General features: G+C 37.5%; 3 protein-coding genes across 4 annotated transcripts; 1 reads left to right on the forward strand and 2 right to left on the reverse strand.

Moving 5' to 3' along the window:
* Positions 1–22,241: 22,241 nt before the first annotated feature.
* Positions 22,242–52,925, reverse strand: LOC119797613 (ribosomal protein S6 kinase alpha-2-like). The gene is made up of 22 exons (XM_038306763.1): positions 52,271–52,925; positions 43,939–44,055; positions 39,537–39,618; positions 38,497–38,577; positions 36,271–36,350; positions 35,875–35,981; positions 35,746–35,783; positions 35,518–35,660; positions 33,901–33,971; positions 32,881–32,969; positions 32,484–32,548; positions 30,163–30,265; positions 29,564–29,706; positions 29,247–29,369; positions 28,860–28,949; positions 28,594–28,752; positions 27,595–27,756; positions 27,401–27,477; positions 26,914–27,031; positions 26,744–26,800; positions 25,432–25,512; positions 22,242–24,024 (listed from the first exon to the last, which is right to left on the reverse strand). Exons 1-22 carry the CDS (start codon positions 52,373–52,375, stop codon positions 23,875–23,877), a joined length of 2,241 nt encoding a protein of 746 aa, XP_038162691.1. The 5' UTR covers positions 52,376–52,925; the 3' UTR covers positions 22,242–23,874.
* Positions 52,926–55,406: 2,481 nt separating this feature from the next.
* On the reverse strand, positions 55,407–63,440 carry rnaset2 (ribonuclease T2). The gene is made up of 10 exons (XM_038306745.1): positions 63,288–63,440; positions 62,285–62,362; positions 62,094–62,148; positions 58,726–58,775; positions 57,477–57,534; positions 57,174–57,242; positions 56,524–56,633; positions 56,335–56,383; positions 56,170–56,244; positions 55,407–56,054 (listed from the first exon to the last, which is right to left on the reverse strand). The coding sequence occupies exons 2-10, from the start codon at positions 62,353–62,355 to the stop codon at positions 55,860–55,862; spliced, it is 732 nt and encodes a 243-aa protein (XP_038162673.1). The 5' UTR covers positions 62,356–62,362; positions 63,288–63,440; the 3' UTR covers positions 55,407–55,859.
* Positions 63,441–65,207: 1,767 nt separating this feature from the next.
* Positions 65,208–104,778, forward strand: myom2b (myomesin 2b). 2 transcript variants are annotated; one of them, XM_038306696.1, is made up of 39 exons: positions 65,208–65,356; positions 69,299–69,399; positions 69,749–69,806; positions 70,004–70,158; positions 70,339–70,425; positions 73,882–73,970; positions 74,840–74,890; positions 75,198–75,362; positions 75,644–75,805; positions 76,020–76,161; positions 76,312–76,511; positions 76,859–76,912; positions 76,996–77,123; positions 77,426–77,609; positions 77,715–77,889; positions 78,133–78,254; positions 78,376–78,563; positions 79,286–79,412; positions 79,519–79,697; positions 80,444–80,558; positions 80,978–81,140; positions 81,251–81,357; positions 82,174–82,218; positions 82,521–82,657; positions 83,016–83,160; positions 84,863–84,925; positions 85,162–85,229; positions 88,106–88,219; positions 89,785–89,872; positions 90,220–90,258; positions 91,067–91,172; positions 92,048–92,114; positions 94,030–94,126; positions 94,607–94,643; positions 96,329–96,351; positions 96,449–96,504; positions 99,935–100,024; positions 103,858–103,983; positions 104,255–104,473. In XM_038306696.1, the coding sequence occupies exons 2-39, from the start codon at positions 69,320–69,322 to the stop codon at positions 104,471–104,473; spliced, it is 4,251 nt and encodes a 1,416-aa protein (XP_038162624.1). In that variant the 5' UTR covers positions 65,208–65,356; positions 69,299–69,319. The 2 variants fall into 2 exon arrangements, with proteins under 2 accessions (XP_038162624.1, XP_038162625.1); XM_038306697.1 differs by lacking the exon at positions 65,208–65,356 and having other exon boundaries at positions 69,320–69,399; positions 104,255–104,778.
* The last annotated feature ends 12,011 nt before the right edge of the window (positions 104,779–116,789 follow it).

Genomic DNA, 116,789 nt, shown 5'->3' on the forward strand with positions numbered 1-116,789 from the left:
GAGACGAACATGTGTTTATTAGGGTATATGATGTTGAGTTCGGGGGCTGCAGCACAGAGTCGTAGTGATTTGTTGTCACATGAGGATTTCTTGCACTAAGCTTGAAAGTGCAAATATTAAAGTAGAACAACACAGTAATTGCCTGGGCAGGGCCTTATTACAGAAGGGAAGGGAAGGGGGTTTGTTGATGCCCAGCTAGTGTCCCATGCTTACTTGTGTGTAATGACCCATCAATGGCGACATCTTGTTTCATCAATTTCTGCTTCTCTTCACTTGTCTGTCTTGCCCAGGTCTTTTCTTTTCCTCTTTCCTTTTTCCCCTTCTGCCTCCCAAAACCATCTTTTTCTGATATTTTCCCCTTTGCTACATGCATAACTCTTAGATGTAAGAGTATATATAATGCTGTACCTGATGCTAAAAAGACATATAGTTCCAGATGTTTCTTTCAGAGGAAGAGGGAGAAGAACATCATCAAAATAAGGTAATATATAAATCACTCACTCTTTACACATGACATACACATTTATGACTCCAAGGGGAAGTCAAAAAACACATGAAGCCATTTCTTTCAAAGAAAATACCCCAACCAGTCATGGAACTCTCATAATGTATTTATTGCAGCAACTTCAGAAAGCAAAAAAAAAAGCTGAGAGGCTGAGGGTGAGCCGTTCCTTGTCTGACACCATCGTTAAAAAAAAGAAATCCACTGAGATCAATATGTTGCTGATGTGAACTTTATTCACATCCCAGGCATAAACGACATATCCAAAACATAACTTGTCAAAACATAGATTGCAGTGATTTGCATTGCGTTCAACAAAAAATACAGTGGCCCCCTCACCCACTCTCTGCCAGTGACACTCCCCCAGGTGAGTAATATGCCCAATTACAAAACTCCTCCCAAATCTAATTGATCCATTCCCCTACAAACAAACAACCAAACCAACAAATCAAGACAAAACCATAACAGCTATAAACTCAGACAAACCAACATCAAAGCATCTTATATTTATGGCTCCTACAGTATTTAACACAGGGTGTTAGGTTTTAATGACCCTGAAATTTGACTCTCAGGCCACCAACACTGACCAAAAGATAAAATCTCTAATTAGCACTCTATTTCTATAACAGCCTAGCTTAGACATTAAGCCTGAAATATTTTTCCTAATAGCTAAATGATACGTTTCATACCTTTATGCATCACAGTTCTTCCAGCCATACGCCCAAGTCAACATAGCACCTACATTTTAGAAATATAACTAACTAAAATGTGCCCACTTAAGTGGCCAAATGATATTTTGTTGGATAAATAGCAATGATTATTTATGATAGATTAATTTGTCTTAAGCTGAAACTTGATGATAGCTGTATCCTTTAAAGCAAAGGTGATAGCTGAGTGAACCAAACAAAATATGCCAGCATAAACAGCATTGTAATTGTCTTTGTCAGATATGTGTGTGTGGGTGTGTGTGTGTGTGTGTGTGCGTGTAGAGGCTGGGGACCTAGCTGACGAAGACTCTCGCTGGGACACTGGCAGGCTCAGCTCGCCGCAGGCCCGGCTCTCAGCTCCACCTCTGACAGGCTTCATACTTATTGCTCAATGACATTCGATGTTTTCCTTCAGTTTGCTGTAAGATTGATTTCCCAGATATGTTTGAAATATCTTCAGTGCCCTAGAGCAGGGTGACTGGCACAGTGGTATAGAGAAGGGAGAGAGACTGAGAGGTGGTGCAGCAGGGGAGAAGAAGTGAGGCAAAGAGTATTACATGTACAAAAAAATAAAATACAAAATACAGCATATTAATTGAGTTAAATTTGTGGGTGTATATGAAAGATATAACTGATTTATATTAGCAATACTTTTGATTTAATGGAATTTGGGTTCAAAGTCCACCTGTCATGGTCTTGGTTCTGCTGTTCTTTGCTCCTTGTTTTCTAGATTTATTGGTTTAATTCCAGTTTTGTTGTAATTTCTAGATTTATATTAGTTCTCATGTTTTTCTGTTGTCCTCTATTGCCCTCTTGTGTGTGTATGTTCCTTTCCCCTTGGCTCCCTCGTTGTCTCCTCTCACACCTGCTCCTTGTCTGCTCGTTAGCCCTCCCTTTGTCTCTCTCTGCTATATATGCTTTCCCTGTGCTCTCACTCTTTGTTGGTTCCTTGTCTTTGCTGTCCTCCCATGCTGTTGTCCAGGTTTCTGGTCTCTCCCTGGCTCCTCGTGTTTGGTTTCCCCCAGATGTCTCCATAGTTCTGGTTTGCTTTTGATTATTAGTTTGATTTTTGCATTCCTGCCTTTGTTACTGTTTTTGTCCCATTAAACTCCCAAGAAATCTCCTCAGCCTCTCTGCCTCTGCATTTGGGTCCTCTACCACAACTAACCCTGACAATAAGAACCAACCACTATGGACCCAGCAGAGCTCAGTCTGGACACCCTGAGGGATTTTTTCCTCAATCTAGGCAATACTCTGGACTCAATATCCAACCTTACACCGCCTTGGAAGAGGGTGAGTGCAACTAGCCAACTTAAACAGATTCTCCTCTCAAACTCCACACTCATTTCTCCCCCAGTATTATCTGAACTTTTTGAAGAGTTGGAGTGGAGCCACCGAGCAGCCAGCGCCCAGCTCTTCAGAAGACCTCCACCACCCAAACCATCTCTTCATCTCCTTCCTACCCTGCTGTCAATCGCCTCCGGTCCGGTTCCACCACCTTCACCAGCTGTTGGTCCCCCCATGCCGTCTGCCTCCTCCAGGCGTAAGCTCCGCCGGGGGAAGAAATACACTCTCTCTCCGGCGGGTCAGCCTGACGCCACCACTCCCTCTCCGGCGGGTCAGCCTGACGCCTCCACTCCCATGGGTCAGCCAGCTGCCAGCCTTAGCTCCCCTCATAACCAGGTCAGTTTCTCCCTAAATGTCAGTCGTCACCTCCATGACCAACAGCTAGCCCCATCCTTAAAGAAACTCATTATTACACCCCCTACAGTCAGAGCTCCCCATATTGAGGAGTCTCAATTATGGACCTTCTTTTATGGGGAGAGGGAAGATTTTTTCCTTTTCCTGCCACCTCCATCAGCTTCAGAACCCATTAACGGTCCAATTTCTCTAGCTCCAGTGCCCATTAGAAGGCCAGGTTCCCTAGCTCCAGTGCCCATTAGAGGGCCAGGTTCCCTAGCTCCAGTGCCCATTAGAGGGTCAGGTTCCCTAGCTCCAGTGCCCATTAGAGGGCCAGGTTCCCTGGCTCCAGTGCCCAGTAGAGGGCCAGGTTCCCTAGCTCCAGTGCCCAGTAGAGGGCCAGGTTCCCTAGCTCCAGTGCCCAGTAGAGGGCCAGGTTCCCTAGCTCCAGTGCCCAGTAGAGGGCCAGATTCCCTAGCTCCAGTGCCTAGTAGACGACCAGATTCCCTAGCTCCAGTGCCCAGTAGACGGCCGGATTCCCTAGCTCCAGTGCCCAGTAGAGGGCCAGATTCCCTAGCTCCAGTGCCCAGTAGAGGGCCAGATTCCCCAGTACCTGAGCCCATTAGCGGGGCGGTTTCCCCAGCGCCAGAGGCTCCTGAGCCCATTAGCGGGCCGTTTAGCCTAGCGCCAGAGACTCCTGAGCCCATTAGCGGGCCGTTTAGCCTAGCGCCAGAGACTCCTGAGCCCATTAGCGGGCCGTTTAGCCTAGCGCCAGAGACTCCTGAGCCCATTAGCGGGCCGTTTAGCCTAGCGCCAGAGACCCCTGAGCCCATTAGCGGGCCGTTTAGCCTAGCGCCAGAGAATCCTGTGCCTATTAGCGGGCCGTTTAGCCTAGCGCCTGAGACCCCTGAGCCCGCTCAGAGTCATCCTGATTTCCCTGAACAGACTAGTAAAAGGCTCTCTGAAATAAAGCTAGGCGGGCGCTCCAAGCCTCCACGGCCCCTCAGCGGGCGCTCCAAGCCCCCTCTGGGGCTGTTCCTGTGCCGCGGTCGGCGGCCCCCTCTGGGGCTGTTCCTGTGCCGCGGTCGGCGGCCCCCTCTGAGGCTGTTCCTGTGCCGCGGTCGGCGGCCCCCTCTGAGGCTGTTCCTGTGCCGCAGTCGGCGGCCCCCTCTGAGGCTGTTCCTGTGCCGCAGTCGGCGGCCCCCTCTGAGGCTGTTCCTGTGCCGCAGTCAGCGGGCCCCTCTGAGGCTGTTCCTGTGCCGCAGTCGGCGGCCCCCTCTGAGGCGGCGTCCCCCAAGGTTCCCGCGGCCGCCCTCCAGAGACTCTTCCTGGCCTCGGGCCACACGGCCGCCCTCCAGAGACTCTTCCTGGCCTCGGGCCACACGGCCGCCCTCCAGAGACTTTGTTTGCCCTCGCCCACCTTGGGTGGGTTGTTTTGGGGTTTTTTTGGACTCTGCGTTTGGTTTTGTATTTCGTGCCCTCCTTCCTGGTTCCCCCTCCGCCCACCCAGGGTGGGTTATTTTTTGTTTCTGGACATTTTAGGGCGTCTGGGATCCGCCCTTAAGTGGGGGGCACTACCATGGTCTTGGTTCTGCTGTTCTTTACTTTGCTCCTTGTTTTCTAGATTTATTGGTTTAATTCCAGTTTTTTTTTGTAATTTCTAGATTTATATTAGTTCTCATGTTTTTCTGTTGTCCTCTATTGCCCTCTTGTGTGTGTATGTTCCTTTCCCCTTGGCTCCCTCGTTGTCTCCTCTCACACCTGCTCCTTGTCTGCTCGTTTGCCCTCCCTTTGTCTCTCTCTGCTATATATGCTTTCCCTCTGCTCTCACTCTTTGTTGGTTCCTTGTCTTTGCTGTCCTCCCATGCTGTTTTCCACGTTTCTCGTCTCTCCCTGGCTCCTCGTGTTTGGTTTCCCCCAGATGTCTCCATAGTTCTGGTTTGCTTTTGATTATTAGTTGGATTTTTGCATTCCTGCCTTTGTTACTGTTTTTGCCCCATTAAACTCCCAAGAAATCTCCTCAGCCTCTCTGCCTCTGCATTTGGGTCCTCTACCACAACTAACCCTGACACCACCACCAACCTGAGAAGCCATAGAAGAGTGTTCTTATTAAAAAGAAAAAGTAAACATAACAGGAAAAATGTAAGTCTAATTACACAAAGGCTATTTCAACACATATGAATTTCAGCATTTATGTTTGAATGTGTTACTCTTTTCTGGTGGAAACACCAGAAACCTTAATTCGTTGAGTAGAACCTTCAGCTATACTCAGCAGATTTGCTTACAAACATGACAGTACATCTAGCCTTGCATGATAATATTCAGGGGACTGATCTCTTTTTTTTATTTTTCTTTAAAGAGGTTACAATGTTACAAAGATTAGTTTCAATAACATTTTTATTCTTACATATTAGATTGATGTATATCTCATGATCTTATTAGCAGTATTTCAAATTTTACGCATTGTACCTTTTATACAAAACAAGAATAGTTGTAGAATAATATTTTGTGTATTTGTGACTACACTTTTAACTGGTCTTTGCTCATTTTTTATTCCCTGATTTTTGGCAACAAACAACAAAGGGTACAGTATATAAATATATAAATCTGTCAAAGATTTGAATTCTTGTTTAAATTTGTTTATAAGGAACCTTCTGTTTCTTCTCAGTTTTGGGCCTGATGTATTTAGAAAAAACATTGCTAGCAATGTAAGAAAAAAAACAACTGTCCTGTCAGCAATAATAACTGGCTGTGCCAACTAGCAGCAGCGTTTGTTATCAAATGTTGGATTAACTAGTAATACAACTATCATTGACATCATTGAGGAGCAATTTTGGTGCCATATCCCCTACTAATCTGTTTTTATTCAGCTATAGTTTAGAGTTTTTAAGAATAAAGGGCTTGTTTAAGGTTATGTCAAAGTGCCTTAAATGTATTTAAAACTATATTTGTACATGGGCTTGGTGGTGTAAGCTCAACATTGTAAAATAATATCTTGGCTACTTCAGATTTATCCGGTAGAAAACAGAATTCATGGCTTAATCAAATACACCAAGTCTTCAAGGTTCTGCAGCCCTAGATCATCAATTCTATTTGTCTTTATGTATCGTATTGATTTTGCAAAGTTTTGTTACTATGGTCAGGACAAGGTATGTTTTACAAAAAGTGATAGAAATCACTATGTGAAAGGTAAAATCCGCCTATGACAAGTTGTGAGTGAGCAGTGGGTCTCAGATCTTTTTATTGACAAATCCCTGTTACTGACCTCAACCAAGGCAGCTGAGGACTATGGTGCTTTAGATGTTGTTCTGGTTCTTTTGATCTTCTGGATGAGGCGTCAAAGTGCCCTTCTTTTAATTTCCCTCCTGGGATAGTTCAACACCGTTCTATGTTTTCATTGTTTGCAGTTAATGGTTTTTCACTCTGATTCACTAACACTCTCAAGCTGTTGTGACCTTTTTGCCCTTTCCAAACTGAGTTTTTTCTAATTGTCTTAACCTATTTCATGTTCAGGTCATTCCTTGATTCTAAGGCCAAGCAACAATCCAGCCTTGATATGGGCAGTGCAACTGAAGCACAAATGTGGTAAGTGGAATTTATTTGGGTGATTAAAGAGGAGCTATTACCTCTGCAAATGTGACCATATTGGCTTTCCTAACTATTTCATTTACTTGATAAAAATTTGCTTCACAATCAAAATGTTGAAGTGTCAAAGAAAAAGATAAACTTCTGCTTCCATCCGCCTATATACACTCTCGGACAAAAGTTTTCGTGTCCCTTGTTTAATGAAAGTAAAATCTTAAATGGTCAAACAAGCGTCAACAAAATTATTAAAAAAGCAAAAATAAAACCTATTAAAACAGGCATAAATCATACTACCCCTTGAAAAGACATGTTAAATCAAAGTAATAAACTGTGTCCACTAGTTAGCATCACAGCTGTCTGCAATCCTATATACAATCACTGTGCTGTTTGTAACATGGTGTGTACCAAACTCAACATGGACCAGAGAAAGTAAAGAAAAAAATTGTCTCAGGAGATTAAAAATAAAATTATAGACAAGCAATTTAAAGCTAAAGTATGTAAGTCCATCTTCAAGCAGCTTGATGTGCCTGTGACAAGCGCTGAACACATTATTCAGAGATTTAAGAACCATAGTGTTACAACCCCCTCAACACCGCTAAGGGTAAATTCTGGCACTGGGTGTAACACAGGCATCTGTAACCTAAACAGATGATGTCAGTAGCAAAATATCATTTATTTTACAACTAGCAGGGGTTCAATTACAGGAGACAGCAAAACACAGGGAAGCTTTAAACTTCAGGCCAAATTAACAAACAAAACAACCCCTTATTTAGTCATATAATAAAACAATTTATAAAAGAGAACTGAAAAGAAAGTACAAAACCTGAACTCCTTGGCTAACCACAAAAAGGGAGAAAGATGTTAAACAAAAATGGCGGAGAACCCCTACAAGCTTCCACTGTGAACAGAAAACACTTTAGTTAGCCAATCTTTCAACAGGATAACGATCCAGTGCACGCAGCTAAAAACACCCAAGAATGGAGGAAAACATTGGACTATTCTGAAGTGGCCTTCTGTTTGCCCTGATCTAAATCCGATTGAGCATCTTTGAAAGGAGCTGAAAAGGCCTTCTGGGAAAGGCATCCGCTAAACCTAAGACAACTGGAGCAGTTGCTAACGAGGAGTGGGCCAAAATACCTTTTGAGAGATGTGGAAGTCTCATAACTGCAATTGCGTAATTTCAGTGATTGTCTTAACAGGTTTTGCAACAAAATATTAAGTTAACAAAGAGTTATCTAGATACTTGTGGCAGGTTTGTTGACCACCAACAGAGTGAGTGTGTTTATGAATAGCTAAATGACTGAATGGAAGCGCTTCAGTGATCTTGGACTTGATTAAGTGTAGCACTGCATTGATCCACATTAATACATAAGAATACCGATCCAATTAGATTGATGCAAAATGTCTGTGTCAATCCACATTGTCATGTGTGGCATAGGATTGTTCTGTCCTTTACTATTTTGGAATGTGATCAGATGACTTATTTCTATTGAGTTTTATTAAGAAGAATTTTGTTTTTGATACTCCCCCTATCATTTAACATCTATATCAGGACAGTATAAACTTTTGTAGATTATTTTTCCTAACCAAAAATCACACCTAATTGCGATCAAAGTTGTGTAAAACATGGTTAATTAGAGTATTGGCCTGTGGGAGACTGTCTTAACTCTGGCTTGACACTTTTTGCTATTGTGAGGCCTTTAATATCCTGATATTATATATTATATGCCTGACATGGAGAAGACAAAGGAGATCATAGTTGACTTCAGGAAGAACCGGCCTAACCACGCTCCACTGCTCATCTGCTCATCAACAGCTCAGCTGTAGAGATGGTCAGCAGCACCAAATTCCTGGGGGTCACATCACAGACAACCTCACCTGGATTGCAAACACCACCTACTTCCTGCAGAGGATGAGGAGAGCCCACCTGCCTCCACCCATCCTCACCACCTTCTACAGAAGCACCATAGAGAGAATTCTGACCAGCTCCTCTTCCCTCCATAAAAGACATTTCATCCCAGCGCTGCCTGTCCCAAGCCCATATCATCCTCAATGACCCCCTCACACCCCCACCATGGACTTTTCTCCCTGTTACCCTCTGGGAAGAGGCGTTGCAGCATTCGATGCAGGACCAGCAGATTCTGCAACAGCTTCTTCCCCACTGCCATCAGACAGCTGAACTGTTGGAAAAAACTCTAAATCAAGTCACAGACTCTGCATCACACTGATAATACCAAACTAAAATACTGCATAATTGCATCACATATATTTGCCTTGAAATGCTCTGAACTTCCATATCAATGCATTTTTGCCATGTTACCATGTTTTTTGATCACGGCTGTACTTTATGAAATGAAAATGTTAATTTTGCTGCTCAGCTGCAGCTCATTTGCTGTCTGAAAGCTGTACAAAATGACATTTCAATAAAAGTTGCGTAAGTCTAAGATCACAACAGAATCTCACAAAAAATCTTGTTGGTCTTGGTTTGTTGTAAATTTTGTAATATAATCTGAAGGGTTTGGGTTCTAGTTCCAACGTTTTGACTGTGTGTCACTGTCAAAACTTTAAAGTCTCATCTTTTGATTTTTAAGGTCTCCTATTCTAGGATATATTTCATGGAATTAAGTTTCCACTTCTCTTCAGAGGTGTTCATCATAATCAAATTGGTACTCATGATAAGATTTTTAGCCCCGTGTGAACATGACTCCTCTGTGCACATTACACTGTGCTACATCTTGTCACAGAGCATTTTGATCACATTTACAGCTTTGTTTCATTTTGAACACAGTAGAAGGGTGTGTGTATTGGGTGTGTTTGTGTATGTGCGTAGAGGGCATATCTACTGTTTTAAACTCTTTAATGCAATTTAACAATCCTACATATTCTTTTCACGTTTCATTGGGGTCCTTTACGTGTGAAATTGCAGAGGCCGGCCTAGCTTTCCTGACACGGTACAGCAGAGACATGGTCGCAGGGAAGCGCCAGATGTGGGAGGGAGAGCGAAATTAATTGCCACACATTGTTCAGTGGGTGTGTGCTCACCTCCGGTGAATTAGCCGCTCTGTGGGCGTGACTGTTTGAATAACAGGAATTAGGTATGAATCCTCTCACTCACAGCTGAAGCCAACTTCGGGTGTTGCATTCAATTAGCTAATCTGCCCCTGAATTCACATGCTTAACTTGTCATTTGCTAGTGCGTAAAGACGGAAAATAATTTTTCTGTGAACAAAACATCCCCTACTTCTCTCTCTGACTTTCTACATAGTTTTTTTTTTTTTTAAATATACTGCTTTTCCTCTAGGCTTTTATTCTCTTCCCCTGGAGACCATAATTTCCATAGAGGGGACACCATAGCAATCAATAAGATGTCCGTGACTTAACACATATGATATGCTCATCAAGGGAGTTTAGCTTTCTGATGTTGATCTTAAAGTCTGTTTGTAATATCAACTTGTTAGTTATCACGCCTATCCGCTGTTACATTAACAGTAAAAATATTGTGCATTATAAATGCATGCTTTTCTTCCCTTTTAAGAATCAGTTATATAAATCTGTCAGCAATTACCTCAATCACCTCAAGACATACAGTATCAAGAATAGTAGCAAAACATAATGTTTTTTTTTAAGTCTATGATTACTGTCTCAGCATCTCAAACTGAACCTAACACACTCTGTCAGCATCATCTGTATCAGAGGAACTAGCAGTGGCATGCCCACTTCAAGTGTGACCCATGCATGGACTCTGGTATAAGGGTAGAATAGAGCACCTCTTTCCTCCACCTGCCCCTTCTGTCTCTGCATTTTCCTGGGCCATACATGGGGTGGGCAGGGGTTGAAGAAGAGGTGGTGAATGAGGAGACATTGGGAGATACTTGGAGGGGGGGGGCTTTGCTTCCCCTAGGGCAGCCTGCTGGAGCGAAGTGACCCAGCTTGTCACTCAGTGACCTGTGAGAGGGACATTATGAAGTGTGAGTGGCTGTCACCCTAACTGCTTGTGACAACATGGCTCCTGGCACAGCTGCGCCAGCCTGCCCCAGCCAGAGACCCAGGGCCCAAGGAGAGGAGGGCTCAAGAGGTGGCATTGAAGAAGGAATGGAATAGAGTGGGTGTCTGTTTTTGTGCAGAACAAGCAAGAGGCACAGATGTAATTAAATCTGGATAATCAAGATTCTGTTTATTTAAAACATGTCTAAGAGACCAAGTTTTCAAGAGTAGTGATAGCATCTCAATCCATCTCTGCAGACTGCATGTGCGGCTTCTGGGCTTGGTAACATCACTGCCTTCCCTTTGAAACCACCCCTGATATAAACCTTAAGCAACTTTTGTGCAAATGACATGTCAACACATACACATTGTAAATAGATACTAAGAAAGTATAAAAAGTTTTACACAGACTATGTCACAGTGCTGTACAAAGAAATCAAACCAAATAAAAACAGAAGGGACAATAAAAGCAGGATAAGAAACAGAAAGCACAATAAAGACAGAAGCATAGAAAAAGTATAGAAAACAAACAATAAACAAAACAAAACGATAAGAACTAGGAAATAGTATGAAATCATGACATAAAAGTTTGGTAGAGCTGAACGGGTTTTAAATATATTTTCTTTGTAACAAAATCAGCAAACCAAAGTTCCAGTGGTAGACTGTTCAACAAGTTAGGAGCCCCCAACTAAAAGGTCATGCCTGCCTTTGTTTTCAGCCTTGTATGAGGTACATTCAAAAACTGTTGACCATGGGAAGCAGAGTGTTTAGATAAAATCTTACATAGGTAGACAAGAGCCTGGATATTTAGATCTCTGTAGGTGAGAAAAATAATTTCAAAGCAAACTCGAAAATCACCTGGGAGCCAGTGAAAGGAATATTATGGGAGGATATACTTATTTCAGTAAGAAGGCTGACATGGGCTATGTCAAAACATTAGCTTTAACCCCTAACCACCCAATCACTATAAGGACTATAGTGGACTTCATAGTAAACTCAGTTAACTGACTGTTTGCACAGATGATTACTACTTTTCGCTCCCAATTGGTCACTGGACTCTGGCCGCCGCACCGTGCCTGCACAATCTTTGTTCTCCCCGGCCTCAACACAAATCCCATTAGGCTATGTGAGGAGATCTGCAAAGATATATCTGTTCCTCTAGTGACCATCGATGTACACTACTTTTCAAGGTGCATTTAGGCAAATTTTGAGTGCTTTACGTTTTTATCCACTATACATTGGTACAGTTATAGAATGGCACAAACGCTATATAGTGCTCTGCAGTATATACATGTAGGGGAAGATTTTCCGAGGTCCTTTTGCCACTTTTAACTTTTACCTCCACCAAGAAGATAATGTTTTCAACACTGTGTGTTGAAAACAAAAAAGGTTATTAATGCATTTTGCTAATGATTTCAGAGAAGGTGCATATTGTGAGTCGTAATGAATGATTACATTTTGGTGATTATCCAGATCACCACCTCCAGGATTTATTTGAAAGATTTTGTGAATACAGGATAAAGTCACAAGTCACAGTCTGTCAGGGGAAATGAGCTACATGCTGAAGGTGTGCGCTCTCTAAGTGATTTTCTAATTCTTGCTGTTGTTTCCTTGATCCCAACACCCCTTTTCCTGTCTTTGTGATTATCTTTATATCTCAATATTCATTGTGGTTGTCAGCTTTGTTCCTGAGCTGGGTGCGGTCTGGCATTTAAACTATAAAACAGTAATAACCAATTTTATACCTTTGCAGAGCCCTTTTGACCTGACACTGTAAATCAGCCAGATCCAGCATAAAAATGCCTGATTTTCAAGGAACGGGACCATTTAGAAAAACAAGATCTTTCTAAAATTTCCCCAGTATATGAAAGATTTACTATGCAAATGTGGCTTAAAGTTTTCTAAGGGAAGTTTTACAGGAAGAATTAGAAAAGGCACAGTCTAACAAAGACCATTTGGCTCTGTAACGACAATTCTGTGTTTCAGTGATACATTAACCAAGTTATCAGTTACTTAAACGAAGCTCTTGTTGAAAATAGAATGATTAATTTCCCTTATGTACCTGATATCTAGATCTATTTAACATTTTTATTAACAGGGTGTTAAAAAATGGGGAGAGCTGAACTTTCTGAAGTTCAACAGATACAGTATAAAAGAGGTCATTGTGTTTTAGAGAAGTGGTCTGCTGAGATGATGCAGCAGTGCTGTTGGTTCCTTGGACTCATCTGATTGTCCTTTTATTTCTTTTTGAGGTAATTTATGATGATAACCTCCAATTTTACACACAGCTCAGTGCAGTTGTACCGTCATCTGATCTAAATAGTACTGTCAAGTCTTTTATTTCTCCCTACGCCCTTAAAAGGGTCAATATGCTTTTATCTTTTCTGGACCAGATCAACTCCCTTTCTAGCAATTTCTTGTATTGGGACTACTTACCCCTAATTCAACTTCTTTTTCCTGATAAACTGTTTAAATAAATTTTGTATAGTGTCCCAGGCATAGTTTTCATACTTCATCTGTTGAAATCACAATTTCGACCCCCTTCTTATGTTAAAAATCAAGCACTGCATCTGATTTTTGCTATTTAGGAGAGGCGTTACAGGAAATTGTTCTTGTTACACAAAACACATACAGCTATGGTGGAAAATAAAAAGAGTTTATCCATCTTTCTCATTGTGGTAAGTTTGTTTTAAACCACTATACAGCTGACAAGCTAAGAAGCAGTGGTCTTCTAAGAAGCTATAAAGGTACCTATAAAGGTATACGTTAATGTGGGCTTAACATAGTCACTCATAAAATAGTACTAAATTTATCAATTTTTGATTTTGATTTTTATGTGTAAGTTAATGTATTAACATTACAATAAATAAATAAAGATTTATTCATTTCACTTTACTACTATTTACTAATAGTAGTAAAGTGAATGCAATCTCCCTCGTTTATATGCAACTCTCTTTAATACCTAAAATGTGTTAGGTTGTTAATCTTGTGTATTGATGTCTCCATCCATTTTGCTGGGTCTCCCTTGTAGAAGCGATCTTTAATATCAAAGTGACCTGGAACAAAGGGTGACAATAGAATAGAAAACCAACTAATTTAAAATGTATCATACCTTCCCCTAGCAGGCTGGACACAAAAAAGTACAGCAGAGGATGGATTATTTACAAAACCTTAAAAGCCCAAATAAAGGAACCAAAAAACACAATTTATGAGAAATGAAAGAGGCAGCACTTAATAAGTTGTCCAAGAAAGATATAAAACAAACATTTATACGGTTGAACAATTTTGCACACAGTAGAAATCGAACTATCTAGTTGGACTCAACTGATTGACTAAGTCATGTTTCCTATATTTCCAGTCCCCTCTTAACTTTACTGTCATAAATATAATTTCATCACTTTTCTGTTTCTAAACTCATCCCCTTCAATCCTCACAACACACACACACCTTCTCTGTCCTTCTGTCACAGCTGACCTGTGCCGTCTCTCTCCGGGGCCTCTCCTGGTAGCACCCAGCTGGCACACTGTGAAACGGCTGGGCAGAGGCAGGAGCCTGTGCCAGCTCTACTGGTGCAGAAATGGGCACACCAGGCAGACAGGCCTGGAGTCAGCAGTGGCAGCATGCTACACCCCCCTGGATGCTACTTTCACAATCCATATATATGCGGGAATACATGCCTCTTCAGCCCAAACACATGCAACACCAGCATCAACAGATCCATTGCCAAATAGGTTTTGTCCAAACGGGACCTAGTTGAATGGGATAAAGCATTTGGTTTCCACACTCTAGCTGAACAAAAAGCACAGAGATTTAGAGTTACACAAAACTCAGCTGGGAGGGTACAGTGCTGCACTAAAATACTGATACAAACAACCAATTTTTATAAACTTGGAGCATTCTGAATTCAACTTTAGGCTTGTTATATACTCAGGGAACTTACTAGAAATAAATGTGTAAAAAACACTTTTAATACACTTTATATTTAATAAGAAGATTGAGACAGACCTGCTTCCCCTAGATGATCTCCACATTGCCCTCCGTCGTACTTATTCTACCTAAGTTACCTAGCCTTTTAAACCCAAATTAAACTCGGCAGTTGTGCATTCAGACACATATGCACAGAAATGCATATCTTGCAGCTTAAATGAAACAACTTTGAGAGCTGTAACCTTGCATTTAAATGGATAGAGGAAAAAACAGCAAAAGGCTCAAATGAATCTACAGTTTCTGTATGATTTACACTGACTAAAAGACTTTCATATGGAAATTTCAACTCACTGTCAGAGAATACATTTACTGATTCAAATATTTAATTGTTTTGAGTCCTAAGCCAGACTTCCTTATTTGAGCTTTATGGTGTGTTTGTCTATTTTGACCCCTGTCACACAGAGAGACCCCCAAATGTGCTCCAGTAGCCAACCGAGCTCGGGGAAGCGGAGCCGATATGCTCACTGGCATTTCACGTACCCGAATGCGTGCATGTAAACACACATGAGAAGCCATTATCCAGCTGGGGTCCTGCGTGATTCATACACACCCACAGACATCCGCTAAGATATGGAAATCATTGTTGGGGTCTGATCCACTAGTGTACGCTTTATGAAGCACCTCCATGCAGCAAAAGGAGCCTCAGCCACATGCCCACTGTCATTAGTCCAGCTCTGCGGGTTAGCTCATCCTTCGCCATCCCCATGATCTGAGGCACACTTCCGCCTTAAAAAGTTGTACACCTCTACCTTTGATAATCAAGGCAGAACCTAATTGAGCTCACCCATGCAGAAGATGTGCGCTCACCTCTTTTTTTTATGCACACACACCTTCCTTTTTTGTGGAGATGGGGGCCTATACTGTTTCAGCTCATCCAACTGTGAGATTCTCCTTTCCCCTTTCCAGTCCTGCCATCATCTCACTAATGGTGTTTCTATCTCTTCTCCATAGGAGGTAAATGAAGCTTTTAAGCAGGGAGGAGGGAAGGGGGACTGCTGAAAAGATTAATTGACTTTCTGTGGAGCTTCACTTATCCTCCGTTGGCACCTTTGACTTGTGAGTGTATTTGTGTTTGGATTACATGATTATATCACAATTACTGTTACAATTTGTGGTTGACTTGAGACTGTCAGGACACATCAAGCTGTGTGCCATCAACCATTTCATTTACACTGACTACTTTGGAGTTTCATGCAAAAAGCTCAAACCTTGATGTCAAATTTGGTCAAAATATTAATTTTTTTTTTTTTTTTTACAAATTAATAGTAAAATATGGGCTGCTGGAATAATCTAATACAAAAATATCTGTTTTTGTGGCCGAATTGAATAAATAAAGAAAGCAATACACAATAATCTCTACATTACTAGATTATTATGTTAGTATTATTGATAGCTTAATTTAAAAAATGATAAATAAACACTATAGCAAAGTATTCAAATATTCGTCCACTCTAGCCGCTCATAATACACAAACAGTACACCATACTCTGTGAGAGCCCTAAGTCATACTGTGCATGTCTGCAGGGCTTCCTCATTCAGGACGATTAAATTTTTTCTGTGTACATGACAAAGAAGAACCAGATGTTTTTTCAGAAGGAAACTCCTGAATCCTTTTTCAAATCATACAATTTTCAGAGAAAACTGGACCAATCTGGGGCATCAGTTGCCGGAATTTGAACTGCAACCAAATAGTTGATGGTTCAAGTCCCCGCTCTGGCTTTCAGTTGTCTTTTTTTAATCTCTGCTTCTTTCTGTATGTCTGCTTCTGTCCCCTTGAGCCCCAGTTGGCCTCAGCAGATGGCCACTCACACTGAGGCTGGTTCTGCTGGAGATTTCTTGCTGTTAAAAGGGAGTTTTCCTCTCCACTGTTGCTACAAGCTTGCTTAGTGTGAGGTATTGCATTCGAGTCAATGAGTCAATGCAATCAGCTGGTTTTCCTTAAACAGAAAACTTGCAATCTGACTGTTTGTTGAATAGTCTCATTAAGTGCCGTGAGATGACATGTGTTGTGAATTAGCGCTATATAAATAAATTTCAGTGCCATTGTGTCCTTGGGCAAGACACTTCACCTGCATTGCTTACTGATGGTGGTCAGAGGGCCTGATGCTGCCAGTGTACTTGCTTCAGTCAGTAATCCCAAGGGCAGCTGTGGCTACAATGTAGCTTCCCACCAAGAGTTTGTGAGTTATTTGGTGAATGACTGAATGTAATGGGAACACTTTGGTCAAGTCTCCTGTCCTAAGTACAGTACATTCACCATTCTATGGTGTTCTTGAACAGCAAAAACGCAATAAACCTTTTTTCTATTTACAAAAAAAAAAACCAAAAAACACAGTGATGTAAACAGTCTAGAAGATGAAGTTAGCTACCCAGTAGTAGTTGAGAAATAAACTTAACCAAGGAATAGTACTTTATATGCATAACTGGATGTCAAATGAAAGAACAAAAATTGGTATGAAAATTGAGAAAATGTTTTTTTTAATTCTGCTGTAAAATAAACAAACCTGCACAAAACACATTCAGATTGAAACAGCATTTACAAATCAAGATAAAACTTATTTTTAAGTGCTTTTAAGAAATGTCACTTTTTTAACAGGGATCTTTTTTAATGGACACATCTCATTTATTTTAAATGGACCACAGTTAATTGGAATTCGGTCACTTTGGCACTGACTGGTGCATGGTGAAAGATGATGTTGTAAATAAAGCTTGTACACAGATAAAAGTACATTTGACTTGGAATGAGTACCTAATTGTTTGATGAGACAGTCCCTAATGTGTGAATGTTCAGAGGAGGCCACTCAGCATTCTCACACAAGCACAAACTCACACATTTCTCCTACTACTCTACCCACAGCTGCACACCCTTCTCCTTTGATAGTGATAATCTCTTTGTCAGGAGCCGTCTGTTGGAGATTTGTCCGTCTCATTCAGTGAATGTCCGAATGGCAGGTTGAGCTGTAGTGCCACAGGGTGTCCAAGGCTGTCTGTCACTACATATGTGTGTGTGTGTGTGTGTGTGTGTGTGTGTGCTTCTGGTGACATAGGTGGTGGGATCTCAGCCCTGTCAGAGTCTGTATGTTACTTGTCTTCGGTTGTCTGCTTTGTGAAGAAGGAGGAATGTTGAACATGATGAAAAACAGCTTTATTTGCATCAGACGTTGTAATTTGAATTTAATAACACGTGTACTGATACTTGTTCTGTGTGCCTGCACTCATACTTGTCTTTCCTCATCTTCACGACAGCTTAATCAGATGTTTGTCATGTGTTATCCACTCTGCATTTCAAATGAGATGCTTTTTATAGTCACTTTGTGCTTGTTAAATACTGTTGGAAATGTCCCTCCACCACATGGCCTTGCTTATCAATAATCATTGTTTATGTAAAAAAAAAAAAAAAAGTTATTTTAATTACATTTTCCTCATTATTTGCATGTTTTGGATCATATTCCTCCTTCCTTGCTTAAAGGTATAGTGGAGGATTTTCGCAAAGTCAAAACTAAATAAAATGTACTTCTATAAGTCTGTTACAGAAACAATTTCCATAGACCCAAACACCACGCAAGCTTAACTAAACAATATTAATCTCTTTCTGCTTTTGGCTAAAAACCAACATAAATCTCAAATAATTATAAGTTCATGCAGCTTACTGGAAAAAGTTGAACTGACTATTACCCTCTTAACAAAAGTAGCCTGCTTTATAAAAAAAAAAAAAAAACTATAATGCATTTCTTCATTTGATAAAGTTTAATATAACTTGTAGTTTTTAACTTACTTAAAACACCAGAGAGAAAATTGACAGATATGCAGCAAGGATTCCCAGTTTGAGAGTTGAACTGCATTATTGACACCCAGCTTCCGCTTAATTTATGTAGTGTATAAATTAGTTTTTATTTTCAACATCAATTATCATCGCAAATACAGAAAATCTGAACGCATGGTATGTGATACTGCAATAAAAAAAAAAAAAAATGAGCAACTTATAGGTCAACCATCAAAGAGGAGAAGGTTTCCCTGAACAAGATCACCTTTAAGAAGTTTTACGATTATAAAATATTCTGGAGCTAGATTTCCCTAGCCAAATTAAGAGCAGATTACCTCTAAAATTAATATCTAGTAGCTATGTTGCCTTTCAAAAGCTGGGATATTTAGAATTCAATTTTGCATCTGGGAAAATACTGGTTAAGAAAAAAATAATAATCCTTACTTTTATTTTCTGTTAAAAATAAAAGATAGAAGCACAAAGTTCAAATGTTTGTTTAGCTCATAACTAAATATTATTGTAAGAAATAATTTCTAGACTTTTTATCCTTGAAAAAAAACCAGCACGTTGAATAATTAGCCAGTGCTTGTTAGGCTGCAACATTCAATTTGCCAGACATGAAATTAAATATGAATGGTTGTGGTTGTAAAATACAGTTGTAAAATTTAAATAAGACTGACACATATATGAATTCAAGTATCAGAAAAAAAAATGGCCCCCAGAAGAGTGCAATGGAAAGTAATTTGTTTATTGTTGGAAGGTTCATGGTTCTACAAATCTGTTATGTTTGATCAGATCTCTAGAAATGAGGGATATAGAGGTAGCTGAAATAGACGTCCAAATAAAACTGCTATTCTCATAACTACAATAAGAGTACTTCCTAATCTGGGAAGATGATACCTTCAAGTTTCATCATCTCACTTCTGTATATTGCTCAAAGTTCTCCCTTTTTGAGCTCTGATATAAATTCTGACATAGATGTAATTGTCAGGTGAGTTATTGTTTCTCAAAGCTCTTATTTCTCCTCTTTTCGCCTTTCATCTCTCCCCTCCCGACACCTTCCCTTTGCTCTTTCTGTTGTTTGGTCTCCTCTTGTCACTCCACTGCAATCATCCTTGCAGGGGGGCTTGTCATCTGTATCTACTCATATCCTACAATCCCTTCAGTGCTGAGCACTACTGCACTTAAATGTCAGAGCTGATGAGCCTGCCACACCCACCTGACACATCAGCTCAGCGCCTGCTAAAAGCTTTTATGGAGTGAGGGCCTGGTGGTTGATATAAATTAAAGAGTTTTGTCTTGTTCGATTTTTTTAGTGGGGGTTGGCAAGGGGTGGTATAACTTGAAAATAGACAAGTTCTTGCCAGCAGATGGTAGATATAAGAGTGAGACAAGCAAAGCATTCGCTGTGACTGGTTGCCATCTAGTGGCTCTAAAAAAACTTGCTTCACAATTATGGCTGGATAAAACATTGGTGGTTTGCAGGAAACAGATAAACTGAACATAGAAAAAGCAATGCTGACTTACGTTTTAAGTAACTATTAGGGAAGCCTTTTAGGCCAAAAGAAAATTGTAAGCTTGAATGTGTAGTTTTCTTTTCTTTCTTTATTTTTTGTTTATGTATTTAGCAGACACTTTCATCCAAAGTGACTTATAAAGTAGGCATTAGCGTGAAAGGTTTTGTCTAAGGACCCACACTGACGGCTCATTCCCCCCAGCTGGGATTTTAACCCAGGGCCTCCTATGTGCAAGTCAGTTTGGTAAGGTTATCATTTGATTGCACCCTTTATATATATATACAGATTTATGCATATATGCATGGTCAGTCGGCTGACTGAGAATAGGGTAGTGCATTCTCTCTCATGAAATAAAACGAAATATTTCACATTTTGGAACAAACTTAAAGGTACTATGTGTAATTTTTAGAGAAATCTATTGGTCAGACTGCAGCTAAATGAAATGAACCGCTCCCCCCAACAACTTCTCCCACCTCCAACAATATGGAGGCCGTCATAGTACAAAATGACTCCCACAATTTTGTCAGGGATAATGAAGTTTGTTTACATAGATAATTTTTTTTTATTAATTTTATTAGTCTGTGTAAGATATAGATTGCATTGGGCTAACTTGCCGCAGTCACATTTAAGTGTAATGAAGGGGGCAGATAGCATTTTTGAACCAGGGGGACAGATATCAATCAATAATTTCTACAAAACTTCCTTCCCACTGCATGGAGATACTACCCATATCATTATTTTTATTTGCAGTTAACACTCTACTAAGACTGTTGTTAACAGCTGTGCTGCTGTGATGTGGTCTTAATATTATCAGCTCCCATTGTTCAACAGCTTTCTAATAAAAACAATGAGATGCTGCATGGTATCCATATTTGTTCCATTGTTTCCTGTTTCATATTGAACATAACTACTAAACACTTCTAGTAACAATTACTGTCACTATTACGTCCATAAACAATGCAGTCCTGTGTGACATCTCTTGTTATCTCTCATCCCCTTGCGCACACCTTTACTTCTATCATATTATTCACCCTGGTGAAACAGTCCAGTTGTTCTTGCAGGAAATCTGGGAAGCATAGCTGGTCACATTGCAAGTTTTTTGCTAACTGCTGTGCCTAATGAGTAATATCAGTGTATGAAGTTGTTTCTTTTCCTTTTTCTTATTTTTAGCAAGTTATTCCTGCAATCTTTGGGTTTTTAGCACTATGGATGTGTGAACAGCGGCAATGAGAGGCTTCCACACAGTCGGGCAGAGTAAGAGACAGACTTCATCATGGTTGAGCTTAATTTAACTTGCAAGTCAATGACTGGATGCAATCAACTGGTTTTCCTTTCCAATCTGACAGTATTGCCTCTGTAAAGTGGCTTGAACTGACATGTGTTGTGAATTGGTGCTATAAATACACTGAATTGAACCCAATGTCACCTGCATGTGGCAGTACTGCAAAGGCTATAGCTTTAACTGGTCAGGTGAACCTCTAATGAAATATTTCAACAGGAAGTTTTAAGTTCTCGACTTGTAAGGCCACTAGGTGCGATGAATTGGGGTCACTCTCCAGTCACCAGTGCCATCTGCACCCAGAAGAGTAATGGTGATCTCTATAGTCATTAGTTTGTCAGCTCATGGCTGCCATAGTGCAGATTTCTACCTCCATAAATGCGAGACCTCTTCCTATGTAATTATAAATAGCAATTTCTACCAGAACCAAAAAGACTGAGACTTTCAGTTCGTAGATGAAAACAAATAATATTCTTACGCATTATATATATATTTATATATATTTTTGAAAGAAGGTAGACAGGTAATAAGAATAGAGAAAGGGGTAAGACATGCAACAAAGGTCACCAGGGTGGGACTTGAACCTGTGATGGCCTCATTGAGGACCAAAGTCTCTGTATATAGGTCACATGCTCAACCCTTGCATACTTGTACTGTTCCTTGACTCATCAACATGCAGAGAAAAAACAATGTAGATACCTCTGTTCAGCCTTTGGTATCCAGGGTCTTGTTTTTTAGGTTATGACCATGATTTCAGGACCATAGGTAAGGTTAGGAATGTTAATCGACAGGTAAATACATTGAGAGCTTTGGCTTTCGGCCCAGCTAATTCTCTCTTCACCACAACAGGTTGTTACAGTGCTCACATTACAGTGGCAGCTCCACCAATCCGTCTGTCTGTCTCTCGCTCCATCCCTTCAGATTGACAAAAACGCTGAGATACTTGAACTTCTCCACTTGAAGCAGGAGCTCCCCTCTAATCTGAAAAGGGTAAGCCACCCTGTTCCAACTGTTAACTTGGACTTAGAGGAGCTGATCTTCATCCAGGCCTCTTCACATTCAGCAGCAAAGCATTCCATCACATACTGTAGGTCTTGGCGGGAGCCACCAGTACCTCATCAGCCGCAATCCTTACCCTTCCACCATGTCTGATGAGGTTTAAGAAGGAGTTATCAGTAGAGTGAAGGTCTCATTTATTGGTTTAAGTGCACTAACAAATTAGACAATTTAGTTGAACTCATTATCATTTCAAGACTTTATTTTTAAAACTTCGGGTCCTTTGCCCTGTATTTCAACGTCTGACCAGGTGCACACAGCCTGTCCAACATCTCAGTTTATTTACACTTGTATTATAAATACAAACACAAACTTAAATTTATTTTGCACCATAATTGTTGTAAAGCTGGACATATATACACACATAGATTTTTACCTCTTCCATATGGGATTTGCATAATATTATATACATCATAAATTTTACAGCTTCACCTCCAACATGGGGTATATTACACTAAATCTGAAGCACCTACCATGCAAGAATTGAATCAGGTCCATCTACATTGTTTACGGATGGGAAAAGCAATAAAACAGACATGGGACAGCATGAAAAAATATAGAATGTACACAATCTGCAATGGGGCCTTTATGTTACCATAATTACGTTGCTTGGTTTAAGCTTCTGAAAGGCAATATTTATGTTAACTACAGAACAATAAAGTCTTCATTTCTCCTGCCATAGGGTAGAACACTGCAATTGTATAAAATAAGTCCTACTCACAACTGCATTTTATGATCATTTTTTGTAATCCTACTATGTGTTAATGCTTCTAAATCTTACACGATGTAACTAGGACTGCAGTAGGGGACACCACAAACCAACATTTAACACAATGGCTCTCAAATCTTCAGGCTTTGATATAGTAATTAAAAAAACAAGCTTATCAATAGTCTCAGCAGAGGTGAAATACAATAATGGATTCTCAAGTTTGGTGATTAGGGTTTGTTGAAAGGAATTGTTTTACAGCATGATACAGCTACTGCATGCTACCCACCTATAAACCTACTTCCTGCTGGCTCATCAAAATACAGCAGCAATACATTCAACAGTAAACTTAAATCAAATAGATTCAGATACTGAAATGATGTAGACAACAATACAAACACCTAACTATGAATCATATATTAGGAAAATAAAAGTCAGTGCCAGTTATCGCAGCACTACTCCTCTACATATGAATAGACACATATTTTTGCAGAAATCAAAGTTCCCAGAAAGTATGAGCTAAAAAAGTGAAAAAAGGTCTATTATATGGTCTTGTGGCACTGAATAATACATTTAACTTATTTCTGTTTTCATTTTTTATTTTGTTTATAGCAAGGCAGTTCCAGTTAAGCTGGATGTATTGCACGGTGTTTGTTGCAAATAAGGTTCCGTCCTTTATAAGAGAACAAGTTTGCATTTGTTTAAACTGTACTGAAATGAGTGGGGTTGTTGTTAATGACAAGATGAGCTGTTTCCTACAACACCAAAGGGCTGTTTTTAAAAATAACTGTGACATAGCTACAGCACAGCTCAGAAATATATGAAGGCATCTGAATGTAAAAACTTGACCCTCACCACTAAAGCCACTTCATTGTGGACAATGAAGACTTATGAATACATGCATAATTATTGTTATCACAGTGTAACATTAGCTCAGTTTGATACAGTTTGGAAATTGCACCAAAAACTAAGTAAGGAGTAAATCTTTAATCAAATTGTGCTTGTAAGAATATAGTTTTTAATATATAAGAAGAGTCTTTTCTTTTTTGGTGTGGCTCCTTTATTGTGACTTAGGTTTCTCCTTCCTTTTAACACCCTAATATTGAAGTCATTCGTTTTCTTTAGGTTCAGGAGAGGTACTTGAACTACCAAGTTTTTTCATCCCTCTTCGCTGGGCCAGACTGGAGGAATGAACTGGTTCCAGAACTGGAGCAGGGGCACAGCGTTTCAAAGCAGAATATGTTGCAGAAAGCGCCCCCTGGTGGAAAGAAAACACATTGTGCTTAAATGATTTGTACAATTAGAAGTCATCTTATTGATTACTGGTACATAATAGCATTATGGTTACTCTACGGTTGTAACCTTAATATCTCAATGAGCAAAACAACTCCTATTGTACAACTTATATATTAAAGTCCTTTTTTATCTGTCATAATTTATGATGGAGAGGGGATCATGCAACACTTACGATCTGATAATAATTATTTCATAAATAGAGACAATCTGAGTTTATTTTGCTTTTAGGAGGAATGTTCATGTGGCCTGAAAGGACTAACTTTCTGCTAAATATAAGTGTTTTTATATAGTGTATTTTATTCACAGGAACTGCAGAAAACCTTTTAGATTCAAAATATGAACAATCTACTGTGAGGTTACAAAAAATTTAGCTTGATTGATAAAATGTTCAAGAATCCGATAACACAAGTTAAAAACAACTAATCCAACCATGATAAATACATTAAGTTTTTGATACATGTGGTGAAAATAGTCAAATAGAACCTTTTAAGGTCCTGCAACACTATTAACATCAAGTTTTTGTGACAAAGTAAAACTATAACCAGAGCCCAAAATTTGGATTTTAGATATAAAGACCTTTTCATCCAGATTCTAAAACTATCCAACACATTTTTGTGCAATAAATATTCTATTTAATATATATTCTGTTTGGAAGCATTTAAGTAAAGAATTGCTTAAATGCAAAGGAATTGAAATACTTTTACTGAACAAAACAATTTGTCTACAACCCAATGATACTTTAACTTGAAATTACTATAAATTAACACAGATTACTGAAATATAGTCTGCGGTGTAAGTTTTTAAGTCTTTTCTACTATCTCCGAATTTCCATATCAAGGCCCTCACATCAATCCATTTTTTTGCACAATATTTTTTCCTCCCACGCTGTTTACATTTGCTCACTGTTGCACTTTATGGAAAAGAAAATGTTCATTTACTGTCTGAAAAGCAGTACTTAATGAAATTTTGCTTTGTATACAAATAAAAGTTGTCTAAGTCTTAGTCTAAGTAATGAATTTTCATTCCACTTCTCTGAGATTTTGTTTTCTTTGGTAAAACTGGATTTTTTAACATCAGTGTTCTTTTTTGAAATATAAATTCTAACCACTTTTCAAGTGTTTGCTTCAGTTTCATACATTATTTTACAACATAACAACCATTGGGTCATCTAATAGTAAATTCCTCAGTCTTTTCTTCATTTTTAATTTGAACTACCTAGAATCCTATGTAGTATTTAGAAAAGATATTAAGGCAATCAGTTGTTTTATTTTTTAGGGTTCTTTAATTAAAATATTTGGAAATTTTACTGAGGCAGAGATCATAGATCCTTTAAGCCAGATCGTAGAATTACATGTAGAAAGTGTCTGACCTTTACGGTGAGGGCATCCTGCCTGGCGAGAGGTCTGTCAGAGAGCTGCCCCTTCTCTACAATCCAGGGATGTCGAAGAACCTAAAGAGCATTGCAGTAAAAGTGATCATTTATTTCTAATCCATATTTATTACAAGTTGGTAACAGAACATTATAAACAACAAAGGACTGGGAACAGTTAAAATAGCACAATGCTCTAAAAAAAAAAAACTATCAATAATATAATAAATCAAGTATAGTTGGTCACACACTTATAATTTTCTGGTGAGGTCAGTTATCTGCGGCCCATCTACTGCTGGATCTTATAAATGTTTTACATCTGCAAAATCCTTGCTTATCCAGTTTAATTTAACAGTGATCTTGCTGTTTTCTGTTACATTTATCAGGATCTGGTGTTGCTTGGTCCCTGTTCTCATTCTGGCTCCCTGACTGTCCAGTTAAGTGATTTATTTCAGTGATGTCAAATGTGAAGAGGTTTTCAAGACTGTTTCTAATAAAAATCTTTGCGGCCATCGCATTTTAGCTTTCCCTCTTGGGGAGCAGGGGGCTGCTATTGTGTGGCACCCAGGGAGCAGTGTGGGGTTAAGGGTCTTGCTCAGGAACCCATAGTGGAGGCTGTGGGGATTGGACCGGGTACTTGCAACCTTCTCAGAGCAAAGGCGCACTGCTCTAACCCAGGGGTCTTCAACGTTTTCCAGGCCAAGGACCCCCAAACTGATGGCGAGATGGAGTGGGGACCCCCTAAATATACATATTGTATGTAATTGTTTTATCAAACTGGTCCTATAGTCACTCTATTACAGATGGAGTAATGTATCAAAAGTCATTTCGCCCTGGGATTATTAAAGTATTTCTGATTCTCGTTGATGGGACAGGTGTTGTGAATGAAACAGTGCCCAGCTTGAAAGAGCTCCTGTGTATCGCTGAATGTTTGCATTGATGACTGAAAGACATCTTCTGCCTCCATTTATCTGTTTACTACAGTGTTTTGAAATCATGTTAATGTGCATTTAAATACATTTCAATTAGTGGGAAAAAATTGCAGGGTGGAATATATAAAAAAAGTCAAATCAACCAAAACTTTCATGACCCCCATGCAGGACCTCTACGGACTCCCTAGCGGTTGCGGACCCCCTGTTGAAGACCTCCTCTCTAACGACTAGGCCAACCCTTCCCCCCCCAAAAAAAAATAATGTTTGGACATTTTTTTTCCATATATAAATGTACATAGGCTATTTTTGAGAGAATGTGAATTAAACACCCAGACTACCTAACTTTTGTTGTTTGTATAGTGTAATTGAACAAATCCTACCTGTGGGGCCGTTAGACGCTGGTGTGGGTCCACATGGAGCATCTTTATCACAATGTCCTGGTAGACATGCACAGGTAACAAACATTCATTATTATGATTATTTGAAGGCATTAGTGCCACAATAGCAAAGGCAGATTTTAAATATGTGTTTGAGAAGAGTAAGATGTAACCTTGGCAGCTTCAGACACCAAGTCCCAGTTTCCTCCTGTGATCACAACTTTCCCACTACCAATCTGGGCCAGGATCTCCTCTGCTGTGTCATTAGGACTGCTGGCAAACGGGCTGAAACTAAAGAAGAGTGAGAAGTCGACAGTTATTTAATGATGCGCTAACTTAGCAATTAAACAGTGAAATAGGCTGAATAACACTCTGGGAAATACTTTTATTTACAGTTTATAGAGACAAAAATTCAAACTTCTCCAACAAAGAACATAAACAGCAGAGAGGAGAAGATGAATTCATCCTTGGAATGACCTTCTGTCTTATTGCCTGTACTGTTTTTGTTCCAGAGGAGATTATTTATAGCACTGCAGTAGTGGGATTATTTGCAGGGTATCATAAAAATACACAAGCTTAATGCTGACAACAGGTTGAGAATTTATATTTTGAAAAGCTGACAGCTAAGGCAGTGTTATTGCTTTGAAACTTCACACCAACCCAGCTATCATTGTGTAGAGAAGGATCCCCAGGCTCCAGATGTCACAGGCTGCATCATAACCCTGTTTCCTTAAAACCTAAACAAACAAATTTTATGCAACATAGTCAGTCTTTGTGACAGGTTTCCTCATTGGAGTAAAGTTAATGAGACAGGATATGTTTTATGTCACAATGCTGAATAGTAATAAAAGTACCTCAGGAGCCATAAATGTAGCTGTGTAACATGGTGTCATCAACAGGCCATTTTCAGCTCGGAGCTGTTTGGCGAAACCAAAGTCACATATCCTGATCGATTCTGGGAGTCCAGCCTCATCAGAATAGTAGATGTTACTGGGCTTCAAGTCTCGATGAACAACCTGAAACAAAAAACCAACCTCTTGTTTCTTACTGTGCTGAATATATGAATACTTCTAAAGGATCTTCTTATAAGACAACCTTCATTGTATGCATACAGCACTCTCCATAATTATTAACAGTGTAGATAAATATCTTACCCCTCTACCAGCCTTTATGGTCACACTTGCAGTAGTTTTAACCATTCAGTTTAAATTGATTATTAGATACTCTGATTACATAAAAGTATAAATTAGCATAATTTTCACATATACTAATTGTACTTAAAGGTATAGAGGACAATCTTTTATTTCCAGGTGGATCTTCTAAATAAGTGGTCCCCTTAATTGCCAATCATTTTGCTGATATGTTTACGTAAGGCTGTCCTTCGTGCTCGTCCCATTAGCTATATTTTTCTGCGCAAAAAGCAGTGATCATCTGTCCGAACGGTCAGTTAACTGAGTTCACTATAGAGTCCACTATATAGTCCCTGCTTTATATAGTGATTGAGGAATTTAGGGGTTAGGGCGGACGCTTGGGCACAGTAAGCTTGTATGAGCTATGCGTGCAGCAACATTTAAACAGAGCATGCATGAGGAGAAATGAGCTTGTGCATGCTCTCAAACATGTTCATTGGCGTTCCCTCTCATGAGCAAGTACAGGGTTGTGAATGTGCTTTGTTTTTTTTTTAAGTGGAGAGGACAGGTCTCTTAAAAAATTCACAAAAATCCTCCTCAGTACCTTTAAGGTGCCAATAGTCTCTTTATCTAGGATTTTTTTTGTCCCCCAATTTAATTAAAAAATAATTAGTTTTTTTTATATTTTCTCGTATAGTTTGGACTTCAGAATGACAGTCTTACCCCCTGGGAGTGTAAATACTCCACAGTCTTGGTTAGCGTGCAAATTATGTCAGATGCATCCTTCTCTGTAAAATTTGGCAGCCTCAAAACTCTGTCCAGCAATTCATTCCCACGCATTACATCCAGAACTAAGAAAACACTTTGTCCATCGTCAAAGACCTACATTCAGAGGAAGAGGGAAGATGAAAAAACCTTTAAGTCAGATACGTTTTAAGAAAAAGGAGCAGCAGCCTGACATTCAATTTATCTTTATTCTTTTTACTCACATCTCTCAGTGTAATTATATTTGGATGCTGCCCATAGCGTAATAGTATTTCAATCTCATCTGATGGATCTTTCTTGGCTCTGTCAATAATCTGAATAAATAAATAGGAAGATACAGTTTGTTACAAATGACAACTATGTAACATTTTATGGGTATGTCTTCTAAATAGCCATCATCAGCATGTCAGTTTAAGATTATAAAATTATTTTTCAGGTAGTTTTAACATTTTATAAGATGTTGTATAAATGAAGTGATATTATTGTTTTCTGTATCAAAACCACCTTCAAAAAGTCTCTTTTTATGTTAGTTTAACTTTTTTTAGCCACACTGAACCATCCTCAAATATAACAAATCTCAGTAAAAAGAGTGTCTGAAATAATCATCATACCTTTACTGAATATTCCACAGCAGTAATTCTGTGCAGACATCTTTTGCAGACAAAGGCTCCTGTCTGTTTGACTTCTTCCTTTAGCTCATACACATCTTTGAATGCCACATCGCTCCGGATATGCTGTTAGAGAACACAGATCATAGTGTCATATTTAATATTCATTTAAAATAAAAATAAAAATCAGTTATTCTTTCTCACTGAAATATGTGTTTTATATATTGTGTGATTTATCTTTGTCAAGTTGTAAATAGAATAAACTCTAAGAATTGCAGGCGCTCTGTGTCACTGGAGGTTTTTTGCTCAAAGCTACAAACCTGAGCTATTGGGTTAATGTTCACTTCCTGACGGGAAGGAACTACAGCAGCAACGGGGGCCTCTTGGTTTTGATTAGTTGCAACAAAACTGAAACCACGAAACAGTTGATGTGTGTTTGCACTTGGAGGAATCCCTGGAGAATCTGAAAACAGAAATTATACACAAACATAAGTAGATATAAGATTTACAAGTAAATCTACCAATGTTAGGATACTTGCACTTATTTATTACTCCATTTAATCAATTGGACAGTGTTCCCTAAACACAGATTACTAAAATATAATTACATTCTAACAGATAAATGCTTTCCTGGGGCATAAGTGGTAAGAGCTGATGTTGTAGAATATTGTTTTCTGTTCTAGGACCTCTTCTAGAACCTGTAGAGATGATTTTACGAAGAGGAATCCCCAAAAATTTCCCTTTAGAAGACTTTTAAACAACTGTCTTCAGTTAAAGGCTTGAATCTACAGAATATGCCTACATCTAACAACAGCTACAACAATATATGAGTTATTGCAACATTTCATTTTTCGTGGGGATCAATAAAGCATTTAATTGAATTGTTATGTCTATATGTCAATGCATGGGTCTGCATTACCTGTTGGTGTTCTTGAAGTGAACTCAGGGTCAAAATGGAAGGTGTCTTCAGGTCTTCCAACAGTCGGTTTGAAAGGAGGCCTCATCTCTTTCCTGAGCAGTTTCTACGGTAGAAAACAGCAATATTGCATCAACAACAATGGGCTTTACAACAGAAAGACATGCAACCTGTGAAACCATAGTATATTTAGAGGAAGATGTAAAATATTGGGACTATAGATTTTTATTGTACAATAGTCAAGTTGTTTTTAAAGAACAAAAACTGCTTTTTTGTAATATCAAAGAAAATATATTGCCCACATTTAAGTTAAACTATTTATGTTTTTCTAACCATAGTAAACACCACAATGGACAGAACACTACAGTATTTACCATTGACTTTTTTAAGGATGTGGCGGAAGAAAAAAGAGGGCACATATAGCAAGTCCTCACCACTGTAGAGGGCACTTTGACACACAGTTTAAGATCCCAAGAAGGTACTTTAACATGTGCTTTTACTCGTGAGGGGGCACTTTAGCACATAATATGTGTTTTGGTTTATAGGAGGGTATTTTACATGCACCTTTAACAGATTTTGACTCCCAAAAAGAAACTTAAGCCCAGGTTTTGGACAAGGCCTATTTTAATGCCAGTTTAAAGGACAACATGAAGTACAGCAGTTAAGCAGTTCCACAACATGCTAAAAAGTAATTTGAGGTAAATAAGCCAAAATGAATTACAAAGCAATTAATATTGAATGATTCAAAAGGGATGAACTATGTTTATTGTACTGCCTGTTGAAAACTGAACATTATTATTCATGATTATGGCCTGTAGGTGTCACTAGTGCAACAGCTACTATGAGTGGTTTTAGGGCGTATGGCTCTGCATTTTATTATATTTTCATATCTTTTTGAAAGTGATCCCTTAAAAATGCATTAAAAAAAGATGATATATTGAATGATCTAAAATAGTAGCAGGAAAACCCACCTGTCTCTCAGAGTGATGATTTATTTACATAGAGGAAACCATAAACCTCTTATTTTGAAAGCTCATGACATTATGCAAACGGTGACATATGAGAAAATGTGGCTGAAAGTCAACAGATGGTGATGAGGGGAAGAGTACTAGTGTGGTAGGAGAGATGAGCAAACAGAAAAAAGCAGAATGTCCTCATCAGTGCACTTGGCATCAGAGCCCCTTACACTGGAGGTCCGTGATTGAGTTTGTAGCCATTTCTTTTTAACCTTCAGACTAATGTTTTGAAAACTTTTGAGGGTCTGCTGGTAATGTCTGGAGGAGCCCTCACTAAGGGACGTCTTCAAAAGGCAATTCAAGAAGAATTTTTCTGGAATGTTGGGGGCCGGCTAGTGACAAAGAATTCCAGTAGACCATCCTTCTGACTATGTTTGCTATGGCAGAAAGGTCTGGAATGTCTGTCACAGTGGTAACCCCCATTGGTAGACATCCTCAGTAAGAGATGCTGTTAAGATGAAGTTGAGCCTGGATGGCTTAGGCAAAACATGTAAAGCCCTGAAGGAAAGTGATTCTAGCAAATTATCCCAGGCCTGTGAAGGGGAAACAGGGCTTACCCAGCACTGTTTTCTGTAGTAGGTGGGGATTTAACAACCATAAATGTAAGACAGTGACAAGAGTAATTTAAGATCTCATTGATCTAGCCATCATGCTTTATCTGGTGAAAGTGGAGACCTGGAACTCAGAGTTGTTTCCCAACTTGTTTATGTCACCTAGGCCGAAGTCACCTATGTAGTCCAAAGGCTCCATGGCGGTAATTCTTCACAGGTGGATTAGATCCACTCCATGTATTTCAGGTATCTAGATCTTGAGGGGCTATATAGGGTGGCATTTCACTTTAACAAAGTGAAAAAAAAAAGAGACACATCTAAGTATCTCCCAGGGACTGTAAGACAGTCTCCAGTTATGATACAGCACGCTTTAAGAGACTATATAAAGAAGAGCTCAGTCAGGACAGGAGGGATTACACTGCAGAGAATGGTCCGTTTCAGGCAGTGCACATCAAACTAAGGATTTTAAAGCCCCATGATGGATGTGCATCATTTTCAAGTCATATCACAATAAGAAAACTCTCTGAGTGAAAGTCTTTTAAAGATAACAAACACAGTCAGATAAAAACGACAGAAGAAAACAGATTGACTGGAAGCTGCTTGCACCAAGAAATAATTCATTGATAATGAAATTTAATTTAATGCATTATTTGCAGCATTTTTCATGTCATGTAAAATGCGGTAAAGTATCTTATAAGTTATTTTAATGATGTCCAGTGTTAATTATCGTAGAATGCTGCTATTAAGTTAAACTTACATTCCAGTCAATGGACGCAAAGAAGCGGTGTTTCTTAATTTCTTCCACTCCCTCTGGTCCAGCACCTGAAAGACATGAATAAAAAATATGTAATTGTCTACAGCATAGAGGAAAACAAACACAGACATTAAAAAAATGCATGTTCATACACCAATTTGTTATACAGATGACAAAATAAGAAAGACCCTCATAACTCACAAAGTCTTTGGAAAAATTTAACAGAGATCAAGGTAGCTATGAACAGGTTCTATACCACCTTAGAGTCTACAATATGTTCATTGCTCGTTTCAGCACAATATGCTAATTTTAAATCAGTTAAATATAAACATGTTTAAAACAATTGTATCACTTTGGTGTTAACAGATCAGTTATGTACAGAGATGTTTGAACAGCAGACCTAGACGGTTGGCAGGATTCCTCTTGAAGAGTGCTCTCAATAAACTCTGTACTTCAGGACTGAGGAACTGTGGCATTCCAAGCTTTGCCCTGGACAGACAGGACACATGTAGGTACAAACTATACTTATACATATTAAAGTCTTATAGTATCCTACAGTAAAGAAAAAAATAAAAACTAAATTAAGACAGTTTCAAACAATGAAAGGGCAAAGGTGTAAAAATTGAGATAGAACAACAGGACATAACATCCAGTGATATAATAGCATGCTATTGCTATGGGCAAATATCTACAGCATAAAAGTCATAATTTTCTATTTTCTCCAGCATTTTTATTGTCATTACACTGTCACAAGTATGGAGCAATGAAATTCACTCCCTGCATTTAACTCATCCCCTTGGGAAACAGTGGGCTGCCATCGTGGGGCGCCCGGGGCGCAGTTTTGGGTTATGGGTCTTTGCTCACGGACCCAGAGTGGCAGTCCGTCAAAGTGGATTTCAAACTCACAACCTCAGGCTTCCAAGCTCTATGCCTTAAGCAATAGGCCACAACTCCCCCTCGTAATGTCAGTACATAGAGATTTCTTTTTACAACAAAACATCAATACAATCGTTCTTCAACTAATTGGAAGTTAGTAGAGATTGACAGATACAGCTTTCTAAGGCTGATGCCAATACCGACTATTTTCATATGACTTCATTTGATTCTTAGAGCTGATATTGCTCTTTCTTCCTCGATCTACATGATACCAGTGACACAGTCATGAAAAAAATGTTAGATATGCCTCAAATCAAACAAAACATTAACTATGGGTAGCTGATAGAGGGAGCAGCAAGGCATGCCCTTCACATGATATAAAGGCATGACTGCCGAATGCACCAATGAATCTGCCAATGCCTGCACGTATCGGCTGTACTGATACAAAAAAATCGGCTGGCTAATGTATCGGTCTATCTCTTTAAGCTGTTCAACATTTTTTTATTTGTTTAAATAGGTAGAAAATATGGTCCTTTATCCTTACTTTAAAATAAGTGCCATTGTTTCTTTCCGATCTTTTCCTTGAAATGGCAGGGTTCCTGTCAGCATTTCAAACTGGAAAACAGAATTTTAAAAGAGTCAGAACAAGTCAACCATCTAATAAAAGGAAGGCTACTGGTGTTTTCTGACTATTATTATGTTTTTCATTTCTTTTTTAAGCTTAATGTTGGCGCAGCCATCGCCACAGCAGCTGATCAGCCGGTATAAGACAGAGGCAATATACAACACAGAGACATGAGATTTCGTTTGGCCTGCATGCAATCATTTTTGTGAGTGAGCTGCTGCCATTTATTGATTGCACACCGGTGTGGAAACCACGCCCACATCCATAAGTGGATAACAGGATCAATTAGGGACACAGATGTCAACTCTTAATTTGACAGGTAAATTCATATTTACAAAGCCTTTAATTTGAAAAGGTTTTCCTGGATATAGTTAGGATCCATAGAGTCATCTTTGTAATAGCAAAGCAGCAGTTACTACCCAAAACTAACCATCCTCAGTGCCTTGTCTAGTGGAAACCATAAACAATTTTTTTGGTGTATGTTTCTTGCAGCAATGATCAAAGAAAAATATCCAGTAGCTATATCATATTATCTGTAATAATAATATGATAACATGATATTTTAAAAAAAATGAATTGAGGCATTTTGGAGAAAGATGCACAACACCCTGAAACAGTTGGGAGACAACATCTTTTGGAAGTTTGCCTCTAACAGCCTTGGTCTAAGCCTGTTGTTCTCTTCTGACAAAGAATAGACACCCAACTCCAGTTTAGAGGCAAAATTCTGTCTCAAAATGAAAGAGACCTTAGAGTATTCTTTAGAAGTTCAAAGACACAACATTGGAAGATGGACAGAGGGTTTGGGGCACAGAAATGCTATGCTATGCACCGCTGTGGTGAAGAGAGAGCTTAGCAACGAGGCAAGTATATCAGTCTGTCTGTAAGTCAGCCTTTACTTATAGTCACAAACATTGTGCAGTTACCCTCAGAAATAGTATTATACACCTAAATTCCAAAAACAACAAAATTAAACTTTTTTATGAATGATGGAGAATATGCCTGAGATGCCTTTTTGGTTTCTTTGGAGTGGTTGCAAAATGATTTTTGACAGGGCAAGATATCTACTGAAAGTTATATATAATGAATGGATGGATGGATGGATGGATGGATGGATGGATGGATGGATGGATGGATGGATGGATGGATGGATGGATGGATGGATGGATAAATGGATGGATGGACAGTTGCATGGATCGATAGTTGGATGGATGGATGGATGGATGGATGGATGAAAATGCCTGTCTGATCTCTGATTACATCATTTAAAACATTAAGTATGATGTTATGTAAGAAAGATGATGAGTCAACAACTGCTCAGTAGCCATTTTACCAGGTGCTTTTTTTAACTCATACTTGAGTAATTTCTTCAATAACTGCTTTCTAATTTTACTTGACTAATACTTGACTAACTGTTAGTCGTGCGACTTGTTTTTGGCTAGTCTACGCACCTCTGATTATAACTTAAATCTCAGGTCACAAAAGTAAAAAAAAGTTCACCTTAATTTTTATTATTTAGCTTAAATGAAGAGTTCTCACCATCAGGACCCCAAAGGACCACCAGTCAGCACTTTGTGTGTGTCCTCTCCTGTTTACAACCTCAGGAGCCATATATTCAATGGTTCCACAGAAGGAGTAGGCTCTTTTATCATGGTCAATGGCTTCTTTACTCAGTCCAAAGTCTGAACAGGAACATGGAGACTGAGTGAGTGAAGACTGGACAGAAATCAGACAAAGAAAATGCTGTTTGCAGCTAGTTATTCTGACCTGTGATCTTTATGTGTCCCTCTTCATCCAGGAGAATACTGACAGAAAAGACAAGCAATGTTAGAAATGATCCTAAAAGGATTTAGATATATAGAATTTTATCAAAAAATAGTCTTAATGTTGTAGTACTTTTCAGGTTTAAGGTCTCTGTAGATTATCCCCAGACTGTGTAGATGATCCAAGGCCAGAGCCAACTCTGCAAGGTAAAACTTCACATCCTCCTCTGTAAACATTACCTGGACAAATATAGGGATGCAGATTTAGTAACAGTTCACAAAATCTCAAATTAGACATGTCGCTCATAACCTATAGTGGTAAAAACAGTGAATTACTCAGACATCAGAAGGTTTTCCTGGTAACAAATCACTACACGGGTTTGTTCTTTTATTCATCTCTAAGAGAAGTATCTAAAAAAAAAAAGGTTATAGAAGCTGCATACTTAACCCCAAATGACTTCTAAATGATGCAAAAACTGAATAGAGTTTAGCTTCAACATAGATCCAAATGGTTTTTTTTTTTTCTGACCTCCTTGGACAGACGAGTGAAGAGGTCTCCTCCTCTGAGGAAATCCAGGATCAAATAGAGCTTCCCTTCAGTCTGAAAAGCTGCACACATACAGAGATATGCACGTTTCATAAAACATAATTACTTTGCAGTATTTTGACAAAAGTCAGTATTTGATGGATTAAAAAAACTGAACAAACCTAAATAAATACTAAAAATATTTTCTATAGCATTTTGTAAACTGACTAGTTAGCATCAATAAATGGTAAATTGACTGTACTTATGTAGTGCTTTTTCAAGTCATAGGACTCCAAAGTGCTTTACACTATATTTAGTCATTAACCCACTCATGCACAAACTGATATTGCATGATGGGGCTCACTGACAGTGTGCCACTTGCCCAAGAATACAACTACAGAGAAAGCCAAAGCTGGGTTGTGACCTGGTAAACTTCCGGTGTGAGGCAAACTCCTGATGCCGCTGTTGCCCCCACTGAACTCAAACTTGAACCATATATATATATATATATATATATATATTTGAAGGTTGAAGAATGAAGTACTGTCCTCCAGTTACAAAGCAGATGATGTGTCTGCACTGTTTTAACATTGAAGGACACAGCTGCATGTCAGTTAGTTTCCATAGCAATGCAGCATCTGTCCAATTTTGGTTAAACATTTCTGTTTGGATAGATGTAAGTGTGTTTAGGTAAATACATTTACATCCTTGTCTTACTGTGCATGGGAACTTTGTTTTGACATCAATGATTTTACTTTAATTTCTTTGCTCTATTTTAAATTTACAACACCTAGACTCATAAAACATGACCTACATAGTTCTACCCTAACAGAAGAACATTTCAGCTCCTGTGTTTGTTTTCTGTACCACCAATTTAATTTTTGAAAAGTCATTTAATATCTATGTTAATGGTTTTCTTTGCATTTTGATTACATTCAAACTGGTCCAACTAAAATCTGCAAGTCTGCAACACCCGGATTCTTCAGACTTAGACCGCATTGTTCTACACTACCATGAGAATCTTTCAAACCCAGTTTGTGATTTGCAAATCCTTGCATCATATTTGTGGAAATTCCTTGTATTAATTGCCTGTCAGCAATCATTTCTTGCTTAAAGTATCTAGACATATTTTACATTTATTCAACTATCTAACATGATATAAAATTTGTTGTTAGATTTGTGTCTAAATTTGTCTTTTGTATCTACTGGGAGAACTTTCTTTCTTTAATCACAATTATTATTTTTTTTATTTTGTTACATTTCACCAACAGTTTGAACACTTAGTCCATCATTTCATCCAACATGCTTCTTAATAGTATGCTTCCCTATGCTTCTTCGGTCCTTGTATTTTTAAAATATCGTCATTTTCAACATTTCAAAAACTATTTCGAATAACCAGTATTTTTAAGGTAACTTTAGCTTGTGAAGAACCTTTTTCTACCTTTCTGTCAGCCTCTCTCTATTTCCCCTTAGTTTGCTTCTCATGGTCTGTCTTGCCTGTAGTGTTTGTGAAATAACTCCGGCTTGTAGAGCTATTTAAGTTTACACTTTCTTAAGTTGTTGATCAACACTTGTGCATTCATTTCCAACTGGTAAACCGATTCTTGATGTTTCAGCAACTTTCCAAACACCTAGTTCTTCATTTAATACCATATCCTACCTTTATTTATTACATTTCTGCATTACTTTTGGGCAAAATCACCTTGTTAAGCCTTTTAAAGTTGATAGTATTTCTCTTTAACCCAATGCGATAACAGCTTTCTTCTTCTAATATTTCTGCTATTTATTCTGATTTAATAGATCTCAGCAGGTTGTTTGTTGTCAACTTCGACTTGATTCTGCTATCTTTCAGGAACAGCATCAAGCTTTTCTGTTTTTTAATAATTCAGAAAACTTTTTAGTAATTCACAACATTTTGGCCATGTTTCTGCTGTTAGCTTCAGCTTGTTTCCTCTATTTTTTGGTTTAAGACAAGGTATGAAGCATTTCTGTTTTCTGATACATCATACTATTTCAGCAAATTTTTTCCTTTCAAGTTCAACTTGTTTCTGCTAGCTTACAGCTTCAGTGTACAGCATTTCAACTCCATTTTTACAGGAAGTGGAACTTTTGCAATCTTTGTTTAGTTTTCAATGGAAAGGTTGCAGTTGATTTGGGCAAAAATGTATAAAACTTATTTTGAACAAATGCAAAAAACATAAGACTAAAGAAGAAATATTTCCAACTTACCATAGTGGAGTTTAACAATAAATGGGTGATTAACCTCTGCCAGAATATCTCTTTCCATCTTTGATCGCACTCTGTCCCGCACTAAAAAAAGAAGATGTCATTAACTGAAGAGCAACTTTCTAAAAATACTTTAATATCCAATGACTAATGCCAAAAAATTTTTAAAAGTAAGGATCTAAAATTACAAAAACATAATGTTAACATTAGAGAGCTTAACAATAGAGCTGTAAAACAATATTTGAACCACATAATAATACATTTCTACTATTTTTGAAGTATTGGGGGGTATAGAGGGTAAATCTTTCAAATGTAAAAGAATGAGGTAAATTATAATGAAATAGTCTCCTTGAATTGTAATGTTTAGAAAAGGTTCTCAGATGCATACAGATATCAATTCCATTCACTTTATCTTATCTTATCTTTGTCAAAAGTTTAATAAGTTAAATCTAAATTGTAATACTTACATTTTTCTGCATTTGTTGCTGACCATTGTAAGTGCCAGGTATTACCTTAACTGGCATAATGTGCTATTAAATTCTGGCAATGCAGATTCACACTATAACTAAGCATGTGTCTCCTTTAGGGACGAGGCAGCGATTCTTCCAATTCCAGAGGTGTGTGTAAAGAGGATTAAATCTTGTACAAACGCTCTAGATTAGCACATGACATCTAAACCTGCTTTCCTCTAGTTTATGGTAATCCCACCAGATGGAAAAAAAAATGTTTCTCTGAGTAAAGAGTACAAACTAACCTGTTTTACTCCAAATCCCTTGAATGTAGGGCATATGAAGTCAGAAATCTGACAACCACAGGATGTTTACACGCAAAGCCTATTTTAATTTCAGTATATTAGCATTTGCATCCATAAGAGAGGTTTTTTGCATTGCAAAGCATCAAATATATCTTTATCTAACTATTCTTCTACAAAATTAATGTCTGAGGGGTTGCTGTAGATGCATGTGCAAAGGATAAGAAAATCTCGTCTTTTTGTTTCTTTTATATTTTACTTTTACCTAATAGTTTGCATTTGATTGAATCACCTTTTAGAGTAGCTTTTTTCAGGACCTTCATGGCATAGAGCTGTCCTCTGTCCACTCCTCTGATCTTTCTAACCAGGAACACCTAGAAATAAGTAACACATGTTAAGTAGAACCAACGAAGTTTAGTCATATTGTTCCTTAAAATGATTAAAAATTAAAAACCATAACCGATGGATAAAGCAACTTTTGTGAAATGTCAGAATGGTAATTAAAATAGAATCTCCATAAGCTTACTATTTGTAAGTTGCAAGCTTAAAGTACATTTCATTTACCATCCTATTTCAATTACATTCCTGTTAGGGCTGCATTGGAGCTGCAACCGGGAGCCAAAGGAGAGCAGCACACTGAGCCATGTAAGCAGGCAATCCAGGCCACACTGAGTTCCGACCTCAATTGTCTGCTAGCAAGCTTTGTAAACAACATCCGCTTGCCAGTGATTGCCAGGGATGAATGTCTGGCCAACGCAGACCTCTAATCAACAAGTCAGTGTGTGTGCTTACTTTATTTAAATGAGCTTAGTGGTCTATGAAGCTGTTGTGAAGACAGCTAATCTACAGATAATTGTAAATAGAAAGCTTATTATTAGCAGACCACTTTGTGGAAAATAACAAACACATTCAAACTCCAGCTAAAAATAACCTGTCAGCTCTTGCCCTTTGACCTGTATATTTAAACAGGTTCCTAGAATTTCACTGTTTTGTCTCTGGAATATAGTATAAATTAGAAATATATGGAGTGACGCTGAATAATAAGTCCATGCGTTTGTTACTTCAAGGCTGGACTATTCTAATTTTTTCTTATTAGGAAGTCCACACATTGTAGTTAAAGTCCTTAAACAAAAGAGTTCTGATGAAACTTAAAGCTGCAGTCTGTTACATTAGAGAAGAGAGCAGACTTCGACTGAAAATTTGAAGAAAAACAGGTTTCACGCCACTCCCCCACCCTCTCTGCTTCACTCATGCCCCACCTCCAAGCTCCACCCCTCTCACAGCATCTGCTCGGCTACCGCATGCGACCAGAAGCGTCCAAGCAGCGTACGCGGCATGGAGTGTGAACCGGTAAGAGCGATAACACTCACCTCCAAGCAGCTAGATATAAGATGCTGGTTATACCAAAGTTACAAAGCGCAGGTTCAGCGGTGAGAGGGAGGGGGCGGGATTCAGCGTGTGTGAGCTGTGATTGACACTCCATCAGACGCTCCTCTGGCTGTGATTGGTTGTTTTGTCTCGTCCCGAAATATTCTTTCCAGATTGAAATACAGGCAGTAGGCGGGACCAATTGAAGCAGTTTTTTTCACAGGTTACATATCACATGTACTGCTGTCTGGGCATAGGGACAGTTTTAGCCAATATGACAAAAAAGTGATTTTTAAAAACTAACAGACTGCAGCTTTAAAAGGAGAGATCAGATATCCTTCTGCTTTAGTTTCTCTTAGATTGATTCCTGCTAAACTAAGCATAAACATTTCCTTTTTGATAAAGCTTATTGTTAGAGGGATTTAAGTTAACTTATATCTCTATAGTTATGTTGCTTTAGGTTTAGGCCACTAGAGGACATAGGGAAAACATTTCATCATTCTGTGTTCTTCTACTGCTAGTCTCCAGTTCTGCATTATTAGTTAGTTAGTTAGTCCGACTCCTATAGTTCTCTCTGCTTTTTCCTGTCATAGAAGCTGCATCTGTCCTGGAGCTCTGTTGAACTGTGACACCATTCTGGAGAGAATCATCAGCTGGGCAGTTGCCATCAACAACTTCCATAGAGCCCTGTTTCTCTCCTAGATGAACTATGGGCTCAGCTTTTACCCTGACTACCTGTACGTGCCCTCTTTCATTCTTTTTGTTAAACTGGTTCAGAGCTCATCTGCTTACTGAAACTGCTTCTTTTCTAAACATAGCCACCCATGCTTCCATATTCCATTTGTGTCTGACTTTGTTTTGTTGAACCCGCAGCAGTTCAAGAAGGCTAAGAGGACCAAGCCTAGCAAAGTATAATAAATAAAGTATAATAAATAAAGTATAATAAATAAAGTGAGCCCCAAAATTGAGGAGTGGTTGCAGCAGATCCCTGGAAATACATCAGACATTCGGTCCAGATAAGAGTAGTTCTAGGAACAGCAATGATACTGCTCAGAACCCTCAAGCTCCCAGGCCTCTGATAGAGGACCCGAGCTTGGAGAAAAAAAGGGAGACCATGCGTGGTGGGTGAGGAAGAGTTGTATATATATATATATATATATATATATATATATATATATATATATATATATATATATATACACTATATTGCCAAAAGTATTTGCTCACCTGCCTTGACTCACATATGAGCTTAAGTGACATCCCGTTCCTAATCCATAGGGTTCAATATGACGTCGGTCCACCCTTTGCAGCTAGAACAGCTTCAACTCTTCTGGGAAGGCTGTCCACAAGGTTTAGGAGTGTGTTTATGGGAATTTTTGACCATTCTTCCAGAAGCGCATTTGTGAGGTCGCACACTGATGTTGGACGAGAAGGCCTGGCTCTCAGTCTCCGCTCTAATTCATCCCAAAGGTGTTCTATCGGGTTGAGGTCAGGACTCTGTGCAGGCCAGTCAAGTTCATCCACACCAGACTCTGTCATCCATGTCTTTATGGACCTTGCTTTGTGCACTGGTGCACAGTCATGTTGGAAGAGGAAGGGGCCAGCTCCAAACTGTTCCCACAAAGTTGGGAGCATGGAATTGTCCAAAATGTCTTGGTATGCTGAAGCATTCAGAGTTCCTTTCACTGGAACTAAGGGGCCAAGCCCAGCTCCTGAAAAACAACCCCACACCATAATCCCCCCTCCACCAAACTTTACACTTGGCACAATGCAGTCAGACAAGTACCGTTCTCCTGGCAACCGCCAAACCCAGACCCGTCCATCAGATTGCCAGATGGAGAAGCGCGATTCGTCACTCCAGAGAACGCGTCTCCACTGCTCTAGAGTCCAGTGGCGGCGTGCTTTACACCACCGCATCCGACGCTTTGCATTGCACTTGGTGATGTATGGCTTGGATGCAGCTGCTCGACCATGGAAACCCATTCCATGAAGCTCTCTGCGCACTGTTCTTGAGCTAATCTGAAGGCCACATGAAGTTTGGAGGTCTGTAGTGATTGACTCTGCAGAAAGTTGGCGACCTCTTCGCACTATGCGCGTCAGCATCCGCTGACCCCGCTCCGTCAGTTTACGTGGCCTACCACTTCGTGGCTGAGTTGCTGTCGTTCCCAAACACTTCCATTTTCTTATAATACAGCTGACAGTTGACTGTGGAATATTTAGGAGCGAGGAAATTTCACGACTGGATTTGTTGCACAGGTGGCATCCTATCACAGTTCCACGCTGGAATTCACTGAGCTCCTGAGAGCGACCCATTCTTTCACAAATGTTTGTAAAAACAGTCTGCATGCCTAGGTGCTTGAATTTATACACCTGTGGCCATGGAAGTGATTGGAACACCTGATTCCAATAATTTGGATGGGTGAGCAAATACTTTTGGCAATATAGTGTATATATATATATATATATATATATATATATATATATTTATATATATATATATATATATATATATATCTTAAAGTAAATCAAATCCACACAGTGAATCTTGACAAAATTACAATAGGGTAAAAATCTGTCCCTATCCGCCTTAGAAAGAATTAAAATGATGGAAATATTAAATTGATCCTATATTAATATAGAATAGATGATAAATAATATTCCGTTTTAGTCAAACTGTTGGAATGAGTCATGACAATGTCTTTTCAAAATCCGTTGTATTTTATTTCTTTTTCAGTTTGATTTTTTTAAAGACTTGCAAAAAGATGAGTGATGCACATTATCCTAACGGTTTTAATGTTATTCAAATATTTTTAACCCATAAATAACTGCCTACCATTTTCTTCCATTTGATGGCATACATGATTGGCTGATGCATTTAACTGCTGCAGTCAAGATGCTTGATGCTATCTCTAAATAATCCACCAAAACAACTTACTTTCTGGTGCCCTACATTTGGATCTTGATGGATTTAACAACTGAATCTTATAACTGAGATCTCATTATTCAGGTTTTTCCCCTGTCTACAGGCGGTTCTCAAAGTCTCCATCTGATCGGCTGATCAGGCTCATGACGAATCAACCTTTTGAAGCTACCATTTATCCAGTACACAAGGTTTTGTGATTCTGACAGAAACAGTGAAAAATCTTAACACAGAGCCTGAGATAAAGGCCAGCAGAGTCTGAACCAACTCTGATCTACTTGCCAGATTTAGTTTTATAAATGTGTTGTTTGCATCATAACCTTTATTTAATTTATGTATGAAGTTACACCATATTTGTATTTGGGGATTCCTTTACATAATGCCTAAGTTATCAAACTTGTATTACCTTTCCATAGGATCCTTGTCCCAGGACCTTCAGTAACTGGAACTGAGAGGGGTCCGCTTTTTCACAGCCCTCCTTAACATGGTGGCTGATATCAATCTCCTTAAGCACACTGTCATCCTAAGGGAAAAAATACAGAGATCATTATTTGCAATTAATATAGTCATTAAAACTGTGTCTGACCCTAATAGACATGACTTAAATAGGTAAGATCAAAAATAAATGCTTAGAGTTAATGTCAACAACAATAGTATTCACACCCCTAGCAGATTTATATTTAAACCTTTTTTGACAATCAAGAAAATGTTTCTGATAAGATTGTTGAGTCATTCTTCAAAAGTTAATGTGATTATCAGTTTAAAAAGACATATGGTGAGGTGAACAAGTGTTCACTCAGATTTCTTTCTTTTTTATTTATCTCTTTTTAATTGTTCAGTTTATCAAACACATTATAAAAACAGAATATGATAACCTGGATAAATACAAAACAAAACTTTTAGATCATGATTTCATTCATTAAGTGAAAATCCATTCAGTCTTGTCCTATGTGAAAAATTGATTTTCCTAAACCTAATGTCAGAAGCTGTCAGCTGATGTATAGAATCATGAAACTATTACTTATTTTAATACCAGAGATTGGAAGGCTGGGTGAGATTTATTCCTGGATATTCTGCCATGTTTAGGGGACAGGTGATAGGCGTCACTAATCTAGCACTCACAGTTTTAGGAACCACGGATGGACGTATTACAACCTTAAATGTAGTCTTTGCTGATAGATGGAAGATTAGAGCTCTCTTGTATACTAATGCAGGAGCCAGGTGTATATATAGTGCCTGAATAAAGCTCTCTCTCTGCTGCTTGTGATTATAATATTAGACAGGATAGCCCAGTTCAAGTAATTGTTATGCCCTTACATTTTTAAAATAGTTAAACTTTAATACTGATTTTGGATTGATAGGGATTCATAGACTTAAGAAATAAATATGTGCACACTGTACAAAAAATATAACCTGGGGGAATATTCATTAAAAAAAGAACAAGTAGCATGAGTTTATCCCTAATATTATTTAACCCTTAGCAGTTTTTAGTTTTTATTTCTACGTGTGGAATGTTTTTCGGGGGCTAAATGACTGGTCTAATTTGACGTTAATGTATCTGAATTGTATTTAATTCCAGACTTTGGTAAGACAACCAAAACCTACATTTAAAAAGAAATTATAGAGCTGCCCATACTGCTGTTTTTTTAAATCTTTGTTCTATTGCAGAACAACTGTGTGATGAGCTTAAGGTTCTGTACTGAAGGCTGAACATACTCCTGCAGGATTTTCTGGTAGAGACCAAAATTCACATTTCCAAATAGTCCAGATCTTAAGAATGCAAAGCCCTGCCATATGTTTGATTATTATAACAATGGTATGTTTCTGAAATTTTGTGTGTGTTTTGGATAAGATGTAGATCCCCAAGTATTTTCCCCAAACCCTTGAGGGTTGTTGGTCAGTAGTGGTTAAGGCCTCGAGTCTTTCCCATGGATGCCAGTCTCTCTTTGTTATTGTTAAATCATGGACTATGACCTTGTGCAAGGGAGTCCTTCGGTGCTTTGATTGTTGTTTTATGTTGTGATGTCAATGAATTTCGCTTATGTAACATTTTTTTTTTTTATTCAGTCATGTGTTTTTGACATATTTTATGTTTAGATAATTATTTATATCTGTTCTGTAGGTTAAGTAATAATCAGCCCTAGATTTGTTTTGTTATACTGAACTCAGTTTTCTAAAAATAGAATTAAAGTTTAATCATATTAAATTAATGATCTAAAATGGGATATAGGGCGAGGTCAGTTTTGATAACTTTTTCCTATAACAAATAAGTAATAATAAATAATAATAATATATTCTACTATTCTTAAAGGCTGCACTTAAAAAAAAAAAAGAAATTGTCCAGAGAGCTATTCTAAACAAAATTTATTTTTGTTTTACACTTGTGTAAACAAAATGACAAATAGATCTAAGTCTAATAAGGTCATCACTTTAAAACTCATGTTTTTTTGTTTAATCATCTAAATTTCCCCAAACAATATTTGTGCGGTGATTTGAATAAAAAAAGTGTAGAGAAAAAAGCAAAAAACAAAAACAGAGGAAAACTGTAAATACGTTTTCATAGCAATGCAAATTGATCTGTCCCAAAAGCCAAATGGTATTTATAAAACAAAGGAAATATGCCTTATAATAGAGCCGTTGTTCGAAAAGAAGATGAAATTAAGTAAATGTAAACAATGGAAATGATAAATTTGTGGCTTTGTTTCTAATAAAATAGACTGTGTTAGAATAAATTACTTTTGTTGTAACCCATAAGCTTGCAGCAGCTTAATTGAGAAACTGAAACTGTGTGATGTCTTTTTTTTTTTTTTGAGAAGAAAAACCTCTTTTTTAAATGTTCAAAAGGTTAAACAGCTTCAATTTGGTATAATATGGTCCGTTTAAGCTGACCAAAAGGTCAAATAAAAACACTCATTGTGTCCATTATTTATTCTGAGAGAGAAAAGCTGAACTGTTTAAATAATTTAATAAGAGCCATGTGCAATGCGTTTACAGTCAAGATTTTTTTTTTTTTTTACCAATCTGCTTCTTTGGCTTCCATAGCTCAGAGTGACATCAGTTATTAGATGTTCTTAGATTATTACTTATAACTGATGACCTGATACACTGTGTAATAACACAAGCTGCAATATACAGGATTATTTTAAGGACATGTTTTATAGCTTAAATTTCCTTGCCATTTAAATTAAGGCCACCCCCCAGTGGGGTGATTGAACACAAAGCTGGTTTCTAAAAATAAGTGCAAAAAAAATTTACTGTATATTTTTTTTAAAGGGGAAATTTATGTTTCCAAAAGGAATATTGCTACAGTCTGTGCGATCTGATTTTTTACACAGCTGCTTCTAAGCCAAACACCCAGCCTTTAGTACATGGATCTATTGAAACTGTAGAGACACATACAGGAAATGGATTGGATACTAAAAATTTATTTAGCATTTGCTAATAGTTCAGAAAAGTAGCCTTATTTTTTATTTCTTTCTCTGAAGAGACAGCAATTTCCAAAATAAACTTTCCTCTTGTTTCATCATTTTTTACCAAACGGAATTGAGCAGCAATTAGAAAAATATAGTGAAGATAAAAGAACACAAATTTTGTTATATATTTCCACACAAAAAACAAACAAAACAAAAGCCATGTAAGTCAAATGGGTATTAAACTAAATATTTAAAGAAAAACACATTTCAAAAATAAAGCAGCTAGTTGTAAATTAGTGTTATGAAATGGTGGTAGGATTAAAGTAGCTTGTAATCAATGTCCATAAATTCTTTGTTTCAGGAAAGAATAAGTAAATCATTAGAACATTTTGCCTTAAACTTTAAAAATAGTCTCTAAGCTTCTAGTTTGGGAATAAATGTATTGAGTTTCCAGGGCTCTCTTGCATTGCATTGCAACTCTGACATTGGTCAGTTTGTGCGAACAATCATTGCATTCTGAACACCTGCCAATATCACGCCCGTCATCCAATCAGCGTCTTTTTTAATAGAAAATATTGTAAAGTTAAAGGACCACCTGTCAATATGTCCCTAAGCCAATCAGTGTCTTTTCTTGCACCAGCAACAGAAAGCAGTTACCTCCTCTAGCAGTATGTGCACTTAAGAAAACCTATTGATCAAGGTATATCATATGCAACATGATCTTGTCTGTAATGTAAAAGTGTTTTTAACCCTTTAACTGCCTGGTCAACCAAATGTTGACCATTTGCTGATCAAAATGCAGGTTGTAGGTTGACCAGGCAGTTAAAGGTTTAAGAAGGAAAAGTAATTTGTTAGATAAAAAATTGATTGTAGGGAGCAGCAGTAAGGAGAAACACATAACCAGGATGAGGGGACAGTCGTGTCACCCTAAGGAACTTCAGAACCCCAGCGGTTGATCAGAGGAGCCACTGGGCAAACAGCACACCAGATAATGGCTCCCCATTCTTCTATGGCAGATCAAGAGGATAGCCGAGGAACACCTTGGTAGATCGGAGAAGCCCACGGGGGAAACAGCACTGAGACTAATAGAGGTTAACTCTGGAGGATTGAAGGAGCAAGGCGGAAGGTCGGATAACATTACCCTGAAGGTGGAAGAGAGGCTAGTGCTGGCCAAGAGTATGACAGCAGCACTTTTTTGCTGCTCAGTCAGGGATAATAAGCAGTGAGAGGCCATGGCTGGCCAGAACTAGCCTCTAGAGGAGCTGGAGGCTGCTCTGGCTCATGACAAATCAACCTTTTCAAGCTACCATTTATCTAGTGCACAAGGTTTTGTGATTGTGACAGAAACAGTGAAAAATCATTAGCCACCCGTACCATTTTTTCCCCTCTAATATAGATGGTGGCAGGAGTAATACTCTCAAGTGGAATATTCAAAACATAAAAATTTTTAGTGGTTAAAATATACATATCAATATAGTAACATTAAAGATGATAAGCACAGATTTCATGCTCTTTTCAGAGCTAGATTTTGTGTTATATGGGGTAAAGAGAAAATGATGTCTCTGAATGTCATCTAGGAGTCTTCAGTGAAATCATAAATAACTATTTTAATAAAAACGTAATAATCAATTTATATATATATTAGTACTTGTAAATATCAATTTTATGCTGAATAATTGTTGATAAAAGTTGGTAAGTAATGACAAAGGAAGAGGTGTTCACCCCAGAACTCAAACCTGAAAGAATTTTATCCACTATACTTTTTATTTAGAAAGAACGGATGATTAAATATATGCGTCTATTTGTTAGCAAAGGCTGTAAGAAAGTATAGTTTGTCTTTATTTAGAATATATGGATGTTGTGCTTGTTAATTTTCTTGTTGCAATAGTATAGATTGACCCTGACGTTCTGGTGCCTATACACTTTCGGCGCCCCCTCAGTGTACATTTTCTGGCTACGCCTCTGCCGGGATCAGAAGAGCCAGCCAGGCAGACAGAGTAGCAGAGCTGTCTCCTTCACTAAAATAGTAATCAATTCATACTTACTCATCTCTTATAGTTGATACCTAATGATACAAAGTCATTGTACATTAAGAGTTAATAATTCAACTTTTATGATCTCACACTGGAGAAATTGATTTTAACAGGTAAGTAAGATTATCTGAAGATGATATTTTTTGTTATTTCTTGAAGTGCAAAAATCTTATTCAATTGGTAGATCATTTTATTTACCTACTCAAATCAGATAAGGTTATTTTCAAGAGGGATTTAGGTAATGTTGGTAAACTTCTTGCAGGGTTTATCCTGAACAGGTGTGTCCATCTCTCAATACATGTGCCTCCCCACCACCAAACTTAACATCGTGAACAGTGTTACATGCAGAATAACATTAATCACACCTTGACATTTTCTTGTCTGTCACATATTGTAAGCTCAGAGTGAACTGCTCCTATCTGTGGAAAAGAACAAGGTGCCACACCTGCCAGTTCTGGTATTTTCTGCCAGGTGCTAGTTGAGCTTCGCATTGTAGGACAGTGAGCACAGGGCATACAAGAAAACTTTAGGCCTGGGGCATAAATGTGTTGTTTTAACTCTAAAACACAGTTTACATCTCTCCAGAGCCATACTTAGGCCAATATTTAAAAAGGCAAAGCAGATTAATCCCAGTGATTCTGTGCAGTTGGAGAGATGTCAGATCTCTGTTTACCATTCTAAAAAAAAGTTAGAAAAACAATCCTCTGGACTTTGTTTTTAAGTTTCAAGACGTACAGCATCACATCCAGGAAGCTTTTTCAATTCAAAATGGCAGGCTTTAGAGAATCGACCAAAAACAAAGCCTTGTTTTGGCTTAGAAAACATGCAAATCGAACCTGACGAACGGATCCTCCTTCCCTTGGGGGGTGTTTGGTTTCTTTGTTAGCCTGTAATACCCAATACCTGTCTATATCTCTGAAAGGGGGGGGTCGTTAAGGTGAATTGTTGGCCTGGTGGAACAGGCGAGGTGTTCTGTTCCCCTTCCAGGAGAAACCCTACAGTGCCTTACATATACCATCATCTTCACCAAAGACAGGAGACTGAGGGGAGAAGAAGAGAAGAGGGGTAGCAGCTCTGAGATGTAGCTATTTGAGCCACTGTCTCAAAGAATCTGTGTGGCTGCTCCTTCTTCCCACTTACGGTGGTTCCTGTAGGGATCTTCAACAAATATGTGCACTAATAACTGATTAATATGCTCAGATAGACAAATAGAAGGAAACCTTTGCTTTTGACCCTTCTTAGTTCTAATTATTATAACCACACACTTTTTCAGATTGCATCCGGTAACATGGTGCACAACATACTCAGTACACCCTCTCAAAAATTGCTGTTTTTAAAGTTGCTGTAAATCAGCACTACAGGGTGACAGAATAACTGTCCGCAAGGAGTCCGCACAGAGGGGCGTGGAAGTCCAAAATGACATAAATTTAGCTGCAAGGATCTCGCAGACATGACAAGCATAAACCAAGTTAAGTCATCTGCATACCTCAGATGACTGATGAGCATATTACCCACCATACATCCAGTCTTGCACAAAATAAAAGGGACCAGTGACAGTAACGCCCCCTTGTCAAACTTAACGGGACTGGCAACTGGTAACAGAAAAGCTGGGGGACAACACCTCGCACAATTTCATCTTCATGGTTGTTTATTAAAATAAAAAAATCAATGAAATAAAATTGTATAAGGCAATAGGACATGTGCTAACAGTCCAGATTAACAAATTGCAAGTAGTAGAGAAATAAACAAGTAGAGAAAGTATACAAATACAGGACAGGATAAAGGCATTTTTTAAAGAGGAAACAGAAGAAAAGGGGGTTCTGCTAATGGTGTAAATATCTGTAAGCAGAGACTGTAGTTGCTTAGGGGCCCCCAACCTCTTAGGGGCCCCGTCACTGACACCTGGTTGGCCCCCTACGCAATTGTGGACTAGGACGTCTCTTTGCAGATATAACCGTGCAAATTTCTATTTTGTCCACCTGATGCTAACCTGACTGACTTATTTATACCCCAACACATGGCAGATTTCAACAGGATGGTGAGCCGTTTAAACACAACAACCAATAGCAAAGCAGACAGTGGTACTTTTAATTACTATGTTAATAGCTGTGTATAGTTCCTTGGACGGTTGGTAAAAAACGACACTCATATAATTTGTTTCAAACCGCAATGAAGATCTTAAAGGAACGATGTATTTGAGTATTATTATTTTTTTCCCTACGACTTGGAATTATGGGTAGATTAAAACCATAACCGTTATGTACAATGTGTTAGAGATGATAGATACCAGAAAGAGGTACTTAAGCGGATTCAAGAAAAGAAAAAGCAAAGAGCTGCTGGAAGAACGGAAAAAACTTCCCAAAATAAACACGTTGTTTCAAAGAATCGAAGAGGGAATGGTGGACGTTGCTGCTACGGTGAGTAAAGTTTGCGGCGATGGGGTGTTGTGCTTGGTATGGGGGCCCACCCAGATAATGTTGGTTACGGGCCTATTGTTGTGTCATTACGCCATTGGGTTTTTCACTCATTTGCAAGTCAAACACACCATTATTAGCAGCACAATGTCTCTCAATGCATTGTGCAATCTTAATGACACTAAATAATGGCAAATTAATCATCTCTTTTACAAGTCCTGACCTTATGAAAGTAGAGGTCACAGGGAAGAGTCAAAATAAACCTGGGGGAACATGAAAATCCCAATGAAATGTCATGATTGTAAAATGATAAAGCGTAAACTTTACGGCTTATGAATGATCGCTGTCACCATCAAGGGCAGATGCCCTCCAGAGAGATGAACAATCACTCAAACTAACAATCACTCAAGCTGATTTAGACACATCCATAAAGGGAGGTCTTGGAAAATTTTTTACTGCATTTATAGCTCAGGCATGTAGGTGTGCTGGGCACCTCACACAGTGACCCTATTGATGTGTTTGGGCTATAAATAGAACCCCTCTGCTGTTGCTTTCACGTATTGACCAACATGCCTCGCTTTGCCTTGTGCTTCATAGATGTGTGTCCTACACCCAGCCTCTCACACAGCCAATCTCTGCCAAAACACATCTCCATGTGGGCCTCAGGCTCTAATTCTTGGCAGATTGAGAGAAAGGCAAAAACTAGTACTGCCTACTAAATTATTCTGCAACAAACTGAGCTACGAGCTGTTTGTGTTTATGTTTTGGGATGCTGCCTGTCCAGGCTTCTCACATTCAACACACACAGCTGCAGTAGTGATGCAGCACTATTCACCTGTGCATGCCTCCCAACTAAAGGTGATGTTTTCATCACTAACCTCCAACTGACAGAACCCAGAGCTGTTCTTGTTCCGCGTCGCCTTGTTCCTCAGGTAGATCGAAAACCACCTTCGAACTGTAAATTTGCGCGTGCTCGTATCCATAGCAACGATCCGACCTGTGCATTTATCCCATAATGATGAACATCTCCCTGTTGGAGGGCGGGCTCACAGACGCGCAGCTCCTCTTTTAGATCCCCTGTTTGTCTCGCAGTTTTCCTGCTGGCGCACCCCCAATCTGCGGTTTATCCATCCTCTGCGCTCCGCTAACAGATGTCAGTTTAGCTGGACTGCGACGCGAACCCAGTGATTGAGAGAAGAAGTTGGAACAGAGCTGTTAATCCACGCAGCGGGTCGATGCGCGCTTTAGGATTGCCCTGCGTGTTTTGCAGCAAGCTCAGTGTGTGAAGGGGAGAGAGGTGACGAATAAATCCTTTCTGCTGAATCAGAAGAGGTGTGCATGAGCTTCCCTCCTCACATCTCTGCATGGGCATATTTGGGTTTATCTTCTGCGCTCCCTCATTGTGAAACAGGGATTGTCATCAGTCACATTGTGCGCCACCCTCCCTTTCACCTTCTGTCTTTCCCAGCAGCGCACAGCAACAGCTGGTGAGGTCACATGGCGCAAACCTGCAGCCTCCCCTTGGATGGATCTTCTCCGTTGCTGCATCCTTAGAGATGCATTTATTTTGACAACATATCAGGACACGATATGGCGTCAGAATTAAATAAAATGCTGAGCAGAGAATTGGATAAGGATGACACAATCTGGGCCAATAGTCACACTGGGAACGCAGTGATCTGGTTTGTGCAGTAAGCACCGGTGTGTGTGTTTGTGATGTTATTTGGATCTGTCACATCAGCAGCTTTTGCAGCGCTGCAGTGTTACATAACCTTAGGAAGATGCAGAAATATATAGTGATGAGCTGGGAGTTAAAACCAGAGCTGTTATCAGTTTATGAAGTTTCCACAGTTTACCTGTGGGGGTAATTTCTTAATATTCAGAAATAAAAAAAGTCAGACTGATTTTCACAGATTGGTTTGACACAATCTGGGTCACATCAGGTGAACAGTTTTTGGAGCATTTTAGGACTATTGGAAAATGTAATCAAATGTGTTCAGTCAATCTGCTGTGCTCTGCTGTGGGCGGAGATTCAGGATTATGGACTGATGCCTTTGTCCTAGTAGGATTAAAGCTCTGTAAGGAGATCACAACATTAATATTTATACCCAGCAGCCAGACTGTGACACAGACAGCCTTAAATACACAAGTGCTGCTATGCTGAATCATACTACAGAAAGAAAGAACAGTTAATACCTTCTTTTTTTAAGTTAGATTGTCCAAATAGGGTTCCTCATCAAGTGTTATTGATAAATTTCAAACTTTCACTTTGCTTCTGAAACACTGTAATTACAAGACAGCTGATGACATCAGTAAGAATCAAATGTTTTTATTCATAAGGAAAATAAGAGCTGAAAGCACTGTGCAATAAGCTATGATTTTGAGACAACAGCAAATATTAATTTACATCAAACACCCATGTATAACACATAAAAATAAATCAAGTTAACAGGTAAAATCCAGACTGTACTTGTTTGTTAAGCATTTCTAGAGTTTCATTACAAAAAAAAAAAAAAATAAAAAAGAGAGAAAGTGACTTAGCAACTTTCTGATTGCTTTATATCTTTTATATACTTTGGCAAAAACTTACATGAAACCATCAGAAATGTTAAATGAATGACATGAAGAAGTTCCAAAGTAAAAAAAAAAAAAAAGGGTTTAAAGACAATTTTATTTCACCATAAGAAAAACCCTTCAGATTTCCCTGGATCAATTTTAAATCCACAAAAAAAAAGGAAATACAACTATGAGGTCTTTAAAAAAGAAATGATTTTTAGGGATTTATGTTTAATTACGAAATATTACCTCTATGTCTTTTTTCAAATATTATTACTCACATTCGTTCATATCTCTATTAATAATTTCCTCTTGCATTATATTGTCAACATTATTTGTTGTTAGTCTTTGCTTTTTTGCTGAACTGAACTTCTTCATTTATGTTGAAGAATAACAATACAAATACAAAGTATTTAAAGGCCCATATCTAACCTTACATTTTATGTAAAGTTAAATAAAAAAAAAAGTTCATTAATAAACAACGGCTAATCAGGCTAAGTTGTTTCTTGGTAAATACACTTTACCTGCAGCCTATTGATGGTGGTCGGAGAGTCTGTGTTGCCTTATTTTCAGGAGCCTGGCTTCTGTTTGTGAGCCCCAGGAGTGCTGTAGCTTCAATGTATCTTGCAACCATAAGTGTATGAATGACTGAATGTAGTGTAATGAGCTTTGGGGTCATCTGACTTGAAAATGCACTACATAACTACCTGCAATCCAGATCAAGTTGGGCAGATTTCAACAACATTGGGCTGTAATTCAGAAAAAAACAAAGATCGCACATGGGACTCTATTGTTTGTCTTATTCTATTCAGCATTAGATTATAAATCAGATTATAAAGTACCAGTTTTCCCAGAACAGCTATGCTAAAATATACTTTTTTTTCTGTCTAATCACATTGCATTGGTCTGGTAGTCACTAAGGCAGTGTGTTGACAATATCCATGGGTGGATGGGTAAGAATGTCCTCCAGCATAGTGCACTAAGACAGAAGGAAAGGGAGGAAATCAAAACTATCTCACTAGGCTAAATCCTTAATGTTATCACAGAGTCTGACTTGAATCCTCACAACCACCTAAATTCTGCTGTCTTTTGTGTCTGATGAATAGTTCATGTGTTTGTGGAAGTTAAACAGAAATAAACATGGGTGGAGGTAAAGAAGAAGATGATATGTTAATCTCTTGCATAGAGGAATATGTGAAGATGGAGAGTACAGCAGGTATGTAAATCCCAGAGGGATCTCTTTTAAATAAAAGATAAAAAAAAGAGAAAAACTTGGCCATACTAAATAAAAGCTGATGGCTTAACTTCTGTGGGGGGTTGTTTAGGCTGAATTTACTCTACAAGCGATGGAAACAGAAATTTAAATCCTTGTTTGTACTCATAAACCTGGCCAATAAACGTACCCCAGAAGGTATACCAGTAATTTGTGTTTGTAGTTTGAAGTCACAGATTAAAAAGTAACAATAGAGCATTTAACAAAATGTTGCCGCTTGAAACTTTCAACCCATTTGACGTCAGTAGAAAAGAATTTGTCCACGCAAAGTTACAGAAAGGCTGAGTTGCACCACCTTAAGCCCTGTTCCATGCAGCGAGTACAAACCCAGCTTAAACCTCTTCACTTTAGGGACATTGGCATGATAAAGAGGTTACTCCAAAAATATTTAGCTTCCATGTTTATCTTTAATTTTTGTTTCTGTAAATGCAAATATGATTTTGGCTGAAGTAAATTTGATTTCAAACTTTCCTCCCATAGTACAGAGCGAGAGAGTGGTTACATATTAGTGTGCAGGCTGAATGAGAATGCATTTACAAACAAAAGCTAGGGTTATGGTTAACCCTAACCTTTTTTTTGTGCATAAAAAAAGGAGATTAGTAGTGTGTGACACTTCCTTTGTCTGAGAATGTTTGCATTTAAGCAGTAGGCGGGTAATAAACTGGTATATCATGGGCACAAACGCTGAGTCCAGACGGATTGTTTACACCAAGGGGATGGTCCCCGAGTCCTCTTGAAAAAGTGTCGATGGAAAAATGCTTCTCACAGTCATGCAGAGTGAATTCAGCATCGAAACAGATCTCAATCTGTCCCAAGATCTGGGGCTCAGAATTCTGCCAAGAAACAAACAAACCATAAACTTGTGAAACTACCTAGCATTTAATAGTTTCACAGTACAAGACTGAAAATTGCAGTTTGACTATTTAAAGGAAAATAAGCTGTTTATACCTTTGACGGATGCACACACTGAATTTTAACTTTCACACCATAAAACCTTTCCAGTCCTTCCTCAATTTCTGAAAACTGCAAGAATGGCAAAAGAACAAAGTACTGTTGGTGTTATTTCAACATGGTGTTATTATAAATACAGTGCTAGAACACAGCTAAACTTACATTGTAGTATTTGTCAGATGATGGGATGATGTTAAGCTTCAGCAGGATGCTGCAAAAAGACAAGAAAAGATCTTCACTTAAGGTGATACAACATAAGTGAACCTCAGTCATCACAACAAAAATAACCAAATAAAGCAACACTGCTTCTGCATAACATGCAATGAGAAATCATTTTTAAGTAACCTGTACCTGTTCAAATCCACCTTATGATATAATTCCAGCGCCTTGCTGAAGTATTTATGTTGACTATTTAGGGAAGCTGCTTCAGCCGCACATGTTCCATGTTTAGACCATTCGTACTTCCTGTTGCAAAAAGAAAAATTATTTTACTGATGGAAACAAAAGCAGATCAACTGCTAATAATTTTTACATTTCCATACTTTACAAGAAAACATTTTGACCTGGACTAGATTAATCTTGGTAAATTACAGATAAATTAATATCATATTGGAAGCAGCAATAACTTATTTTAAAAGGATGCAGAGACTGAAACGCAGTCAGATAGGCAATATATCATTTTTCAAAAGACTGTATAGAATAAGATGCAAACAAAATGTGCTCCGTACTACTGTATATTTTAAAAGATAATTGATCAGTGAGCGCCTGAAGTACATGATTATTAAAAAGTAAAATAAGAACTAATGCAAAGCAGCTAAGTGATGTTAAGTAGTCCTGACAACATTTATAGAACTACAAAAATGGCATCACAACAAACAAAATCTTAAAGAATACTAACAAAATAACACTAGTAGTTTTAGTATGCAACCAAAATCAAGCAAAAAAAAAAAAAAAAACAACTATAAAAAATAAATTGCTTAAAAATAGTCAAATGATGAGACATTCCAGAATTGTACAGATGAAGGATTAAGCAGGTCTGGCCAACTCTTCCTCATGTCTGGGAGCAGATCCTGAAAAAAAAAAAAAAAAAAAAAGCAATACAAAACAGATTTAATTTATACATTTCAATAAGGTTCATTTTAAATGGAGAAGAGATTAAAAATATTTCCTTATTAAGCTTTTCCAGATAGTATTAAAGTTGCACATCTAATATATTAATATTCAAACGAAAGGCTATAATCCTGTCTGTTCTTAGTGCGTCAAAGTTTACAGTGTCATAGATAACAATTGGTCCACTGCCATACCTCTATTTCAGAGGAGTTGAAATGCCAGGAGGAATTGCAGTGGTTCCCTTTATCAGGCCTGAAACAAAGAAAGCCCAAAAAAACAGACATTAAATCAAAGCCAACAACAGTCCACTACAGAGATGTTTTCCCCCAATTGTAATTTAGAGATATTTGCTTAAAATAGGTTGCTTTCCAGATGTAGCAAATGGAATCATGGCCAATGGCAACTAAGTTTAAAGGTTATGTTACAAAGGCAAAAACATAAATTCTTTAAGATTTTTTTTATTTATTTATTTAATTAACAGCCCTACACAACAAATAGGTGATCTAAAAACCAACATGGTTATCCAAATGTGTTTGAGCACATCAGTTATTAATTAAAATAAAAAAAAATGAATAAAAACACCTTGAAACTGTCTCATGTCACAGCAAACGGGCTTGAAAGCAGATGAGTAAATCCCATCTGAGTATGTGAACTACTCACTATGATAGAAAACACTACCAACTGACATGATGCCAGCTGCAAGATCGCTCCACCCACAAGGAAATGCAAGGCAGCGTAAACAAGCCCCGGCAAATCCAGGAGAGTGAAGCACAGTGCATTTGATGAGGCATTTTCCCCGATCAGCAAACCTTAAGGCAAAGCGACAGGCAAAATGTTTTTTCTACTTCAAGACAGTAGATTTATTTCAGGTTTAAGGTAAAAACTCATCAATTAATGTGAAAGATCATGCTCTCCACATACAGAGGAAGGATAAAAAAACAATGGGCACAGGCTGGCTGTGAGCGAAGTTGATAGGTTACCATTGTGGAAAATACTTTAAAAGTGTATTTTTTTTTCCTATCAAAACATATTTCAGAACAGTGAAACAGGAGAGCAGATACTTTATGCCGCCCTTTAGACTTCCTGTATGACAGTTTCATTATTATATTAGTCGGTTGGAACATAATGTTCCATATTTCATAATAAGGAATGTAAAAGGACATTTTACCTCTGCTTATTGATAGAAAAGGTCAGTCTGTGTGGAACAACAGTGTCTGATGCACCTAAAGCCTTACCAAGACTTTGATGGCACTTAAAAGCAACGTATTATCCTTGGCTATTTATACCACCATAGTTCAGTACAAATGCATCTATTGTTAAATCCCCATAGCATACATAAAAATCACATTCTTGGGAAGGAGAAACATTTTTCTAAAATGGGTTAGAACTTGTCAAGAAGACAGAACAATGGTTTTTCAAACTAAAATACAGATTGTTCCTTACCACAGTCCATGGAGCGTCCAGTAGGTAAAGTTGGGATGGCAATGTTCCATCTGAAAAGAGATAAATATTCAACAATGCAAATCAATACATAACTGACTTAAAGAAATTTTTAAAGAAATTCACTACTACTACTACTAGCAACAGAAATAACAATGATGACAACATGCTTGTATTCACCACAAGGAGCTGAACTAGCAATGGTTTAACGTCCTCTACTTCCAGGTTTGAATCATTAATAATAACTTCTAAGCAATTAAATATGTGACTAACTGCTTTAACAGAACGATGGATAACAAATGGGATTGGACTAGGGCTGCAGCTAACAATTATTTTGCTAATCAATAATTTTTTTCGATTAATTGATTAAAAATCGGATAGCAAAATGATCCCTAAAGAACATTTTTTACAGAATTAAGCCAAGTTAAACTCAAACTTTTCTACTTCAGGAGTTCTGGGTTACGCATATTAACAGGAATAAAAAAAAATTATAAAATTAATGATTTAAATATTAGGGATGGGACGATTTATGAAAACCGTCCGAACCGTTCGGTTCGACTGTCTCGGTTCGATTCGCGTGTGTTTCGTTCCGTTCATGCACTGCTCCTTTTTCTCATAGGGGAAGCGTTTACACTCCAGAGCAGAAGGTGGCGGTACTGCGACCAAAGCCAACCACCAGTAGTAAACAAGAAGAAGAAGAAGCAAAGCAACTTAGCCGGGTGTAGTAGGGAAAAAAATCAGTTGTTTTGGAGAATTGTGTCGGAATGGCGAGTGGGAAAGAACAGGAGTTGGAAAAGAACAGGAGTTGGAAGACGTGCCAGCAGCACTTTATAGGTCTGTTGTATGGGACCGCTTTGCATTTAGAGTGACCTACGACGACGGCGGAAAGAAAGTTGTGGATAAAAGTGCAAGTGTGCAAGCATTGTGCAACACCTTTTGTTTATGCTAACAGCAACATGACCAACATGTCATGCTAACCCCGAAATCCCACATACTCCGTCAGCAACCCCCGCTGCGCTCCAGACCGGCTGCTCAAAGCAAAGCCTACAGCCTCCACTGTGACTCCCGTCTGCTCCCCTCTGATCCCTTGGAGATGGTAGAGAGCATGCGCGAGATGATTAAATTCAAAGCAGCAAAACATACGGAAATGATCCAGGGTTTCCGCGGATCATTTAAAATAATTACAATCCATTATTTTTTGGGGGATTTTTTCATTAATTCCATAAATTTTTTATGGGATTTCGGTGTAACAATCAACATATATCGAACCGAACCGATAACCGTGACCAGAAACCGTGAATCGAACCGAACCGTGGATTTTGTGAACCGTTCCACCCCTATTAAATATATATATATATATATATATATATATATATATATATATATATATATATATATATATATATATATACCCAAATTTTTTTTCAATTACGATATAATTGCTGCTCTAAGTTCGTTGCCCTGTCAGCTAAAGGCATGTTTCCAAGTCTCTATAATCAAGTTAATTAGTTGACGATTATTGCAATAATCGATGAATCACAATTATTCCAATCAATTGTTTCAGCCCCAGATTGGACTATATGTATTCCTGGGTAGTGTATTTATTAATATATTCCAATTTTTACAGTGGCCTAAATATCGGAAAGCCCAGATATTTATACAATGTAAAACACCCTTGGTCCTAAACTAAACTAAACTGCTTCCTATTAATCAAATCAACTTCAGATTCTGTCCGTTCACAAAAAAAAAAGAAAAAAAGAAAATCTCGCTGCACAGTAAGCAGAAAAAAAAAAAACCTTGGCAAACCCACAAAAAGAGGTGCATGACTCATGCTGTAATGCGCATCTGAAAAATGACTCAACAAACCACAGTGCTGACAAAACTCTTGTGATCCGGAATCACATGTTGTCAAAGGAAAACGCCTGGATTACATTGTTTTCAGAACATATCACTAGAAGTTCCATTGCTTATTTGGACAATGCCTGATATCTCCGTAGGAACAACATTAATTAAACACATTTAATTTAATGAACATGACTCCTCTGCTCTAGCAGGGGAATGGATGATTTCCACTTCAAACTGCTAGGTTAAGACAAATTCAAAATACAGCATTGAGACAATATAAAAACAATATTTCATTGATCTACAAGGAGATTTTGAACAAGCAAATCAGAGTTATACTTTATATAATTTGAAAAAGTATGTTTGTTAACTATCTGCCAGGCCGGACGCCTAGAAGAAGACAAAGGAAGAGGTTACTGGATGGAACCAAAGTGGTGTTATAGTGGGTGTTAGAGATGAAAATGCAGAAGATGGGGTTAAATGGAGACTTGCTTTGCCGACCCCAGAAAGATAAAAGCTAAAAGAAAAAGAAGACTGTTGATATATCTATTAAGCTCTAACATTTGCCTTTTGGTCTGCCTGTTTTGGTGTGGCTACAAACCACAAAAGCCAACTATCAAAACCTATATGATGGATTTAAAATTATTTCATTATAAATTCCTGGATATGAATGAGTTGTGTTTGTTTTATGAAGTGCCGTTAGATAAGTGCTGCAACCAACGATTGCTGATCGATTAATATGTCAATTATCTTTTTGACTAATAATCGGATAGCAAAAGGTTCCCTAAAGATCTTTTACATAAATTTTACCAGGTGAAACTAAAGCTTTTCTATTTGAGGAGTTCTGGATAGAGAATGTTGTTGGCTGAATTTTTACAATTTTGGTATAATTAGAGCTCTAAGTGGGTTGCTCTGTCAGCTAAAGCCACATTTTAGAGTCTCTATACTCCAATTAAAAATCAATTAATTAATTACTAAATTAGATGACAACTTTTCAATAATTAATTGATCAAGATCGATCTGATTGTTTTGGCCATACATTTGATAACATTCTTTTATTAAATGTTATCAACTGTACTGTTTAGACTTTGTCATGATAATGTATTTGCACTATAACAGCAATATAATCACAATTAACACCATTACATGGTATTTTCACTGCAACAGATCATACCTCAATGTACATAAGAGCACTTCGCTGTATATAAGACACCTTAAAGTTCTATTCTTAATTTTTTTACCTATTCACCTATTTTTGTACCCGTTTGGTTTTTCTTGTTTTAATTTCTCAGTTATGAGAGCTTATCTTGAACTTTATGCTTCCCAATTTCAATTTCAAATGCATGAAAGGCCAAACTTGATTTTTTTTTTTAAAGGCAGGTATCTACGTTCAAGATCCATCTGGGTACCATGTAGTTACTGTATGTTTACCAATAAAACAAAGTGATGAAAATTACTCTGTGATTCTGCAGCATAAATGATGACTTCTAATGAAACCAATCAATAGATAAGGATGGACTGAGACTCACAGCACAGAAGGTGTTGGGCCACTGCTGGGTCAGGATCAGTTTAGTCCATAAATCACTGAAAGAGACAACGATATTTCTAATTATTCACTTTAAATGATAAAATCAAACTTTTATACGGCAACAGCTACCGCAAATCTAAGAAAGAAGATGGACGCGAGAAAGCAATGTTCATAATTTCAAATCTGTCTTACCGCGATGACGGAATGGCAGCAGAGGACAGAGCTGCTACCAGGCAGACCAGAACAGGAAGGTGGAGTCTCATGACTGACCTAAAACAAGTTGGGGGAGATGAAATAAAATCCAAATATCTGACTCCTGCAACATTAGAATTGCACAAAAACACAGGAAAAATTACAAAACACTCTTTAAGAACAATTTATGCATTCTCCTTAGAAATAACTTTAATTGAATTCTGCATCAGGAGCTGACTGCACAGGCACTGTAGTGACTCAAGGAGAAATGGTGCTTAAACTGTTAAAATGATTCAGAGTACAGTTTCACTAGACAGTGTCTCTCTAATGCACAGATAAAACACAGTATAACTAATAGTCAGGGCATGGATGGACCAGTTTGACAAACAGGAACTTTACCCTTTTTTTTATAGAAGTGGAATCTCTGCACAGTTCCTATTTTCCTAGTTTTTGGCATGTAATAAACAAAGGGTGAATACAAAATTATCCTATCTTATTTACAATTTCCAAATCAAAATCTCATGAAGATTAACCCAAGACAACATTGATATACATATATAAATATTCTTATTACAATAAGACCACACATCTTCCCAATGTGGGCATGAGGGAATCCAAGCTTTGAAGTAAAGGTGGTTTCAGTTTGTGTGATCTACTTCCACTGGAAGTTTAGTTGGCAAAGAAACAAAACCCCCAGAAATTAGCTAACAAACTCTCAGAGGAAGAAACCTATTCCCTTAGTCTCGCTATGACCATCAGTTACCTTTTCTTTTCTCAAACATTTTGTACACACGTCGTTGGCGAAAATGTACATGGCATCTTTGTATAAAAGACTATCTTTGTATAAAACAACCAAACGGGCAGTAAAAAGTCTTTACAAAACTTATATTTTTATTCAAAACTGTTTTTTTTATTAAATATGTTAACAAAAACATGGAAGAGTAAAGTTTCGTGTTTAGTATCATAAACTATCTTAATTACCAATATGAAACTTTCACCTCACCTTGTTGAGAATACGAAGCGTCCAAAATGTATACTGGTCAAATGAACAATGAGCTCTTCCTAACTGTGTCAAACTTCGGTTTGCAAAGCGTCTTGCTCAAGAAATGGGTTGTTTATGTTCCCGACCACAAAGAGACAGCACCAAACTTCCGGTTTAATCACAACAGCCAATCAGGAGCTCCGTAAACATATCGAGCGTCATTACGCTAATGAGTTAGGACTGTGGATGCTTGTTTTATTACAACCGCAGTCCCGGTTGCTGCTCCTAACCTAGCCTGTAAATCATGCATTTATTCCGGTTATGGTGTTGTGCTATAAGGTTTCACTGGTTGAACTAAATGTGAAGCAGCGCTTCAAAAGACTGGTTGTCTCCATAATAATATAATATAATATAATATAATATAATATAATATAATATAATATAATATAATATAATATAATATAATATAATATAATATAATATAATATAATATAATATAATATAATATAATATAATATAATATAATATAATATAATATAATATAATATAATATAATATAATAATATAATATAATATAATATAATATAATATAATATAATATAATATAATATAATATAATATAATATAATATAATATAATATAGAAAATCCCTTTGGACCTTAGAAAAAAATGTACAACTATAACATAATAGTGAAGAGTTAAAAGACAAACAATAAAATACTGTACTGTAAAGTGTTTTAACGATATCAAATTGTGCACCTGGGTAATATAATATATTATGATATAACATAATATGTGTGGCACGCTATATACTGTATACATAATGTACTAGTTATACTATTCCACACAGTAAAACAAAGGTTGTACAAGTTATACAAACAAATTGACTAATTGTCACAAAATGTTGCTTTAATACTGGTTTGAACAAACCAAACTTAGCAATCAAATAGCTGTTAGTTCTACTCAAAGGCTATGGAATGCACACAAACCTCTAATAAGCTGCAAATCTATCACTGCAGAAAAAGCTATTGAAAAGGAATTATCAGGCCTAAACCCAAGCATGTTTATAAACAAATCAAACAAGAACCATATTTCATAACAAATAATTTTTATATGTAGGATTTATTTGGGTAAAACAGAATGAAATAATGAATGTCCATCATAATGCTGGTAGGGATCTTTACATAAACTAGCAGAGTCAAATGTTCTTAATATAACTAGTGCATAAAAAATAAAACATTTTATACTTTATTCTAAATAATAAACCTCAAATATCGTCAATACAAAAAAAAACAAACAAACAAACAAACAGTTCTAGTCTTTTAAGTTACATATTTACCCATTGATTTATTTGACAAACTAAAATAATGCATGATTACAATTCCTAAATCTTAATCTTTTATTAATACTATTTCTTTCTTCTACACAGTTTCATATGCCTACGTCATTCAGACATCACAAACTCCTTTTCAAGCTGCCGAATGCTATTGCATGTTGTCCCCTCACATGATTTTGTCTCAGACGTGCAATCTGTGTAACAGCTCCTCTACAGTGTCCGGAATAGTCAGGTTGTAACTGTAGCTAGTTTTATAAATAGACAATGACCAAACTTCAGCATGCAATGCAGCTTCTCAAGATGTTCTTTAATGCAGATGGAGGAAATTCTAAGAGCAGAAGCTCAGTCCACTGCGCAGCAAGATCAAAATGCGTTAAACAACTACACACTCCATTTAAATAAATAGTAAGTTAGGTATTCCTCTCAAGTAGAATAAACATGTTGGAAGTTTATGTTTTAGAAAATCTGTTACTGTTAATGAACCACTTGGATGTGTTTATGCTCACTTAATATTCTTGAAAACAGAAAACCAAATAATTTCCATGAGAAGCTTTTTGGTTTTATTGGCCATGTCTTGTAGGATACTAGTTATATATAGGCAGTTCTCTCTCCTTATAAGGCCTCGGGGAGAGGCCGGTGGGGGTCAGCTGGAGTCGGGTGGTGGTTGTCTTGGCCTTGTACAGATCTTGGTTTAGGCTGACTCCCTGTGGATTCAGGTTGATAACCGAAGTCGCTGAAAAGAAAATCTCAAGCGGTAAGAAAACATTTTTAAACTGTGTTGAGCTCCTCCATCTCAAGTATTGTTAGTTTTATTACCCATCTTCATTTCAAACCCATTAGTAGCAGGTGGGATGAGTGAGATGGGACTCAACAGAGCCCAGTTGAGAGATATTTCATGATACTTTATGGATGCTAATGATACTTTAGAGTGATGAATGAAAGAATATAGCTTTTTCAAGTAGACTGAATGTGCTATTGAGGACTCCTTTGTCATTTGTTTGCCTGTTGGTCTATTTTGGTGAACTAAAGTGGGCAGATCATACTGTAGATGTATTTTTTATTGTAACCCAAATTGGCCAAGGTAAACACAACTTAGGGAGCTTTTATAGAGAGCTGTTTGTGTAACAGATTTGTTCTTTGTATGTACTTCAAACATGTAAACGTTGTCCCTAATTCCTTAGTTTTATAGCAACACTTTGCCTTTAAATTGCATTATGTTGCTTTGTATGGTTATGGCTGAGAATACTGGATGGAGGTTTACAGTTACAGTTTTTTTGGCTGTTACAGTATAGGCTAGGCTGGCAGAGGTGCAGAAGTTATGGAACAAGATTATGTCCTGTAAGGAAAGAGTAGTTTCCCCAGTTTGAATTGAATTACATGCTTCATTTAGATTCAAGCTAAAATAGTTTTCTTCTAAATCTGCATTGTAATCTAAAAGGAACTAATCAGATTTTATTGGTTTTGCTCTAACTTACTTCTGTAAGGTATTTTATTTATTTACTGAGGTTGTATTTGTTTTATTTCTTAAATTAATAAAACATTTTACCAGCTTTGTTCTTCCACTTTTTGTCAGGAATTCGTGAGAATAAAAATGTAATATGTACATTTTAACAAACAATTCTGCTTTGCAGTTGCTAATCTGTTTAAAAAAAAAAACATGATCTTGAAATGATATAACCTTGTATGCTTGACTGGCAGAATTTGAAGAGAAAAGTTATGTAAGGAAGTAAGTTGAAGTAACTTGAACTTCAGTTTAGTGAGAGGAGAGAGGACAGTGAAACTGCAAAAGGATGGAAACAGGGAACTAGTGCGGCACACTTCCCTTGTCATCAAATTGTGGTTAAGGAACAGGGAAATTGACAAAAATTATAAAGTGAACTTCCCCCTAAAGTATATCGGCTGCAAATGGATGTGAGAAAAAACTGAGGGTTCTGCTATGATGGACATCCTAGAATTATTTTTTCTAAGTGTCATTTCTACCTGTTAAACAAGAAGCTAATAGTATTTTTGCTGTTTAAATGTCTTGGATTGTAAAAACTCCATATACTCAAATTCTTCAAAGGCATTTTCAATAAAAAAAAAAAGAAAAACAGCTAATCTGATATGAAAATAAATAATAACATTAACTGTAATGTCGTTCTGTGAACAGAAAGTTAAAAGCCAAGGCTTTGCCATTCAGGTATGGCTTAGGTGTTTCAGTTAGAAATTCAGAGTAAATAAAGTATTATTTCACAATATTTACTATTATTTTGCAATTAGCACTTTTTAAGTTTTAGTTATGCAACAAGCAGTGTTAGGAAAAGTAGGGTTAAAAAGATTTGCGAGAGAAAAACAATCATAGATAGTTATAACACAGATACAATTATTTATTCACTGATGTAACCAAGCAATAGAGTTGTTGTTAAGCGCGGAAGTCAGCAGTTAAATAAAAAAAATGTTAATGGAAAAGAATAAAATAAAATGTCCTCACTTGGTTTCCTTACTAATACTTATACAGATTGGTGGATTAACTATACATCCAAAAATGTACCTTTTTTTTTTTTACCCACTCTGTTTACATTTGATCACTGCTGCACTTTAAAAAATGGAGGTGTCATGAGAGCTGAAACAAAATGAAGTTTTGTTTTGTGTACACTCTGTGTATAAGAAATTACAATAAAAATTGTCTAAGTCTAAATGAGAGGTTGCCTTCTACTTAGCTATGAACCACCCCAGTGCATTAAGGAGGTCTTGGCAGGAGGAAGCCATCAGAACTGCACCATCTTCAAAAGCAGCAACGAAATCCATTGCTCCTCAAACCACCCCTCCGACCCTGGGCAGCAACTAGAAATCCTGTCCATAAAGCTTATTAAAAGGACCAGTGACAGAGGGCAGCTCTTTCAGAATGCATCATGCTAAATGCCCCTCACCTCTAGCAATGTTGAAGAACAGTATCAGCCATGGCAGCCGGAGAACATCCAGTGATTTAAAGCAGTCATTGCAGATCTTATCCACACCTGAAGTATTTAAACTGTATTCCTTTTATCATCCCATGATGCCATAATCTCTGCTACCATTAAAACCTTTGCTAAAAAGCACAGATTCCTCTTCAGGCGCTGGACAATTTGCCAGAATCACTGATATATAGTCTTTTTCTGTGGTCTTCACAAACTTCTCTGTAGCCCAAATCTTTGCCTCTGTGATCCCTCAGGCAGTGGCCAAATTGGCCACACAATGTCTGCTTGCTGTCTCAGGAGTCCCACAAGCCAACCAGGCCCGACTGGACTCCTTTATCAGCTCGACAGGATACCAACAATAGAGGCAGAGTGTATGGTCCACTCAGACCTCATACCCCCAGACTCCACTAGAATTTTAGAAAAGTTCTCCAAGAAATGGGATATTATCGATGACCGAGGCCTCCGCTAGATGTTCCCAACAGACCCTCCCTACTTGCCTGAGCCCGCCTTGTTTGTCCAACTTCCTCCTTTCACAGTCCAGCCTACTACCAGGTGGTGATCAGTAGACAGCTCCACCCTTTTTTTCACCCAAGTCTCTCTTCACCATGTGTCAAAGGTCAGAAGATAAGCCTAAAAAGTCGATCATTAACCTCCGGCCTACAGTAGAAAGTCCTGGTGCCAAGTGCCCTGTTGGACATCCTTAGCCTTGAAGATGGTGTTCGTTATGGCCAGCCCATGACTTGCACAGAAGTCCAATAATACAAGACCACAGGGTTCAGAGCAAGGGGTCATTTCCTACAAATCACTCCCCTTCAGGTGTCACTGTTATTTCCCACCTGGGTGTTGAACTTCTCCAGCAGAATGATGGAATCCTCGGAAGGGGCGCTATCTATTACCCCACGAGACATACTAATCTGGCCTGGTAGCACATACTGCCATTTGGCCTTTAGGCTGAAACAACAGTTAGAAAACTCCCCCCTATAGGCGGAGGGATGTGACCCTCTCATTCACATGGGGCAAACTCCAAGATGAGACAGCTCCACCCTCTACCTTTCCCAGTGGGCCAACAACCCCAACTGCAGGCTTGGCTCCAGGTTAAGACTAGACATCATGTGTCTTAATTTTATATTCTTCACAAGGGCTGCTTAAACAACTCTTTGTCTGACCTGTTACCCAAAGCCTTTTTTGCCTTGGGAGATTCTACCTGAGGCATTTAAGTTCACCCGGGCACCTAAACCCCTCCGCAACACAAAAGGTGGCAGTTTCAAGCAAGGGAATTTAATGATTTATGTTTTGAAGATTAGGCAAACCAAATTAGCAAAACAAAGAATATTGCAAAAAATATGGCGGCATGTATGTAAAATGTCATACATTTGTATAATGATTAATTTAAATAACAGCGGAGTAATTAACAGTTAATAATACAGCTCCAAATGTCTTAGTTTTTTTTTTTTATTGTCATTACATTGTCACAAATACGAGAGCAACGAAAGGTGCTCTCTGTATTTAACCCATCCCCTTGGGGAGCAGTGGGCTGGCATTGCGCGGCGCCTGGGGAGCAGTGTGGGGTTAAGGGTCTTTATAATCAAATAAAATGGCATCTGTTTTGGAAAAAAAATATCCATCTTCCCTATTTCACATTTGTCTCTGAAATGTCAAAAGTAATTTGAAGGAGCTATTCATTGTATCTATTAAGTGGTTTCTGTAACCCAATCTGTTGTGTTTTGTTTTGATCTCATCCCAATTGTATCATCTAACAGGTCAGAGCCTAAAACTCCACCATGTCTGCACGGATGAAACGAATATATGACCACCAATATCACCACAAAGAGAGCCAATATGTGGTTAAAGAATACAGCAGGTACACCTGACACTGCCTAAAACTAAAGTGAAGTCTGAACACTGCTTTTTAATTAGAACATTGTTATGATTAAAACTTTAGCATTTTGACTTTACCTTAACTAAGCAAATATAACTTAACTAATTAAGTTATATTTGGTGCTGTTCTGTCTAAGGGTAGAAAGATATATACAAGTGTTTTGATATCAGAGAGGCCCTGTGCATGTTTTTATCAAGAAAGAAAAGAAAGAAAGAAAAATAACATTGAGAAAGAAAGAAAGACAATTGAGTTTAAGTTTTGTTCCATATCATATGCCATATTAATGACCTCAGAATTATGTAAGTAGACCTGACATACTGTGTGCCCACAGCTCCAAGACCACAGAAGAAAGATATGAGCACAAAAAACAAGCTCGCATACAGGAAGTGGTAAGATTTAATGAATCATTTTCATATCCTATAAACACAGACGGGAAACTGACTAAAAAACTGCTTATTCTTAATTATTAACACTGTTTCACAACATTCATGTCAGTGCATAAATAGGATAGAAATTCAGTAATGAGAAAGGGGTTAGAAGAGGGTTCCTTGCCCATATATTTATTTATCCTATTTTTCCTGTTTAGGTAAAGACAAAGTTGGGGGATAAATATGTGCGTGAGGAGCCTATGATCAGGGGGCCACAGTTCCTCGTCAGACTGAGATCCCACACCGTGTTTGAGAACACTCCTGTTAAACTCGTCTGTACTGTTGATGGCTTCCCCATGCCAGTTGTGAAATGGTGAGAAATTAAGAGTCAATCGATGTCATCACACTTTAATCATTAAACAACATTGTGTCTGTCATTGAATAATGTAATTACATTTGCAATGTTCTAAAGCTTTACATGAAAATATTAACCACTAAATATTTCACTTGCCCTCTGTAGCCTACAGTAGCTTTCATCTTATCTCCACTTTAGGTATAAAGAGGGTGTGATCTTGGATTTGTCCTCAGGAAGGTACCTGGTTGAGGCAAAAGGCGGTACTCACTCTCTGATGATCCCAAGGTACTGTACAGAAAGTTCAACAAAACAGCTATCTGTATCATATAGGTTTGGTCATCGGTTCTAGTGTTTGCTTAGGTGTTATGGCAGAAAATTCAGTCACAAATTCAATTCTTTTTTTTGTACAATTATTTTTAATCTATTCTGCATTTTTTATATGTTCCACAGTTCTGCTGATTTTGTCATTTATATTTTCCAAGTGTCATATGCTTTCAAATGAAAAATAGAAAAAAAGGAAGTTACTTGACAAAAGCTGTTTGATGTATGACTAATATCCATTGTTTCAATTAAATTAGTCTTAAATGACTGGATAGAGCAGTTTCCACTGTTGGTTCTAAACTTGTTCTACTCCTGAACTCCTGAGCTTTCTTTACGTGAATTTCCATTGAGGGGTGTAAAAGCCAGGCTGTTTCTGTAAATCATGACCCCTGATTCAGAGTGAATCGGAGGCAGAGTCCCACTGGTGTCTGGAAATTCAGTTCTCCACTCACCACAGCAGGGGATTCCAGAATGCAATAAAACGAAAATCAGTAGTTAATTCAATGGTTCTTCTCGGATGCTGCGGAAATGGTTAGTTTAGATCTTCTTTATCGAATCGGTTATAAGAAAACAAAAAGAAATTTGATTTCATTTTATAATACAAGAATTGAATTTAAAAGCATTTCTCTTTTGCAGCGTCAAAAAGAGTTGAATAAGCATTTGAAAAAAGATTTGATTTTTATTTCATATTTCAAATAACAAAAATAAAATCAGTTTATTACAGTAACTGAAAAGCGACAGTTTTGTTATATCCCAAGATCCTACATGGTTACTGACAAGTAACCACATCTGTTATGGCAAGAACGGCAAATTTGATAAGATTGTGTGTTACTTTAGTCCATAATAAAAAGCCTATGGAAGCAACAAATTAAATACACATTTAAGATAGAGACTGAATAAGGGCAATTTGTCAAATCTGCCCCTTGCTCTTTCAGCCAAATACAGGGTGAAGAAAAATAATCCCAGTATCTTTATAAAAACAGAAAGAAAGAAACTTGGTATACTATGTGTGGCAAAGTATTTGCATTGCTGTGATGAAATTCTAACTTTAACCCAACAACAAATGGCTTTCTGCACCTGTTTGATCAGGGTGGGGAGCTAAACATTTGACTTGTGACTAAAACAACCTCAGTTTGTATTTCTTAAGAAGAAATACAAATAGGGCCAAAAAAAATAATTCAAAATTCACCCCAAAGACGCATGAAAGACAACTCAACTAATTAGTAGCTGTGGGATCATAATATATGATTTTAATTGTCATTGCTATCATAGATAAAGGGTATGTAAAGATATTTTAAAGAATGAAATAAAAGAAAAGATGTACCATCAACAAATTCATTACATAATGACAGATTTAGAAAGAAGAAACTTGCATTTGTTAAATGATATTTTTCACAAAGTTTTGAAACCAGTACCAATAACGGATATGTATCAGGATAGTGCGTTTTTCCAGTGACAAACTGAGCTGCTTATTTTACACCTTCAGTCTGTGATGCTGTGTCTCTGTCTGGGGCATTTCTCATAAAAAGTTTTTTTTCTTGATTCAGTGAAATAACTAGGAATGTGCAGAATGAGTTGAAGTTGTAAGTTATTAAGAGTAGAGATAGAAAATAATGTTGTTACACAAGTTGCCGTAAAAAAATGAAGGTGCAGTAAAACTTTTTTTTTTTTTAAGTTTTTTTTTTTAATATAATTAAAATAAGAGGTTAAAATGACTATTTAACATAGGGCCGGATTGTTTAAATACATTTGTTTACTTCAAATGAACGAAATCATCCTTTCATAGTTTGTTTGCTTGACATTATGAAAGATCTTAAAAACTTATATTATCATATCATGTGAAAATAAATCGAAACAAACAAAACTGTGAACTTGAAAATACTTAGCAGGAAATACCTGATACTGCTGTAAAATTTATGAATTTGTACAAAACACTGGCTGGAAGTAGTGCTGGAAAAAAGAGACATTTAAAACCTTGCATGATCCCACCAGGAACTTTTGAGGGATTTTTTATTTTTTTTTGCCTCAGTTCCCTTTTCTTTTTTCCACAGATGTTTATTATTTTCTCTCATACTTCAAATGTTTTTGGAAATGCCTTGTTTCTCTAATATATGACCATTGATTTCAATCACCTATTATTACAAAAACCTCTGTTATCCTTGACAATTCCTAAACAGCATGAAATTGGAGGTTGGAAACAGCTGAGCGTTTGGCTGCAGACAGAGTGGAGCAGAGCCCGTTCTCACAGCCTGGAAGCTCAGCTGTTCAACTGCTGACCACGGTGCTATGTGACACTCCAGGATTCTTTAGGTCATCGCTTTCTGAATAGATCCCATTCCCCCTGAGAATGATAAGATCTAATAAGATTGAGGAAGAATGAAGTGTTTTTTTTTGTAATGTACAAATTTAGGAAAAACCTTAGTTGTTGTAAAGACTTGACAGTGTCAGAGTTTTAAAATATCTCACTCATAAATTATGGCCACTAGTATGAAAGTAGAAGCAGAAAGTAGAACCAGAAAAATAAGGGATATCATACATTGGTTTCACAAAATGGAGTAATGGCTACTCTGCAACACAGCTTTCCCTTTGTTAAAATCATCTAAATCCGGCCTTTATTTCTGACATCTTACTTATAAAAACCCTTATTGCGCGTGCTTCAAAGGTTCAGTTTAGACAATCTAGTTGCATAAACTAAACCGTTCAAGCGTCACCATGACCTGGATGACTTAGATTGCTTGTTTTTCTGTCTCCAAAACAATGGTTTAAAAAGCATTATCTTACCTTTATATTAATGTTGGTCAGATCAAATCCTTGGTCTTTTGTGAGGAGTCTTTTTCAACATTTTAATAAATCTGCAAAACATACTATTTTTGGACAACCATCCCCACACATTTGTTTTGTTGTGGGTTTTCCCCGTCCCTGTTTTATTGTAGCTAGGTCAAACTGCTTAAACTTATGTGGCTATGTTAAGGTTTATTTATGGTTGTAAAATACTTACTTACTACCTTGATATATTAAATCATAAGAGCTGACTGAATGTATATTTTGATGTAGAAGTGCAGTAAAATGTGCAATATTATGACCCATGTCTGACTTGGACACAGTTGAAAATGATGAAAATTGTGTAAGATCAAAGTAGCATGTACCTTTGTTAAAGACAAAATACCAAGCATTGTTACTTCATATGTCTTTGTTAATAGTGTTATGCTTGGTTTCCACAGTGGCTGTTCAGCAGCATCAACTTCTGTGCAGTTTTAAATCATTTTTCAATAACTTTTTTTTTTGGATGTTCTTAAGTCTTTGAGATGCACATAGTGCCAATGCATCATGAGTTCCTAATAAGATGTAAAAAAACAACATTTGGAAATTCGCAGAACTTTATTAAGAGAATTTTAAGAGGTGTATGGATTTCTTTTATAGATGCACAACTGAAGATACAGCCCAGTTCACTGCTGTAGCTGGTAACATCCATGGACAGGCTTCTACCCAAGCATCCATCATTGTCAAAAGTAAGCTTTTTAGGGGATGGGATGCTTGTGTTAAGGAAATGCACGTAGTGATTACAGGAGAACATATGTGAAATTTGCAACAAGCAGCCACCATCCCTGTTGCTGATGACAATCTATATGCATGATGATTGTTTTTTTTTCACTCAGTTTAATTCAATTTATTTATATAGCACAAATTCACAACATATATATCAAGCACTTTACAGACACAAATCAATATAATACGGTTTGCAATGCGTGACTGACCATGCAGGCTTTGCTCTTCCTGGATGAAAATTTTGTAAGGGCATATAAACTTTCACTTGCATAATGTTAACTACAGCAATCCTTTACACTGAGCACACATGCACTAACAGTAAAGAGGAAAAACTCCCTATTAACAGGATGGAACCGTTAGCAAAACCAGACTAAGTGGAAATGGTAGTCAGGAAGACAGAAGCAGACATACACACAAAAAAACACAGATTCCTAAATGGTTTCAATTTTAGAAAAATTGCTCCATATGTGGCTCATTCTAGGAAATAAATAGCTATTCCTAGGAGAGAAATAGCCCAAGTAGTGAGAAACAGGCCCTTTAATCTATAATGGTAGTCATTGATGGCAGCAGCTAAGCTGATGCCTCCTCTAGGATGGTGTCACAGAGCTCCAGAGAAATGAGAAAACAAAAAAAAACAAAAACAGGGAGAACACAAAGAGAGGAGCCTGATATATACAATATCTGCCTCCAACTGCTTTTTAGTAATACTGACCATTTTTGTGTACGTTTATGCTCAGTCATTTGGACGTATACAGTTGCATGTTTGCTTTCAGTTCAACCAACCTTTTTACACAGTGTCTTAGTCTTCCATCTTATTATTTTATTTTTGTAGGATATAAAGAAGACGATGAGTCCAGTCCATATGCATGGCTACCTTTTACTGGTAGGTACAAAAAGCTTAGGTTCTGTCTAATTGCTTTCACCATGATGATAAAAAAAATAAAAAATACACATATATAAATATATATATATATATATGTATATATATATATATATATATATATATATATATATATATATATATATATATATATATATATATATATATATATATATATATATATATAAAAATGTTTACAGCAATGATACGTATAAAGATAATATTTTAGTGTCTAAACAATTCAAACAGAAACAAGCTGATTTAAAAGGTTCTTCTTTATCATATCATTCATGTTTTAACCTCCTCTCAGCTGCTATGATTCCCAAGATCCATTACACTAAAATCCACATAACTTTTGTGGAGAAGTTTGGCCCGGTGTTTGCCACTGAGGGGGAATCTGCCACTCTGTCTGCCAAGATGACCCTGGAGCCCAACCTGGCCAACCTACAGCCTGAGGCACAGTGGTATAGAGATGGTAATTCTAAGGATGCTGCATTTTATTACAAATTAAGTGCTAAATGTAATACCTTTTACCATATATTTACATGAACCAATCTACATGCAGTAATGGAAAGCAAAAATGAACATGACAATTTTTTCTTAACTAAAGTTTCGAACTACAGCCACGAAAGGCTTAATAAAACATGCATATATAAAAAGTTACAGAAATAATAGGTGCATGCACACAATTATATTTACAAATTCTACATTCAAAACAGAATTTTGGATTAACATTAGAATTGATATTTCTTTTAGACATTCGTCTGTTTGACTCCAAATGGGTGAAGATTGAAACAGGCAGAGGATACACAACCTTAACTCTACCAAACCTCTTCAAAGATGATGAAGGCCTTTACACACTTCGGATGGTCACTAAGGGAGGCACTGCAGAACATAGCGCCTTTGTCTCAGTCGCTGGTAAGTTGGTCGATCAGAAACACAAAGAGATTATATTATTGAATATAGTCAAGGATTAATATGTTTAATTTTTTTCTAAACAGCTGTATACATTCCATTATACTATGTAATATTTTTACAATTACAGGCTTATTAAAACAAATAAATCTTTCTGAACACATTTTATCCCACACTTCATTCTAACAAGATCTCTCCTGCTTATTTGTTCATTCAGACGGTCCTCCTCCTGTTGCAAGTGCACCTGGGGCTCCAATGGACATCAAAATCCATGATGCCAACAGAGATTATGTCATTGTGTCCTGGAAACCTCCAAATACAACTACAGAGGGTCCAATCATTGGATACTTTGTGGACAAGTAGGAAGTTTGGTGTATATGTTATAAGCAAATAACTTGTTTAAAAAAAATTATTACAATCTGACTGACTTTGGAACTAATGTATTTCATTAAATCTGATGTACCTTTTTTAAATCCCTCTCCTTTCTTCTATCATTTTTGCATTCATAGATGTGAGGTTGGAACTGAAAACTGGACGCAGTGCAATGACCACCCCATCAAGATCTGCAAATACCCAGTTTCTGGTCTGTTTGAGGGGCACTCCTACTACTTCAGAGTCCGAGCTGTAAACTCCCGTGGTATCAGCAAACCCTCCCGCATGTCTGATCCTATTGCTGCCTTGGACCCAACTGAGTTTGAAAGGTTACATGGTAGGTGTTTCTGCAAAGAAAAAAAAAATCCATTCACTGTGTAGCTCTTAAAGACTCAGAAATTGGCTTTATAGTTGTGTTAAGGAAGATTAAGTCAGGAATCTGTTTTCTATACTACTTTCGCTAATTTATACGCTTTTTAGCACATCAAATAAATATGCAACTATTAAAGGTAAAAAAGTTTTTTTTTTATTTCCTAAGGCTTTTATAAAATATTCAGTTTTTCTGTACCTGAAAGTTCATACTAATGATTAAGTAGTTTATGCTGTTTAAATGTGAAACTTCATAGGAAAAAATTTGTTACTCTCACAACTGATTTGAATTTTTATGACAATGTGTATTTTCAGCTAAAAAGCTTGGAGGAAAACTGGATATTGTGTCTTACCATGATGAAGAGGAAGGTAAAAAATTCAAAATGTAGATATACTTTACTTTTTCTAATACTTGTTTAATATTTACACCCATGTTTCGTGTTTCTTCAAAGCTGAGGGAAAGCCCCCCGGTGCTCCGTCTGCAGTAAATGCTTCAGAAATCGACAGAACATATGTGGTTTTGAGCTGGAAGGCCCCAGCATATACCAGCAAGGCTCCCATGTGGTACTACATTGAAAAGGTTACACTAAATTTCATACTTCCAATAGTTACTTTAGTGATACTTAAGTTCAGAAAAAATATTGATATGCTGTCCTTACAGTTTAGGCAAACCGTTTAATCCAGCTGCATTTATTGTGTCGAAAGGTATTATGTCTATAAACAGAGAGATAATTGAACCTTCCTCTTTTGCATAAGTGATTTTCAAATCAAGGAACACTAGCTTTTAATGCAAAGATTGCATTTTTTTAAAGGCAATCATGATAATCATGACGCAAAATCTTTATCTGCTTTTGGAAACATCGATTTTTTGGGTTTTCACAGGCCATGGCTAACACCGAAACATGGCAGCGTGTTAATACTAAAGTGCCTATCAGATCTCCCCGTTATGCTGTCTTTGACCTGGCAGAAGGCAAACAATATCAATTCAGAGTATTGTCTGCAAACATGTATGGAACCAGCGAGCCATCTAAGCCAACCCCTGTTATTGAAACTCTGGAACTTAAAGGTTTGTCTCAATTATTATCTACAGTATTTAAGTATAAAAAGTAAATATTAACTTTGTTAAAAAAACTACTTTGGCTATATTCTTTTGTTTGCTTTTATTCTTAAGGTGTCCCATCGGCTCCTGGTCAGGTGATTGCAACAAGGGAAACAGATACCTCTGTCCTTATCCAATGGGCTCCTCCAAAGGAACCCAACAATCTTATTGGCTATTATATTGACCAGTGTGTACAAGGATCCAAAGACTGGACTTCAGCAAATCACAAACCTCATAAGGACACCAAGTATGTTTTAAGACAACTGCAAAAACACTTTGCAGTGAAAAGCCATTATATATGTGTCATGAATGTAAACATGTAAGGCTATAGGACCTGACTGGCAGCCAGTTGTAGATTTGCTTTGCTACCTGCAAAGAAAGCGGAGACAGATCCTGAAAAATAGTAAAGAAAAAACGATTTAGAAAGTAAATAGATTGAATAATTTTGGGAATAATAGAAATAAAGAAAGTTTTGTGTTTGTTTTTTCAGATTTGTGGTTAGTGGCCTGAAAACTGGAGAAACGTACGTGTTCCGTGTTCAGGCGATCAATGAGCTGGGTCTCAGTGATGAATCCCAGGAATCAGCACCTCTGACTGTCAGAGCTGCACTTAGTCAGTAAAGCTACATTCATGGACAATACTAAAGATGAAATTATAAGCATTATCTCATGATTAGGAATGCCTTTTGGACAAAGTAAAAACTATAACCAATCTTTGCAAATGCTTTCTTTAGCAACCCCGTCTGCCCCTTATGACGTTGCTCTGCTTAACTGTGATGGGCGTTCCATGGTTCTGAACTGGAAGAAGCCTCTCCATTCTGGAGGTGCAAAGATCAAGGAGTATTATGTGGATAAAAGACGCAGTGGAACCAGCATGTGGAGGGAGGTTCATATCCCACCAGTCACAGAGAGAGTTTATAAGGTACAGCCACATCTATCTATACTTGATTTTGCTAAACTAGTAACCCTTAGCAAAAAGAAGTATACTTGAAATAAATTCTATTAAGAATACTTAAGTATAAGTATGAGTTTAGAAAGTATACCGAACAATGTACTTTTAGTGTACTTGAAGTATTACTAAAGTAATACTTCTTCGAACTAAATTGGGACATTTTTAAGTTTACTAAAGTATACTTAAAGTATACTTTAGTAAACAATACAGTAAACAATAGTTATTGTTAAGTATATGAAATATAGTTTAGAATAAGTAAACTCTAAGTGCACTGCCTGATTTTAAGTAGTGCACTTTTAGTATACTTGAATAAACTACTTTTTGCTAAGGGAAAGTTAGCTGAATGTTTTGCTTCATCTTGTTACTACAATATAAAATCGAAAAACATACGTTTTCTGGGGTTTACAATTTTTTCAGCGTGGAAGGCAACAAAAAACCTGTTGTCTTTTATAAAAACACTAAAATTATTTCCTAATGATTTTTTTTCCTGCTCAAGAAAAGTAAGAGTATTTTAGTGAAATATTACTTTAGATGTTAATGATAAATCTTAAACATACAAAAGGTTTAAAACCACATCAAACAGTCACATACTTGTGTATTTGACTCATGTGAACCAGGAAAGCTTAATGTTTGCTGTACTGAAATGAAATATCGCTTGTTTTTTCTAAAGTAATAAAATATTTTACTTGCAGGTGGAGGGCTTGACTGAAGGAGCAGTCTACCAATTCCATGTCTATGCAGCCAACCTGGCTGGTCTTGGACCAGCTTCCAAACATTCAGATGACTTCAAGTGTGAGGCCTGGACTATGCCAGAGCCCGGTCAGTAAATCCCACATTCTATCTAACATAGAATTCTAGATAAATCACGCAAAGGATGATTTAGTAATTATTCTGGTTGTTAAATGTGTTTTTATATGTCGTGTAGGTCCAGCATACGACCTGTCATTCTGCGAAGTGAGAGATAGTTCATTGGTAGTGGAATGGCAAAAGCCTATCTATACCGGTTCTGATCCAATCACAGGATATCATGTTGAATATTCAAAGAAGGGAACCTCTGATTGGAAAACATTTAATGAGAAAGCTGTCAGTCACCGCTTCCTTAAGGTAAAGGGATTTGTAAATCCATGTAGTTCTTGTTTTTTTTTTTTTTTTTTTTGCCTTTGCCTTAAATTGATTTACATTTCAAACAGTGCATTGAAATCTGTTTGTAGTGATGCAAAACCAAAACAAACTGTGTAACACTGACATCTAGTGGAAGAAGTATGACTAGCAAATCTAAATATGATATTGTATGTTGCAGTTTAAAGAGAGTTGCTAAAATTAACATACATACAGGATTAAGAGATGATGATATGTCCAAAATTCCACTGATTTGTTTTATAGACCTCATTTAATAATGAATTTAGCTAAAAATGAGAAGGTAATAAGCATGCTTGGTGAAGTTATAATTGAAAAGTTCTAAGTGTAAGCAAAGTACGTCTTATGCTTGTTCAATTTTTCAAAATTAAGTCACAACATGAAAACAGCTTCTTCCCCCCCACCCCCCCCCCAAAAAAATATAATACTGGAAGTGATACATCTGTCTTAAGCGAAAACATGTTTCTGGCAATCAATAAAAAATTGGTACAAAAAAGCAATAATAAGATTTCCTTGCTCAGTTTTAAATTAGCTTCCTTTATTTACACTTAGTACAATAATTTTCTATTTGCTTGTGAATTATCACACAATATATTAATTTATTAGTTTTAATTTAAACCGCTCTGAAATATGGTATTTCATGATGTATATCCGTTTGTTGTTCTGTCCTCTTTCAGCAATGCTTTTTGTTCTAACTATTGATCTTTTTTTAGGTAACAGGTCTGGAACTTGGGACTTGCTATGTTTTTAGAGTTCGTGCAGTTAATGCTGCAGGAGTGGGTATGGCCTCAATGCCTTCTGATCCTGTGATTGCCAAGGCTGTAGAAGGTAACCAAGCAAGAGTAATACAACTAGGAAATGAAGAATATGCTTTAACTGCAAGTTTTAACAAATGCAAAGTTTTTAAGCATCACACGGTAAAAATAAAATGACAGTTGTTTCCTCTTTGCTTGTATTTGGATCAAAGACTTCATGACAGATAACCTTAGTGAACCCTATAGTCAAATAACAATTCAGCACTATTGAAGGAGGATTTTATTAAGATAACAATTATCAGCATAAACAAAAAAAGAGCAATCTAAACATCTGATGTTCTGCTATAGGTGACAAATGAGCTGGACTGATTTGGCAGTAATATCTGGCTAGTAGCTTTAAGCAGAGCAAAATCTCTCTAAAACACAGATTCTGGCAAGCTTCCAGTGACATTTTAATAAAAAAAAAAATCTCATTTCATCCATTTATCAAAGGTTGCCAGGAAGTCTCCTGCACAGTGGATGAGAAATCGGGTGACATTGTTCTGTCCTTTGAATCCTGCCAAATGAATGAGGGCTCTCAGTTTGTCTGGAAAAAGAACTACAAAGAAATCACTGATTTCTCCAAAGGAGTGGTGATAAAAACTGAAGGCAACCAGTAAGAACACCTGGCCACTCAAGCACAAATTAAATAATTTAATATCTGCTGTGTTTACAGTGTTTGTTCAGCAGCATGAGTGTCTGTCTCTTTCCCTCCTTCTATTATAGATCTAAGCTGATCTTTAAGAACCCCGATAAGGAAGATGCTGGAACGTACTCTGTCTCTGTAACAGGCACAGATGGAGTTTCATCAAGTTACGCAATCTCAGCCGAAGGTACTGATTTAATCATTGGGCCCAGAGTTTTTGTGCTTAATAAAAGACTTATTTCCATTAAAAAATGTTTCTTTTTATTAGAGAGAGAATAAGCTGATTTGTTGTTGTTTTATATTTAGTTATGCTAATGGTTTTGCATTTTTGTTTCTTATTTTATGATTAAGATCAAAGCTACTCTTCCTCATTCATGAAACATTGCCTTAAGCCAAACCTTTGCATTAATATATCAGAATCTTTACAGTTTGAAAAAGTGAGTATTACGTTCAGACAAATAATCATAGACTAAAACTATAGACTGGAATATATAAAAAAAAGAAAAAAAATCAAAGGAAGTGCATATCGAAGAACTGAGGAACTGTGTAGCTAAGATGAAAGCAACGAGAGTGTACTTAGAGATGATTCCACTGGCATGTTGGCAATGAAAAATTTCATTACTCCTCTGATGAATACCATCAGAGCACATTTCTCACATTATTTCTCTGAGCCTTAGGCAGCATGTGCGTTATATCACCATGTCTTTTGCTGCAAAAGACTTTCTGTCAAAAGTTTTGCTGTATTTTCCCCTCTGTTGCACCACTATCCCACTCGGCTATAATGTGTTATTCAGTGCGCCTTTCACTGATTCTCTCTCATTTTGCCCTCGGATATTTCATCGTAAGCGGAATACAGTTTTGATCTCCTTGTACACAAAATGTTATAAGCAGCGATGAGTCAACCACTCAGTGTCTCCTAATGTGTCAGATGTTCGTTGTTAATTGAATTTGATTGCTTGTTTGTTTACAAGCATAAAATTAACAAGCTGCGTTTGTTTTTCAGAGTTGGAAAAAATGCTGGCGCTCAGTTACGACATCAGACACCCAAGTATGTATCTCCCATAATATCTTTTTGTCTCTTTTAATGTATCTTTTGAGCGGCATCTTCTTTACTGCATCATAATCTGCTTCATCAAATTAATCCATTTCTCTTTTTTGCTTTTATATTTACTCTCTTCCCACTGCTTTGAACCTTTTTAATTTTTTTTTATTATTTTAGCGGCACATTTCTAATTTTATTTGATCCATAAAAAAAAATAAATAAAACTCTTACCTGCTTTTGCATCACCTGCCTGACTATGTCCTCTCCTTTTATTCTCCTTTCCTTTTCTATCCACTCCTTTCCTCAAGTCATCCCACTGAAGTCTGAGTTGGCCTATAAGATTTTGGAGAGAGGTAGAATGAGATTTTGGCTGCAGGCTGAAGAGATTTCCTCCAAAGTCACCTACAAATTCTTTGCAAATAACAAGGAACTATCAGGAGCTGATGTAAGAGACACTCGGCTTTTTCAAAAGGAAAAGCATGGAAAAGATGGACTGTCTGAACTGTTTATGTGTCTCTAGTGTTGATTGGTTGCAACGCAAAAAAAAAAAATTGAAACACAGATAGATAGATAGATAGATAGATAGATAGATAGATAGATAGATAGATAGATAGATAGATAGATAGATAGATAGATAGATAGATAGATAGATAGATAGATAGATAGATAGATAGATAGATAGATAGATAGATAGATAGATAGATAGATAGATAGATAGATAGATAGATAGATAGATAGATATTTCCAATTATGTCATCAAGTATGTGTGGACTCTCTTACAATGCAGCTGTGTTTTCCTCCAGCCAAATAAGATGGGACACGACGTCTCTACAGGTATCATCGAATTTATCATGGACCATTTCACAGAAGAAAATGAAGGGACATTTACCTGCCAGATTACAGATGGTGGGGGCAAAGCACAGAGCTCCCTGGTTCTGATTGGAGATGGTAAGCAAAGACAGTTCTCACTATCACCACAAAATTTCTAATGCAAATGGATGTTAATCTACCGTTCAAAAGAAAAGGGTTGAATGTAGTTCATTTGGTTAAAAAATACATGAAGAAAACAACAGGTGGCATGTATAAAAATATCTTCTCATTCACATATTTATACTATTATCTTCCTGTTTGCAGCTGAAGCTAAATTCATTTTAAATGCTAGTTTATTCAATTTATTCAGTGAGTAATTCATAGATTTATTACACCAAGAAGGATATACTTTAAGCATGTGTCTTTTTATTTTTAACGATGGAGAATTGTGTTGCATATTACCAATCGAAGGGTTTATTGTCATACAGAGATGGTGTATAGCCACGATATGATCCCCAATGTGATGATCTCTGCTAACCTCACAGACACACAGCAGATCTATGTGTCTCTGACTCACTCCACAAAGAGTGTAAAACGTTAAGCTTGAAAATGTGGCTTTTGGAAATGTATCCCAGCATACTTATGGAAAGTGAAGTGGAAGGGAAATGTGATAGGTAAATGTGCACAAGCAACTTGTATTCCATGTTCCAAGCCACCTTTGAACAGAGACATAATCAGAAGCGCTTATATCAGAGCTCAGAAGAACAATGACAAAATAGTTGCTAAATGTCTGCAAGTTCATAAAAAAGAAGGAAAAAACAGCAACAAAAAAGGTAAATAAATTCAAGGGAGGTAGGATTCTAGATTCATGGATAATATTCTACAATCTGTTGAATTGCACTTTGATTGTAACTTTCTAACAGAATATTTTAAAGCACTTCATGCTCTCTTTGCTGACAAACCTTATGGGGATGTTACTTTATTGTTTCAGATAAGTTTAGTGGCTTTCCACTCTGTGTAAAAGTCATTCCTTGGATTAAGGGCACAATGCTCCACCTCTATACACTTAAGGCTAAGGTCTTCCTTGTAACACACTGATGACCTCCAGTTCCTGTTGCTTTAAAGGAGTAATTTCTAAAAATGCAGTTTCCAACCAATTGTGGAATACATATAAAGTTACATGAAAATATTTTAACTGGACTGACATGTTAGAATGTTTGGTTTCATAAGCTTTAAACCATAGCTATTGAAATGAACACCTATAAATCTGTTTGCATATTACCAGCCTATGATAAGTCACCATTTAGAAATTAATTATTGAAATACTTTTTCTTAAAAATATTGTTGCGCACTTATGGTGGAGGCCTGTACATATGTACTGTCCTCATCACAGTTACAGATATATAGCTATAATTGACAAACTGGCACTCCCAAGCACCATTTAAACATAGGCCCATCTATTTGCACACACAAACACTCTATATGGCTGAAGGTCATTCTACTGTAACACAGGTTACTTTAGTATCAACATGGCCTGCCTTATTGATGCTGTATTGAACCTGGATTCAATAAAGTTATTAAGAAAACTGTTATTTTTTAGAGCAAAACCGCTCTGGCACATTTAGGTAACCATTTTCTATATATGGTATGCTTGATTGCAGTGAGAGGACACGTTCTAAAATGAGATCAAATAATATAATAAGATCCAGAGATAGGGTTGAACTCTGATACAAGAGGCTATTTGTTTTGCAATGTTGAACAATGACATCTGTTGCAAGTGTTGGCAGCACATGGACCTTTTTTAATGTAATTCATTTTATGTATGTTTTTGTGAAAACAGCTTTCAAGGCTGCTTTGGCTGAGGCGGACTTCCAGAGAAGAGAGTACATTAGAGTGAAAGAGGGTAAGAAAAGAGTAATATCTATTTTTCCAGCTTTTTATTCAGAAGGTTTTATCCATCACAAATATTTTCTTCGAGGGAATCAGGTAAGTGAAAACAAGATAGAGATGGCCAACCATTTTAAGTGTAGTTGAACAATGATAGCACAAAAAAGGAAGAAAAATGTGATTTATTTAAAGACTGTACTTCTACAAAATGCAGATTACAGATCAGTTTTGTCTTGTTTCTGTCCACCACAGGCCCCCACTTCAGTGAGTTCCTTTCACTTCAGGTCGGAGATGATTGCTCTGTAACTTTGGTCTGCAAGGTAATAATAACTTAATATTTCCACTCAAAACAAATGGCTAAATTTCCTGTGGTTAGCTGAGTAGCCATTCTGTGGAATGTAGGTCACAGATAAGCATATAAAGTGCAGTAATTGATCACTTGAACTCTGTTGAGAACAGCACAGTACTGTGGAAAAGTATTTTACACTAATTGAGTTCTTATTAATTAACACTTATAGCCACACTTAAATTTTCTCATCAAGAAACAGAGAAAACAGTTGTAAAACAATATTTACAAAACGGAAAAAAAGCTTTCCCAACCAAAGTTTATTTAAAAAACAATTTCCTTCTAAATCTCTTTACTCGTTGTTCCATTCTTGGTAGTTTGCATCAATCTGGAGGACTTTTGGTTCACTCTTTGTAGAGATGTTTTAATCCAAACACGCTGCATGGTTTTTGAGAATGAACATTATCTTTTAAGTCCTACAAATGCATCCAGATAAGATTTAAGTCCCCAATTTACTAGGCCACTCACATACCTTGAGCTAGGTGGTTTGCTTTGGATCATTGTCCTGCTGCATACCCCGAGCTCACTTAGGTCTAAGGACACAAATCAAAAGGTGAGATTTCTTTTTTAGGATTATCTGTGTGAAAGAAAGGGAAAAAAGGCAAGTAACCCAGACCATGGCTCCACCACAGTGAAATTGGGCTCATGGTGGGATCTTCCTATGCTAAACTCCAGTGTTGGTTGTTCACCAGATATAAAAAGATCTGCATCTTTCAAGATTTTCCACTTTTGTCCTGTGAGAATTATTTCCCCAGAATCTTGAGCACCATAAATATTCTATCAGATGGACTCATGTATCATTTTGTTCCATAATGGTTTTGACATTGGGACACTGCCATGGTTACCATTACTGTCCTTTCTTTTATTGTTAAACCATGAGCCTTAATCTTGGAAAGTTAGATCCCCTGTGCTTTCAATGTTGTTTGGGTTTTTTTGGGGACTTCTTGGGTAAATTGATAATGCGCCATTGAAGTCATTTTGGTAAGCCTCATACTAATGGAAATGCTTAGTCCAATTCAATTCAAAATGGCCGTCTTTATCCCAAAGGTAAATTAAATATTATTGTTAGTCATAGGGTTTTGCTTGTACATTTCTAGCTGTAGGGAATAAGGATCTTCTGTAGTGATCTGTCTTGCACTCTAGCTGGAGAAGCCTTTGACTAGAGGCAACATTTTCTGATTTGGTTCAGAGGAAGCACATAGAAGCATGAGGGTCCATGGCAGAGGTGGAAGATGAAATATTTGAGGCGTGACAGAGAAGCTTTGGGTCAAAGGAGGGTGAGATGTCCATTTGACTCTGGGCAGGAGAGAAAGATGCTGAGTTTTTTTTCCTGAACTGAAACTATTGAGGAATGTGTTCAGTTCATTGGCTCTGTCTAGACTTCCATTTGTCTGATCCTCCTGCTTGAAGCCTGTAATCTTCTTCACCCCTGACCATAAATCTCTAACATTGTTCTGCTAGAACTTGCTCTCCATTATTTCTTGGGAATTGAGGAGTTGTGATGCCTTAGAAGTGTCTTTGTTCCCCTCTCAAAACTGATAGATTTCAATGATTTTTTCTGTCATTTCTCTTTGAAATAGTGTATTTGCTTTTGTGACATTTCAGCCAACTACCTGTAGTCAGACTTTTTATATTTAAGGGTTTTCTTTACTTGTTTGGTTTTTGCTCCCCTCAACTAACATAGTTATAGTTTGTAAAATCCTTTTTTTCCTTTTTATTTACTTTGAGAATCTTGCTCTTTTATCACAATTAGTTTGGTGATCTGGGATATTAAGTGTGAAAACAAGACAAAAAATAAACAAAATAAATCTATTTATTCTGAAGGTCAGTTTTGTCCAAAAGATTTGTATTTCAACAAGAAAGATTATTTAAACATGTTGCACGGAAGGATTTGTGTAAAAGCTGAGTGCCGTTACAAGGTAAACATAGACCATATTTAGAAATGTAAGTTGTTTGATTGACTATGTATATCATTACTCCATATAAATAACATTTAAAGAATATTTGATAAAAAAGATTTCTTCAAACTTTTCTTTGAAAATTTGTTCTTTCTATGAAAAGTAATAAAAATATTGTTTTGCTCATATAAAAAATAGTAACTATACCCACTGGGAAAATAAGTATGTTCACTTTAAGGGTTCTGTGCACCAACATGAAAGGGATTTATTTGACAGCTGCTACTGGACTGAAAAACGGACTGTGTTATAGAAAACTTAAGAAGCTCAGCTCTGCTCTGTGTAAGGGGATCCTGCTGTAGATTTATGCAAATCAAGGTTGTCTGTTTAATTCAAAGACAGCTTTAGATTAAAACTTTTTAAAATTTAGATAAGATACTGTTTAGTAAAACTTATAAGCAGCTGAACTGATCCTGGAAAAAGAAAAACTGCCACAATTTATGAACTTCAATCTGACTCATTCTTAAAAGTTTATTTTTTTATATTTGACATAAATAAGCAGGGGCCAGATCTAAGACATGTGGTTAAAAAATGTGTATGAAACCATCTTTGCATTCACAACATAAACTTCAGTCATCCGTGAAAACCGGTTGCAGTTTTTAATAACCTTTGTGCGAAATATTACCTATTTTATAGGGCTGGACCAAATTGCACCAATTGCAACACTTACATGTTTGATATCAATGTTGTAATGAGCTTCCAAACAAATAAATCTAAATGACATTAATTAGCTCCAATTAAGGCAAATGACTAACTTTAGACACCTTTTGTAGCATGTGGTGAAAACAACAGCTTTTGGTTTGCTTGGTTTGAGTTGAGGGATCTACAAGCCCCCCAATTTTTTTTTTTGTCATTAAACAAACATTAACAATATGAATGTTATTTTTTTTTGTAGGTGGCTAATTTGAAGAAGGAATCGGAGTTCCACTGGTATAAGGATGACACAGAAATTATCCCCGATGTGAAGCCTGACCTGAGCTCAGGAGTCTGCAAACTGCCAATTAAAGAGGTAAAAAGAAGTAATTTCTGTTAGTCTCCTGCAGTACCTAAACTATAGTTATCCTAATACAGTTACATAATTTCATAAATGTCGTTATGGTAAAATACCATAACAACTTTGTCAAAAAAGATCAGATTTTAACCAGTTTTTCCAACTATTTGTCTAACATTAGATCAGCAAAACCAATAATTGAAGAAATCCCCCCAAAATATGTGTGTACTAAAAATCTCAAGGTAGAAATAAATAACCCAACATTTCTTGTATGGATATTTGTCATTTGAAAGAAAAGGTAGGATAATATAATAGATTTGAATAGATTAATAGATTTGAAGTATTGCACCACAATCCTGTAAAAAGCTGGGCTATTTTTTTAAATTATCATTTCAAAATCCACAAAGAGCAACTTTTATCTTATGGCAACAACGGGTCATTTTTTGAACTGTATGGTGATCTGCTAAGCAATGATATTTTTTCATTGTGCATTAACTTCTCCTCCACAAAGGTGAACCCGTTAAAGGTTAAGAGTAAAGACTGTTTCTACTTTTTTCTTGGCAAAAAACACATTATTATACGAAGTGTCAAGGACTCATCAAATCTGTTGAAAGAAAGGAATTTGGATGAAATAACATCATCTTACTTAATACTTGCTTAGGCCTTATAAGTAAATAGCTCACTCCTCTAGGCACTTTTTAATGGCTTTTTATTAATGTTACAGGTCTTTTTTGTCCTTTCATGACAGGTAATGTTAACATTATGGCACATCTGGAGTCAGTGGGGCATTTGCTTTACAAAAGGGGATATATGTCATGCTGTACAACTGGCAATATTAAGTTAAATTTGGGCAGAAGGTTAAACAAACAAACAAAACTAAAATATTAAATGGAAGTGCCTCAGAGAACGAGAGGGAGCTGGAGGGAAAGTTAAATGATATAATCATGGAGTATTTTTACTAAGGAGTCTAATTACTGGAATGCTAGACAGGTGAGTTAATTATGAGATGACAGACATCTGGGGAATGAAGGGAGTTTGGAAGCTGAAAAAAGAAACTAGGTAATCACAAGAAAAAATCACCAAGAACTAACAAGGAAGTTGGGTATACGGGAAAAAACAATCTATGAAATGTTATTAAAGACTGGGACTCATAGAAAAAAATTACAAAAACACATACAGATAAATATTGTGCCTTAAATAGATAATCAAGTATAGTATGTATGACTAGTAAATTAATAACTTCTGACTGACTTTAAGGATTGCAGACATGTGGTGGATACAATGTCTAACAATGGCCCATTTGTAGTTCTTATGAGCTGATTTAAATGAAGTACTGATTGTGACATACAATAACTCACATTATGCTTGCATGTTGGTTATGTTCCCACATGTAAGGTTATCTAGAAATCCTATTTTTTATTTTAAAACTTTGTGTAATTCTTTTAATCCAAAATAAGATCTGTACATAAACATTAAATCATTGCAAAACCTTTTATGGAATTAATTTTACTTCCCTAGTAATAAATTACTTACAGCTTGTTCAGATTTTGCCAACTTAACTGATGTTTTTTCTTCCCCTTCAGTTTTCACTGAAAACAACAGGAGTGTACAAGGCCACCATCAGTGATGACAGAGGCAAAGATATGAGCCAAATTGACGTCTCTGGAAAAAGTATGAAGTGTTGTTTGCCTCGTTAATACTTAATTTGTGCGTAAATTACTATATGTGCCCTGATTTAGTTTTTTTAGAATGTGTATAATTGTAATAAAGAGGCCTGCAGAAAGCATTAGCCAGACAGACTGCTTAAAGAGAGGCAATATTTAATGTACATACATCTGTGTAACATTGCAAACAGATCAGGGCTATAACATACCTATCACTGTAATCATTTTTAATATACAGTTATAGAAAGGGCTGACATTTTTAGCCAAGTTTTTAATGATCCTCAAGAGGGCAGCAATGTCTCTTTTTGCCATGCCATTTTTTCCTCACTCTGTGTTCATCTACTTCTCTTCTAGCTTTTGATGAGGCCATAAACAAGTTGAGCCAATTGGCTGGTAGGTATCTGAATCCCGTTACCTCAGACCTGAACGCCACCTAAATTAGTTATCTCATGAGCATGCATTAAAAAGAAGTAAACATCACTTAGATTATTCAGCATGCAAAATTAACACTACAGTGACAACTCATTAGACAGATTAATCACCAGGTTAACAGTTTGCCTGCATTTAAAATGCTACACTCTACTCAAAACAAATTTGCATTCATCAGCGTGTAGCAGAAGTTGCCATGCACAAGGCATTTGGCCATCATGTCAACGTGTGATGCAATCACTTTAAAATTCCTCTACACTGTCACAGTGACACTGTAGAGGAGCATCATACTCCTATTTTAAGCAACATTCATTTGACAGCTCTGCAACAACTGTTACAGCAACGGTTGCAGGGGAGAGGAGGGTTCATTACTGTGATAATAGGAAACCATGGTGATGTGACCAGGCGGATGACACACTTGTCCACTTGTAATGTGCAGCCGGCAAAGTTGCACACAGACGTTGTGGATTATGAAAGAGCCTTTTTGTGTGTAATGGCTTTAAAAAAGGTGAATAAAGCCTCTCATAGTTGCAGTGGTTCACTAAGTACAGCAGTGTCTACTATCATAAATGGGCCCCTCTCCTCATTAGTGCACTATCACAATCAGAGCTGGACAAAGGTAAAGTATACTGTAAAAGGGACTCTTGAAGAAAATACCAAAAACTTTTGCTAGAGTAAACATAAATGGAAATTGCTCTCAAAAGCAATGCTGTTCAGCAGCTGATCGTAAAGCATCATTTTTACAACAAATATGCACTATTACCTTCTTCAGGTGCCAGTGCTGCTGAACTCGTTGTTAAGTGCACTGCAACAGGCATTCAGCTCCAGTGCCACATGAAGTATTACACCTCTGAGATGAACATCAGCTGGTATCACAGGTGAGAAATTTAATTTGTAAGTCCGTTAAGAATACAAGCTGTTTAGAAGTATGAATATTGGCTTGAAAGAAGCAGGATACATTTACACGATGACCAGAAAGGTCTTCATTTAGCTTTTTAAGAATCGCAAGAAACAGCAACCCAAAAGAATCCTGTTATGGCAATTAGCAAGTGTTTCATTGTATCACATTATGATATGATGCAAAAAAAAAATCACTGAGTTATGAATAAATATATGATTGTCTTTTAAAACATTTCCTTTTTTAGTTCTAAAGATTGATCTGGCTTTTCTTATAAGTAAAACTTGCACCTGTTTCTAGACACCTATAAGTTCCTGGGTGTTCATCTATATGATTATAGCCTTAACATCGACGCTTCATCGGATGTAGACAGCTTTCTCATTGGTTAGACAGTCACAGTTGGATCATGACACTATGAAGAAGAGCAGCTGTGATCGGTTTAATTGTGTTTTCAATGTGCTCAAGGAAGGGTCACAAAAGGGTCACAGAAATGTTAGGGCAGGGCCAATAGAAATCAAAATTTAAAAAAGGATTTGAAAATACAATTTAAAAAATAAAAAGGAATTATCTTTATAAATGTGATATCAGGAAAGGTATTTATAATCAGATTTATGAATTCTGGTTTTTAAAGATCTCCATTTAGAAATAGGATTTGAAAATACATTTTTAAATTTAAGAGTTTAATAATGGAATAATTAACTATTTACAATTGTTGAGTAATTTTACCTCTTGAGTAATTAAATGTAAAATGTGCAATCAGAAAATGCTTTCATTTTTGATTTCAAATTGCATGATTCTATTGTTAAATGTGAAAACACATGCATACTAATTCATCATCCCCATTCTTTTCCTCAGTGAGCATAAACTCACCCACAGTGATAAAACTGTGATTGGAGGAACACCAGCTATGGCAACAATGGAGGTATGATGGCATCCAGGTCTGTTTTGAACTTGTAATTCTAAAGATGATCATAGTTTGATAATTTTACAACATCGCAGAGAATAGCCTCACTTTCAACTTGCATTGTCTTAGAAATATTTTGCTTTTTTTTGTCTTATAACGACAAACTTTAAAACATTTTGTTGAGATTTTATATGATGTGGCTTTTATTTGACGATCTCAAAAATTTCACTTGAGAAAATTACTGAACAAAAGTAAAATTAGTAAGCAGAGGTCCATTTCACAAAGCAGGTTTAGTGAAAACTCTAAATTTTCTAAACAATGAGAGTTGAGTCAACCTAGTCTTCTTTTATCTTAGTAACATTCTCCCCAGATCTAACCTGATCAGGAGCAGGTTTTCTTCAATAAAGTGTCCGGTGTCTCCACTCTCCTCAGAGCCAATCATATGGTTCTACTGTATTTCCCGATATACTAAGGAGAGTTTTGTCATAGTTTTGTGCCATCAAAGACAAAAAGAAAAATCAGTCACTAGGACCGTTAGAGACATTGGGCGTTAAAAATAAAAAGTCCTTTTGGCGAGAATCCAATCAAAGAATGAGCAGCAATAATTCATATAGCATTAAATATTTCTAAGGAGAGGGTCATCAGGCTGTGTAACTTTTATATTCTGAGTTATCTTGATGAGCGCTATAGTTTCAACTCACAATCCATCACATACATACACGACTTTATCTGTCCTCACTTTAGCAGCATTACACAGACTTCTTTAACAGGTATTTACAGAACCTCATATCAGTGCGAGGATAATTGTGACATCCGCGTTATAGAAAACAACTGCACAGTCAAACAGCACCAGTCCCATAAGTTGGCTTCTGACTGTGCCTCTACCTTCTAGTAGGTTTTTTAAGCCCGATAATATGCAGCTTAGCATTGATAGCTTAGCTTCAGTGGCCTCTAAAACTGTAAGTCATTTACTATTTACATACAATAATATTTATCTAGTTTATTTACAATTTACCTATTTTTCAAACTGATATGTAAAGCTTTACTTTACATATCAATAGATTCATTGATTACGGTGGAAAAAAAGGAGTTACCTTAGAGTTTGGATTAGGATTCATTTAGTTATAACAACCTACTGAGCCTAATAGTACAGTAGGTAGGAGGCATAATCTGAACCCATTCTATGTGACTGTTAACCACTAATAATGTCCATTTAAGTAAATGATAACATCCAAAGCGGCTGCAAATAGCCACTTCATATTTACTGTGTAATGTTAAGAATGAAAATGAGGAAGAACCCCATCAGCTGATGCACAAGTCCTACCTGTTTTGACAACGTTTTGATAGTTGTCTCTGTCTGTCTGTGTTTTGCATGTGAGTAAGTGGGCACATCACAAATACTAACAGAATGTGCTCTACTCAAATAAAACCAAAAATGTGAGCTTTTTTTTTACTTCCATGAGATTAAGTTTTTTAGTAAGGAAGTATTACTTAGAATATTCTCTAAATGTCTGAAAATGATACTGACTTGAAAGGCTCTTAACCTGTATTTCTATAGAAACATAGGTTTGCACTGTGCTGATTTAGAGCACGCAGCACTTTTTATATTGTTGTTTTTAGGAAACAAATAAATGACATCTTCATCCTTCCTCTTCAAATTTTTGCACTGGTTATTTTTGGTCTATCACATCAGGATATAGAATCACACTGAAAACTGGCTGTACCTTGACAAATTTAAAAATAATAATTTTGCAAAACACAATAAATGTGAAAGCTATTGACATAAAAAAACAATGCTGTACATGTTTCCTTATTTTATTCAGTAAACTAAAGTCAATGGATTAGTTTCCCTTTAGGGGTAAGAATTTGTAAAAACTGTGCAGATGAGATTGTACTGTAGATCACACTGTTTAACAGAATCGCTGATTCACAGGTAATTGAGCCTACGGAGAAGGATAAAGGAGCCTACTCCATCGTGATCACCAACTCTGAAAACTCCTATAAGCGAGCCATGGACCTCAGTGGTGATGGTCAGTGACTTTCTACTCTTCCTTTTAACTTTTACCATTTCAGATACCAGAATAATGAAAAGAGCACATTTATTATAATTAGTTTATATGTATGCCTTTTGAGGCATCAGTTTGTATCTTTGAACATTTGTTCAGGTACTACTTCAATCAAATACAAGAATTCAAACATAAGTGTCAGGTCTCTGTTTTAGGGCCTGAAACCTACTGCTAGAATTGAAAGATTTTTGTTCTGTAGTTGCATCACAAAAACGGCAGCAGGCTGAATTCATGATCTATATGTTTATTGCAGAACTTCTCTGTTCATACAATACCATATAATCACAGATGCTGGACTTTTTTCTTATTCTTGTACTGGTTAATCCCTTGCTTATTGCAGTAATCTAAAAGTGTCTTGATTTTATGTAGACTGCCTTTTTGGTTCGCATGCAGACATCTTTGTGGTGAATAGTGGAACTGACTGTCAGCTCTTGCCTTTTGCAGTGTATGAGAAGGCGTATGCTGAGTTCCAGAAGCTCAAGTAAGACAACACGCTGGTAGCTGTTCTTTGCCTAAGCTTTAATGTGAAATATGTAAATGGTAAATGGCCTGTACTCATGAAGCACCCTTTCAAGTCATTAGACTCCAAAGTCTCACCCATGAACTCACCCATTCACACACTGATAGTGATAAGCTACAGTGATAAGCTACAGCCACAGCTGCCCTCGGGCTCACTGATCAAAGCAGGGCTGCCATATATATGCCCCACCAGTCCCTCTGACCACCACGACTAGAGAAGTGAAGTGTCTTTCCCAAGGACACAATGATTTACATGGAAACGACAGGATTAAATCGAGTGGCGCTTCTTTTGCTGAAGCTGTGTATTGTATGCCGCTGTTGTCACTTTAGTAACAGTTTCCATTCAAATTTGGCTTAAAAGATTGTTTCTCATACTAATAAATCCAATTACAAAAAAACCCAAACAGAAATGGAGTTTAACTCTTATTAACATAACTGTTATCCAAAAGGAAGCATTTAGAAACATTTATGTACAAGGAATTATATGATCAAGAAATTTGCTGGTTCAGTTTTATTCCTGGATTTTACTTGGGAGTTGACCTATAATGCAAAGGTAATATAAATGCTTTAACAAAATGAGCTTTTTGCATATGTAGCTTACTTTGTAGGACTCTTATAGAATTATTATTACACTGGTATTTTACAGCAGGTATCCACTTCTTCTTTGACAGTTCTTTAAATATAGCTATTACAAAAAAATTACAATAATGTTGCTATAGCACATTAGAACAGCTTCCCCTAAGAAATGATTCAGGAGATGTAGTCATAATAATAATGATAAAAGGGATTAAAATCATTGTAACAATAAACAGTTACCTCCCTTTCTGATAGTGTAGTTTAAAATAAAAACTGATTGTATACTAAGAAGGAGTGGGCGCACACGAGAGGAATGGAGCCCTCAGTCCTCGACGTGGCGACCCGGGTTCAAATCCGACCTGTGCTCCTTTCCTGCATGTCTTTCCCCCTCTTTTATACCCCCTTTCCTGTCTACCTACTGTCCATAAAATGAGCCGTAAAAAAAAAAAAAAAAAAAAAAAAAAAAGCAGTCACAAAACTGGGATCCCATGTGTTCCTTTTTGTAAATTAGTCAGAGCAAACAGTACACCAGGGTGTTTGGACATTCACTTAGAAAAAGACCAAGCGCCCCCCTGCATGCAGAGGGGAGACCATCTACATCCCATGTCTTATTAACATTCAAAGAAAGACATTTATGAACAGATTTTTTGAACACATTGAAACAAGTAACACCCTGCTGCCCTTTTGATTGAGCACCAACATGCCAAGAGAACAGAGTTCCTCCTGCCATCTGGTCTGGTAGCGGACCTCTGGTACTGCCATGCTGCTTCGACAGCCCCATACCAAACAGATCTATTTTTTCTCCAAGTGAAAGGTTTAGAAATCCTCTAAACAGTGTAATAGGATTTGGCAGCGCACACAGAGTTCTTTCTGACAAACCATCTGACCACTGCAAGTTAATCAGAAATAGAAATGATCGTGGCTGCTCTCAAAAAAGGAGCCAGAAATAGAGATGAAGACATTTGGTGTATATATTTTTGTGGTAACTGAGGCTTTCTTTTTATATTTGAAGATTTGTAAGTAAGGCTCATATATCTTTTCTTTTAACAATTCATTTTATTTGTATTTCAGGGCTGAGGCATATGCTGAAAAGAGTGAGTTCAGTCCTCTTATTGCTATTGCTTTTTAAAACAATTGTTTTGGATTTTCAAACAGAAAAAGATTTTTCAAGTTAATCATGGTTTGTTTCAGACCGTGGTAAGGTTGTGGGAGGTCTGCCTGACGTTGTCACGATTATGGAAAAGAAGGTGAGTGTCTGTATTTGTTTAAATGCTGGGGGCTTCTTTATACAGGTTGTGCATGAACAAAATCTGACCTGAAACCTTTTTACGTTCCGTTTACTTTCCACGCAAAAAAGAAAAACTAATTTGACGGGAAAATGTAGTCATCTCAGTAATTCTTACCAATAATGCTAAAAAGAATACCTTGCAGACATATTAAAAACCAAAGTGTTATTTACGAATGCATCAGTCTGCTGTTACTATACATAAGGATCTGTAAGATAATAAAAAAAATCTATTAGCCAATTTAAATCTACTGTAAAGCTGCACAATAATTAAAAGTTTCACTAATAATCTGCTTCTCCCTGAAGATCAAGAGAGTGCCACAGATTAATTAAAAAATTGTGACAACAATCATACTGATTGCTGTAAACTGGTGAGTTGCTCATGTGTAATGCTGTATGGCCAATGCATTTGCACTGCTTGAAGACCATGGCAAGTTAGGAGGCGATGTGTTTTTCAGGGATCGCCATGATTTTCCGGCTCATGATGATGATGGGCTTATGAGTAGATTAAAATGCCTAGGACAGTGCTTTTGGATCCATGTGCTGAACTGGGACAGGTGGACCCAGTATTCAGGAGAGACAGTCAGTAGGAAAGTTCAAAAGGTTTATTAAAATTAAAACAAAACAAAAGCGGAGCTGTGGCTCGCGGACACTGCAGGCGGGGGGGCGGGGCACCGCCCAATCTCAGACGCTCTGGGGGAGAAACACAGGTAAGTGACCATGATAAACTGACAGGAGATTATCTGTGTTGGTCACTTACCTGGTTTAACAGTCCAGACCACGAGTGTCCCCAGTGCTGCAGTCCCAGAGGTGATGCTGGAAGCCGATCCTGGTGAGGGATCCAGAACAGACAGAAACAGGCAGGAACAGGCAGGATCCAGATCAGGCAGGAACAGAAACAGGAGGCAGGATCCAGACTTCCAGGCATCCACAGGCTTCCAGGAGGGTTCAGAGTCAGACTGACAGTGGACGATCAGGAGACGAGACAAACACTAAAACCCTCTTTCCACTGGCAACTAGGATCCAGGACATGAACCATCAAATCAAAGTGAACAGACAGATTAACAAAAAGACAAGCAATGATCTGGCACTTAATGCTCAGGCTGAACTGAATATAAACCAGAGGAAACAGGTGAGAGGAATAAATTATAATTGAGGCAGGGAGGGAAAACGACAGGTGAAAGGAATGACTAATTAAGGGAGAGCAAACAGGCCAGATCATGACAGGGGAAGGGTAGATGGATGCTTAGTTCTGGAGAGACACAGTTAGATAAGGATAGCTAGCACTCTATGGTCATTATATAAGACCTAAAATATATTTATAAATCACACGTCTACATAAATGTTATATATATTTAATGGGGGTAACACACAAACACATTTGGGGTCTGTATTAAAGATACAATATAATTATCTATAAATTAAGTAATTAAGAAATTAGGAAAGATTAAGATATAATAAACTGATTAGCCAAATGGTGTTAATTACTTCGCAAAAACAATTCTTTTGATACTATCATTCACAATGGTCTCTATGAACAACTTCACCAGTTCATCCTGAGCTTAAGGCAGATCTTCTATTTCCTGTCCTCCATTGCTGGATGAACTGATTAATCCAGATGTGTATGGGCATGGTCATTGAGGTCAGGCACAGGATTGATCAGTTAAGCCATAAAAAAAAAAGACAGAAAACAAAAGCGCTGTCTTAAGTTCAGGAATTAGACTAGTTGTGCATAGAGCCCATAACAGCTGTTAAGCAGTATTGGGTTCCTGGGGACCTGCTCTTACCAGCGCCCTGCTCTTTAGCCCACAGGTGTGAATCATAATCGACAATCGGAGATGTCTAGTAGCTAAGTATAAAGACTTATTTACTGTACTCAAGTAGGTTTATACTCTATCCGGACTTTGCACTTCATTTGAACATATATAAGTGTGTCTTTTTACTTCTAAATATATACATGACGAAAACGCTGCAACAAAACAGATGGAAAATTAAGAGCAAAAAAGAATCTGTCCATTTGAAGTACAGTTTGTTTAAGGAAAAACACAGAAAGTGACATTGATGAGGAAAGGAAGCTGGAAAAATACTGCAGATTCTGAGACGCAATATACTCCTCATTCATTCCCTTTTATTGGATGTTATATTTACGTAAAATATTTCAAGTTCTATTTCAATTTCAATTTTGTGAATAAAAAAGCTGTAGCTTAGTTTAATCTATATTGTCCAGTCTGAAATACAAATTTAAAACAACTAATCTGACTCTTTTGGAAAGCTTCAAATCTTGCCGGTCATCCTGCTAGAACCTCTCCCTCGCCTGGCCCTGGTTGCATGTCCACTGTGGCCCTCTCTGCCTCCTTCCTTGCCCTTTTCCTCTCCCTCATCCAATAACCTCATGCCACAGTCATGACTTGGACTTTGTACATGGGAAATGTATATGCTTCCAGCCAACACAATCTAGCTATCAAACTAAGGGACTACAGTTACTTATTTTGTTTATATCACTATGCTAAGCAGCTCAATAAAACATCAGGAAAATGTGGAACAAATAACAGGTATATTCGCTATCTTAAGCCTATATACTGTAAAATATATGATAGACAAACTAATAACATACTATTTATAAAATCACCTATCTAAACAAACCTCATCATCTTTTGACAAAAGGTGAACCAGATGTTGTGGAAGCCATTTTGTACCATGATGGCCTCCGTATTGTTAGAGGGTGAGAAGCAGTGTTGTGAGTGGTTCATGTTCATGTACCCCTCTGTCAACAAATGCCTGAAGGTATTTTTGGGAGCAAAATACTTGTGTGAAATCATCTAAAGGTTTGAGATATCCCAGTCAGCACTTAAGGGGATTCAACCTGGGGTCTTGGATGGCATTGTTAACATGATCAGTTTGTACATCAGACTCATGTTGCCGTTCATTAAAGTTCCTTTTGTTATCACAGCGCTTTTTTGTTTCGCCTCTCCACCTCACTAATCAACAAACCCATTTCTTCCTTTGTTGAAGGTTTTTTTTTTTTTTTTTTATCTCCTTACCATCGTTAATCATGAGATAACATTGGTCAGCTGGGTCCTTTAATTACACATTAACAAATTCCTTTATATGGCCAGTTTATGTTTAAATGTGGGTGTGTGGAGGACAGAACATGAGGTGAAGCTGTTACTCAAATGTAAAGGCACAACTGTAAATTCTAAAGGAAATCATGCTGGAGAGTATGCACATGGGTTTATAAATTATAATGTTTTTCCCCATATGTTATTTTCAGATTTTTGGGAAGCATAAACTTTTAGTATTTATCCAATGTAATGTTTTATAAATGTGGCCCCTGGTCACTTGGTTAACTATATGGATTTCCATCTAATAAATCACCCCTTTTTCTTTCATAGACCCTGAGTTTGACATGTACAGTTTGTGGAGACCCCAAACCTCAGGTGTCCTGGCTGAAGAACGGTACAGAAGTTGAACCTGATGACCAGGTATATTATCTACTGCTCGACAAACAAGAATACCAAACCATTATATTTCATGTAATGTGCTTGACTTAATTAACCTAATGAAAGAATTGTGGAAGCAGTCAACCACTGGTTGTGCATTTATCTAACACCTTGGTCCTTGTTTTGGCTAATCAATGTACAAAAACAATGCTGCATGATGCTTCTTTCACTTTTACTGGTGGTATGAAAAATGTCCCTATAATTAGAAGGTGAAATATACTTTATTTGACTACAGTTAAATGTTTTCCAGCAATGAGCAGAGACCAGTGTGCTCTTGCTCAGAATCCCTTATAGTCAGAGTTCAGCAGCATAGTAGGTACTGCATAACTGTCTCAAAACATCTGAATTTGGTACAAAGCTGCATGTGTTTGTGGAAGGTGTATAACATGTAAAAATAATTTAAATGGAAAAACTTGATATATGATTGTAATTCGTATGCTCTGAATTTCAAACTCAGACCTGCTTTGTCTTAATCCTTCGAACATGAATCTAGAGAAGGATGCACCTGATGTTTTGTATACATTTATCAAAAAAGGATGATAGATATGTTTAATGCTTTTTGGCTGTGTTGTGTAGATAAAATGCACATCCCTTCACCATAAGTCAGATGTCTAGATTTTTACTGATTTTCCTTATAATTTATCATATATGTCATTACAGTCCAATTTGCATGGCTGAAAACAAAAGACAAAAGCTTAAATAGGGACGTTTTAAATGAAAGATAAAAAATCATCAATGCATATTTACCTATTTTGTTCATGTCATGATAAAGCAATTGGTGTTGTGATTTTATACTTTCTTTTTTTTTTTCTCCAAACAAAAGTATGAGAAAAACCACAAAAAGCAAGCATTTTTCTTTTTTCCCACCCATGAAAAAAAACAGAACAGAAAGAAGAAAAAAATATATACTTCAGTACCTGTCCATATTCAAGGGTTAGGGTTAGTTGCTTTATGAATGGATAGAAAACCCCAATGCTTACCAGACCAACTATATAACACAGTGTAAAGAAATAAGGCACTGATTGAACCAATTCAGGACATATTTACCTTTGAAATGCATCTAGTAAAGAAGAGTAAGTCGAGCAGCTGCAAACAGCAGCTTTGAAGCCTTACAAACTATCTCCAAATAATTCAACACAGCACTAAATAATAACTTGTGACGGAAAAAGTTTTATCAAGTTCTGACCAGCAAATTTTTAGTGGTCAGGCATTTCTATTCAGCTCTGTCAAAACATTTTGTCCAGAGTACTTTCCTTAGTGTCAAACTCTGAGTCTGTCAACAGTGTGTTTAAACACAGGAAGTAATTTAGTCATTTCAAACAACAGCTCCTGGTCTTGTAGTTTTCTCCCTCCTTCAGGTATTTTGTTTAAGCCCATCGAAATAACCTCCCTTGAGGATCATTTGGCAGGTTCCTTTGAAAAAGGTGTTCTTTTTAAACAAAGAAAATTCTCAAAGGGAAGGAAATGCATTATTTAATCAGAATTTACTGTCCTCCCTTTAAGTAAGACTAAGAAGCAAAGGTGTTTGATATCAAAGTGTTTCAAAATCATTTATATGTTTTGAAAGCTTGATTCTAATTTATGAATTTTTCATGCTTTTTAACATTTATAGGGAAGCTACGGGGGCTTCTAAGGCCCTCAGATACTCCAGTGGACATGGGCTAAAAGATTAATCTTTACAACTGCATATGCGGTGTCTCACTAGACTTGATGGAAAGCACTTCTTGCCAGGAATGAGTATTCATACTGAGCTGTTTTAAATCTGACACGAAGTGGACAAGGATCCCCAGATGATAGCTTCCAGCGACACACTGCTCAAAGCAGTCACATGAACCTGCAGCATCTCAGCCACTCTCTGCCTCTATGACAGGGCTGCAGAAGAGACCAAAATCCTTGGTCTTCTTGGTTTTATACCTGAGCTAAGGGTCTGCTCTGAACCGGTACAGACATCAGAGTCGTCATTTCATGTCGCGAGCTGTAGCTTAGAAGGGTCGTTATGATATTGCATTACAAAAGTGTGAGGATAGGCGGAAAGAGGTGGTAGGATAGAAGCTAGCTTGCTCTATTCAGTTTGAGCCTACATTTCAAATGTGTTCGTACAAGGACTTAGTCTTGGAAAAATTTTATTGTCATTTTGTATACACCGAGTGTATACAAAACAAAATTTCTTTGCTTACAGCTTACAACAGTGAAATTAACATTACCACTATAAAGTGCAGCTGTGATCCACATGTAAACAGTATAGGAGAAAAGAAACCAGTTTAAAAGTTAATGGTCCAAAAGGTAATTAATATTGAAAGGTTCAGTACGGTGAAAAATAAATATGGTGCTAAATGCAGTAGATACTGAGTTGTGTCCTATTTAGAAGGATTATAAAAGTGTCTCAGCCACGTTGGTGGTGCAGAATATTGTTGCAAGATTGATGTAAAGTCCAATTTAAAGTTCAGAGATCAACAGTTAAACAGTCTGATGGTCAAACCTGTCCAATGATGAAGGAGTGTGGAAATGAAGGAATTTGCGATGAGAAATGTTGGAAAAGTTACACTCAACAACGAAACCTGCGCACCGACTCTTAACTGCTCACAGTATGTACAGAGTCTGCTCAAAGACTCTGGGAACCTTAAGAGTCACACCCTGCATAACAGTAACTGGCTTAATCTGAATACAGAGAATGAGTTTGGACTCTTAAGCCAAACTGACAGTTACCATGATAAGAAATGTCCAAATAGTGCTGGCAGTAAGGAAGGAGCTAAGAAGAGAAAGCTTGATGCTTCCTATCGATACTTCATTTAGCAAAGGGACCCCTTGAGATTAAACTTTAAAAATGACAAGCAGCTCACCAAGGCAGCTTAGGGCTTGTCAATTAATTTCTACCACTATGAATAAAGACATATTCAATCATCACCAACATAAAAAATATATTATTATTATTACAGATACATGGAAATCATTTTATTTAAATTGTTTAAGTCTTATGTCTGGTTTACTACAGGAAAATAAGAAAAATAATTAAATTCAGCAGTGGAAGACAGACTTTCATTTTAGGTATTCAGATGAGTTTAACATGATCTAATGAAACTATCAGAATAATTTAATCTGTCATTAATTTCTACATGAAAACAATGAAAATTTTCAATCTTACTGAGTCACTTAACAATTTCGAAAAAGATTTTCATATTAATGAGAAATCTATCTACCACAACTTATAGCCATGCTTGCCAAGCAGTCTTAGTCTATACAGTCTGTCCTGAGAAGGTACACCGTCTTTGAACAGCATCCTGCGGCTGCTGACAGCTTTGAAGATTTAAGTTTGAGAATCCGTAGTCCAGGAGGAATTTTTTCCTCTTTTTTTCATTCTTGCCCCTGCTAATAATCTGACTATAACAAGAACTGAGATCCTTTGTGATATGTTTTTCGAACCCAAAGGCAAGCTTTTCATGTAACTTGTTAGCTTAGACGTTGAAAAGAGTATAAAAATTTACAAAAAACAAAACAAATATAGGTGTATTAAATGGTTGACATTTTTATTCTAATCCCAAGAGCAAAATAAGAAGAAAAGTTAGGAAGAGTAGATGTTGGACAACAAATAAAAAAAAGAAACAAAAATCTAACAGTCTATGTACCTATTTAGCACATCTACAGTAGAAATTCCCAGGCTTTGCACAGAGAACGTACCTTTTAAAACACATCACTCTCATGGCTCGAAGTAAATGATGAAATATGAGCTCTTCTGAGTGTTAAATCATGCCTAAATTCATGTGCTACCCATCTCCCTTTTTAATCCTTTGATTTCTCTTTCTGCTCTTTTTTTTCAGTATGTGGTCTCTATAGACCAGGGTAAGTTTGCTAGTCTGACGATCAAAGGTGTTTCCATGGAGGATTCTGGCAGATATACGATGATTGTCCAGAACAAATATGGAGGGGAATCCGTGGATATAGTGGTGAGTGTCTGCTTTCCACAACAAACGACTGGATTTATTCAAAGCCGTAAGATCTCTCTGACCATCTGTGGCCATTTTTTGCCTGAAAGTGATATGCATAAAAATATAGCTGTATATTTTTGATTAGGACTCTAAAGCCTCAAAGTTATTGCTTTTATGACATAGTGCTTGAAAGTACTGTATATAGTACTAAAAATCTGTTTTCTGTTTGAAAAATACATTGATTTAAATGTTTTCCAGTTGGTCTTAGCTTTTCCGCTTTTCTCTTCAGGTCAGTGTGTATCGTGCTGGGGAGAAAATCCCTGAAGCAAAACCGGCTCTGACCCCTAAAACGATCATCCCTCCTAAACTTCCCATTGAGATCCCTCAGCCCAAGACCCAGACTACCCCCTCTGCAACTAGTCCTGCCCCCCCTGCTGCAAGCCCTGCTGCTCCAAAAGCAGCACCAGGTAGAGGGATGAAGAGTCCTACTCCATCTAGGAGGAAGTAAAAAGAAGCCCTTGAAGCCCATGAATGAGGAGGAAGCATAATTATGCACCACTGCACATATAAACCTAGAAGCTTTCATTGGTCTTCTCTATCTGATAAGAAATGGAGCCAAAACATTTACCATGAAGTAAAACAAGTCTTGTGATTGTGACAGGGTGTAATAGTCTCTTTGAAAATTAATTCTATAAAAAAAAAAACTAAAATATGTATAAATTAATAAAGAGGGATAAAGAAATTGTTCATATCTGGAAAAGTCAGATTTTGAAACAGAATAATTGAAATGAAATAAAGCTGCAAGTTCAAGATGAATTGTTTCTTTATTTCTTCTATAAATTGTTCGCTTCGCCAACAAAGAGGAAGAACACCCCTGAACTTTGTTGAATCAAATACATTAGTAAAGGAATCATGCAAAAAACTATTCAGAATCTGTCTCAGATCTTAGCTGGATCATATCCTATTTGTTTCAGTGATGACATTCAGAAAGCTTTTACCTTACTTAAATCCTCTTATTTGTCTCTTTTATATATATATATATATATATATATATATATATATATATATATATATATATATATATATATATATATATATATATATATATATATATATATATATATATATATATATATATGTAATGTATATATATGTAACTATATAGCATACATAGTTATATATATAGCATTATATTAGGTAAAAAGAAAATAAAATTACACACAAGTCTAATCAATGATCAGTTGTTTGCTTTTGATTTACTGTGAAATATCAGCCTAGTGACAAAATCTTTGAAAATTTTTTATCTTTAACAGTACATTTGACATCTGATTCACAATGTAAACCAAGCTACTTTTTATAGTTTCTGCATAAATGCTACAATATGTGATGCACTATCTTGTGATGAACCATCCAATTAGATTAGCCATAAATATGAAAGTAGTTCAGTTTCAGCATTAAATCTTAGACTGTTGAGATTTCTCAATGTAACAGCAGAGTTATATGATGGAATAAGATTCTACCTTGCCAACTCTGAGAGCAAGTACTGGAAAAAACATAAATATTAACAAAATTTTCAAAAAGAAACTCAACAGTAACACTGGAAGTTTTAGGATCTTTATAAAAAAGGATAAAAAGTGGAAATATTGAAAAAAGTTGAAATGCCAGAAAAAAAGAGGAAAACATATTGTTAATTAAGGTGGAATGACATCAGCATGAAGACCTTTGCTACATCAAAGTTTTAAATCAACTCATTTTGTAAACTAATTACAGTTAATTTTCTAAAATTTCAGCTTCAATCTACGATAGAAAAACTAAATGTTTTTTCTCTACAGACCCTAATGGCCCATTTGCATAAAAAGGATTCCACAACAGATAGCTTAATGTTTCATCATTGATGACCAAGACTTCACAGATTTTGGGAAATTTGTTTTTTGCTTTTTTTTCATATAACAACCAGGGTTAATCCTTTTCTTTCAAAACCACACAGTCCACAAGATCACAACACTATTCTCAGCTGGAGATAGAAATATTCCCATCACCTGCTGTGTATGTGATCTGATGGCTCCGACTGGCTTTACAACAGACATTCGGAGCTCAGAGATTTGAGTGATGTCACTCTCAGCCTCACCGCACACTGGAAAATTTCTTTATTGATCACATTCAAGCTCCGCTGCATGCAAAGCAGTGCTTTTGATCTCATAGTATGAGGCATACAAGCAATCTATTGAGGTTATGCTGAACGGATGGGAAATCCACGGAGTACGTCTAGAACTTTTACTGCACATGATAATGGAAGAAATATGATCAAAGGAAATGGATTATATACAGATGTCAAACACACATTATGGTATCCACCAAGAGGAAAAGCTTGTTATCAAATATTTGTTTATACTTGATTTTATGGAGAGAAACTGCTTGAAATTCAAAATCTAATTCACAAAAATGTGATGAGAAAACCTAATAGAAGCCGATATTCAGCCGGACACAGTGTATGTTTGAAAGGTTTATTGAAGGTTTGTAAAATGATCAGGATTGCAAACAGAAGGACTGGTCGCAGGCTTGAGGAGGCAGTTGAAGGCAGAATCAGCTGGGAACAAGCTTTTAACAGTTAGAATGGGGGCTGACAGGCTGGAAGCAGGCTTTGGGTAGATTGGAGGCAGGTTGAACAAACTGGTTAGGCAGAAACAGTCCAGAAATAGACTAAAATCATAAGCTGATGAAAGTCTGATGATTGAAGGCCAGTCACAGAATCACTGCCACTCAGGAATGTAGGTGGTTCACTTTGACACTGGAACAAAAACAGTGAGGAGAGGGCAAGCATAGGAAGAAATGACGGCTGGTGGTGCTCAGTGGCATTGGAGTAATCCTCATACAGGCAAGGAGAAGACAATTTGGCAAATATTGGCAAAAAGAGGCCAGTATAAATAGGTATGTTGAAAGCTGTGAGGTTGATTAAGTGAGAGGAGGGTGCATCTGCTCACACTAATTAATAGATTGGAGCAGAGCACAAAGTTGTAAACAGCCACCTAGCCCAAAAACAGTCATAGCACCTGATTGTCTTCATCAATATGAAAGCACTAAGACCCAGTCCCATTTCTCTCACTTGGTTCTGAGAATACTCCAGTGTGTCCCCTCCACAGTGAAGTACACTCACTGAGGGAAGTGCAACTGAATATTTTCTCCCTAAGAAATGGGACACCACTTGTTGTAAAATTACATCCCAGCCCAGTAGATGGTGGTTAGGAATAACCTGTACACTTCAGTGATGTGTTCATCTACATCATGTATAAACACAACCTGAGTCACTTTCTGCATGGAAACTCTACCATATTCATAACTTTCCCCCAAACACATGCATAATATTGAACAACAACTATTACAAACCGTAAAAAGTCCATTTATGAGCCAGTATGGAAAAATATCACAACAATCTCTAAATTAGGAGACAGTCATGGCAATATAATTAGCTAAGACAACTCTTTGATTCAATATCAGTTTCTAATAAGATACTGTACAAGGAATACAGATCCATTATTGCATCCCCAATGGACTAACAGACAGAGAAGAGCTAATCTAGCTCTGCTAACTGGCGAACAAAGGGGCCCACGATCGCTGTTCGCCCAAGGAGCCGTTAGATGCCACCAGACCATGACTGCCTGACCGCCTGAGACAGAGCAGCACAGAGGAGCTGCTACAGGCTGCGGCTACGAGCTAACCACTGCAGCTAAAACAGGAGACATCCTGTGCTATCGTGGGTTATAAAATTAACCCCCTGCAACTCGCCTCTTATTGTTGCATCGCATTGATCCAAATCTCTTTGAATTGCTGTTGGATGAATGGACTGGACTGAATACTGTTCTGCAGAAATCCAGACCGAGCTGAAGGACTTCACTCCACTGAACCATAAAAGTAGTTTCACCCTTCCCTCTCCTTTCCATCTGATGCTCAATAAGAACATTTTTTACCATAAATTGAATGAAACTTCACTGTTTTGACTGCAATTAACATCTACACTACAGGGTTTATTATTTTATCTGCTGCTATGATAAAGGACACTTTCAAATGCATTAAGCCATAAATTCGAACATCAGAATCTGCAGACTCTTAAACCCTTCTTCCCCTATTGTTTCTTTGATTTTGCTTATTTTCTGTAGTTTTTAGAATTTTGCTTAGTTATTAGATATAATTTTGTGTGATTGTAGCTAATAAAGGTACCATTGTATTATAACCCATGGTATTTTGTGTTAATGTTACACAGTTATCACTCCAGCTGGATTCACTCTTCTTTCAGTAGCAGCCAACTAAACAGAGACACATTTATTTGGTTGGTGGTTAATAACATTGCTGATAGCCATAGTCTAAATTACTAAATTGGTGAAAGACAACTGGATTTTCAACAGCCGGATTATGGAGTCCAACCTTTTAAGTAAGGGGCTAAAACCCTGGTCAGTAAGAAAATTACAGTTATAATCATTTAACTGATAATAAATAACTAGTTTTACCCTTGATTTGAATTACCTATTAATTAACTATAACTTCCAGTTCTAGTTATTTAATATATTCATAATCTTCTGGTAAGCTTTCACTAAATCTGTCAATCAATTTTTTTCGGTCATAGCATTTTGATTCATATGTTGCAGCTAATACACACAACGGTTGAAATAAGAAATATGTTTCTTATTTCTTATTTCAATGTTTCCGCTACATATCCGTCGATATATGATTGGCCAATAACATCTGATAAAAAGTCCACTACCTTTTGACATTTTAAGTTAATGTTGATTTGTTTTAATTCGATCATTAAATGGAGCATTCTCATCTTAACTTTTACATAAAAAAAACATATTCTCCATAAACTGGTTTCTGGTATGAACCAGTTTCATAATAAATCAGATCTTTCTGTATTTTTATAATGCAAAATGTTCCAATATCACAGATTTATTATCATTTAGCTGAAAGCTCCGCAGGTTAAGAGACAATGAATGGTGCAGTCAGTGTCTCCCAACAGTCTAAAGCTGGTTAATAACATGGGCATTTATATTTGTGTCACCCGACTCAGTGACAGTGTGCGACCCAGTGACGGTATGCTTCCCCCCGCCTGCGCTGCAAGGCAGGTAGGGGGAAGCATACCGTCACCGGGTCAAGTGTGGTCGCTCCGTCCCCTGCTGGCTCTCTGCCCCCGTCCGCTGGGGTTCCCGGACCAGCCCCGTAGCTCATGTGCCGTTGTGCTTAATAATTGCACTATCGTGATTGCTTAATATGCTTGTCTGATTTTTGTCAGCAATTTAACACTGTGGCAATGTGGCCTCCAAACAAAATCCAAAAAAACATGCAACACACAAAATTGAAAACAAGCAAACAAGTTCAAAAATAAAGAAAATCCAAAATGCGTTGCATTGTGAAATATCAATGCAACGTTCATAAGCTGTATGTAACGCAATTTCGTTCTGTATGCACCCTGTGCATACAAAATGACAAATAAAGAAGTCTAAGTCTCTAAGTCTAAGTCTAAATTAGAAAACATGCAACAACTTAACAAAAAGGCCAGATTCTGTGGCACCCGAGAGGTGCGATCATCTTTAAAAAAAACATAAAAACCAAACAGACTGCGGCGATTGTGAGCAGGGCCTTAAAAAGTTTAATAGATTAAAAGTTCAATAATTTACGTAAAAAGACGAGCTCGCTAAAAGTGTTCAATAAAATACGTTAAAAGGAAAAAGATAAAAAAAAGATAGATAAAAGAGAAAAGATTAAAAAGAAAGATAAAAATCCAGATGGTGGAGAGCAGCAGAGTCAATGGGGAAGTCTGTTAAAAGACGCGCACTTGGCGGGTATAATGGAGGGCACCGTCCATCCCCAGCGCTGGGTCCTCGTTTCGGCACGCTGCGCGTGTGGGCCTCTCCAGCGTAGCTGGCCTGCGAGGTCTCCTCCAACACGCGCCTCTCGCCAGCGTGCCTCTGCGCCTCGCTCCATGACGGGCCTCTCTGCACCCCGCTCCGGTGAGCGTCTCTCCGGCGTGCGTCCTTGCACCTTGCTCCGGTGCGCGTCCCTGCACCTCGCTCGCTCCGGTGCGCGTCTCTCCGGCGCGCTCCTCTCCGGTGCGCGTCTCTCTGTCGAGTGCGCGTCTCTCCGGTGCGCGTCTCTCTCTCCGGCGCGCTCCTCTCCGGCGCGCGTCTCCCTCTCCGGTGCGCGTCTCTCTCTCCGGTGCGCGTCTCTCCGGTGCGCGTCTCTCTCTCCGGTGCGCGTCTCTCCACCTCGCTCCGGCGGGCCTCCTGCCGTCAGTCCCCAAGGCTCTCCCGCTGCTTCCCTCTCACTCGCTCCGTCCGGCTCCCTCCAAGATCGGCCTTCCCCAACCAAACCTTCCCATGTCCGGTGTCTGTCCCTCCAACCAAGCAGCTGCCCTTTTTTAAATCAGCGTCCTAGTCGGCACGCTGCTTAGTTGATTGGGAACACCTTTTGTTAAGTTGTTGCATGTTTTCTAATTTTGGATTTTCTTTATTTTTGAACTTGTTTGCTTGTTTTCAATTTTGTGTGTTGCATGTTTTTTTGGATTTTGTTTGGAGGCCACATTGCCACAACACCATACACACAGGCCTTCTCTCAAGCTCACTTTCGGTCCCTCCTGCACCTGCTGTTCCATCTTCTGCAACACCTGTTGATCTGTGCAGTACCCAACAGCTGTCATCAGTCTCATCTCTCCTTTCCAGGGGTTAGACTTATCTTTCCAAGACTCGCATGTTTTGGCCCATTCCTTGCTTCAGCTCTTTCTTCTCTAACAGAATCAGTGGCATGGGTGAATTATCAGCGGATTATGGCTGTGTCCCAATGTCCTTTCTAATCAATATAAAGGGCCATATATAGTGGTTACACCATTTCAAATAAATGTCCAAATGTCTAGTGGATGAAAAAGTAGTGGACTCAAAATTTCCTACAATGCACCTTGCAATGTAATGCTCTTCTCGCAATGTATTATGGGATTTGTTGTCATAGAGGACCACTGTTGGGGAGCAACAGCAGTGACAAATAACAAAGATGGCGCAGCCACTCTGCGGGGAGGCGGAGTCACGTGACCAATGGAAAACGAAAAGTAGTGATCACATAGGGGTTAGGGCTGACACAACCTACAGGTGCTGGTCATAAAATTAGAATATCATGAAAAAGTAGATTGATTTCAGTAATTCCATTTAAAAAGTGAAACTTGTATATTATATTCATACATTACATACAAACTCATATATTTCAGATGTTTATTTTGTTTAATTTTGATGATTACAAATGACAACAAATGAAAATCTCAAATTCATCATATCAGAAAATTAGAATATTACTGAAGACCAATAAAAACAAAGGATTTATAGAAATGTTGGCCAACTGAAAAGTATGAACATGAAAAGTATGAGCATGTACAGCACTCAGTATTTAGTTGGGCCTCCTTTGGCCTGTATTACTGCAGCAATGCGGCGTGGCATGGAGTCGATCAGTCTGTGGCACTGCTCAGGTGTTATGATAGCCCAGGTTGCTCTAATAGTGGCTTTTAGCTCTTCTGAATTGTTGGGTCTGGTGTATTGCATCTTCTTCTTCACAATACCCCATAGATTTTCTATGGGGTTAAGGTCAGGAGAGTTTGCTGGCCAATTAAGAACAGGGATACCATGGTCCTTCAACCAGGTACTGGTAGCTTTGGCACTGTGTGCAGGTGCCAAGTCCTGTTGGAAAATGAAATCTGCATCTCCAAAAAGTTGGTCAGCTGCAGGAAGCATGAAGTGCTCTAAAACTTCATGGTATGTGGCTGCGTTGACCCTGGACCTCAGAAAACACAATGGACCAACACCAGCAGATGACATGGCACCCCAAACCATCACTGACTGTGGTAACTTTACACTGGACTTCAAGCAACGTGGATGAAGTGCCTCTCTTCTTTTCCTCCAGACTCTGGGACCTTGATTTCCAAAGGAAATGCAAAATTTACTTTCATCAGAGAACATGACTTTGGACCCCTCACCAGCAGTCCAGTCCTGTTTCTCTTTAGCCCAGGCAAGACGCTTCTGACGCTGTCTGTGGTTCAAGAGTGGCTTGACACAAGGAATGCGACAGCAGAAACCCATGTCTTTCATACGTCTGTGTGTGGTGGTTCTTGAAGCACTCACTCCAGCTGCAGTCCACTCTTTGTGAATCTCCCCCACATTTTTGAATGGGTTTTGTTTCACAATCCTCTCCAGGGTGCGGTTATCTCTCTTGCTTGTACACTTTTTTCGACCACATCTTTTCCTTCCCTTCGCCTCTCTATTAATGTGCTTGGACACTGAGCTCTGTGAACAGCCAGCCTCTTTAGCGATGACCTTTTGTGTCTTGCCCTCCTTGTGCAAGGTGTCGATGGTCGTCTTTTGGACAACTGTCAAGTCAGCAGTCTTCCCCATGATTGTGTAGCCTATAGAACTAGACTGAAAGACCATTTAAAGGCTTTTGCAGGTGGTTTGAGTTAATTAGCTGATTAGAGTGTGGCACCAGGGGCCATCAATTTTGAACCTTTTCACAATATTCTAATTTTCTGATATGATGAATTTGAGATTTTCATTTGTTGTCATTTGTAATCATCAAAATTAAACAAAATAAACATCTGAAATATATGAGTTTGTATGTAATGTATGAATATAATATACAAGTTTCACTTTTTAAATGGAATTACTGAAATCAATCTACTTTTTCATGATATTCTAATTTTATGACCAGCACCTGTACTTTGTATCCCACATTGTAAAACATTGTAGTTGAACTAGAAATCAAAAGTTCACCCTCTGGCTTGAATTGCAAGTTAACTCAAATTTAGATTTTCTTTTGTTAAATTTAGAAACAAAGGTTAATGTAGTTTATTATAAAGCAAAGGGAAGTTGTTTAAATATTGCTTTTTGCAAACTGACGTGTCAGTGAACTTCAGTTATAAATTGTTTGAACCTAATACTGCAAGGTTATTGAGTAATAATGCCATGGTATACTGTAAATGCATTAAACCATCTTTGCCTAGTCAATCAAGCAAACATTTGTTGATAAATTTTCGCGCATTATCTGTTAAAAGAGATATTTGTTTTAAGTTACTGGAAGCCATATTCATTATTAGACTTGCATAAATGTGTTACTGTACCTGTTCAAACACATCAAACACAATTCCCCAACATTCTTTTTGCAATAGAGGAGGTAGAATCTTCAGATGGTCGATAAAGCATTTAGGCTTTCGCTTTGGCTATTGGTCCATCATGTAAAATATGACCTAAGTCTTCACATCACTTCCTATCTCATCTTGATAACTTGAATAATTGTTAGTTTTTGATGGCTGGTTTAGTTCTATTTCTTTTCTCGACGTTTCTCATTTGAGTTTTGTTTTCATTAGTTTTGCTTTAGCTTTAGTCTTTTATCTATATGTCTTGCATATCAGGGGGCCTTAGGAAAACAAATCATGTGACTGCTGCGTCTGTCCTTCGGTTGCTGATAATGGGGCTCATTGTCTTCTACCGATCTCTGCTTTTTAGTATCATCATCGCCATGCAGTGCATTACCATCGAACACCTTCGCAGACATTACTTAGCGCATAATCTCTATCATCATCTCTGCAGCATTGCGCCCACAGCACGTCATATCAAGTCTGCATCACGGCAGGCACTTTGCACCTGCAACTCATCACGACAGGTGCATTAAAGCAGGTCTATGCCTACCGCCCATCGTTGCAGTCATCACCACAGGGTATTGGCACTGCCTATCTTCTAGGTTAACAAGTATGTAAAGTTCAATGCTAGCAATTGTAGTGATTCGACCTCAAAGATTTATTTTAGTAGAAATTCTAAATGTCACTGCAGTAGATCAGTAGATCATTCCCATAGACGCAGGGAACATTTCTGAGACTGTGAGTGATGACCCGCTCCATTCCTTTCTCTAGTTCCTTAGGAGATCCTCCATGTAACATGCTTTCTCGTCAAATCGGCTCTCAAACTGGAATGGGATACTCTTCCTTTACAAAGTCATCATTCACTCTGCTTATTGAATTCTTTTTTATACAGGTGTAGTTCCATCCTCAGGTCTCAGGGGTTATTACCTAGCATGGTTGTCCCTGATATATCCCCCCCCCCCCCCCCCCCCTTCTATCCCATCTCTGAAATGATTCAGTGAATTTACTCATCAAGGTTATTTCAAAGAATCATCCCTACCAACCCAATAATAGGAATCCCGAAGCTTCAAAACCCTGCTCATACCTATCTGCTTAAGGTTAAATCACTTCCCTCTAGCTCATTTCTTTGGCTTTATAGGTTTCTTAAAATTGGTGATTTTTTATATCCAGTTCTGTTTTAACCCAGCTAGGGGTCACAGCCAGGCTTTTAGCTAGCAATGCATACCGCAACCATTGTACACCCTTTACTAAAAATATTAGAAATTGTACGCCCTGGTTTTGGGATGTACGGCTTTGTTACACCCTAATTTTCCCTCGGAATATGGTTGAATATCTAATGTTACGTTCATACCACACATGCTTCGAGCAGCAGAAGCAATGCATCTTGACTCAAACTAACATCTTGACGCAGCTGAATTGATTAATTGATTGATTAACTTTATTGATCTCACAGTGGAGAAATATACTTGTCACATCAGCTGAAATAGTCAAAACAGAAGAAGGAGGTGCCAAAGGAAGAAAAAGGTGCATGGGATATATACAGTATATAAAGTGCGTCCACACATTATACATTGCACAAGTTATTGCCGTTGTAGTGTTGCATTGTAGAGTCTGGTGGCAGCAGGGATGAATGACCTGCAGTAGTGCTTCTTTTTACAAACAGGATATAAAAGTATTTCACTAAAGTAGCTGCTCAGCTCCTCTACAGTCTGGTGCAGAGGGTGGAAGGTGTTGTCCATGATGGATCTAAATTTGGACAGCGCTTGAAGCAGCATATCACGAGCTTCTGAGCATCTGAGGCGCATGATGCACTTCACAAACAGCAGATGTTGGATTTGGAAATAGTTGAATTTTTGCAGCTTGACACGCCACATCAATCAGACACAGCTCTGCTGATGTAGAGCGCTATGATTACTCCCCTGAAAAATTTTATTAACGCCTAAATTAACTTAAAATGTCGAAACCTGTAAGCAAAATATACTTTTATTATTCTGATGCTTGCAGTTTATACTACATACCTGAAAAACACAAACATCTAATTCTAGCTGCCACAAAAAGGAGAAAAACCCCAAAGAGACGACCAGGCCTGAGGTAGCTACTGCTGGATTCCCAGTGACAGTGCATCGCCGGTGTGTGGGGATCTGAGCGGCACCGACAGCAAAATAATGTTTTAAGGCAAGATCATAATCTTAATGAAGTGACTGCAAAGACGATGTTTCGAGGTGGACTTTCTCACTTAAAAACATAGAAACTAAAAAACTACTTTTTACCCACTTATAACAGCAAATACAGTAAAGCCACTGGAGCCGCACAAGCATGACACACATCAGGCTTGAAAGATTTCAGTCTAGGTAACTGGAAGTAAAGACATTTTGCCTCTCATCCAAGAGGCTTCTTCAGTACCAACTAGTGGAGCAGAGCACTGAGACTGAGACAGGGAGAGCCATGCCTGCAGCCACCCAAGGCAATCCAACTTCATTACTCCAACTTGGCCACTAGTCCTCAGCTTTAGCTCCCTGCATCAACCCGCATCTCCCCTACTTTTTACCTGTTCTTCAGTGCTTAATCTCTAAGTAAGTTTGTAAATTTCTTTCTCCACATCCCGCAGGTGCTCTGTCCATTACTGTGCAACAAATTCTGTGCATCATCACTCATCCAACACATTACCATTGACATCTACTGTACATCATCAGTATCAACAGCATAATCATCTTCAGTGCGACCAACTGCAACTTTTCCATCTCTCCATTAGCACGACCAACTGTGCAGTCTTCACAGACTATGCTGTCTTCTATCAGCCCATCTCTATATTGGCGCATCTATCTCTTCCGTTTCTCTTTTCATCAGCCTCTCCCTTTTAGTCAGTTTCCTCTCCATCAGTGAAATCATCTGCGCTGTCTCTGTGTCTCTCCTCCAGTGTGAACAACTTTGCTGCCTCTGTCGATTCATCTGGGCTATCACAGTCTCCATTAGTTCGATCAACACAACATCTCCATCATTAGATCAGTCTTCACCATCATACATTGGCCAATCTGATCATGTCTGCTAAACGTTCCTCTTCACTATCCCCAACCTTTTATTCTCTACCTCATAGCCTAACAAATTCTTCCTTTCTCTCAAGTAGTTTCTTTCCTTTGCTTCCTAGCTTGATGGTCCAGTCTCCTAGCTTGGCCCCGGCACCTTTTTGATAAGGAAGACTACTTAAATCCTTTTCCTCACCATTCACTCATCCAAATGAATGTTGATTCAAAGCATCATAGTTTTATGCAGGTGCCTGAGCGCCAAATAACTTATTTCTTTCAGGTCAATAAAACTTTCCTAATCACAGCTTTTTTCGATAGGTTGAAACAATGGAAGGAATTAATCAAATCTATTGCTGCTCTGTAAAGGGTAAAGCCAGTTATCTTGGGGGCTACGCAGACAAGTCAGAATCATCTTAGGAAAAAAAAAATCTCAAAGCCACAGACACAAGTTTCTCTCTTTTTATGCAAATCTCAAGGACTAATCTCTCTCTAAAGCAAGCCTTCCCTTTGACACTTACCACAATCTTGTTTTTCTTTTCTTGAAACATAAGCCACTTAAGCCAGGCTGTGAAAAGATGGTAACAGGAAGTTAAAAAAGCCCTAATAGGTTGTTTTGTGGCTGCAGACTGGGATGCGCTGCGCCA

The sequence above is a fragment of the Cyprinodon tularosa genome, unplaced genomic scaffold (genome assembly GCF_016077235.1).
Source record: "Cyprinodon tularosa strain WSP-4 unplaced genomic scaffold, ASM1607723v1 ctg59, whole genome shotgun sequence".
Taxonomy (NCBI): Eukaryota; Metazoa; Chordata; class Actinopteri; order Cyprinodontiformes; family Cyprinodontidae; genus Cyprinodon; species Cyprinodon tularosa.

Excerpts from the sequence above, each read along its gene's own strand:
- rnaset2 (XM_038306745.1), bottom strand. The coding sequence starts at position 62,355 with ATGAGACTCCACCTTCCTGTTCTGGTCTGCCTGGTAGCAGCTCTGTCC. Across the intron at positions 58,776-62,093 it reads GGCCCAACACCTTCTGTGCT|ATGGAACATTGCCATCCCAA; the intron begins GTGAGTCTCAGT and ends ATCTCTTTTCAG. Across the intron at positions 57,243-57,476 it reads TCAACTCCTCTGAAATAGAG|GATCTGCTCCCAGACATGAG; the intron begins GTATGGCAGTGG and ends TTTTTTTTTCAG.
- myom2b (XM_038306696.1), top strand. The coding sequence starts at position 69,320 with ATGTCTGCACGGATGAAACGAATATATGACCACCAATATCACCACAAA. Across the intron at positions 76,512-76,858 it reads TGAGTTTGAAAGGTTACATG|CTAAAAAGCTTGGAGGAAAA; the intron begins GTAGGTGTTTCT and ends GTGTATTTTCAG. Across the intron at positions 77,124-77,425 it reads TGTGGTACTACATTGAAAAG|GCCATGGCTAACACCGAAAC; the intron begins GTTACACTAAAT and ends GGGTTTTCACAG.
- LOC119797613 (XM_038306763.1), bottom strand. The coding sequence starts at position 52,375 with ATGGATACGAGCACGCGCAAATTTACAGTTCGAAGGTGGTTTTCGATC. Across the intron at positions 38,578-39,536 it reads GAAAAAAGCTACTCTAAAAG|TGCGGGACAGAGTGCGATCA; the intron begins GTGATTCAATCA and ends TTCTTTTTTTAG. Across the intron at positions 35,982-36,270 it reads TCACTCGTCTGTCCAAGGAG|GTAATGTTTACAGAGGAGGA; the intron begins GTCAGAAAAAAA and ends ATATTTGTCCAG.